Here is a 144,179-nt window from a genome sequence, read left to right as displayed (position 1 = left end):
TGCCCTTCAGCGATAGTGGGAGCCTGGTCATCCCAGGTCCCATTAGGAGAGCTGGAGGGTGCTAATCTCTTGCTCCCAGTACTGGCCCTGGTGGCCAGAGAGGTAGAGCCGCTCAGGGGCAGGGTACCAGTAGTGGTGCCTTTGCCGTCCGCTGATCGCTGGCCCTGCATCTGGTAAGCTCCCTCTGTGTGTGGCCACGCTCCCTGGGGCATCACATTGGTCCCGGAGGCGCAGGCTACATGGTCGGGTAGCCTGCTGGACCTGGGTGCTTCTGATGGGAGGTTGCCCTTGGTTTGAACGGCATGCATGAAGAACCCGGCATCGCACATCATTACTTCATTTACTCTCACAATACATTGGTTCTGACTTATCATGGTTAGTTACATTTACATACTTGAATTTGTCAATTACATCTCTTACATATGTATCACCAGCATTGTGTAGTTGTGATGGGTTGCTGGTCTCCTTTAAGAGGGCCTTGCAATCTTTACTCCAATCCGGTTCACTGCTCGGCATCACGTGTTGCTCCATCAACACTGCCCCTCGTGGTCTGGCCACCGCCATCTTTACTTCAGATGCTTCACCTCGTGGTGCAGGCGCCATCTTCTTTCTCTCCATGAGGTAGGCTGCAGTGATCCTTTTCTCCCCAGGTTCTGCCATGGAAGCAGGGAAGTTGCCTTCTGTGCCAATTTTCTTCCTCCGGAGTCCTGCCACTGGAGCCTGGAAGGTGAGGTCGGGTCGTTTCAGCTGGATTATCTCACAGTTGGGTTGAGCGGTTTGTGTCGTCTCCACGCAGTCGAGTTGGGCGGTTGGTTTTTCAGGTGCTGTGCTGGATCCGACTTCGGGGCCATGGAGGACGTCGATCGCCGGGACCTGGAGGCTTTCCCAGCGCCAACAGATTCTTTTTCATCCATCTACTTCCTAGCAACGTTGGACCATCACCAGCAACAATCCACAAAGGTAACTTGTGCATCGCGCCGTCATGGGACACCTGGACATCCACATTGCTAACGACTGGGATGGTGTCGTTTGTGTAGGTGAGCAGCTTCACCTGGATCGGGATCATTTTAGGTCGTTCGATTGGATTGTCCCAGAGTTTCTCAAAGGCCGCCTGATTCATCAGTGACTGGCTCGCCCCTGTGTCCACCTCCATCGTGACTGGAACATCGTTGATTTCGACTTCCATTTTCAACGGGAAACTCTCGGTGGTGCAGGTAAACACTCCGTACACCTCATCGTGGGGCTGAGCTGCCTCATGGACTCTCTCTTCATCGTCGCTGGAGTCCGGATGATCGGCCAACTCTTCATCGACTCGGTGACTACAATTTCTCTTGCAAATTTGCTGAAGGTGGCCCTTAGTGTTACAGCCTTTGCAAGTATAGTCTTTAATAGCGGCACTGGTGGGCCCTGTGATTTCCTCACTGGCGGACTCAGGGTTGCAGGACTCAGGGTTCTGTTCTCTTTCCCCTGAGAGAGACTGCTTGCAGCAGCCTTGTCTCCAAAAGGCGGCAGATGGTACATAGTACTTGCCGGGTTAGAGTCCTGGGGGTGAGACACCCGCTTGGAATCGCAGGCCGAGATCATGAACGCCTGGCTCACGTTAATTGCCTTCTGCAGGATGACCATGGTATCTGCAGAGAGCAGCTTGTGGAGAAGGCCCTTGTGACCGATTCCAATAGCGAAGACGTGCCGCAGCGCTTCGGTGAGGTGGTCGCCAAAATCACACGGTGCAGCCAATCGTCTGAGGTGTGCGGCATATTTTGCGATTACTTGGCCTTCAGGCTGCCGGTGGGTGTAGAACTGGTGTCTGGCTGTGAGGCTGGTCTCTTTAGGTTTGAGTTGTTCCTGTGTCATCGTTACGAGCTCCGCATATGTTTTAGTTGTTGTCTTTGCTGGGGCTAGCAAGTCCCTGACGAGGCCATAGACGGTGGGCCCACAACTGCTGAGCAGGGTAGCTCTGCACTTATCAGCCAGCAAGATCGGATTGTCTCCTGCCAGTTCGTTTGCAATGAAAAAGTGTTCGAACCTTTCCACAAAGGCCTCCCAATCTTTCCCATCGGCGAATTGTTGAAACGTGCCAAGGTTAGCCATTTTCGCGTGGAAATTCATAGTCTCTTCGCCAGTTATTGTGTCTGAAAGCACTCTAGTAATGACTCCACGAGGTAAGGTATTGTACTGGAACTGTGGTGACCTTAGTCCATTTATTACAGCTCCTGAGTGAGGGTACAGCATGGTGAGCTCCCTTTTATACCTGTTACCTGTCGTGTACAGGTGACCCCAAGGCCTCCACCAATTGCACCCTCTGGTGGTACAAGCATAGTGTATACAGTGTGAAGGTACATCCAATAGTCTTATGTAACTGTACATTGAGTGTACAGGGTATATACTTATATTATACATACACAACAGTCTATCTCTGTCTTAAATTTATTCAATGACCTAGTTTCCACAACTCTCTGAGGCAGCGAATTCCACAGATTTACAATCCTCTGAGAGAAGAAATTCCTCCTCATCTCAGTTTTAAATGGACGGCCCGGTATCCTAAGTTTATGCCCCCTAGTTCTAGTCTCCCCTATCAGTGGATACATCCTCTCTGCATCCACCTTGTCAAGCCCCCTCATAATCTTAAACATTTTGATAAGATCACCTCTCATTCTTCTGAATTCCAAGGAGTAGAGGCCCAACCTACTCAACCTTTCCTCATAAGTCAACTCCCTCATCTCCGGAATCAACCTAGTGAACCTTCTCTGAACTGCCTCCAAAGCAATATGGAAACCAAAACTGTACACAGTATTCTAGGTGTGATTTCCCTGCATCCCCTTTGCAATAAAGGCCAAGGTTCCAACGGCCTGCCTGATCACTTGCTGTACCTGCATACTGTTTCAGGCACCAGGATTCCCAGGTCCCGCTGTACTGCAGCACTTTGCAAATGTTCTCTGTTATATTCAGAATAAGTCCACAGGACTATATCGCAAGCTCAAACTGTTGTGACATTGGTCTCTTTATTCAGACTCCAGAGTGAGGAAGCAGCATGGTGAATCACCTTTTATACCTGCTTGCCCCAGGTTGCACAGGTGACCCTTAGGTCTCCCACAGGTGTGCCCCTAGTGGCAAGTCTTATATTTTGGTACGGTTTACATGCATACATAACATCACTCTCCCCCAAAGTCTTATTGTGCAAGTTATTTGCAAATTGAGGCGATCTGGCGCCCCATGCCCCTGGGTCGATCGCTTGGGTTGAAGTCCTGACATGGTGGGTTCATGCTCGTGGTTGACGGCGAAGTTGATAGTGTTAGTGGGTCGCTGGAGGCAAGGTCCTTCCACAGTGGTTCCTGGTTATCTGTAGTTCGCAGTTTGGCCTTGCCCAACTGCTTTACTCGTTAGCCCGGTACGTGGTTTCACAATCAAACGCTCCATTTTCATCACATACACTCCATTTCCCCCCTTGGCTAATGCGATGCTAGCAGCCCAACTGGGGCCCTGAACATGGTCTACATCACTTATTCTCATGTAGACCATGTTCAGGACCCCAGTTGGGTGGGGGGGCCGTGCAATTATGGTGCATTCTCTGCTGATGACATATGGAAGGCTCGGTTCTGAGTGATTCTGTCTGAACATAAGAACATAAGAATTAGGAACAGGAGTAGGCCATCTAGCCCCTTGAGCCTGCTCCGCCACTCAACAAGATCATGGCTGATCTGGCCGTGGACTCAGCTCCACTTACCCGCCCGCTCCCCATAACCCTTAATTACCTTATTGGTTAAAAATCTATCTATCTGTGATTTGAATACATTCAATGAGCTAGCCTCAACTGCTTCCCTGGGCAGAGAATTCCACAGATTCACAACCCTCTGGGAGAAGAAATTCCTTCTCAACTCGGTTTTAAATTGGCTCCCCCGTATTTTGAGGCTGTGCCCCCTAGTTCTAGTCTCCCCGATCAGTGGACACAACCTCTCTGCCTCTATCTTGTGTATCCCTTTCATTATTTTAAATGTTTCTATAAGATCACCCCTCATCCTTCTGAACTCCAACGAGTAAAGACCCAGTCTACTCAATCTATCATCATAAGGTAACCCCCTCATCTCCGGAATCAGCCTAGTGAATCGTCTCTGTACCCCCTCCAAAGCTAGTATATCCTCCCTTAAGTAAAGTGAACAAAACTGCATGCAGTACCCCAGGTGCGGCCTCACCAATACCCTGTACAGTTGCAGCAGGACCTCCCTGCTTTTGTACTCCATCCCTCTCGCAATGAAGGCAAAGATTCCATTCGCCTTCCTGATTACCTGCTGCACCTGCAAACTAACTTTTTGGGATTCATGCACAAGGACCCCCAGGTCCCTCTGCACTACAGCATGTAATTTCTCCCCATTCAAATAATATTCCCTTTTACTGTTTTTTTTTCCAAGGTGGATGACCTCATATTTTCTGACATTGTATTCCATCTGCCAAACCTTAGCCCATTCGCTTAACCTATCTAAATCTCTTTGCAGCCTCTCTGTGTCCTTTACACAACCCGCTTTACCACTAATCTTTGTGTCATCTGCAAATTTTGTTACACTACACTCTGTCCCCTCTTCCAGGTCATCTATGTATATTGTAAACAGTTGTGGTCCCAGCACCGATCCCTGTGGCACACCACTAACCACCGATTTCCAACCTGAAAAGGACCCATTTATCCCGACTCTCTGCTTTCTGTTAGCCAGCCAATTCTCGATCCATGCTAATACATTTCCTCTGACTCCACGTACCTTTATCTTCTGCAGTAACCTTTTGTGTGGCACCTTATCGAATGCCTTTTGGAAATCTAAATACACCACATCCATCGGTACACCTCTATCCACCATGCTCGTTATATCCTCAAAGAATTCCAGTAAATTAGTTAAACATGATTTCCCCTTCATGAATCCATGTTGTGTCTGCTTGATTGCACTATTCCTATCTAGTTGTCCCACTATTTCTTCCTTAAAGATAGCTTCAAGCATTTTCCCCATTACAGATGTTAAACTAACCAGCCTTTAGTTACCTGCCTTTTGTCTGCCCCCTTTTTTAAACAGAGGCGTTACATTAGCTGCTTTCCAATCTGATGGTACCTCCCCAGAGTCCAGAGAATTTTGGTAGATTATAACGAATGCATCTGCTTTAACTTCCACCATCTCTTTTAATACCCTGGGATGCATTTCATCAGGACCAGGGGACTTGTCTACCTTGAGATCCATTAGCCTGTCCAGCACTATCCTCCTAGTGATAGTGATTGTCTCAAGGTCCTCCCTTCCCATATTCCCGTGACCAGCAATTTTTGGCATGGTTTTTGTGTCTTCCACTGTGAAGACCGAAGCAAAATAATTGTTTAAGGTCTCAGCCATTTCCACATTTCCCATTATTAAATCCCCCTTCACATCTTCTAAGGGACCAACATTTACTTTAGTCACTCTCTTCCGTTTTATATATCGGTAAAAGCTTTTACAGTCTGTTTTTATGTTTGCGCAAGTTTACTTTCGTAATCTATCTTTCCTTTCTTTATTGTTTTCTTAATCATTCTTTGCTGTCGTTTAAAATTTTCCCAATCTTCTAGTTTCCCACTAACCTTGGCCACCTTATACGCATTGGTTTTTATTTTGATACTCTCCTTTATTTCTTTGGTTATCCACGGCTGGTTATCCCTTCTCTTACCGCCCTTCTTTTTCACTGGAATATATTTTTGTTGAGCACTATGAAAGAGCTCCTTAAAAGTCCTCCACTGTTCCTCAATTGTGCCACCATTTAGTCTGTGTTTCCAGTCTACTTTAGCCAACTCTGCCCTCATCCCACTGTAGTCCCCTTTGTTTAAGCATAGTACGCTCGTTTGAGACACGACTTCCTCACCCTCAATCTGTATTACAAATTCAACCATACTGTGATCACTCATTCCAAGAGGATCTTTTACTGGGAGATCATTTATTATTCCTGTCTCATTACACAGGACCTGGTGACTGTGTAGCACCCAGGATAGCCGGTTCTGTAGGGAGTCTACTGTGACATGCGTGGTGCTGGGTTTAGTGATCCGGGCTACTGTCGCTGACCCTGAGGTCTGGCAAGCCCAGGATGGCCACAATGGCCTTGAGACTTCCGGTAGTGGCAGGAGGCCCAGTGGTCCCCGTGGACCTTGGGCCGTAGTATGGGGGCTCCGGACCACCGACTGTGTGTAGCCGCCCTGCCCTGCTTTGCAACGTTGGGATAGAAACATAGAAACATAGAAAATAGGTGCAGGAACAGGCTATTCAGCCCTTCTAGCCTGCACCGCCATTCAATGAGTTCATGGCTGAACATGAAACTTCAGTACCCCCTTCCTGCTTTCTCGCCATACCCCTTGATCCCCCAAGTAGTAAGGACTTAATCTAACTCCCTTTTGAATATATTTAGTGAATTGGCCCCAACCACTTTCTGTGGCAGAGAATTCCACAGGTTCACCACTCTCTGGGTGAAGAAGTCTCTCCTCATCTCGGTCCTAAATGGCTTACCCCTTATCCTTAGACTGTGACCCCTGGTTCTGGACTTCCCCAACATTGGGAACATTCTTCCTGCATCTAACCTGTCTAAACCCGTCAGGATTTTAAACGTTTCTATGAGGTCCCCTCTCATTCTTCTGAACTCCAGTGAATACAAGCCCAGTTGATCCAGTCTTTCTTGATAGGTCAGTCCCACCATCCCGGGAATCAGTCTGGTGAATCTTCGCTGCACTCCCTCAATAGCAAGAATGTCCTTCCTCAAGTTAGGAGACCAAAACTGTACACAATACTCCAGGTGTGGCCTCACCAAGGCCCTGTACAACTGTAGCAACACCTCCCTGCCCCTGTACTCAAATCCCCTCGCTATGAAGGCCAACATGCCATTTGCTTTCTTAACCGCCTGCTGTACCTGCATGCCAACCTTCAATGACTGATGTACCATGACACCCAGGTCTCGTTGCACCTTCCCTTTTCCTAATCTGTACCATTCAGATAATAGTCTGTCTCTCTGTTTTTACCACCAAAGTGGATAACCTCACATTTATCCACATTATACTTCATCTGCCATGCATTTGCCCACTCACCTAACCTATCCAAGTCACTCTGCAGCCTCATAGCATCCTCCTCGCAGCTCACACTGCCACCCAACTTAGTGTCATCCGCAAATTTGGAGATACTACATTTAATCCCCTCGTCTAAATCATTAATGTACAATGTAAACAGCTGGGGCCCCAGCACAGAACCTTGCGGTACCCCACTAGTCACTGCCTGCCATTCTGAAAAGTACCCATTTACTCCTACTCTTTGCTTCCTGTCTGACAACCAGTTCTCAATCCACGTCAGCACACTACCCCCAATCCCATGTGCTTTAACTTTGCACATTAATCTCTTGTGTGGGACCTTGTCGAAAGCCTTCTGAAAGTCCAAATATACCACATCAACTGGTTCTCCTTTGTCCACTTTACTGGAAACATCCTCAAAAAATTCCAGAAGATTTGTCAAACATGATTTCCCCTTCACAAATCCATGCTGACTTGGACCTATCATGTCACCATTTTCCAAATGCGCTGCTATGACATCCTTAATAATTGATTCCATCACTTTACCCACTACTGAGGTCAGGCTGACCGGTCTATAATTCCCTGTTTTCTCTCTCCCTCCTTTTTTAAAAAGTGGGGTTACATTGGCTACCCTCCACTCGATAGGAACTGATCCAGAGTCAATGGAATGTTGGAAAATGACTGTCAATGCATCCGCTATTTCCAAGGCCACCTCCTTAAGTACTCTGGGATGCAGTCCATCAAGCCCTGGGGATTTATCGGCCTTCAATCCCATCAATTTCCCCAACACAATTTCCCGACTAATAAAGATTTCCCTCAGTTCCTCTTCCCTACGAGACCCTCTGACCCCTTTTATATCCGGAAGGTTGTTTGTGTCCTCCTTAGTGAATACTGAACCAAAGTACTTGTTCAATTGGTCTGCCATTTCTTTGTTCCCCGTTATGACTTCCCCTGATTCTGACTGCAGGGGACCTACGTTTGTCTTTACTAACCTTTTTCTCTTTACATATCTATAGAAACCTTTGCAATCCGCCTTAATGTTCCCTGCAAGCTTCTTCTCGTACTCCATTTTCCCTGCCCTAATCAAACCCTTTGTCCTCCTCTGCTGAGTTCTAAATTTCTCCCAGTCCCCAGGTTCACTGCTATTTCTGGCCAATTTGTATGCCACTTCCTTGGCTTTAATACTATCCATGATTTCCCTAGATAGCCACGGTTGAGCCACCTTCCCTTTTTTATTTTTTCGCCAGACAGGAAAGTACAATTGTTGTAATTCATCCATGCGGTCTCTAAATGTCTGCCATTGCCCATCCACAGTCAACCCCTCAAGTATCATTCGCCAATCTATCCTAGCCAATTCACGCCTCATACCTTCAAAGTTACCCTTCTTTAAGTTCTGGACCATGGTCTCTGAATTAACTGTATCATTCTCCATCCTAATGCAGAATTCCACCATATTATGGTCACTCTTCCCCAAGGGGCCTCGCACAATGAGATTGCTAATTAGTCCTCTCTCATTGCACAACACCCAGTCTCAGATGGCCTCCCCCCTAGTTGGTTCCTCGACATATTGGTCTCGAAAACCATCCCTTATGCTCTCCAGGAAATCCTCCTCCACCGTATTGCTTCCAGTTTGGCTAGCCCAATCTATGTGCATATTAAAGTCACCCATTATAACTGCCGCACCTTTATTGCATGCACCCCTAATTTCCTGTTTGATGCCCTCCCCAACATCACTACTACTGTTTGGAGGTCTGTACACAACTCCCACTAATGTTTTTTGCCCTTTGGTGTTCTGCAGCTCTACCCATATAGATTCCACATCATCCAAGCTAATGTCTTTCCTAACTATTGTATTAATCTCCTCTTTAACCAGCAATGCTACCCCACCTCCTTTTCCTTTTATTCTATCCTTCCTGAATGTTGAATACCCCTGGATGTTGAGTTCCCAGCCCTGATCATCCTGGAGCCACGTCTCCGTAATCCCAATCACATCATATTTGTTAACATCTATTTGCACAGTTAATTCATCCACTTTATTGCGGATACTCCTTGCATTAAGACACAAAGCCTTCAGGCTTGTTTTTTTAAAACCCTTTGTCCTTTTAGAATTCTGCCGCACATGGTCCTTCCTGTTCCCCGCCCCGGGCCTCTCCGCCCCCCACCCCCCCCATCTCCCCTCCGTCTCCTGCCTCTGCCTCCCTTTTGTCTCCCTCTGTCTCCCTGCATTGGTTCCCATCCCCCTGCCATATTAGTTTAACTCCTCCCCAACAGCACTAGCAAACACTCCCCCTAGGACATTGGTTCCGGTCCTGCCCAGGTGCAGACCGTCCGGTTTGTACTGGTCCCACCTCCCCCAGAACCGATTCCAATGCCCCAGGAATTTGAATCCCTCCCTGCTGCACCACTGCTCAAGCCACGTATTCATCTGTGCTATCCTGCGATTCCTACTCTGACTAGCACGTGGCACTGGTAGCAATCCCGAGATTACTACTTTTGAGGTCCTACTTTTTAATTTAGCTCCTAGCTCCTTAAATTCGTTTCATAGGACCTCATCCCTTTTTTTACCTATGTCGTTGGTACCAATGTGCACCACGACAACTGGCTGTTCTTCCTCCCATTTCAGAATGTCCTGCACCCGCTCTGAGACATCCTTGACCCTTGCACCAGGGAGGCAACATACCATCCTGGAGTCTCGGTTGCGGACGCAGAAATGCCTATCTATTCCCATCACAATTGAATCCCATGTCACTATTGCGCTCCCACTCTTTTTCTTGCCCTCCTGTGCAGCAGAGCCAGCCACGGTGCCATGAACTTGTCTGCTGCTGCCCTCCCCCGATGAGTCATCCCCCCCAACAGTACTCAAAATGGTGTATCTGTTTTGCAGTGGGATGACCACAGGGGACCCCTGCACTACCTTCCTTGCACTGCTCTTCCTGCTGGTCTTCCATTCCCTATCTGGCTGTGGACCCTTCTCCTGCGGTAAGACCAACTCACTACATGTGATACTCACGTCATTCTCAGCATCGTGGATGCTCCAGAGTGAATCCACCCTCAGCTCCAATTCCGTCACGCGGACCGTCAGGAGCTCGAGGCGGACACACTTCTCACTCATGTAGTCGTCAGGGACACCGGAAGTGTCCCTGAGTTCCCACATGGCACAGGAGGAGCATATCACGTGACCGATCTCTCCTGCCATGCCTTAACCCTTAGATACCCTTAAATTGGTAATAACAATGTTACAGTTCACTTACTGATATAAAAAACAACGGGATGGGTCTAACGTCTCTGCGACGGATAGGTTGCCACATCCCGTCTAGCAGTTCACCTTTGGCGGGCGGTAACGTGGGATCCTAGCTGGTCCAGGTCCTAAGCTGGGGGGCTGTTACAGTTGACACCTCGCTTTCTAGCACTTCCACGACTGCAAGTGGGTCTGCAGGCTGCGCCGTTTCCACCCTGGGGATGGGCAACAGTGGCCAACTGAGGGCATTAGTGCCGCTCTCTGTGCCTGGTCTGTGGCGGATCATGTTACAGTGCACAGACAGTGTTAGACATTCTCGAAACAACACACCGATTATGGCGCCTCTGCTCTCCCAAACTTGTGGGATGAACAGCTTGTCTGACTCGAGCACATATTGGGACACTCTTTGGTATGCCTCTTTAGTTCCGTGAACACAGGCTGCTGCTTTGTTTAACTTATTTGATACATGTTCAATCGTTTGGGGCTCGCCCACTACTTTTGCTTGCTGCACAATACTCCCGACCCAGTGCGGTAACATCTCACTTGCTACGAATACTTTGTTAGATACATATACAACTAGTTGGGGTTTGCCCGCGACTTTGGCTTGCTGTCCACCACACCCGATCCCCTGTGATAACACACCACTTGTTACAAGTACTTTGTCAGATACATATACGACCGGTTGTTGTTCGCCCACTACTTTGACTTGTTGTAAGGTACCCCCAATCTCATATAATGGTACATCACTGGCCGCGAAAGACTGCTCACAAGGGTTACATAGTGCACATAATTTATTGGAGCGTAATGGGTTCCTGGCCTTCACCGCGGCCGCCCCTTTACCTTTGCCTCAAACCCAGTCGTCTTCCTTGCTGAGCGACACATTCCTCCGTTCTGTTGTGGCGACCTCCCGTGGTCTGGACGCTCTCTCGTCCCATGGTCTGGACGCATTCTCGTCCTGTGCTCTGGACGCACCTTCGTCCCGTGGTCTGGATGCCCTCTCACCGGGTCCGTGATGCCAACTGTCGTGATCTTCCTCCCCAGGTATTTTGCCTCTGGCATCGGGAAGATGCATTCGGATCGTTTCGGCCGGAGTCCCACTCCGCATGGTCGACCTGGAGCCTCTTCCATCATCGCGAAGAGGTTGTTGGCTTCGGGTGGTGGGTACCGCGCCTGTACCGCTGCTCGGTTGATCTTCACCTCCCTGTGGTGTGATGAGTGGTCTGTGTCTTGAGGATCTGCAAATGGATCTGCACTTCGATGCCTGGTTCAACTGAAGGTGGGGGTTTGCTCAGCCTTTGAGAAGGGGAGACCTCGTTTGCCGGAGAGGGTACGCAGGGGTCTTTTCAGTTCCATCGAATCTTCCCCATCCACCTCCTGCCAAGCAGCATTGGCCCATCACCTGAAACAATCCACAGTGGTAAATCGGGCACTGCTCCCTCATGGGATACTCTTATGTCCGCACTACCAATAATTGGCATCAGTTCTTTGGTGTCGATGCATAGCTTTGCCTGAATCGGGATCAGCTCGGGTCGCTGTGCTTCGTCGCTCCACAGCCTTGCGAATGCCTTCTGGCTCATAACTGATTGACTCACCTCCATGTCTAGTTCCATGGAGACTGGAGTGCCGTTAAGTTCAACTTTTAACATTATCGGAGGGCTTTTGGTGGTGAAGGTGTGTATCCCATATACTTCCTCTTCATCCTTTGCTTAAAGAACTTAAAGAAGGCTAACTTTGAAGGTATGAGGCGTGAATTGGCTGGGATGGATTGGCGAATGATACTGAAGGGGTTGACTGTGGATGGGCGATGGCAGACATTTAGAGACCGCATGGATGAACTACAACAATTGTACATTCCTGTCTGGCATAAAAATAAAAAAGGGAAGGTGGCTCAACCGTGGCTATCAAGGGAAATCAGGGATAGTATTAAAGCCAAGGAAGTGGCATACAAATTGGCCAGAAATAGCAGCGAACCTGGGGACTGGGAGAAATTTAGAACTCAGCAGAGGAGGACAAAGGGTTTGATTAGGGCAGGGAAAATGGAGTATGAGAAGAAGCTTGCAGGGAACATTAAGACGGATTGCAAAAGTTTCTATAGATATGTAAAGAGAAAAAGGTTAGTAAAGACAAACGTAGGTCCTCTGCAGTCAGAATCAGGGGAAGTCATAACGGGGAACAAAGAAATGGCGGACCAATTGAACAAGTACTTTGGTTCGGTATTCACGAAGGAGGACACGAACAACCTTCCGGTTATAAAAGGGGTCGGGGGGTCTAGTAAGGAGGAGGAACTGAGGGAAATCCTTATTAGCCGGGAAATTGTGTTGGGGAAATTGATGGGATTGAAGGCCGATAAATCCCCAGGGCCTGATGGACTGCATCCCAGAGTACTTAAGGAGGTGGCCTTGGAAATAGTGGATGCGTTGACAGTCATTTTCCAACATTCCATTGACTCTGGATCAGTTCCTATGGAGTGGAGGGTAGCCAATGTAACCCCACTTTTTAAAAAAGGAGGGAGAGAGAAAACAGGGAATTATAGACCGGTCAGCCTGACATCGGTAGTGGGTAAAATGATGGAATCAATTATTAAGGATGTCATAGCAGTGCATTTGGAAAGAGGTGACATGATAGGTCCAAGTCAGCATGGATTTGTGAAAGGGAAATCATGCTTGACAAATCTTCTGGAATTTTTTGAGGATGTTTCCAGTAGAGTGGATAAGGGAGAACCAGTTGATGTGGTATATTTGGACTTTCAGAAGGCGTTCGACAAGGTCCCACACAAGAGATTGATGTGCAAAGTTAGAGCACATGGGATTGGGGGTAGTGTACTGACATGGATTGAGAACTGGTTGTCAGACAGGAAGCAAAGAGTAGGAGTAAATGGGTACTTTTCAGAATGGCAGGCAGTGACTAGTGGGGTACCGCAAGGTTCTGTGCTGGGGCCCCAGCTGTTTACACTGTACATTAATGATTTAGATGAGGGGATTAAATGTAGTATCTCCAAATTTGCGGATGACACTAAGTTGGGTGGCAGTGTGAGCTGCGAGGAGGATGCTGTGAGGCTGCAGAGTGACTTGGATAGGTTAGGTGAGTGGGCAAATGCATGGCAGATGAAGTATAATGTGGATAAATGTGAGGTTATCCACTTTGGTGGTAAAAACAGAGAGACAGACTATTATCTGAATGGTGACAGATTAGGAAAAGGGGAGGTGCAACGAGACCTGGGTGTCATGGTACATCAGTCATTGAAGGTTGGCATGCAGGTGCAGCAGGCGGTTAAGAAAGCAAATGGCATGTTGGCCTTCATAGCAAGGGGATTTGAGTACAGGGGCAGGGAGGTGTTGCTACAGTTGTACAGGGCTTTGGTGAGGCCACACCTGGAGTATTGTGTACAGTTTTGGTCTCCTAACCTGAGGAAGGACATTCTTGCTATTGAGGGAGTGCAGCGAAGGTTCACCAGACTGATTCCCGGGATGGCGGGACTGACCTATCAAGAAAGACTGGATCAACTGGGCTTGTATTCACTGGAGTTCAGAAGAATGAGAGGGGACCTCATAGAAACATTTAAAATTCTGACGGGGTTAGACAGGTTAGATGCAGGAAGAATGTTCCCAATGTTGGGGAAGTCCAGAACCAGAGGTCACAGTCTAAGGATAAGGGGTAAGCCATTTAGGACCGAGATGCGGAGGAACTTCTTCACCCAGAGAGTGGTGAACCTGTGGAATTCTCTACCACAGAAAGTTGTTGAGGCCAATTCACTAAATATATTCAAAAAGGAGTTAGATGAGGTCCTTACTACTAGGGGGATCAAGGGGTATGGCGAGAAAGCAGGAATGGGGTACTGAAGTTGAATGTTCAGCCATGAACTCATTGAATGGCGGTGCAGGCTAGAAGGGCCGAATGGCCTACTCCTGCACCTATTTTCTATGTTTCTATGTTTCTATGTTTCTATGTTTCTATCCTCAGGTTCAGTTGCCTCTCCTACTTGTTCAGTGTGATCCTCGCTGGTTCAGTTGTCCTCTCCTGACTCTGCCACGTGGTGAGTCAGAGATCGTTTGCACATTCACTGGAGGTGCCCCATTGTTCCACTGCCCTTGCACACATAGGGCTTGAATCTACATTGATGAGCTCTATGGCTGCCCCCGCAGCGCCAATATGGTGCTAATGGATACGCATTCACGCCCCATGGCAGACTCTGAGTCACTCTAGGCCTAGGGCTGGCCTCTGCAATCGTGTGGGCCCTGCCCTGTGCCGTTCTGCCGGCTGCAAACATTATTTTGTGCACGGTGCTTGCCGGTGAGCTTCGATTCTGTGAAGATATCTGTTTCGTGTTATCGCTTGTGGATATGAAGGCTTGAGCTATCGTGATGGCCTTGCTCAGATCTAGGGATTCGGCAGACAGCAGTTTGCGAAGAATGACCTCGCGGCCAATTCCAAACACGAAAAAGTCCCGCAACATTTCCCCCAAGGATCCTGCAAATTCACACTGCCCCGCAAGGCGTCTTAGGTCAGTGACAAAACTCGCCACGTTCTGGCCCTTGGAGCGACGGTGCGTTTAAAGCGGGACCTGACCATCAGGATGCTCTCCTTTGGCTTGAGGTGTTCCTTAGCCAGCATACTCAGCTCTGCGTAAGATTTGTCCGTTAGTTTGACCGATGGCCAGCACATTTTTAAGGAGGCCATATACCGATGACCCACACACGGTGAGGAGAATCACGCTTGATCTCTGTTTCAGCCGTGTCCAATTCGTTGGCCACAAAGTACTGGTCGAGGCGCTTAACGAAGGCTTCCCAATCATCACCCTCAACAAATCTCTCAAGAATACCAACAGCAGCCATTACCGCGTGAAAGTTCTTGATCCGTTACTCACCGCCAATTTGTTATGTTCAGAATAAGTCCACAGGACTATATCACAAGCTCAAACTGTTGTGACCTTGGTCTCTTTATTCAGACTCCAGAGTGAGGAAGAGCATGGTGAATCACCTTTTATACCTTTTATATTTGCCTGCCCCAGGGTGCACAGGTGACCCTTAGGTCTCCCACAGGTGTGCCCCCTAGTGGCAATCTTACATTTTGGTAAGGTTTACATACAAACATAGCATTCTCCAATTAAATCATAACTTACTCTTCGATTTTTTTCTGCCAAAGTGCATAACCTTACACTTTCCAACATTATACTCCATCTGCCAAAGTTTTGGCCATTCATTTAGCCTGTCTATGTTCTTTTGCCGGTTTTTTTGTGTCCTCCTCACACATTGCTTTTCCTCCCAGCTTTGTATCGTCAGCAAACTTGGCTACGCTACACTCGGTCATTTCATCCAAGTCGTTAATATAGATTGTAAATAGTTGGGGTCCCAGCTACTGATTGCCAACCCGAGAATGACCTGCTGAGTATTTCCAGCATTTTCTGTTTTTATTTCAGATGTCCAGTATCCACAGTATTTTGCTTTTATATGATTAAAAGTATCTATTAGTAAGAAGCACACACAAGTGCACTCTGCTACCCTGCCTTTGTATTAACTGGTCAGGCTGTTTGTGGGACCTTGCTGAGGGTAAATTGGCTGCTGTGTCAGAGGTACTAGTGTGAAAGTTGGTGTCGTCAGAGCAGATGTGACAGAGACGGGGAAACTGGGAGAATGGAATGGAGTCCTTACAGGATGCAGGGTAGGAGGAAGTGTAGTCCAGGTAGCTGTAGGAATCAGTGGGTTATATGGATACTGGTCGAGGAATGGAAGGGAAGAGACGGAGATGGACCATGTGAAGGTGAGGGAAAGGTGGAAATTGGATGCAAAGTGAATGAAATTTTCAAGTTCAGGGCAAGAGCAGGAAACAGCACCGATACAGTCATCAATGTATCGGAAAAATAGGTGAGGGAGGGTACCCGAGTAGGACTGAAACAAAGAATGTTCCACAAAAAGGCAGGCATAGCTAGGACCCATGTAGGTTCCCATAGCAACATCTTAAATTTGGAGAAAGTGAGTGGAGTTAAAGGAGAAGTTGTTCAATGTGAGAACAGGCGGAGGAGGGCGGTGGATGGGGACTGGTTGGGCCTCTGCTCGAGGAAGAAGCGGAGCGCCCTCAGGTCATCCTGGCGGGGGATGGAAGTGTAGAGCGATCGGACGTCCATGGTGAAAAGGAGATGGTTGGGGCCAGGAAACTGGAAACTGTTAAAGTGACGGAGGGCGTCGGATGTAGATGGGAAGAGAGTGGACAAAGGGAGAAAAAAGAGTCGAGGTAGGAAGAAATAAGTTCTGTGGGGCAAGAACAGGCTGAAATGATGAGTCTACCGGGGCAGTCCTGTTTGTGGATCTTGGGAAGGAGGTAGAAGCGGGCTGTGCAGGGTTGGGGAACTATGAGATTGGTGGTTGTGGAGGGAAGAGGTGATGAGGTCAGTGACGGTCTGGGAAATGGCTTGATGTTCAGTAGTGGAGTCATGGGTCCGAGGGAGGTAGGAGAAGGTGTCGGAGAGTTGGCGATCAGCCTCTGCAAGGTAGAGGTCGGTTCGCCAAACAACAACAGCGCCACCCTTATCAGCAGGTTTAATTACAAGGTTGGGGTTGGATCTGTGCGAGCGAAGTGCTGCAAGTTCAGAGGGAGGTAGGTTGGAGTGAGTGAGAGGAGCAGAGAAATTGAGACAGCTGATGTCCCGTCGGCAGTTTGCAATAAAAAGATCTAGAGAGGGTAAGAGGCCAGAGGGAGGGGTCCAGGTAGAGTGAGAATTCTGAAAACGGGAGAAAGGATCAACTGTGCGGGGGAAAGAATCCTGGCCGAAGAAGTGGGCACGGAGGCGAAGGCGTCGGAAAAAGAGCTCAGCATCGTGCCGAGCTCGAAACTCATTGAGGTAGGGGTGTAAGGGGATGAAGCTCAGACCTTTGCTCAGGACTGCTTGTTCATGGTCAGAGAGAAGAAGTTCAAAGAGGATAATGAAAACCCGGCAGGAGGTGGCCTCCAGCAGTAACACTGGAGTCCCGGAGAGTGTGGCGTGAAGCCTTGCAGAATATGGCGCATCACAAGTACAAGCTCTGCTTCAGCTTGGGCAGGTGATGCAGTCCATAAACCTTCCCGCCATACTCTCTGCGTTCCCCAGTGTCACACCCAAACCCACACCACCTGTGGCTGTTGACGTCGATGAAGAGACTCGCCAGTCAGAAGCCGGGCCTTCCACACCATGAGCTGGTCCAGTGTGTCTCCAGGCGGTGTCTCCATTGTCTCTCCCCCCCCAACACAACAGCGTTCTGGCAACGTTGCTGCACGTCATCTTGGTACCACTTGGGTTAGGAGCAGCAAGCAAGGGAGGGGAATAAGGGTAAGTGGTGGGGGGGCGGAGGCGGTGGGGAAGCTGGTGGTAATAAATAGTGTGGCAGGGGTTGCTGCATTAAGTTGTTGATGCTGGATGCGATGTTTTATGTTGCATTATTATTGTGTTCTGGATTATGTTGTTGATAATGTTGTTGTTGTTGAATGATCACACTGTTGGATGCAGCTAATTTATGTTATGTTATTAAAGTTTCACAATTAATTTGCAAAGTTGACAAAATTTACAATGTTTAATACATTATTTTTTTCACCTTAACCATTCCTGTGTAGTGTCTCATTTGCAGAATACAAGGGGGAATAGTCAACATGGTGGGATAGAGTGGCCAGTCAATGATAAAACTTGCCGTTCACTCTTCAAGCAAAGTGTTCAATTATGAACTGTCGACGTAAGGCTTTTGCAGCGATGAAATTTCCACGATGCCTTCCCTGTGGTTGTGGTGGGGGTTGTGGTGGTGGCATGGGTTCCTCGCCAGGCTCCTTTTCCTCGTCTTCCTCCTCCTCCTTCTCCTCCTCCCCCCCTCCTCTCTCCTGAGGTGGTCCTGCTATCCCCATTGCCAATTCCTGTGCCCTCATGATGGCTAGTTTGTGTAGCATGCAGCACACCACAATGAACTCAGAGACCTACTGAGGGGGGTATTGTAGGCAGCCTCCAGAGTGGTCCAGGCATTGGAAGCACTGCTTGAGCACTCCAATTGTCTGTTCGACGATGTTGCGTGTGGCTGCATGGCTCCCATTGTAGCGATGCTCGGCTTTTGTCTGAGGGTTCCGGAGGGGGGTAATGAGCCAGGTGGTGAGGCTGTAACCTTTGTCCCCGAGCATCCAGCTCTAGCCTTGTGGTTGATGCTGGAACATGCGTGAGACACTGCGTTCACGCAAGATGAAAGCATCATAGATGCTCCTTGGATATTGGATATTGACTGCCATGATGTGTAGAGTATGGTCGCAGATGATCTGTATGTTCATGGAGTGGATCCCTTTCGGTTTCAGTAAACCTCTGGATTCTCTAAAGATGCTCGCAGGGCAATGTACATACAGTCAAGAGCACCCTGAACCTTGGAGAAGCCAGCAAATCATCCAAAACCTACAGCCCTCTCATTTTGGGTCTCCTTGGGCAATGGGAAGTTTATGAAGTCTATCCTGCGTGCATACAGTGCAGTAGTCACCTGGTGAATGCAGCAATGTATAGCATGCTGCAAGATGGAGCAAATGTCCCCTGCTGATGCCTGAAAGGAGCCGGAGGCATAGAAGGCAAGTGCCACAGTCACCTTCACCTCGACGGGCAGTGCAGTCCTGTTGCCGCTGGTAGGCTGTTGGTCTGCCTGTATAAGCTGGCATATCTCTGTGACCACCTCTTTTTGGAAGCGCAGCCTTCTAATGCACTGTGGCTCAGAGAGCTGCAGATATGAGTGATGTTCCCTGTAACGTCGTGGGGGGTAAGTCCTCCTCCCCATACATCTGCGACCTCTTTGATTACATTGAAAATGATCATCAATAAGCCTTCCAGCTCGACGCCATATGAATATAGCAGCCAGGATTACTGGCTCCCGAGATAGCATCTTTTAAAATGTCCTTAAATATCGTTTAAAACAAATTAGAAACTCACATAAACTTCACAATAAAAAGTATGCAGTAAGCAGCGTTCTTCTCCCAATGCTTTTAATCACTCACAACTGTGACTTTCTCCTTCATTTTCAAGATGGCGCCATTATCACCTGGTACGTCCTGGGTCCGACTGTTTTTTCTTGGCGGGTTCCCGGGCGGATGCTAAATCAGGCGAAATGCTCGAAGATTCTCCCTGGGTTCTAGCGCAGCGATGCACGACGTTTTACATCATCCAAACAGCGGCGGGGTGCTAAGTTTTAGTGCCGCTGCAAAAACATTGGTGAAAATTCCACCCGGGCGCAAAATCTTGTGCGCTCGTTTCATGCCCAAAATAATCATTTTTGTGCCCCGCCGAGGTGCTAAATGGGGCGCAAATCAGCCAAAAATCCAGCCCATAAAAGCTTTAAAGAATGTGTCACAAATAACATTTCTATTATTTAATCTTAAATTCACAGAAAAAGTGTAAATTGAATCTATTATTTGTACTCATTAAAGTTTAGGTACATTTGCCAAGATGATAATGTTATTCCATAAAGAAGTAGTTTACGATTAAAGTACTTTGATATTAAAAATGTGAAAAAATATCTTCTCAGATTTCACTTCACACATTTACTAAATGTAATGAAAGATGGTATTCTGGTGGTTGTGGTCCACAATGTGACTGAATTGTATATTTTGTGAGAAAGTAAATCATGAAACTTGGCACAAATATATTTTGTGAGGTATTAAATGCTTTCTGATATGAGGACACCATAAAAATGTTGTTATGTATGTAAACATTGTAACTGTGTAAGACTTGCCAGCAGAGGGCGCAACTGTTGGAGGTCCAAGGGTCACCTGGACACCTCGTGCAAGGGAGTATAAAAAGTTGTCTGCCATGCTGCTTTGGCACTCTGGAGTTGTATTAAAGAGACTAAGGTCACATCAGTTTTAGCTCACAGTACTCAGTCTTGTGGAGTTCTTCCATACTTAACAATTGACGACAAGTAACAGATTACAAACTTTCACGCGGTCATGACTGCCATTGGTATTTTAGAGAGATTTGTACAGGGTGATGATTGGGAAGCCTTCGATGAACGTCTCGACCAGTACTTCGTGGCCAACGAGCTGGATGGGGACGATAAAGCGATCAAGCGCAGGGCGATTCTCCTCACCGTGTGTGGATCCACAATATACGGTCTCATCAAGAATCTGCTAGCACCGGAGAATCCAATGGAGAAGACATATACAGAGTTGTGTACGCTGGTTTGGAACCATCTCAAGCCGAAGGAGAGCGTCTTAATGGCCAGGTATCGCTTCTACATGCACCACCACTCCGAGGGCCAGGACGTGGCGAGTTATGTCGCCAACCTGAGACGCCTTGCGGGAACTTGTGAATTTGCTGGATTTTTGGGGGAAATGCTACGGGACCTTTTTGTGCTTGGCATTGGCCACGAGGTCATTCTTCGCAAACTGCTGTCCGCCGAATCCCTAGACCTGAGCAAGGCCATCACGATAGCCCAGGCATTCATATCCACGAGCGATAATACCAAACAGATATCTTCCCAGTGTCGAAGCTCACCGGCAAGTACTGTGCATAAAATAATGTCACTAGCAGGCAGAACTGCACATAGCAGGGCCTTCACGTCTGCAGCTGCAAGACCTAGGATGACTCAGAGTCCACCATCGGGCGTGAATGCGAATCCATTAGCACCATGTTGGTGCTGCAGGGGTAATCATCGAGCCCATCAATGTCGATTCAAGCACTACGTGTGCAAAGGCTGCGAAACAATGGGGCACCTCCAGCGAATGTGCAAGAGTGCTGCGACTCACCATGTGGCAGTCGGCAGAGAAGGTACACACCTTCACCACCAAGAGCCCTCCCATTATGCTGAAAGTCAAATTGAACGGTATTCCGGTATCAATGGAGTTGGATACGGGGGCGAGTCAGTCAATTATAGCCAGAAGGCTTTTGAAAAACTGTGGGGCAAGAAGGTAGAAAGGCCCAAACTGAGCCCGATTCAGACAAAGCTGCGCATCTACACCAAAGAGCTCATACCAGTCATTGGTAGTGCATCAGTTAAGGTATCGTACGATGGAGCTGTGCATGATTTATCACTGTGGATTGAACGAGGCGATGGCCCAATGCTACTCGGCTTGGTGGTGAAGGTGTGTACCCTATACACTTCTTCCTTGGGTTGAGTTGCCTCTCTTGTTTATTCTGCGTGATTCGCGCCGGATCGATCATCCTCTGCCGACTGCCACGTGGTGAGTCGCAGTACTCTTGCACATTCGCTGGAGGTGCCCCATTGTTTCGCAGCCTTTGCACACGTAGTGCTTGAATCGACATTGATGGGCTCGATGATTATCCCTGCAACGCCAACATGGTGCTAATGGATGGCAGAAGCTGGCTGGGAAAGATTCGATGGAACTGGGACGACATCAAAGCACTATCTTCAATGGATGATGCCTCATGCGCCCAAGTGCTGAGCAAGTTTCCGTCGCTATTTGAACCAGTCATCGGCAACTTCACAGGCGCCAAGGTGCAGATCCATCTAGTCCCCAATGCAAGGCCCGTTCATCACAAGGCTCGAGCGATTCTATATATAATGAGGGAGAAAGTCGAGATCGAACTGGACAGACTTCAACGAGAGGGAATCATATCGCCAGACGAGTTCAATGAGTGGGCCAGTCCGATTGTTCCGGTGTTGAAAAGCGCAGGCATGGTCAGAATCTGCGGAGACTACAAGGTAATGATCAACAGAGTCTCGTTACAGGACCAGTACCCGCTACCCAAGGTGGATAACCTGTTCGCAACGTTAGCAGGGGGGAAGTCGTTCACCAAGTTGGACCTAACCTCCGCCTACATGACACAGGAGCTGGCTGAATCTTCGAAAAGATTGGCGAACATGCACAAAGGACTGTTTATATACCACAGGTGCCCTTTTGGGATTCGCTTGGCTGCTGCCATCTTCCAGAGGAACATGGAGAGTCTGCTGAAATCGGATCCACGCACCGTTGTGTTTCAAGACGACATTCTGATCACCGGTCGTGACACCACCGAACACCTGCACAACCTGGAAGAGGCTCTAAGTCAACTAGACAGAGTGGGACTCAGGCTGAAATGCTCCAAGTGTGTTTTCCTGGTGTCAGAGGTCAAATTTTTGGGGAGAAAGTTTGCGGCAGACAGCATCAGACCCACGGACTCAAAGACAGAGGCCATCAAGAATGCACCCAGACCACAGAATGTGACGGAGCTGTGTTCGTTCCTGGGACTCCTCAACTATTTTGGTAACTTTCTATCCGGGTTAAGCACTTTGTTGGAACCGTTGCACATGTTGCTACGTAAGGGTGATGACTGGGTTTGGGGTAAATCTCGAGAGACAGCCTTTGAGAAGGCCAGAAACCTACTTTGTTCTAATAAGTTACTTGTACTGTATGACCTGTGTAAATGATTAGTGTTAGTTTGTGATTCATTCTCGTACGGGGCTGGCTGCGTGTTACAGCAAACCAATGTATCGGGCAAACTTCAACCGGTAGCATACGCGTCTAGAAGTCTGTCTAAGGCTGAAAGAGCCTACAGTATGGTCGAGAAAGAGGTGATAGCATGTGTATATGGGGTTAAGAAAATTCATCAATACCTATTTGGACTTCGGTTTGAGCTTGAATCTGACCACAAACTGCTCATTTCGCTGTTTTCAGAAAGCAAAAGTATAAACACCAATGCTTCATGCCGCATCCAAGGATGGGCACTAACATTGTTCGCCTATGACTATGATATCCGCCACAGACCAGGCACGGTGAACTGTGCTGATGCCCTCAGTCGGCTACCATTGCCCACCACCAGGGTGGAAATGCGCAGCCCGCAGACTTGCTTCTGGTCATGGATGCTTTTGAGAGCGAGGGGTCACCTGTCACTGCTCGCCAGATCAGGACCTGGACCAGCCAGGATCCTGTGCTATCACTAGTAAAAAGTTGCGTCCTCAATGGGAGCTGGTCGGTCGTTCCCGGGGAAATGCAAGAGGAAATTAAGCCATTTCACCGACGTAGAGATGAAATGTCCATCCAGTCGGATTGTCTCTTATGGGGTAATGGCGTGGTTTTGCCAATAAAAAGGCAGGGAAACGTTTATATGTGACCTACACAATACTCACCCAGGCATAGTCATGATGAAGTCTATAGCCAGGTCGCATGTTTGGTGGCCCGACATTGACTCGAACTTAGAGTCATGCGTACACCAGTGCAACACATGCTCACAATTGAGCAATGCACCATGGGAGGCTCCATTGAGTCTGTGGTCATGGCCCTCCAAACCATGGTCCAGGATCCATGTAGAATTTGCTGACCCCTTTCTCAGAAAGATGTTATTAGTTGTAGTGGACGCTTACTCTAAATGGATTGAATGCATAATCATGTCATCCAGCATATCCACTGCCACCATTGAAAGCCTCCGGGCTATGTTCGCCACCCATGGCTTGCCCGACGTCCTTGTCAGTGACAATGGACTGTGTTTCACCAGCTCGGAATTCAACGAGTTTATGACCCACAATGGCATCAAGCATGTCAGGTCTGCCCCGCTTAAGCCCACATCCAATCGTCAGGTGGAATGGGCAGTTCAAACCATCGAGCAGAGCTTGAAACATGTGACGGAAGGCTCCTTGCAGACCCGTTTATCTCGGGTTCTGCTCAGCTACCGGACGCGACCCCACTTGCTTACCGGGGTTCCCCTGGCAGAATTGTTAATGAAGAGAGCACTCAAAACCAGGCTCTCCCTTGTCCACCCGGATCTAAATGATCATGTGGAAACCCGGCGTCACCGGCAAAACATGTACCACGATCGCGCGGCTGTATCGCGTGACATTGATGTTAACGACCCTGTGTTTGTCCTGAATTACGGTCATGGTCCTAAATGGGTCGCTGGCACTGTCTTGGCCAAGGAGGGGAATAGAGTGTTTATAGTCAAACTATTGAATGGACAAATGTGCAGAAAGCATTTGGATCAGACTAAACTGCGATTCACCAACAACCAGGAACAACCTGAAGAGGACATCACCATCATCGATCCACCAACACACACCCAACCAGCAATCGACCTCGCTGTTAATCAAGAGGATGAACCCACCATTCCCAACAGTCCTGTCAGACCAGCCGCGCCGCAGTGCAGCAATGGTCCGACCAACTCACCCATGCCAGAGTTTGAACTCAGATGATCAACCAGGGAGCATAGGGTCCTGGATCGTCTCAACTTGTAAATAATTTATATCAAAGACTTTTGGGGGGAGTGATGTTATGTATGTAAACATTGTAACTGTATAAGACTTGACACCAGAGGACCCAACTGTTGGAGGTCCAAGGGTCACCTGGGCACCTCGTGCAAGGGAGTATAAAAGGTTGTCTGCCATGCTGCTTAGGCACTCTGGAGTTGTATTAAAGAGACTAAGGTCACATCAGTTTTAGCTCACAGTACTCAGTCTTGTGGAGTTCTTTCATACTTAACAAATGCCACCTGTTGGTTGGAAGTAATCCACTAGTGGATAAATTGTACTTACTTACATCAAGTAACTGTACTTCAAAATAATTTGTTGTAGTGTTTCGAGACACTTCTGAGACATGATGTTATATATATTAAAAAGGCTCATCATTCTTTCCACATGTGTATACTTAATTGCATATAAATCTGGAAATAATGTTAATAAAAGTAAAAACTGACGAAACTTGCAATTTTATATATAAGTTTAAGATTTAAAGGAGGGGAAAGGGAATCATACCATTTGGGGATGAGCACAAAAGAAATACACATTGTAATGATAAAACTGTTTTAATTGGGCTTTGTGTTTATCAACACAGAGGGTAAATTACAAAAACTTCACAGTGACACTGATGCCCCTTTAAATATATAGATGGAGCATTCTTGTCATATTTGCACAAAAGTCTAATGATTTTTGTCATGTATGTAACCTTTATGTAACAACACTGCAATACTGTATATACGTAAGAAATGCACACCTTGACCACAGGGGGTGAACTTGTGGGAGACACTCCTCACCTGGTCATCCAGGTATATAAAGGGAGGTCCCATGCAGGGTCATCATTTCTTGGTCCTGTGAATAAAGGTTCAGGTCATGGAGTGACCTTGTCCATAGAATGTGCTTTGTGTGGATTTGTGGTATTGTGTAAGGACTTTACATTGGCGATGAGAAACGGGAATCAATGACCCACGAGAATGGCCACTGGCAGCACAAATGAACGGTACTGTGTCGGTGAGGACTGGGACGATTTCATTGAGAGACTCCAGCAGAATTTTGTCACGAAGGACTGGCTGGGAGATGCAGCAGCCGACAAGCGAAGGGCTCATCTGCTGACCAGCTGTGGACTTAAGACTTACGCGCTCATGAAAGACCTGCTAGCACCCGAGAAGCCGGCAGATAAAACCTTTGAAGAGCTCAGCAAACTAAGCGGTGAGCACCTCAAACCGGCGAGCAGCGTACACATGGCCCGACACAGATTCTATACCCACCGATGTCAGGAAGGACAGAGCATACCGGATTTCGTTGCAGACCTCCGGCGCTTGGCCAGCCTCTGTAAGTTCACAGACGCCTGCAGGGGGGAGATGCTAAGGGATTTCTTTATTGAGGGCATCGGTCATGCTGGGATTTTCAGAAAGCTAATTTATACAAAGGATTTGACCTTGGAAGCGGCGGTGTTGATGGCTCAGACTTTTATGGCGGGGGAGGAGGAAACCAAGATAATACACGTGCGCAATTCTGCCTCCAACGTGGCGATGGATCAGGGAGTCAATAGCATAAATGCGACGCAGAGCCCCGCAGGCAGGCAAGGGCAGTTCAACACACCCCAGGCAGCAATAGACCCAAGAGTAAGTCTCCAACAGAGACAATGGCAGGCTGAACGGACATTTAGGCCGCCCCAGTGGACAATGCGGCCCGGGATGGGGCCATTGACACCCACTAACAGGGTGCTCAAGAGCAGTCAAAGGGACAATCAGCGAGGAATGCCTTGTAACAGCTCTTTTGTTCACAACAATGGGAATCTCAGTTCATGCTGGAGGTGTGGGCAGACATGCTGCCAGGACTTGCAGGTTTCAACAGTTCGTCTGCAGAAATTGTAACCTCAATGGACATTTAGCCAGAATGTGCAGAAAGCCTGTAACCAGGCTAATATCCGAGGCGGATGAACCAGATGAGGGGTCTGTGAGGCAGGATGACACTTGGGGCAAATCAATGGACGCTGAAGTTCAGCGGGTTCATGTGGCAAACATTCACAGCTCATATACCAAAACGCCACCTATGATGATTAAAGTCCTATTAAATGGCATCCCTGTACGCGTGAAGCTGGACACGGGGGCCAGCCAGTCACTCATGAGTGTTCAACAATTCGAAAAGCATTGGCCACTCAAAGCCAACAGACCCAAACTAGAACGCATTGAGACGCAATTACGGACGTACACCAAATAAATCATTCCAGTGCTAGGCAGTACAATGTTGGCGGTCACACACAATGGATCGGTGAACCGGCTGCCGCTCTGGATTGTCCCGGGCAATGGTCCCGCACTGTTGGGGAGGAGTTGGTTAGCTGAGATGAACTGGAAATGGGGGGATGTGCATGCTATGTCATCTGTGGAGCGAAGTTCATGCTCACAGGTCCTACAGCAATTTGAATCACTATTTCAACCTGGCGTTGGGACGTTCAAACGGACACCCCGGACGCCAGACCAGTGCACCACAAAGCCAGAGCTGTGCCGTATGTGATGCGGGAGAAAATTGAGAGCGAGTTGGACCGGTTGCTGAGAGAGGGCATCATCTCGCCCGTTGAAATCAGCGACTGGGTGAGCCCCATCGTTCTCATCCTAAAAGCGGATGGCTCGGTCAGGATCTGTGACGACTACAAGGCCACTATCAACCGGGTGTCCCTACAAGACCAATACCCGCTCCCGAGAGCAGTGGACCTTTTTGCCACGCTGGCAGGCGGCAAGCTGTTCGCCAAGTTGGACCTCACTTCAGCCTACATGACCCAGGAACTGGCCGACGAATCCAAACTACTGACCACCATCACCACGCACAAGGGACTGTTTGTTTACAAAGATGTCCATTTGGCATTCGATCAGCGGCCGCGATTTTTCAAAGAAACATGGAAAGCCTGCTCAAATCCATTCCTGGAACAATCATATTTCAGGATGACATCCTCATCACGGAGACACCGAGGAACACCTCCGCAACATGGAGGAGGTGCTACGCCAACTGGACCAAGTAGGCCTGCGACTCAAGAAGTCTAAGTGTGTGTTTTTGGCTCCCGAGGTCGAGTTTCTGGGCAGGAGGGTTGCTGCAGACGGGATTCAGCCTACCGAATCCAAAACAGAAGCGATTCGGCGAGCGTCCAGGCCCTGCAACACATCTGAGTTGCGTTCATTTCTGGTACTCTTGAACTATTTCTGGAACTTTCTGCCGAACTTAAGCACATTGTTGGAGCTGCTACATGTGCTCCTGCGTAAGGGTTGCGATTGGTTTTAGGGCGACTGTCAGGAACGAGCTTTAAATCGGGCACGGAACTTACTTTGTTCAAATAAGTTGTTGACCCTGTACAACCCCCGTAAGAAATTGGTTCTGCCATGTGATGCAAATTCATATGGGGTTGGGTGCGTTTTGCAGCAGGGTAACGCTGAGGACCAACCACAACCTGTGGCTTATGCCTCCAGGTCGCTCTCTCAAGCTGAACGGGGATATGGGATGGTTGAGAAGGAAGCACTCGCATGTGTCTATGGGGTGAAAAAGATGCATCAGTACCTTTTTGGCAGGAGGTTCGAATTAGAAACGGACCACAAGCCATTAACATCCCTGCTGTCAGACAGCAAGGCTGTCAATGCCAATGCGTCAGCTCGCATACAGCGATGGGCTCTCACGCTCGCTGCGTATGACTACACCATCCGGTACTGGCCCGGCACCGAAAACTGCGTTGACGCGCTCAGCAGACTTCCACTGGCCACCACTGAGGGGGCAGTGGAGCAAAGCGCTGAGATGGTCATGGCTGTCGATGCCTTTGAAAACGCAGGCTCCCCCATCACAGCCCGCCAGATCAAAATCTGGACCAACTGAGATCCCCTCCTATCCTTGATTAAGAAATGTGTCCTGACTGGGGATTGGGCGCCCGCACACAGAGCATGCCCTGACGAGGTCAGACCGTTTCACAGACGGATGGATGAACTCTCCAGCCAAGCCGACTGCCTACTATGGGGCAGCTGGGTAGTCATGCCCCAGAGGGACAGGGAAGCATTCATCAGGGAACTCCACAGCGAGCACCCAGGCATCGTGATGATGAAGGCCATCACATGTGTGGTGGCCGGGAATTGATTCAGACCTAGAACACCGTGTTCGCAGGTGCACAACGTGTGCCCAGCTAGGCAATGCCCTCAGGGAGGCCCCGCTCAGCCGTGGCCCTGGCCCACCAGGCCATGGTCACATATTCACGTAGACTACGCAGACCCGTTCATGGGAAAAATGTTTCACATTGTGGTTGATGCGTACTCGAAATGGATCGAGTGCATCATTTTGAATTTGTGCACGACATCCACCACCGTGGAGAGTCTGCGCGCAGTCTTTGTGACCCACGGCTTGCCGGACATCCTTGTTAGCGATAATGGCCCATGTTTCACAAGCTACGAATTCCGGGAGTTCATGTCGGTAATGGCATTAACCATGTCAGGACTGCACCTTTCAAGCCGGCCTCCAATGGCCAGGCGGAATGTGCGGTCCAACTCATAAAACAAGGCTTGTTCCGGATTCAAGGACCCTTCCTTCAATGCCGCCTATCACGCCTCCTGCTGGCCTATAGGTACCGACCGCACTTGCTCACGGGGGTCCCGCCCACGGAGCTACTCATGACTCGGCTGTCCTTCATTCATCCAGTCCTGTCCGACATTGTTGAAGGAAAGCGCCAGTCCCAAAACGAGTACGATGACTGAAATTCAAGGGGGAGATGTATAGAAATTGATGACCCCGTATTTGTTCTCAATCATGCTTTGGGGCCCAAATGGCTTGAGGGTACTGTAATAGACAAAGAGGGGAATAGGGTCATAGTGGTTAAACTTAACAATGGGCAGATATGCCGCAAGCATCTGGACCAAGTAAAAAAAAAGGTTCAGCATGGACACTGAGGAACCTGAGGAAGATCATGAGATGGTATTCACACCACCGCCAGTGAATGAGCAACAAGAACATTCAGCAGCATGCACAGTCCCTGCGGTCAGCCTGGACAGGCCGGAATCACCACAGGTGACAGACACGCATACCAAGGCTCAACAACCAGAACCCCAACTGCGGCGCTCCACGAGAGAGCACAAACCACCCGAGAGACTTAACCTATGATCCCAATAAGATGTTGAGGGGGAGGTGATGTCATGTATGTAACCTTTATGTAACAACACTGCAATACTGTATATACGTAAGAAATGCACACCTTGACCACAGGGGGTGAACTTGTGGGAGACGCTCCTCACCTGGTCATCCAGGTACATAAAGGGAGGTCCCATGCAAGGTCATCACTTCTTGGTCCTGTGAATAAAGGTTCAGGTCATGGAATGACCTTGTCCATAGAATGTGCCTCGTGTGGATTTGTGGTATTGTGGAAGGACTTTACAATTTTGAGTACTGAAATAAAACCTATGGTGTACTCCAACTTTATTATAAAGCTTGAAGTGACCCAACCAGTGGGGAAACAGTTTAAGGTTGAAAGAAATGAAGTAAACACAATGTAATTCATTGCTACAGTCCATCTAATATTTTGATCCAGATATTTTCTACTGTTTACGTATTACTTTTCCTCCAGGTTTTATATAATTTGTTCTCCGGATATGGGCAATGGTGGCATGGCAGCATTTATTATCCATCCCTGCTTACTCTGAAAAGGCGGTGATGGACCTTCTCCTTGAACCCCTGAGGGCCTTGTGGTGATAGAGTTCTGATATTGATGTTATGTAGAGAACTGCAGGATTTTGACTCAACGACAATGAAGGAACAGTGATTTATGTCTAAATAAAGATTGTGTGGAGAAAATGATGGTACGCGCATGACATCACGACTCTTGTCCTTCTCAATGGTAGAAGTCCTGGGGCAGGAGATGTTGTCAAAGTAAGTGTGTTGAGGCCCTGCCGTGTATCCTGTAGATCATATATACTGCAGCCACTGGATGCTGGTGTGGATATTGGTGCTGATCAAGCGGATTGCTCTGTCCTAGTTAATGCTAAGCTTTTTGAGTATTGTTGCAGTTGTACCTATCCAGGTGAATGCCGATGAATATTTCATCATTCACCTGACTTGTACCTCGTAGATGGTGGACAGGCTTTGAAGGGCTGGAATGTGAACCACTCATCAGGGAGTATGCAGTCTTTGCCCTGCTCTTGTGTTCATATGTGGTCAATTTAAGCTTCTGGTCAAGTGAAAGGTCCCAAGATGTTGATGGTGAGAGATTTGGTAATGATGGTGCTATTAAAAGTAAGGGAGAGATAGCTGGACTTTTTCTTGTGGCACGACTGTTACTAACACCTGTCAGCCAAGTCTGGATGTTGTCCAGGTGCTGCTGTAGGCTGGCATGGGCTGCTGCATTATCAGATGTGTTGTGAATGGAGCTGCACACCATAGAATTGTCAGTGAACAGACCCATTCCTGATCTTACGATGGAGGAAAAGTCATTGATGAAGCAGCTGAAAAGTGTTGTCCCAATAATGCTGCCTTGAGGAACTCCTTCAGCGGGGCTCAGATGGTAAACTATCAGTCCAAACTGGACTCTAATGATTCGTCATCCATTGTTTGACTGATACAAGAAGTATCTATATAAAGTTATTCCTTTATCTTGCACTATTTATGTTAAAGATTAAGGAAATGAAATTAAAATCATGTTTTAAGCATATGCCAAAGTTTAGGAAAGTAATATCAAAATGTGATATCTGTGATCGGCAAATCTGATTTCAAACAAAACTAAAAAGGCTCTGTCTTTATTTCAATAGATGCTAACTCAATTAATAACGTTAAATCCGAGATCGATAGATTTTTGCTAGCCAAGGGTATTAAGGCATACAGAATAAAGATGGCTAAATAGAGTTAGGATACAGAACAGCCATCATCTCATTGAATGGTGGAACAGGCTCGAGGGACTGAATGGCCTGCTACTGTTCCTCTGAACTTTGGCCACCTGGTTGGAAGAGGGTGGCTAAGTCAGAGGACTTTCATGTGGCAATTTGTAGTTCCAGGATGGGTTGGTGGAGTGTGGCTGGGGGGAGCATGGGATTGCTCTGGCTGCCTGCCTCTTTTCCGCGACATCATCCGTGCCTGGGTGGCCTGGAGAGGGAGCGTGCATTGTTCACCGGAACGGCTGAAGCCTCCCGTGACCGTTGGACCATGCAGGGTATTGAGTTTATTTTAAGTACCAACAACAATATTATAATTTAATTGTTGATTTGTTTTTCTGTTGCTCTTTTGGGTATGTTTATTTATTTTGACCTACTGTTAATTTTATATTAATGGTGCCCCACAAGGGCACTTGCCATATTGATTTATGTTTCCGTTTGGTGACCCAGGGCCACCCTTATTGCTCAATCACAATAGGCCTAATCAGATAGCTTTTTGACTGGAGCCGCCTCCAATTTCCTTGATCAGCAGAATCCTTGCAATGTGTGCCAGTGTCTCAGCCCGCCCTATAAAAGCACATTCCCTTGTGTTCTCTTTTTCATTGGTACCATTGCGTCATTCAGGTGAGTCGCCGCAAAAAGGGTCAGGTAGCAACGGCGCGCTCTTGGGGGAAGACGAGAGAGGAGGCAAGCAGGTATCGGAACCAACTAAGAGTGTTACTCCAAGTTTCGGTAATTGGACGCTATTCTTTCGGCAGGAAACCGGTGAGCTATTTCTCTTAAAAACTGCGTTTAAAATGCGCACAAGGCTCTTGTGCACTTGGTGGAGACCTGCACCTTCTTTTGAAACCGTTTTAATAAGTGGCTGAAAAATGTCTGCCAGTTATCTTGAGATTTAACAAATTCTCAATCGGTTCTTGGAACGAATTAAAGATGTATATGGCGTTAGATTCCATCTGCATCTTAAAGTAGTAAATCATAATTTGAGCTGAATTTTTGAACAATGTTCGCTGTTGAAAAGAATTCTGAAGTACGGGAGTGACTAATTCGGTCATACGGATTTCGCAAGGACTTTTCCGAGGGCAACTGTTGGCGCTAGTTCCTGTGTTTTTATTTCTGTTCCCATTTTAAACTTTTTTCGCAACTGATTTCCAAATCGGTGAGTGACCAGATTTTCTCAACCATTTTAAAGTTGTTTGGGTTGCTTATTCTTGGTTTGCACTAGGCTGTTATCGGGCATGTACTCTAGTAAGACGAATTAAATGTAACCGTTTGTTCCTATTAGTTTCCCATTAACTGCCGAAATTGGCCCATTAACTTGTGAATGGCGATTCTAAACTCCTTTAGAGGGGTAACTTCTAAATAAGAACAAAACGCTGATTTGTTTCCTAAACTCGTGGGCAGTTTGTGAAAGTATTTACAAATCGCAGCCTCAAAGGGTAATTGACGGCCGGAAGAGTTGAAAATTTAGATTCCTGATGTTACCGACCTAGGAGTTTGCGACTGGTGTGCAAATAGTTGGTCTGTTTGTTTCTCTGAACAATGGGTCTGTCTAAATTTGGGCACGGCAGACTTTGACCTACACGGATTGTGTTTTCTACTTGCAGCGTGTCGCTTAAACAGATTTGTGTTCAGTAAGAGCTTCCCGATATTCTTGCTGTCCAAACATGGCATAGTTAAAGCTAAACGGAGAGGGATTCACTGTACTCTGTACCGGTCTTCAAACTGTGCATTAATCCGCATGTGCCTTGCTTGGGGGTATGTTGACTGGCTTCCACCTACCTATAAATCCCTGAACGGCTACATTTGAAAAACATGTTGCGCAGTCTCTTAGATTGGCTTATCTTTTGTATGCATTCCCGAGTGAAGATTTTATGCGAATTCCGTTTCTAGTGAAAGATATTCGCAGATAACTAGTTACTCGCTTCCATTATAAAGTTAAGGCCACCAATATCTTACACCCACCAGGCTCATTTTTATCTGTCTTCAATGTGATTGGTTAGCATTCGGATTTCCACCGTCAGGTTAGTGGCAAGATCTCGGTGCTAACAGGTAAAGGAATGCTCTGATCGTGAAACGATGCGGCTTTGGTGTGGAGAGGGACTTTGGCCATAAATCCTTGTACACGACAGTACAAATGACTACACTCCAGTACTTCACGTGTAAAGCGCTTTAACACGTCCGATGGCCGTGAAAGGCGCTATATAAATCCAAGTCTTTTACACATTCTTAAGAGTTGAACGAAAACCCTGAATATTCCGAAGTACCTTTTTAATCGTGTGATTAGTTCTTTTTCATAAAAACAATGGGTTTCTTTCTTTCAGGCCTGAAGCTGCAAGATGAACTGGGGACAACTGCATCTGATCCTGGGAGGCGTCAACAAGCACTCCACCAGCATCGGGAAGATCTGGCTCTCTGTTATCTTCGTTTTCCGAATCATGATTCTTGTGGTGGCGGCGGAAAGTGTTTGGGGAGATGAGCAGTCAGACTTCGTCTGTAATACTTTGCAGCCTGGCTGTAAGAACGTGTGCTACGACCAGTTCTTTCCCATGTCTCACATCAGGCTTTGGTGTCTGCAGCTCATCTTCATCTCCACCCCTGCCCTTCTGGTCTCGTTGCACGTCACATACAAACAGCACGAAGCGAAGAAGTCCTTGGAGAAACGGCAGGGCTTATTGAAGAAGGAGGACATCGACGCCTTGAGGAAACAGAAAATGCGGATCGTTGGTGCTTTCTGGTGGACCTATGTCATCAGCATCATCTTTCGAATCATCTTTGAAACTGTTTTCACCTACCTGTTGTATTTCCTGTACGGCGGCTTCCAGATGGCCCGCCTGGTCAAGTGCGACGCCTGGCCCTGCCCCAACACCGTGGACTGTTTCATTTCCAGACCCACCGAGAAGACGGTCTTCACCATTTTCATGATCATAGTTTCTGGGGTCTGCGTGCTCTTAAACTTGAGCGAGTTGTTTTATTTGATTGGCAAGGCCTGCATGAGGCAATGCTGCGGGAGGCGACATCTCAACCACGTCTCCAGGAGTAGAGAGAATCGCCAAAACGAGATGAATGAACTCCTGTCCATTGATGCCAAACTCCAGAAAGCCGCTTTCGAGCTGAGCAAAACTTGAGTGACTCCGTGCGCTGGCTAAACTCGTCTTAGTCACCGTGTCAGTCATCAGACTAACTACGTGAATGTGGGGAAAACGTGCTGCCAACAAAACACCGGGGCGAATGTGCCACTATTGAAGTTTAATATCTCCCCTTCCATTGTAGCCTGGTTTTAATTTCCAGCCTCCACACGCCGTTTCAAATACCAGTTACTCCAAGCGCACAACTTGCACTAGCTTGACCACATTTGCCAATGTTGTATTCACCCAGCTTTAAAATGCTGCATTCCAGCGATATTCAAGGTATTTTAATGCACATGATTGAAGCTGGGAGCCATTCTGTTGCCGGATTTTCCTCACCCGTGTATTTAAAATAGCGTATGACTGCCAGTGAATTAGCTATAACCCATCTCTAAAGCTGTGTTAAGTAGTTCATTAATTTGCAATTTATCGTTGGATTCATTAAGTGTTCAATAGAATGTCGCATTATTAGTCAGTCACTTGTCTAGCTTTTAGTAGCGACGGATTTTTGCCCCTGACCATTGGGTGGCGCGCGCGCTCCTACGAATTCGCAAGTTTCTCGTTTTTATGTGTGTATATATAAGAACAATAAAATTTTCATGTGCTACGTTGCACCTTTTCACCAAACTTGGCGGGTATCTGGTTTCTTCAAGCTTAAACTAAAACACAATTTTCGGGTACTGAAGGGAGAAATTAGGCTTTGTCTTAACATCTTGCCCCTCCGAGTTAGATGACCAGAATCGTTTCATGGTTTTAGTTGAGGGTTAATGTTGACGGTGCAGGAAGAACTCTTGCTCTTCAAGTTTCATGGGATCTTTTACATCTCCTGATAATCCCCTCCCCCTGTTCATTAACATATCAACCAACAGATGGCCAGTGCAGCACTCTACTGCATTCAAGTGTTGGCCTTGACCTCGTCCAAAGTTGTGGGCTCAATTCTGACTAAGTGTGAACCAAAGCTGGAGTAACAGTCCTCTGCCATGTATTCTAATTTAAAATAACCTACAATTTAGAAACCTGGTTTCTATTGTGCTATTATAACTCTGGTTTGTTCACTTAGTTGAGGTAGTGTAATAGATGCTGCCACACTTCATTATTTGCCACTGACTCAGCTCTGTTATATTATACATGACTTGATTTCAATTAACTTGGATGCTGCCAAGTTCCACACTTTGGTCTGCTTCACAGCTCAATCAACACATTAGCTGTCCATATTTCCTTTAGGTATAATTGTGTAACATCCATTATCTGCTTGTGCTGGAAATGCAACTTAATCCCAAAGTAAAGTAGCAAGCTTTTCTAAAACTAGAGGTGATCCAAAACTCTGCTGCCTGTGTCCTAACTTGCATCAAGTCCCACTTGCCAGTCACCCTGTGCTTGTTAACCCACATTGGCTTCCAGTTAAGCCACTCCAATTTCAAAATTCTTTCAAATCCCTCCATGGCCTTGTCCCTCCCTATTTCATCTCCTCCAGCCCCATAACCCCTGATTTCTGTGCTCTAATTCTGCCCTCTTGAGCATCCCTGATCACTCAACCATTGATGGCTATGCCTTCTGTTGCCTAGGCCCAAGCTCTGGAACTTGCTGCCTAAACCTCTTTCTTCCCCCCCCCCCCCCCACTTTCTTTCTTCTTCTTTGCTTCCCCCCCCTCTTTCTTTCTTCTTTGCTTTTCCCCCCCCACTTTCTTTTTTCTTTGCTTCCCCCCCACTTTCTTTTTTCTTCTTTGCTTCCCCCCCACTGTCAGATCACCAGTGGAAATCTGAAATTGCCTCAACACAACCTAGCTTTCCTTTTGTAAGGCAATACTCCCTCCTTTTTTGGATTTTGAGCTTTGCAGATGACTGATCCCATTTGAAATGGTTGCTCTTGGAAGAATGCTGCCAAGTGTTGATCTTGTAGATGGTACATGCTGCAGTCACTATTTTTGGATGAGGGTGCTCTCCTGGATGGTGGTACAGCTACACCCAGAAACTTGTCCATTACTTCCTAGGCTTGTCAGTGTGGCAAGGCTTTGAGTGGCTCTGGAGGTAAGCTACTTGCTTGAGTACCTAGTCTTTGATCTGTTTGTAGCTGGGATTAATATGGCTGCCAGAGTTAAGCCTATGGTCAATGGTGACCCTTGTCTGTTGGTGGGGACTTGGCAATAGTGTTAAGTTGGTGGAAATTACTGGATTTTCTTGGGTGATAACTGACACTAAGTGGCAGGTAACACTTCATTGTCACTAAGCCTGAGCCTGCTGTAGACTGACATTGGCTCTATTTGGCTACACTACTTGACAAATAACTGTGTAGGCAGAGGGAAAGCTTTACCAATATTGCCTGTATGCTATTTATATTAAACTGCTGGGAACAGAACAGGCAAACCTAATGTTTCTGGTGCATGTCCATTAACTTTCCTGTTCTTTCCATAGTTGTAACTTGATCAGTCCAATATTTTCTGTAGTTTAGCAATTAAGTCCATGTAGGCACATTGCACCACCTACAAGGATCTAAACTACAGGAGGTTCTGCATCTGGCATACAACCAAATCCAGTTCCTTTCTTGGGGAGGTGGGGGTGTGGTTAAGCAATTGTTCATTTAACCTGGTTACAACTCAACCCTCTGAGTTCTAGCTCCTTCACTTTGATACCAGATCTGTGCTGGTTAACTGCTGTACTCCTGGTAATAGCACATGCTAAATCCTTCCAGAAGTGGTTTTTAAAATAATTAAATAAAAAAAAATTGGTGACCATGCTAGCAGCTGATTAAGTGTGCAACAGTCATGTTTAATCATTTTTTTTTTTTTTTAAATCCACAGAGGCATCTTCCACCCTTCAAGATGTAGTTTTGGATCTGGAATATTGGGTCCTTCATTGAAACACCTGTGAACTCATCCTTTTCTGGCATGGAAGCAAGTCATCCTCATTTTTGAGGGACTGCCTATGATTATTGCTGCTAAGGCTGCATCTTTGTGTTGATGCTGTAGGAATAGCAGACCTCAGCACTTGCTGCCTTTGTCCTTCTAGGTGGTAGAGGTTGCAGGCTTGGCAGATGCTGTCACAGCAGCCTTGGAAAGTTGCTGTAGTGTGCACCAACCATGCTACACAAGTGGATGGGTGTATCAAGCTTGTCCTAGATGTTGTGTTCAAGCTATCCTCATCCAGGCTAAGGTAAGTGTACATTCCATCAAATTTCTGACTTCCACCTTGGATGGTGGCAAGACTTGAGTCACTTGCCACAGAATACCCAGCCTCTGACCTACTGTTCACCATATTTAGGGCCAGTTAAGTTCCTGTTAATAACCTGTATGTTGGTGGGGGATTCAACAATGGTAAGAATAGGAATAGACCATATGATGACTCTACCATTCAACACAAACATGGATGATAGGAATGCCATACAGACCCTCAAAACTGCTCCCTCATTCAATAAGATCACAGCTGATCTGATCATGGACTCAGCTCCACTTCCCCACCCATTCCCCTTAGCCCCTTATTGTTTAAGAAATGGTCTATTTCTCATTTATTCAATATCCCAGCTTCCACAGCGGAGGCAGCAAATTCCACAGGTTTACAACCCTCTGAGGAAATTTTCCCTCTGCTGCTTTAAATAGGTGGCCCTTATTCAAAGATCATGCCTTCTAGTTCTAGTCTCCCCGTAGCAGTGGAAACATCCTCTCTGCATCCACCTTGTCAAGCCCCCTTGATCTTATGTTTCGATAAGAGCACCTCTCATTCTTAATTCCAATGAGTAGAGGCTCAACCTTTCCTCATATCCATCCCCTCATCCCCAGAATCAACCCAGTGAACCTTCTCTGAACTGCCTCCAAAGCAAGTATATCCTTTCGTAAATATGGAAACTAAAACTGCATGCAGTATTCCAGGTGTGGCCTCACCAATACCTCTTTTATATAGCTGTAGCAAGACTTCTCTGCTTTTATATTCTATCCCTTTGTAATAAAGGCCAAGATACCATTGGCCTTTCGAATCACTTGCTGTACCTGCATACTAACCTTTTGTGTTTCGGGGAGATCTTCAACCTCCACTCTACTTGCCCTCCTGATACCCATTTTAACATTCCCTATAAAGCTGCATGGCTCTCTGCTGGTCCCACACAGGTTAGGATGAGGTTTTTAGGGAAAAGTTTCATGCATATGTGAAACTGATGGGCTGTGCACCCCAAAAAAGAAACATTGCCCCATAATTCCTTGATGTCCCCAAAATGCAAACATCTATTGGCCTCCACCTTGAACATATTGACAACTGAGCATCCACAGCCCTTTGGCTAACGTATGCCAAGATTCACAACATGGCACAGGACAGAGAAAGGATCTTTGCTTGGAAGATCAGGAACTAGAATCAATATGGGTGGAGATGAGGAATAAGCAGGGGCAGACAACATTGGTGGGAATAGTGTGTTTATACACACACACACCTCAGTGGTTAGCATTTAAAGAAATATTTCACCATTCTCAAATCCATTGAGGAGCTAACTCCATGGGGAAAGTGATCCATTTGTGACTAAACAAATTAAGGATAGCATTAAATTGAAAGAAGCTTGTAATGCGAAGAATAGTACTAGGCCTGAGAATTGGGAGTTTCAGCAATCAGTAAAGGATGACCAAAAATTGATAAAGGAGTAAATAGAATGAGGAAAAAAAACATTTGTAAGAGCTTCCACAAGTATGTAAAAAGAGTAGCAAAAGTAAACACTGGTACCTTAGAGCCTGATACAGGAGAAATTATGGAAAATTACAAAACAGTAGAAATGTTAAACAAATATCTATCTTCAGAAACCAAGCATACCAAAAATGTTGGGGAACCAAGGATCTAATGAGGGTGAGGAACTGAACGTATTTTTTCTCAACTTGTATTACTAGTGAAACTAAAAGCTGACCAATCTCCTGGACCTGACTGCCTAGGGTTCTAAGAGGTGGCTGCAAAGATATTGGATTTGATATTTAAAAATTCCCTACATTATGGACAGTCACAGCAGATTGGAAGATAGCAAATGTAACACCACTATTCAAGAAAGGAAGAGAAAACTGGGAACTACAGGCCAGTTAGCCTGGCATCAGTCATTTGTGGGGGAAAATGCTGGAATCCATTGTTAAGGAAGTGGTATCAAGCATGTTAGAACATATAACATGATTAAGCAGAGTCAGCATGAAAGGGAAGTAGTTTAATGTTTGTTTTTTGAGCATGTAACTAACTGGGTAGATAAAGGGAACCAGTAGTTGTAGTTTATTTGGATTTCCAAAAGGCATTTGATAAGTGGCCACATAAAAGGTTATTGCTTATTGGGTTGGGGGTAATATAGTAGCATGAATAGAGGATTGGTTAATGGATAGAAAACAGACTTTCATGTTGGCAGACTACAACTAGTGGGGTTCTGCAAGGATCAGTGCTCAGGCTTTGGCTATTTACAATCTATTAATTACCTAGATGAAGGGACTGAATGTAATGTATCCAAGTTTGCTGATACAAAGCTAGGTGGAAAGTGAGCTGAGGAGTCTGCAAAGGGGTATAGACAGATTGAGTGAGCACTGTTGCCACTCAGTCTGTCAGATGGAATTTAGGGCTCCATTTTCCCCAAAGTAGGCTTTTTTTTGACGTACCTGAAGAGTTCCGCCTGCTTTTTGGGGCCCAAGTATGGCTAAAAATGTTTCCCTGTTTGTTTTCCTCATTTTGGTGCAGCCTAACCTGTCCTTTAGTTTTGGGGGCTGGAACCTTGATCTGCACCAAAAAGATCGGGTTGCCACGGTAATCAGGGACACAATGTAGGCTGAGGCTGCAAAGTGAAACAGACAACCAGCTCGCAATGCATTAAAATACATTGCAGTAACTTGCCTCCAATTATTAAAGTCCACCATCCCTTTTCCACACCCCCCCATCTCTCACAGCTGCCCCGGGTGCTGATTCCCACCCTTATTCCAGGCTGAAGGGCCTCCTGGTCTGCTCACTAGCCCTGGCCGAGTGACCTACCAGTCCGCTCCCCCAACCAAATGACCTGCCGGTCTGCTCTGCTGCCCGCTCCCCTGGCCGAAGGACTTGCCGGTCCTGCTCCCCTAGCCCTGGCTGAGTGGCCTCCTGGTCTGCTCCCCCACCCCTATCGCAGGCTGAATGGCCTCGTCCCTTCCAGTCCCCACACCTAACTATACTTGTAAGGCTCTGCCACCCCCACTTCTCTCTCTTACCTCTCCTGCTGCTGCTGTCCGGGCATCTGCACTTACCTGCGCTGATTTCCTTAACTCACCAGAAGGTTTTTCTGCAGAGACCACATGCTGGCCTAAGAAGAACTGGAGTAACACTCAGCTGGCCAAACTTCCTTAAATCGGCAGAATTGGTGCGGGTGGCAGGTTATGCCCCCTTTGGCTGAAAAAAATACCTTTTTTAAAAAAAATTTAAAAAATCATAACTAACTAACTTATTTATGCTGGTGCAAATTGATTGGAGAAACTGGTTTTTTAACTTGGGCCAAAAAAAGCAGCCTGGTGCAAATCCCTGGGGAAAATTGAGCCCAAAGTGAGGTTCTTCACTTTGGAAGGAAGTATAGAAAAATGTAATATATTTTAGATGGTGAGGAGAAACTTTTAAATCTTGGTGTTCAGTGATTTTCATAGAATCAGATGTTTATAGCACAGAAGGAGGCCATTTCAGCCCATCGTGTCTGTGCTGGCCAACAAGAGGCTATCCAGCCTAATCCCACTTTCCAGCATGTCTGTAACCTTGCAGGTGACAGCACTTCAAGTGCACATCCAAGTACTCTTTAAATGTGGTGAGGGTTTCTGCCTCTACCACCCTTTCATGTAGTGAGTTCCAGACCCCCACAACCCTCTGCGTGAAGAAATTTCCCATCCAATCCCCTCTAAACCTCCCGCAATTACTTTAAATTTATGCCCTTGTTGTTGACCCCTCTGCTAAAGGAAATGGGCCCTTTCTATCCACTATATCTAGGCCCCTCATAATTTTATACACCTCAATGAGGTCTCCCTTCAGCCTCCTGTTCCAAGGAAAACCAACCCAGCCTATCCAGTATGTCCTCATAGCTTAGATTCTCCACTCCTGGCAACATCCTCATAAATCTCCTCTGTACCCTCCCTAGTGCAATCACGTCTTTCCTGTAATGCGGTGCCAGAACTGCATGCAGTACTCCAGCTGTAGCCTAACCAGTGTTTTATACAGTTCAAGCATAACCCCCTGCTCTTGTATTCTATGCCTCTGCTAATAAAGGCAACCATTCCGTATGCCTTCTTAACCACCTTATCTACCTAGCCTGCTACCTTCAGGGATCTGTGGACATGCCCTTTGTTCCTCTGCACTTCTCAGTGTCCTAACATTTAATGTGTACTCCTTGTTAGCCCTCCCCAAATGCATTACTTCACACTTCTCTGGATTAAATTCCATTTGCCACTGTTCTGCCACCTGACAGTTGATATCTTCCTGCAGTCTATAGCTTTCTTCTTCATCAATCACACAGCCGGTTTTAGTATCATCTGCAAACTTCTCAATCATACCCCTTATATTCAAGTCTAGATCATTGCTGTATACCACAAAGAGCAAGGGACCTAGTACTGAGCCCTGCAGAAGCCCACTGGAAACATCCTTCTAGCCACAAAAACACCAACTATTACCCTTTGCTTCCTGCCTCTGAGCCAATCTTAGATACAACTTGCCATTTTGACCTGGATCCCATGGGCTTTTACTTTCGTGACCAGTCTGCCATGTGGGACCTTATCAAAAGCTTTGCTAAAATCCATATACACTGCATCGTACGCACTACTCTCATCGACCCTCCTGGTTACCTCCTTGAAAAATTCAATCAAATTAGTCGGACACATCCGTCCCTTAACAAATCCGTGCTGACTGTGTCCTTTATTAATCCATATATTTCTAAATTAAGATTTATGTTGTCCTTCAGGATTTTTCCAATAATTTTCCCACCACAGGTTAGGCTGATAGGCCTGTAATTACTTGGTCTATCCCTTTCTCCCTTAAACAACGGTACCACATTAGCAGTCCACCAGTCCTCTGGCACCACACCTGAAGCCAGAGAGGATTGGAAAATGATGGTCAAAGCCTCTGCTATTTCCTCTTTTGCTTCGCTCAATAGCCTGGGATACATTTCATCTGGGCCTGGGGACTTATCCACTTTCAATGCTGCTAAACCCCTTAATGCTTCCTTCTAACTATGTTTATTTCATTTCATATATTTTACACTCTTCTTTGAAAGCAGTGTCTGCATCGCCCCTCTTTTTTTTTGTGAAAACCAACACAAAGTATTCATTAGGAACCATACCCACATCTTTTGCCTCCACGCACAGATTACTCTCATGGTCTCTAATAGGCCCTACCCTTTCTTTAGTTATCCTCTTGCTCTTAATATATTTATTAAACATATTTGTTTTTTCCTTGATTTTTGTTTGCCAATAACTTTTTATGCTCTCTTTGCTTTCCTAATATCTTTATTTCTCCCTGGACTTTCTATACTCAAGATTCTGCAGTATTTAGCCCTTGGTATCTGTCATAAGCCTCCCTTTTTTCCCCCCTTTGTCTAGGGAAACACAGGGAAGGATAATCAGGGGGCTCTAGATTTTAGTCTCCATTTTTCTTTAAGGGCATATATTTGCCCTGAACCCTCTAGATTTTGGGTGTCCTCATGCAAGAAACACAAAGCTAGCATGCAGGTACAGCAAGGAAAATGGAATGTTGGCCTTTAAAAGGAGGTTGGAGTATAAGAATAAGGAAGTCTTGCTACAATTGTACAGGGCCTTGGTGAGACCACATCTGGAGTACTGTGTGCACAATTTTGGCCTCCTTGTCTAAGGAAGGATATATTTGCCTTGGAGGCGGTATAATGAAGGTTCATTAGATTAATTCCTGGGATGAGAGCTAGCCGATGATGAGAGGTTGTGTAGAATAGGCCTATACTCTGGAGTTTAGAGGAATTAGGTTACAAGGACACCCAAATCCCTCTGAGAACCAACATTTAATAGTCTCTCTCCATTTAAATATTTTTCTATTCTTGCGACCAAAGTGAATGAATTTTCCCCATATTATTCATCTGCCACTTTCCTGCTCACTCTCTTAACCTATCTATATCCCTTTGCAGACTTTGTCTCCTCATGGCTTACTTTTTCACCTAGCTTTGTATCATCGGCAAGCCTGGATATATTATGCTTAGTCCCTTCATCTAAGTCATTAATATAGATTGTAAATAGCTCCTTGATGCTGTACTCTGTCAAATGATGCCTTGATCTCCAGGGCAGTCTCACTCCCCTCTGGAATTCAGCTCTTTTGTCCATGTTTGGACCAAGGCTGTAATGGGGCCTGGAGCAGAGTGGTCCTGGTGCAACCCAAACTGACCATTGGTGAGCAAGTGCTGTTGATAACACTGTCAAGAACCCCTTCCATCACTTTGTTATTGATTGATTGTAGGTTGATCAGATGGTAATTGATCTAATTGGATTGGTCCTGCTTTTTGTGGACGTGACATACCTGGGTAATTAAGTTCGGCACCTAAATTGACCAGGACATTAGGAAGAACTCCCCTGCTCTTCAAAAAAAGTGCCATGGGATCTTTGCATCCACCAGAGGGCAGCTGGGACCTTTTGTTTAATCATCTCATCAGAAAGCCAGCATCTCCTTCAGCACTAGTGAAGTGTCAGTACTTGAATATAGGTGCCAAACTTAACTTCCAGATAGTTAACTTGTAATGGAATATGATTGCCAATATCTACTTTCTCCTAACCTCAAAGTTCCAAGAGGCCCTATCTACCCTTGAATGAATATATATTACAGGTGCAATGTCCCAAATCTGAAACTCCAAAAACCGGAATTGTCTGAAAACTGGACATTTTGTGCATTGTAGATGGACTCGTTCATCATCTGGAATTATTGTCTGAAAACTGGACATTTTGAGGTAGCCAAGATGGCAACATCGGACAGCAAGGGACAAGGAAACAGGTTAAAAAAATGCAGTGGCAGGAATTGGTGAACGGGGAGGACCGGCGTGAATCGGCGAGGTCTGAAATCCGGCACAGATTCGGTCCCGAGGATTCCGGATTTCAGATTATTTTTTTTTGTCTGAATTCCAGAAAAACCCCAAAACCAGCACTGACTCGGTCCTGAGGATTCCGGGCATTGTACCTGTATAGAAGGTGAAAATTTACAGGCCCTGACCTCTAACGAAAGAAACCACTAGCTAATTGTAGTGCTGCTTACTGGCGAAGACAGAGGCTGCAGGAGCATTTAAACAGTGCTTAAAATGCCATCATTGGAATATGGACCACAAGTCAAGAAATAGTATTTGAAAGCAAAGCACCAGCATGATCCGAGCTCTCCTTTACATTTGCCCTGATTTTTAAAATCTGCAATTACATCAAGTGCCTGATGGAACATGACACCGCCTGCTGTTCAACAGCAATTAAGTGAAAATAAGGTCTGTACCCTCTCTCCATATAGCCTAAATTTGAAGCTGTGCAAGACTACATACTGCTCAGATCTAGTTCCATGTCCAACAACCACCTCTGCGTAGTATTGTCTTAATGCAAAAGTGGCAATATAAATAGACCCAAAATGCCTCTCTTTGACCGTGTATACTGTAGTTTTTGTGTGGTTGGTAACTGATCTTGTTTTGTATGTGAAAGGCTCAACATTCTCTTTCTCTTCTCATCCCCATTTGCAATACTGAAAACTTGATATACACACTATTTACAGATGGAGTTATCTATTTCATTGAACACATTCTCATACAACAGTTTCATAAGCCTGGAGCAATCTGACTTTATTGGGGAGTGGGAAAGGAACAAAAGGGAAGATCTCTGATAGTGTTGCAGGAGTGAGAGTGCGAGCAAAAGGAGATGGTATTGGGACAAGAGCAAATAAAAGTTAATTTCTTCCAATTAAACATTTAGAAGATAAACAATAGCTGCAATCTGTTCCTTTGGCACTGTACTTGCTTAATATCTGTTGCATCTAACTTTCACCATGCTCCAAAACTTCACCAGCATGAGAGCACAGGTTTTTTCACCAGGTATAAGGTGACCTGAGGAGGAAACAACCCCTTTCTGCCCAGGCTGTCTGTAATCAACTCATCCAACTGCAGTATGAGTGAACGCAGCCCCAAATCCCCCATTCAACAATAGTCCCACACCTTGCCTTCCCTCTGTTACTGGCCATCATGACTTCTTCTTGGTTGCAATGCTGAAATAAAAGCCACTACAAAAGAAACATTCCAATCCAACTTTATCAATCCAATATTACATAAAAAGTCAACAAATAACCCTTGTGAATTCCATTAGTGCCTATCTTCCTTCTAGGCAGTCCCTCGGCGTCGAGGATGACTTGCTTCCAGACTAATGAGTTCTCAGGTGACTGAGTCCAATGCGGGACCTACAGTCTCTGTCACAGGTGGGACAGACGGTGGTTGGAGAGACAGGTGGGTGGAGTGCTTGTGTCGTGTGCTCCTTCCGCTGTTTGCACTTGGCTTCCACATGCTCCCGGTGAAGAGACTCGGTGTTTGGCGCCTTCCCGGATGTTTCTCCTCCACTTTGAACGGTCTTGGGCCAGGGATTCCCAGGTGTTGGTGGGGATGTTGCACTTTTTCAAGGAGGCTTTGAGGGTGCCCTTGAAGCGTTTCCTCTGCCCACCTGGGGTTTTCTTGCTATGTTGCAGCTCCGAGTAGTGCGCTTGTTATCGGAGTCTAGTATCGGGCATGCGGATGATGTGGCCCGTCCATCGAAGCTGATTAAGCGTGATCAATGCTTCAGTGCTGGGGATGTTGGCCTGAGCGAGAATACTGACGTTGGTGTGCCTATTCTGCCAATGGATTTGCAGGATCTTGCGGAGGCAGCGTTGGTGGTACTTCTCCAGTGCTTTGAGATGCCTGCTGTACATAGTCCATGTCTCTGAAGCATATAAGAGGGTGGGTATCACTACTGCTTTGTAGACCATGAGCTTGGTGCCAGGTTTGAGGTCCTGGTCTTCGAACACTCTGTTCCTCAGGCGACTGAAGGCTGCACTGGCACACTGAAGGCGGTGTTGGACTTCGTCATCGACATATGCCCTTGTTGACAGTAGGTATTGAAAATGGTCCATGTTGTCCAAGGCCAATTAATGGATCTTGATACTTGGGGGGGCAGTACTGTGTGGTGGGGGCAGGTTGGTAGAGAACCTTTGTCTTACAGATGTTTGGTGTAAAGCTCATACTCGTGAACGTTGGTCCGGATTGCAGCTTGCATGTCATCGTGAAGCAGGTGGAGGATTGTGACGAACTTTTGAGAGCAGCTGAATTTGAGGAGGACACTCCATAATCCCTCTTTTTGTTGACGGTGTCGAAGGTCTTTGTGGTCAAAGATGGCCATGTACAGAGGCTGGTGCTACTCCCTGCATTTTTCTTGAATTTGATGCACGGTGAAGATCTTGCCTATCCAAGTGCTCCTATGAAGTGCTACCCCAATGGCTGCAGCATAGCTGGTGGAATGCTGCTGACTTTCGGTGTTGGAGACAGCAGATGGCCTTGCAGGATGACCTCTAGCATCTCTGGGGGGGGAGAAGGCCTGGCTGTGGACTGTGCCATCCTTGCATAAACGGCAGCAGTCTGGGCTGGCTGACAGACAACAGCAAAGGCAGAGTGGCAGTGGTGGAAGGACGAATGCTGTCCTCCACGGAGCCACTGCCTCCCCCGGGGCAGCATCTCAGTATTCCTAGCCTCGAGAACAGATTGCTGGAATGATGTGCGACCCTGCAAGCCGATTTCCCATGTAAACCCATGATGGCAGCAGTCTGAGCTTGCGTGGCAGCAAGCTGAGCCTGCATAAGAGGAGTCTGAGCTTGCATGACTTCAGACTGAGCTTCCACTGCAGCACTCAGACATAGGGTGGCTTCTGCTTTGTACTGCTATGGAAGCTGAGCCATCAGACGCTTCATGATGGTTTGGTCCACAAGTGTGCTAATTGACCTGTCCACCCCTTCCATGATGGAAAGAATGGGCTCCAAGCTCTGCAAGGTTGGTGCTGAATGCCTCCATGCTCCTTGCCAATGCACTAAGATCTAGCAGCTTAAAACTGGGCATCCATGAGGCGCTGTGGGCCATCAGCAGCATCAGAATTGTATTCCACCACAATCTGTAATCTTTGACCTGGCATATCTCTCACTCTACCATTACCATCGAGCCAGGGGACCAACCCTGGTTCAATGAGGAGTGTAGAAGAGCATGCCAGGTGCAGCACTAGGCATACCTAAAAGTGAGGTGCCAACCTGAGGAAGCTGCAACACAGCATTACATGCATGCTAAAAAGCAGAAGCAGCATGCTATAGACAGAGCTAAGTGATCCCACAATCAATGGATTAGATCAAAGCTCTGCAGTCCTGCCACATCCAGTTGAGAATGGTGGTGGACCATTAAACAACTAACTGGAGGAGGAGGCTCCATGAATATCCCCATCCTCAATGATGGTAGAGCCCAGTATGTGAGTGCAAAAGATAAGGCTGAAGCGTTTGCAACCATCTTCAGCCAGAAGTGCCGAGTGGATGATCCATATCGGTCCCCAACCATGAGGTCTCCATCAGAGAAACATAGAAACAGAGAAAATAGGCGCAGGAGTAGGCCATTCGACCCTTCGAGCCTGCACCACAATTCAGTATGATCATGGCTGATCATGCAACTTCAGTACCCCATTCCTGCTTTCTCTCCATACCCCTTGATCCCTTTAGCCATAAGGTGCACATCTAACTCCCTTTTGAATATATCTAACGAACTGGCCTCAACAACTTTCTGTGGTAGAGAATTCCACAGGTTCACAATTCTGAGTGAAGAAATTTCTCCTCATCTCGGTCCTAAACGGCTTATCCCTTTATCCTGCGACTGTAACCCCTGGTTCTGGACTTCCCCAACATCGGGAACATTCTTCCTGTATCTAACCTGTCCAATCCCATCAGAATTTTATGTTTCTGAGATTCCCTCATTCTTCTAAATTCCAGTGAATATAAGCCTAGTCGATCGAATCTTTCTTCATATGTCAGTCCTGCCATCTCGGGAATCAATCTGGTGAACCTTCACTGCACTCTTCCCCAATAACAAGAATGTCCTTCCTCAGATTAGGAGACCAAAATTGTACACAATATTCAAGGTGTGGCCTCACCAAAGCCCTGTACAACTGCAGTAAGATCTCCCTGCTCTATACTCAAATCCTCTCGCTATGAAAGCCAACATGACATTTGCCACCTTCACCACCTGCCAACCTTCAATGTCTGATGTACCGTGACACCCAGGTCTCGTTGCACCCCCTTTTTCCTAATTTGTCACCATTCAGATAATATTCTGCCTTCCTGTTTTTGCCACCAAAGAGGAACATCTCATTTATCTACATTATACTGCATCTGCCATGCATTTGCCCACTCACCTATCCTGTCCATGTCACCCTGCAGCTCTTGGCATCCTCCTCACAGCTCACACTGCCACCCAGCTTAGTGTCATCTGCAAACTTGGAGATATTACATGCAATTTCTTCAGCTAAATCATTAATGTATATTGTAAATAGCTGGGGTCCAAGAACTGAACCTTGTGGTACCCCACTAGTCACTGCCTGCCATTCTGAAAAGGACCTGTTTATTCCTACTCTACTTCCTGTCTGCCAACCAGTTCTCTATCCACGTCAATACATTACCCCCAATACCATGTGCTTTCATTTTGCACACTAGTCTCTTGTGTGGGACCTTGTCAAAAGCCTTTTGAAAGTCCAAATATACCACATCCACTAGTTCTCCGTTGTCCACTCTACTAGTTAAATCCTCAAAATTGTAGAAGATTTGTCAAGCATGATTTCCCTTTCATAAATCCATGCTGACTTGGACTGATCCTGTCACTGCTTTCCAAATGTGCTGCTATTACATCTTTAATAATTGATTCCAACATTTTCCAACACTACTGATGTCAGGCTAACCAGTCTATAATTCCATGTTTTTTCTCCCTTTTTTAAAAAAAAAAAAAAAAGTGGGGTTACATTATCTACACTCCAATCCATAGGAACAGATCCAGAGTCTATAGAATGTTGGCAAATGACCATCAATGCATCCAATATTTCTAGGGCTACTTACTTACGTACTCTGGGATGCAGACTATCAGGCCCTGGGGATTTATCGGCCTTCGATCCCATCAATTTCCCTAACATAATTTCCTGACTAATAAGGATTTCCTTCAGTTCCTCCTTCTCACGACCCTCGGTCCCCTATTATTTTCAGGAGGTTATTCATGTCTTCCTCAGTGAAGACAGAACCAAAGTATTTTTCAATTGGTGTGCCATTTCCTTGATCCCCCATTATGCATTCACTTGATTCTGACTGCAAGGGACCTACATTAGTCTTCACTAATCTTTTTTGCTTCACATAGCTATAGAAGCTTTTGCTGTCAGTTTTTATGTTCCCTGCAAGCTTACACTCGTACTCTATTTTCCCCCTCCTAATTAAACCTTTTGTCCTCTGCTGAATTCTAAATTGCTCCCAGTCCTCAGGTTTGCTGCTTTTTCTGGCCAATTTATATGCCTCTTCCTTGGATTTAACACTATCCCTAATTTCACTGTGTCACTCTCCATCTTAATAAAGAATTCTACCATATTATGCTCACACTTCCCCAAGGGGCCTTGCACAACAAGATTGCTAATTAGTCCTTTCTCATTACACATCACCCAGTCTAGGATGGACAGCCCTCTAGTTGGGTCCGCGACATATTGGTCCAGAAAACCATCCCTAATACACTCCAGTAAATCCTCCTCCACTGTATTGCTACCAGTTTGTTTAGCCCAATCTATATGTAGATTAAAGTCGCCCATGATAACTGCTGTACCTTTATTGCATGCATCCCTAATTTCTTGTTTGATGCTGTCCCCAACCTCACTACTACTGTTTGATGACCTGTACACAACTCCCACTAGCGTTTTCTGCCCTTTGGTATTTCGCAGCTCTCCCCATATAGATTCCACATCATACAAGCTAATGTCCTTCCTTACTATTGTGTTAATCTCCTCTTTAACCATTAATGCTACCCCACCTCCTTTTCCTTCCTGTCTGTCCTTCCTGAATATTGAGTTCCCAGTCTTGGTTACCTTGGAGCCATGTCTCCGTAATCTCAATTACATCATATCCGTTAACCGCTATCTGCGCAGTTAACTCATCCACCTTATTACGAATGTTCCTTGCATTGAGACTCAGCCTTCAGGCTTGCTTTTTTTTTTTAAACACTCCTTTTAGAATTATGTTGTAATGTGACCCTTTTTGATTTTTGCCCTTGATTTTTCTGCCCTCCACTCTTACTTTTCTCCTTCCTACCTTTTTGCTTCTGCCCCCCTTTTACTTCCCTCTGCCTCACTGCATAGATTCCCATCCCCCTGCCATATTAGTTTAAACCCTCCCCAACAGCACTAGCAAACACTCCATCTAGGTCATCGATTCCGGTCCTGCCCAGGTGTAGACTGTCCAGTTTGTACTTGTCCCACCTCCCCCAGAACCGGTTCCAATGTCCCAGGAATTTTGAAATCACTCCCCCTTGCACCAATCCTCAAGCCATGTATTCATCTGAACTATCCTGCTATTTCTACTCTGACTAGCACGTGGCACTGGTAGCAATCCTGAGATTACTACCTTAGTGGTCCTATTTTTTAATTTAGCTCCCTAAAATCAGCTTGTAGGACCTCATCCTGTTTTTTGGCAAATGGCATGTTGGCCTTCATAGCGAGAGGATTTGAGTATAGGAGCAGGGAGGTCTTACTGCAGTTGTACAGAGCCTTGGTGAAGCCACATCTGGAATATTGTGTTCAGTTTTGTTCTCTTAATCTGAGGAAGGACGTTCTTGCTATTGAGGGAGTACAGCAAAGGTTCACCAGATTAATTCCCGGGATGGCAGGATTGACATGAGGAGACTGGATCAACTGGGCTTGTATCCACTGGAGTTTAGAAGAATGCGAGGGAATCTCATAGAAACATAAAATTCTGACGGGATTGGATGGGTTAGAGGCAGGAAGAATGTTCCTGTTGCTGGGGAGTTCCAGAACCAGGGGTCACAGTCTAAGAATAAAGGGTAAGACTGAGATGAGGAGAATCATCTTCACTCAGAGTGGTTAACTTGTGGAATTCTCTACCACAGAAAGTTGTTGAGGCCAGTTCGTTAAATATATTCAAAAGGGAGTTAGATATGGCCCTTATGGCCAAAGGGTTCAAGGGGTATGGAGAGAAAGCAGGAATGGGGTACTGAGGTTGATTGATCAGCCATGATCTTATTGAATGGCCTGCTCCTGCACCTATTTTCTATGTCTCTATATCTCTGTTAAACATTCACTCCCTCCACCGGCATACCATAGCTGCAGTGTATATCATCTACAAGATGCACAGCAGCAACTCACCAAGGCTTCATCGGCAGCACCTCCCAAACCCGTGACCTCTACCACCTAGAAGGGCAAGTGCACACATCTGGCTTTTTAGACACCGCATATCAATCCTGAGATGTTCCGCAACTGCAAAGGCTACCGCTCTCTTAATGTGCAGTTGGTGTGCGACCACGACCAGCACATAAGAACATAAGAAATAAGAGCAGGAGTAGGCGATTTGGCCCCTCGAGCCTGCTCCTCCATTCAATAAGATTATGGCTGATCTGATCATGGACTCAGCTCCACTTCCTTGCTTGCTCCCCATAACCTTTTACTCCTTTATCGCTCAAAAATCTGTCTATCTCCGCCTTAATTATATTCAATGACCTAGCCACCACAACTCTTTGGGACAGAGAATTCCATAGATTTACAACCCTCTGAGAGAAGAAATTTTCCTCATCTCAGTTTTAAATCAGTGGCCCCTTATTTTAAGACTATGTCCCCTAGTTTTAGTTTCACTTATGAGTGGAAATATCCTCTCTGCATCCACTTTGTCGAGCCCCCTCATTATCTTATATGTTTCGATAAGATCATCTCTCATTCCTCTGAACTCCAATGACTATAGGCCCAACCTACTCAACCTATCTTCATAAGTCAATCCCCTCATCTCCGGAATCAACCTAGTGAACCTTCTCTGAACAGCCTCCAATGCAAGTAGATCCTTCCTTAAATACGGAGACCAAAACTGTATGCAGTACTCCAGGTGTGGCCTCACCAATACCCTGTACTGTTGTAGCAGGATTTCTCTGCTTTTATACTCTATCCCCCTTGCAATAAAGGCCAACATTCCATTTGCCTTCCTGATTACTTGCTGTACCTGCATACTAACTTTTTGTATTTCATGCACAAAGACCCCCAGGTCTCTCTGTATTGCAGCAGTTTGCAATTTTTCTCCATTTAAATTATAATTTGCTTTTCTATTATTTCTGCCAAAGCAGATAACCTCACATTTTCCCACATTATAATCCATCTGCCAAATTTTTGCCCACTCACTTAGCCTGTCTACATACCTTTGCAGATTTTTTGTGTCCTCCTCACAATTTGCTTTCCCACCCATCTTTATATCATCAGCAAACTTGGCTACATTACACTCGGTCCTTTCATAGAAACATAGAACCATAGAAATTTACAGCGCAGAAGGAAGACATTTCGGCCCATCGTGTCTGCGCCGGCCGACAAAGAGCCGCACAGCCCTTGGTCAACAGCCCTAAAGGTTACATATAAACCTATGAACAATGACGAAAGGGCAAAGAGCACCCAGCCCAACCAATCCACCTCACACAACTGCAACACCCCTTATACTGAAATATTTCACACTCCACCCCAACTGGAGCCAATCGATCTCCTGGGAGAGGCAAAAAACAGATAAAAATCCAAACCAATTTAGGGAGAAAGAAATCTGGGAAAATTCCTCTCCGACCCATCTAGGCCATCGAAACTAGTCCAGGAGATCATCCTGGCCGTATTCTATTCCTTGCAGTACTTACCATTATTCCTGTGCCATCCGACAAAAGGTCATCCAGTCTAATCCCAATTACCAGCTCTAGGTCCGTAACCCTGCAGGTTACTGCACTTTAATTGCCCATCCAACCATCTCTTAAAAGTAATGAGGGTTTCTGCATCCACCACTCTTCCAGGCAGCGAATTCCAGATTCCCACAACATTCTGTATAAAGAAGCCCCCCCTCAAATCCCCTCTAAACCTTCCATCAACCACCTTAAAACTATGCCCCCTCGTAATAGACCCCTCCACCAATGGAAATCGATCCTTATTATCCACTATGTCCAGGCCCCTCAATATTTTGTACACCTCAATGAGGTCTCCTCTCAACCTCCTCTGGTCCAATGAGAATAAACCCAGCCTATCTAATCTTTCCTCATAACTAAAATTCTCCATTCCAAGCAGCATCCGAGTAAATCTCCTCTGCACCCTCTCTAGTGCAATCACATCCTTCCTATAATACTGTGACCAGAACTGCATGCAGTACTGCAGCTGTGGCCTAACCAAAGTATTATACAATTTAAGCATAACCTCCCTGCTCTTATATTCTATGCCTCGGCCAATAAAGGCAAGTATTCCGTATGCCTTCTTAACCACCTTATCCACCTGGCCTGCTATTTTCAGGGATCTGTGGACAAGCATTCCAAGGTCCCTTTGGTCATCTACACTATTAAGTGGTCTATCACTTAATGTGTATACCCTTTCCTTATTAGCCCTCCAAAAGTGCATCACCTCACACTTCTCTGAATTAAATCCATTTGCCAGTGCTCTACCCACCTGACCAGTAGATTGATATCCTCCTGCAGCCCATGACTTTCCTCTTCATTCTCAACCACACAGCCAATTTTAGTGTCGCCTGCAAACTTCTTAATCATACTCCCTATATTCAAATCTAAATTGTTGATATATATCACAAAAAGTAAGGGACCCAGTACTGAGCCCTACGGAACCCCACTGGAAACATCCTTCCAGTCACAAAAACATCCATCAATCATTACCCTTTGCTTCCTACCTCCAAGCCAATTTTGGATCCAACTTGCCACTTTGCCCTGTATCCCATGGGCTTTAACCTTCATGACTATGTGGGACCTCATCAAAAGCCTTGCTAAAGTCCATATATACTACATCGTATGCACTGCCCTCATCGACCTACATGGTTACCTCCTCAAAAAATTCAATCAGGTTAATCAAACACAATATTTCCTTAACAAATCCGTGCCGACTGTCCCTAATTAATCCTTACCTTTTCAAATGCAGATTTATCCTGTCTTTTAGGATTTTTTCCAATAATTTTCCCACCACTGAGGTTAGGCTGACAGGCCTGTAATTACTCGGCCTATCCCTTTTTCCTTTCTTAAACAAGGGTACTACATTAGCAGTCCTCCAATCCTCCGGCACCATGCCCAGATCCAAAGAGGACTGGAAAATGATGGTCAAGGCCTCTGCTCTTACCTCTTTTACTTCACTCAACAGCCTGGGATGCATTTCATCCGGGCCTGGGGACTTATCTACTTTCAAAGCTGCTAAACCCCTTAATACTTCCTCTCTCACTATATATTTATTTCATCCAGAATATCACACTCCTCCTTGATAACAGTGTCTGCATTACCCCTTTCCTTTGTGAAAACAGATGCAAAGTATTCATTCAGGATCCTACCAACATCTTCCGCCTCCACACAAAGATTACCCTCATTTTCTCTAATAGGCCCTACCCTTTCTTTAGTTATCCTCTTACTCTTAATATATTTATGGAACATCTTAGGGTTTTCCTTAATTTTACTGGCCAAGAATTTCTCGTACTCTCTCTTAGCATTCCTAATATCCTTTTTAATTTTGCCTCTTAACTTTCTATATTCCTCTAGAGATTCTATATGACATAAGCGTCCCTTTTTTTCTTAATCCTCCGCTGTAAGTCCCTAGACATTCAAAGAGCTCGAGAATTATTTTTCCCAGCCTTTTTCTTTATGGTCACTGAGCCTTCCGGATCTCCTCCTTGAATGGCTCCCACTGTTCCGACTCTGATTTACCCACATGTAGCTGTTTCCAGGCCACTATGGCCAAATCGCTCCTTAACTTAACAAAATTAGCTTTTCCCCAATTCGGAACTTTTATTCCAGGCCTATTCTTGTCCTTATCCATAACCAACTTGAATCTGACTGAATTATGGTCACTGGCATCCAAGTGCTCTCCCACTAATACCACTTCAACCTGCCCAGCTTCATTCCCCAAAACAAAATCCAAAACCGCCCCCTCCCGTGTTGGGCTTGCTACATACTGACTAAAAAAGTTCTCTTGATTCATCCAAGTCATTAATATAGATTGTAAATAGTTGAGCACCTAGCATCGATCCCTGTGGCACCCCACTAGTTACTGTTTGCCAACTGGAAAATGACCCATTTATCCCGACTTTCTGTTTTCTGTTAGTTAGCCAATTCTCTATCCATGCCAATATATTACCCACAACCCTGTGAGCTTTTATCTTGTGCAGTAACCTCTTATATGGCACCTTATCGAATGCCTTCTGGAAATCCAAATACACCACGTCCACTGGTTCCCCCTTATCCACCCTGCTCGTTACATCCTCAAAGAACTCCAGCAAATTTGTCAAACATGATTTCCCTTTCGTAAAACCATGCTGACTCTGCTTGATTGAATCATGCTTTTCCAAATGTCCCACTACTGCTTCCTTTCCTGCTTTTTGTCTGCCTCATTTTTTAAATAGGGGCGTTACATTTGTGGTTTTCCAATCCACTAGGACCGCTCCAGAATCCAGGGAATTTTGGTAGTTACAACCAGTGTATCCATTATTTTACCTAGTATTACTTCATTAGTACTCCCTCCCTATAGCCCCTTGATTATCCACTATTGGGAAAATTTTTAGTATCTTCTACTGTGAAGACCGATACAAAATATTTGTTCAACGTCTCTGCCATTTCCCTGTTCTCCATTATTAATTCCCCAGTCTCTCCTCCAGGGGACCATCGTTTACTTTAGCCACTCTTTTCCTTTTAATGTACACCATGATGGTGAATGCGCACTCTCCTGGCAGCAGTCATGATGCCTTCATCCTGCGCCAGTCTGCTGGGCCAGCAATCTTCCAGCCACCACATTGAACCCGAGGGTGGCTGTTCGGAGAAAAGGGAGATCCGCTCCACACCTGATGTAGATGACTGATGACTTCCCTCTGCAATCCCACCACTCATGGCCAGCAATCATATAATGACAGCCATGTTGTCATGAGGAATCTCATCGAGCAGACCATCGGGGTGCTTCTGCTGCCTTGACTGCTCGGGAGGAGCAGGAGTGGGTGTCCCATTTTGCTGTTTGGCCTCCACAATTTGGCCATCTTAAGGGAGCAGCCCTTGCCATCACGGGTTCCATGACCATCTTAGGAGAAGGAGAATGAGGAAGAGGAGGAGGAGGAATGGAGGAAGCAGGCAGCAAATCCCCGTTCCAGATGGTCTGTCCGTGAGCGCATCATCAGATTCTGGTTCCAATTAATGAAATCCCAGATCCCCGTTGCTCAACAGTTCCCCTCATTATCATCCCTCTGTCACGGAACATCATGGTGTCCTCTTGGGCCAAAGCTGAAAAGAAAGCCACTACAAAACAAACATTCCAAACATAATTTATAAATGATTATTTTGAATCTTACATAAAGTCAACTAACCACCCTTCTGTATTCTCTTAGTGCCTGTGTTCATTTGCCTATGCTTGTGCTTCTATGAATGCTACCCCAGTGGCTGCAGCTTGGCTGGTGGAAAGCTGCTGACTTTGCGTGGGAGACACTGCAAATGGCCTTGAAGGATGACCTCGAGCCTAGAAGGCCCGGCTGTACACTAAAGCACCTCAGCTTGGGCGGCAGCAGTCTGGGCTGGCTGGAGGACAGGCAAATGCAATGGCACTGGCGGAGTGGCAGTGGCGGAGTTGCAGTGGTGGCAATACAAATGCTATCATCTTGAGAGAAGGCAGCAGATTCTTACTAAAAGGAACCACAGCCATTACCCTGGGTCAGCATCTCAGCATTCCTAACCATCTGTTGGAGGTTTGATTGTTTGTCTGCTGTGAGACCCTGCAAGCCCCTTTCCACACTCATAAACCCAGCCATGATGGCAGCAGTCTGAGCTTGTGCGGCAGCAGTCTGAGCTTCCACTGCAGGACTCAGACATTGGGTCGCTTCCACTTGTGCTGCAATGGAAGCTTTGACTTCGCCCATCACACCCAGCATCATGGTTCAGTCCACAAGTGCTCTAATGGAGTTGCCCATCACTTCCATCGTGGAAATCATAGGCTGCAATCTCCATGCAAAGCCTCATGCGTTGTTGGAGCAGGACTCCTCCATGCTTCTTGACAGTGACAAGAGGCTCTCTGGCAGGCCTGCAATTGTACTAAGCAGTTCTGTGTGCATGCCCATCACCATTCTTCAGAAGGCCATTCCATTGGAATCTTTATCTGAGTCCTGTGCAGCAGAACTCAAGTGCAAACTTGCCCTGAGGTAACTGGCACCTGTGCTACCCTTTGCTATTGGCCTGGCTGCAGCCCACTCATGCCCGGTGACTCATCACATGCAGATCATCCCTTTATACTACCCTCTAAAGTTCGCGTAGACCCAGTTTCTGAGTTGGTGCCTGGGAATGTCAGATTGAGTGATGGTGCCTCTTCTTCTCCATCGCTCTCCTCTTCGTGCACTGGCTGGGCTGCTGGCAGTTCTTGGTAGCTGAAAGCAGAAAGGCACAAGGGCCAGGTTGTGGTGAGGGAAGGGGGAAAACATAGAAACATAGAAACATAGAAAATAGGTGCAGGAGTAGGCCATTCAGCCCTTCTAGCCTGCACCGCCATTCAATGAGTTCATGGCTGAACATGCAACTTCAGTACCCCCTTCCTGCTTTCTCGCCATACCACTTGATCCCCCGAGTAGTAAGGACTTCATCTAACTCCTTTTTGAATATATTTAGTGAATTGGCCTCAACTACTTTCTGTGGTAGAGAATTCCACAGGTTCACCACTCTCTGGGTGAAGAAGTTCCTCCTCATCTCGGTCCTAAATGGCTTCCCCCTTATCCTTAGACTGTGTCCCCTGGTTCTGGACTTCCCCAACATTGGGAACATTCTTCCTGCATCTAACCTGTCTAACCCCGTCAGAATTTTAAACGTTTCTATGAGGTCCCCTCTCAATCTTCTGAACTCCAGTGAATACAAGCCCAGTTGATCCAATCTTTCTTGATAGGTCAGTCCCACCATCCCGGGAATCAGTCTGGTGAATCTTCGCTGCACTCCCTCAATAGCACGAATGTCCTTCCTCAAGTTAGGAGACCAAAACTGTACACAATACTCCAGGTGTGGCCTCACCAAGGCCCTGTACAACTGTAGCAACACCTCCCTGCCCCTGTACTCAAATCCCCTCGCTATGAAGGCCAACATGCCATTTGCTTTCTTAACCGCCTACTGTACCTGCATGCCAACCTTCAATGACTGATGTACCATAACACCCAGGTCTCGTTGCACCTCCCCTTTTCCTAATCTGTCACCATTTAGATAATAGTCTGTCTATCTGTTTTTACCACCAAAGTGGATAACCTCACATTTATCCACATTATACTTCATCTGCCATGCATTTGCCCACTCACCTAACCTATCCAAGTCACTCTGCAGCCTCATAGCATCCTCCTCGCAGCTCACACTGCCACCCAACTTAGTGTCATCCGCAAATTTGGAGATACTACATTTAATCCCCTCATCTAAATCATTAATGTACAATGTAAACAGCTGGGGCCCCAGCACAGAACCTTGCGGTACCCCACTAGTCACTGCCTACCATTCTGAAAAGTACCCATTTACTCCTACTCTTTGCTTCCTGTCTGACAACCAGTTCTCAATCCACGTCAGCAGCTTGTAAGTGAGAAGAGATTGTGGGATGAGGGGGAAGTGGGATTAGGTATGAGCATACCATCATCAACAATGCTTCCAACCTCCTGCTCACCACGGCCTCAGTGACAGCCACTCCAGTTATCTGAAGCACAGTCTCCTCCAGCGCAGTAAGGTTGTTCAGCCGTGCTTGTCCTCTGCCTGTCTATGGCTGCTCATGCTGGTTGTGAGCCACCTTGGCCTGCAAGAGAAAGGGAAGTGTGTCAGTGAATCTGGTGCTATGTGTTTGGGCGATGTGCCTGTCATGGTTGAACAACTGACAATGTTTGCGAGATGTGAGGCTTGCAGCAGTAGTAAGTATGTGAGGTGAATCTGTGATTGTGAGGTATGAGTCGTGTTTGGTAGAGATTGTTGGTGGATGAATGATGGGGGGTGTGGTGCATTGACAGTGTGGGAGACCAGTAGTGCAGTTGCTAGGATATAACATTTGAAGATGCATTCACTCACCTTGACCACTCGTGTGAGGTCATTAAACTTCTTCCGGCACTGGATCCAGGTCCTAGCGGTAACACGGGTGGAACTGACTGCTTGCAAAATCTCCTCCCACTGCCGACTGACAGTGTGTCTGGAAGGTCTGCTGCCCACCTATGATAGAGGACCTGTCTCCTTCTATATACCCATGGACCAAGGCCTCTATTGCTGCACCAGAGAAGTGAGGTGCTTTTACTCTCCCGTGTTGTGCCACTGCTACAGCTACAGTGACAATGAGGTACTTCTGCAACAAAGCACCTCCCCTTTAAGAAGTGCAGACAATCTTTCACTCTGCAGGCAAACTTCAATTGGACAACAGATTGCACCTGATATTAGTTCACCTCTTGAGCATTGAGCCAGCCAGCAGCACGTTTAGCACTGGGCTTTGCGCTACAATCTTGCTAATGAGCAGGCAGCATGAATTTTGCATACTACCTGCACTATTTTCAATGGGCACAGGCAGATCATGCATCATGATCCCTGTATCCATTTTTGGGCCAATTCAAATGCATCCCTTGTGTTTAAAGATATGGCGCTAGATTTCCCACATTTTTTGCATGCTTACCGCCTACTTAACGTCCATTTTACCGCTGAAATGATATATAACGCCCATATGTCGCCCATTTAGCCACAAAATGGAAACTGACGGGTATTTTTCAGAAACTTATCGCCAATCGTTACTTTCCTCATGTGCGTAACGCCGGGAAAAAATAATACCACCGCCTACTTTTTTGGGGAAGAATCATCAGAATGGGCGAAACCAACGCCCATAATATTGGCCAGCATTACTTTCCGCATGGAATTAACGCCGAGATTAAATAATACCGCCCGCCCACTTTTTTTTTGTTGTAAAGATCATATTTGCTGAAACTAGCGGCCATGAGATCGCCCAGCGTCACTTTCACCACCTCGCACACATATCGCCCACAATATCTCTTGCCCAAAAAGCCACCCTGAAAAATGGAACTAACTGGAACTAATCACAGCATTATGGACGCCATGTTCTACATCACATGTCGCATCCTTTAAAAGGCTGCTCTGCTTCAACCTCGGGGGAGTTCGGATATATTCTGGAGGGCATTGGAGTTGATGTGAACATCTGTACAAGCATTTTGACCATACTGTGATCGATTGGAATTTAATAGGTGTCTTTGTCAGGACATTCATTGTTTGTGACCAATCGGCGGAAAACAGAGAGCTATTGCAATGCGGTCTCTCCTTTGTCACCCTCTCTTGATGACCAATTACATGCTGCAGACTCGAGATGGGCGAAGGTACGCTCCACAGCATTATGTGCCCAAGGTAAGATGTGCCAGATTGATGAGGAGGACCAGACGTTACACCCCCTGCAAGTACAGGGACAAGCCTTCGGAGACTGCACTTCTACAAAGCGATTATCACTGAGGTATGCCAGCTCATAAGAGGAGATCTGCAGCCTGCCAGCACCATCAGTACTGCACTGTCCATCGAGGTCAAAGTCACCACGGCACTGTCGTTCTATGCCTCGGGTTCTTTTCAGGCCACAGCTGCCGACATTTGCGGACTGTCTCAGCATGCCACACTTTGCTGCATTAGACAGGTCACTGAAGCCCTGTACGCACGCAGGTAGGACTTGATCAGCTTCCCTATGACCAGGGCGGCACAGAGTGAGAGGGCTCTAGGATTCTCCAGAATTGCAAACTTCCCCAAGGTGCAGGGAACAATTGACTGTATGCACATCGCGATGCGGGCACCTTTTCAGGATGCTGAGGTTTTCAGGAACTGCAAGGGATTCCACTCCCTGAATATCCAACTTGTCGACCACCAGCAAATTATACTGGCAGTGAATGCTAAATTTCCGGGCAGCATCCATGATGCTCACATCCTGCGTGAGAGGACTGTATCTGACTTGTTTAACAATCAGCCACAAGGTCAATGCTGGATGCTTGGGGACAAAGGATATTGCCTCGCCACTTGGCTGATGACCCCCCCTGCATGACACCCATACCGAAGTCGAGGGACTATACAATGAGAGCCACAGAGCCACTCGCAATATCATGGCGAAAACCATTGGAGTGCTTAAGCAGCACTTTAGATGCCTGGACCACTCAGGAGGCAACTTCCAATATCACCCTGAGCAGGTAGCTCAATTCGTGATGGTGTGCTCCATGCTGCACAACTTGGCTATCAGGAGGGAACAAGAATTGTCTAATGAGTCGGACAGGCCACCTCACCAGAGAGAGGAAGAGGAGGTCGGTCCAGACAATCAGGCTGACACTGAAGCCATGCCCCCACCCCCCTGTAGACTGCATGAAAGAGCTCGTGGTGGCACGATAGCTGCAAGAGCCTTACGTCAGGAGCTCATCAATGAGCACTTTGCCTAAAAGAACGTTGGTGTTATTTACAAAGCTGACGCACTGCTGGGTGTGCAGGTCATACATCAACGGTGGGCATCACCTTGGGGTGACAGTTAAAGTTTAAGTTGATTGAAGTTAAGTGTAATTATACCCTTTGATGTTAAGGAATCACCAACGTGTAACTGTGCAGCTATCTGAGCCAATGCGCAACAAGGTTTTATTAAATAAAAAATATTTAAACTGAACAGTTGTCTGAAATCATCAGTATTTCTGTAAAAACCAACCTCCCCCCCCCCCTCCCCCCGCTTCTCCTCCCCACCTCTACCCCTTCCCCTCCTGACTCCAAGCCGCCTGGCCGAGGAGCTCCTCAGGTGATGCTTCATTGGTGGGGGGATGACGACCGAACCGCTGCATGGACAGATACAGGAGAGGACGGTCCTGAGGTGGGAACATGCTCCGAGCCAGAAGCAAGATTTTGCTCCTGGCTCTCGTGTGATTGGCAATGGGGGTGCAACACCTTGGGGTGAAGTGCCGGGCTCCGGGACCACTGGGAGCCCTCTGCCACCAGTGTTCCTGGCTACCAGCTCCAGGGCCTCCACCATCCTTTCCACCTTATATCTTATTTGTTGGACAAAAACTCGGTGCCAACTATGTTTTTGGTGCTTAGTAGGCTTTTTGCTACTGGTGAATCTCCCTCGTGCCTTCCACAACAGCCAAACAAGCACACACCACAGCCACACACGTCTTCAGTCCCTCTCAGCTCCCTCTCTCTCTGCGCATGCCATGATGACCCTTGACCTCCTGAATCGCGGGAATCAAGCATTGCCATGCCATTACTAAGGACGACGATACCGCCCATTTCATATCACTCGCGGTTACGCACAATTTCAAAAATGGAGACTAGGTGCTTTCAGAATGGGTGAAAAGCTGGCGAACTGAAAACCCATTTTTACCACCCAAGCCGGAAATAACGCCCATTTTTGGGCGATATGCACAAAAGTGTAAAATCTAGCTCATGTTCTTTTCAAATGCAGATTTACCAATTGGTTTAAAAATTGCACTCAAAATTTGAATGAGGTAGTTAGGTCAGATGAATGTTGAGAGCTAAAATGCTTTTACCTTGAACCAATACACATTTTGTTATCTCTAACACTGATATCACTGTGTCCAAGTGATGGAACAGTACATTGTATCCCTTGGATCTTACTATACACAAGATAATGCACAAAGTACAATTCTGATAACTTTTAATTAGAGTTGCAATTCATGAGACTTAATTTGTATAAGGATTATATTTTATAGAAAATGAGCAAATTATATGGTCGATAATAAATTTCTGATGGCCATATTAATAGAATTATGAAGAGTGTAATATAGTCAAATCATAAATAGAACTACACAACATATGTTGAGAAATAATTTTTAGAACAGATGCTACATTGTTCAAATTATGTGTTTATGTTTTTCTTGAAAGGGGGTATCACCAGACGTTTTATACATTTGTATCCTTTTTTTTATTACACATAGAATCATAGAGTAGTACAGCACAGATGGGGCCATTCGGCCCATCAAGTCTGTGCCGGATCTTTCGAAGAGCAATCCAGTTAGTCATTTTTAAAATTTTGATAGTTTTGAGAAAGTTACTAAAATAACAAATTTTACATTTAACCTTGGGCTGATATATTTATAACAAGTTTAAGATTTAATAATGGCATAATGGACTTAAATCCTATCAAACACCTATAAACGAGATTAGCCTTCTCTTGTATCTTTTTCACGGGCAGTTTATAAATGTAGGCGGAATGTATCCATAATTGTTTAAGTAAATTCAAAGTGGCTACAAAATATAAGTACATAAGAACATAAGAAATAGGAGCAAGAGTAGGCCCCTCGAGCCTGTATTCAATAAGGTCATGGCTAATCATCGACGTCAACTCCACTTTCCTGCCTGATCCCCATATCCCATGATTCCCCTAGACTCCAAAATTATATCTATTTCAGCTTTGAATATATTCAGATATTCAGAGACTTGATGTCCACAGCCCTTTGGGGCAGAGAATTCCAAAGATTCACGACCCTCTGAGTGAAGAAATTCCTCCTTATCTCTGTCTTAAATGGCCTACCCCTTACCCTGAGACTGTGCCCCCTAGTTCCAGACACTCCAGCCAGGGGAAACAACCTCTCAACATCTACCCTGTCAATCCCCTTCAGAATCATGTATGGTTCAATGAGATCATCTCTCATTCTTCAAAACTCCAGTGTGTATAGGTCCATTCTCATCATCATAGGCAGTCCCTCGGAATCGAGGAGGACTTGCTTCCACTCCCAAAGTGAGTTCTTTGATGGCTGAACAGACCGATACGAGAGCCATAGACCCTGTTACAGGTGGGACAGACATTCGTTGGGGGAAGGGATCGGTAGGGCTGGTTTGCCGCGGGCTCCTTCCGCTGCCTGTACCTGGCCTCTTCATGCTTCTTGCGTCGAGACTCAAAGAGCTCAACGCCTTCCCGGATGGACTTTCTCCACTTCAGGTGATCTGTGGCCAGGGTCTCCCAGGTGTCAGTGGTGATGTCGTACTTTACCAGGGAGGCTTTGAGGGTGTCCTTATAATGTTTCCGCTGTCCTCCTTTGGCTCGTTTACCATGAAGGAGTTCCGCATAAAGCATTTGCTTAGGGAGTCTAGTTATCTGGCATGCGTACTATGTGGCCTGCCCAGCGAAGCTGCTCGAATGTGGTCAGTGCTTCAATACTCGGTATGTTAGCCTGGTCAAGGACACTGATGTAGGTGCCCCTGCCCTCCCAGGAGATTTGCAGGATCTTGCGAAGACATCGTTGGTGATATATCTCCAGCGACTTGAGGTGCCTTCTGTACATCGTTCATGCCTCAGACCCATACAGGAGGGCGGATATTACTACAGCCCTGTAGACCATGAGTTTGGTAGTAGATTTGAGGGCCTGGTCTTCAAACACTCTTTTCTGCAGGCGGCCGAAGGCTGCGCTGGCACACTGGAGGTGATGCTGAATCTCTGCATCAATATCTGCCTTTGTTGATAAGAGGCTCCCGAGATATGGGAAATGGTCCATGTTGTCCAGGGCCACACCATGGATCTTGATGATTGGAGGACAGTGCTGTGCGGCGATGACAGGCTGATGAAGGACCTTTGTCTTATGGATGTTAAGCGTAAGGCCCATGCTTTCACATGCCTCAGTGAATACATTGACTATATCCTGGAGTTCAGCCTCTGAATGTGCACAGATGCAGGCATCGTCCGCATACTGCAGCTCAATGACAGAGGTTTGGGTGATCTTGGACCTGGCCTGGAGGCGGCGTAGGTTAAACAGCTTCCCACTGGTTCTGTAGTTTAATTCCACTCCAGCGGGGAGCTTGTTGATTGTGAGGTGGAGCATGGCAGCGAGGAAGATTGAGAAGAGGGTTGGAGCGATAATGCAACCCTGTTTGACCCCGATCCGGACATGGATTGGGTCTGTAATGGATCCGTTGGTCAGGATCACGGCCTGCATGTCATCGTGAAGCAGGCGAAGGATGTTGACAAACTTTTGGGGGCATCCGAAATGGACCCTCACGGTTGACAGTGTCAAAGGCCTTTGTAAGATCGAAAAAGGCTATGTATAAGGGCTGGCGCTGCTCCCTGCATTTTTCCTGCAACTGTCGCGCTGCAAAGATCATGTCTGTTGTACCCCATTGGGGACGAAATCCGCATTGTGATTCCGGGAGGAGCTCCTCGGCCACAGGGAGAAGACGATTGAGGAGAACTCAAGCGACAACTTTCCCAGTGGCTGAAAGCAGGGAGATTCCCCTGTAGTTGCCGCAGACAGACTTGTTCCCCTTTTAAAAAATGGTCACAATCACTGCATCTCTGAGATCTCCCGGCATGCTCTCCTCCCTCCAGATGAGAGAGATGAGGTCATGTATCTGCGCCAACAGCGCCTCTCCGCCATTTTTTAGTGCCTCATCAGGGAATCCATCCGCACCCGTAGCCTTGTTATTCTTGAGCTGTTTTATGGCTTTGCCTACCTCATACAACATTGAAGTTTCACTGTGTTGGTGGCGGGTGGCATGCGGCGGGATGGAGTTGAGAACACTTGAGTCAAAGGCAGAGTCTTGATTGAGGAGATCTTCAAAGTGCTACTTCCATCGAGCCCTGACAGCCTCGGTGTCCTTGATGAGTGTTTCCCCGTTCTTGGACAGGAGTGGGGTGGGGCCTTGGGAGTTTGGATCATAGGTAGCCTTGACTGCAGTGAAGAATCCTCGCATATCGTGGCTGTCGGCCAGTTGTTGTATCTCCTGTGCTTTCTCCATCCACCACCTGTTCTTTAGGTCCCGAGTTTTTTGTTGGACCTGAGCCTTGAGCTGCCTGTAATGTTGTTTTACAGCTCCCAAGTTGGGCTGTTGCTTGAGGCTCAGAAATGCTTTGCGCTTGCGATCTATTAGTTCTTCGATCTCCTGATCATTTTCATCAAACCAGTCCTGATGTTTTCTGGTTAAGTGACCAAGTGTCTCTTCACCGGCACTGGTTATAGAGGCCTGGAGGGCAGACCAAGTGCTATGGGGATTCAGCATCTCAGGGTCATCAAGGCACGCCAGATTGGCTGTGAGGTGCTGGCTGTATAGGGCTCTCTTAGCTGGTCTCCAAGTGCCCCGGCATTAACTTTTTTGCAAAACTGCTTCTGCTGTCCCCTCTGCTTTGGGGCAATGTTAATGTTGATGATGGATCGGATTAGGTGGTGGTCCGTCCAGCAGTCGTCAGTTCCTGTCATAGCATGGGTGATGCGCATATCCTTGCGATCCCTGGCTCGGACGATGACATAGTCAAGCAGGTGCCAGTGTTTGGAGCGAGGTTGTTGCCACGATGTCTTGTATTTGTCCCTCTGGCGGAACAGGGTGTTGGTAATGAGGAGTTCATGTTCTTGACATTTTGTCAGGAGTAGGGTACCGCTGGAATTGGCTTTCCCTACCCCCTCTCTGCCAATCACGCCTCCCCAGAGGACTGTGTCTTTGCCAACCCTGGTATTAAAATCACCCAGGAGGATCAATTTGTCGCCCGTGGGGACTCGAGACAAAGATGTCTTCAGGTTGGAATAAAAACCCTCTTTAGCCTCATCTGTTGCATCGAGTATGGGGGCATGCGCACTGATGACTATGGCACATTGATTCCGAGATAGGGTGATACGGAGAGTCATGAGGCGTTCGTTAATCCCACAGGGGGAGTCTTTGAGGCGGTCGACGAGCTCATCCTTGACAGCAAAGCCGACTCCATGAAGGCGGCGTTCTGCCTCTGGTTTCCCTTTCCAGAAGGAGGTGTAACCTCCACCATGTTCCTTCAACTGGCCTTCCCCTGCCCGCCGGGTCTCATTTAGGGCGGCGATGTCAATGTCAAAATGTCTGAGTTCCCGGGCAACTATGGCGGTCTGTTGCTGTTGGGATTGTCCATGAGGGTTCTGATGTTCCAGGTCCCGAACTTCATACTGACAGAGTGGAAGATGCCTGTGCGTGAGTTCTTTTAATGTGGGGTGGCCGCTGCACACCGGCAACCACACGGGCTTAGCTGAACAAGGTCTTGGTCCAGTGCCAAGGGGGTCCAAGACAACTGGAGACCAGGCACTGCTCGATAAGCCTAATTGGCTATGGCGAAGTGTTGGCCGCAAGCTCAGCGCCGGGTAGCGCCATTGATGGTAGATGGCCTGAGGCTAGGTTGGGGGGCAGGCATTAGGAAGGTGACTTCCAAAGTTATTTTAAAAGATTAAAAGTTGATAAAAGTTCCCAATTTATTTCAAAAGTTTCGAAGAGTTGTTATAACTTTTTAAAAAGTTTCGAAGAGTTGTTAAAAATCTAAGATGTAAATTAATAATAGATTATAAAAGTTTCCCCAATTTAAAAAGTTTCTAGAAGTTGTTAAAAGTCAAATATGTAAGATAATAATAAATGTTTAAAAGTATTTCGGTTGAGAGTCTAAAATGTAAGTTTTAAAAGTTCTCCCAAATTGTTTAATAAGTTTAAAAGTTGGCTAAAAGTTAAAAAAATTAATTAATAGTTGGTTGTGAGTATGAGACGATGCCACGCCTCGGTCCCATCAGCCGGTTCAGCACCGGCCTCGGAGTCCCTTCGGCGGATTGAACGCCGGAGTCCCCTCGGCTGGCCCCACATCCTCGAGTCCCTTTGGCAGGTCGTCCCAGCGTCCCCTCAGCAGGCCAGATGCCCTCCGAATCCGGTGCAGAGACACTTTGGTCCGGACCGGCGCAGAGTCCCCTCAGCCAGGGACAGAGGCGGCCATTGCAGAGTCCCTTCGGCCGGGGACAGAGGCGGCCATTGCAGAGTCCCTTCGGCCGGGGACAGAGGCGGCCGGTTCAGAGTCCCCTCAGCCGGGGACAGAAGCGGCCGGTGCAGGGTCCCTTCGGCCAGGATAGAAGCGGCCGGTTCAGAGTCCCTTCGGCCGGGGGACTCTGCAGGCTCATTCTACACAATTGCTCATCATAAGACAGCCCTCTCATCCCAAAAATCAATCTAGTGAACCGCCATTGTACTGTCTCCAAGGCAAGTATATCCTTCCTTAGATAAGGAAACTAAAACTGTGCACTGTACTCCAAGTGTGGTCTCACCAAGGCCCTGTACAATTATAGCAAGACTTCCTTACACTTATACTCCAACCCCTTTGCAATAAAGAACAACATACCATTTGCCGTCCTTATTGCTTGCTGTACCTGCATGCTAGCTTTCTGTGTTTCTTGCACAAGGACACCCAAATCTCTCTGAACACCATTTAAAAGTTTCTCACCATTTAAAAAATATTCTGTTTTTCTATTCTTCCTACCAAAGTGAATAACCTCACATTTCCCTACATTATACTCCATCTGCCACCTTACTGTGCACTCACTTAATCTATCTATATCCCTTTATAGACACTTTGTGTTCTCTTCACAGCTTATTGTCCCACCTAGCTTTGTATCATCAGCAAACTTGGGTCATAGCTTACCCCAGCACTGATCCTTGCGGCACCCCACTAGTTACAGCCTGCCAATCTGAAAAAGACCCGCTTATCCCTACTCTCTGTTTTCTGCCGTTAACCAATCCTCTATCCATGCTAATACATATCCTCCAATCCCATGAGCACTTATCTTGTGTAATAACCTTTTATTTGGCACCTTATTGAATGCCTTTTGGAAATCCAAATATACTAATTTCACTGGTTCCCCTTTTTCTACACTGCTAGTTACATCCTCAAAAAAATCCTAATAAATTTGTCAAACACACTTTCCCTTTCATAAAACCATGTTGACTCTGCCTAATCATGTTATGATATTCTAAGTGCCCTGAGACCACTTCCTTAACAATGGATTCCAGTATTTTCCCAATGACTGATGTCAGGCTAACTGGCCTGTAGTTCCCTGTTTTCTCTCTCCCTCCTTTCTTGAATAGCCATTTTACATTTGCTACCTTCCAATCTGCTGGAACCATTCTAGAATCTAGGGAATTTTGAAAGATCAAAACAATGCATCCATTATCTCTGCAGCCACCTCTTTTAGAACCCGAGGATGTAAGCCGTCAGGTCCAGGGGATTTGTCGGCTCTTAGTCCCATTAGTTTCTCTAGTACTTTTTCTCTACTTTTATTAATTACATTACGTTCCTCACCCTCATTAGATCCTTGGTTCCCCACCATTTTAGGTATGCTTTTTGCATCTTCTACTGTGAAGGCAGATACAAAATATTTATTTAATGTTTCTCCTATTTCCTTATTCCCCATAATAATTTCTGCTGCCTCAGCCTCTAAGGGACCAATGTTTACTTTTGCTACTCTCTTCTTTTTTCCATACTTGTAGAAGCTCTTACAATCCGTTTTTATATTTCTTGCTTGTTTTCTCTCATAGTCTATTTTCTTCCCTTTTTATCAATTATTTGGTCATCCTTTGCTGGTTTCTGAAACTCTCCCAATCCTCAGGCTTGCTACTATTCTATGCAACATTATAAGCTTAGGTGGAGATAGACAGATTTTTGAATGATAAGCAAGTCAAGGGTTATGGGGAACGGGCAGGGAAGTGGAGTTGAGACCAGGATCAGACCAGCCATGATCTTATTGAATGGCGGAACAGGCTTGAGGGGCCAAAAGGCCTACTCCTGTTCCTATTTCTTATGTTATGTTCTTATGTATGCTTCTTCTTTCAATCTAATGCTATCCTTAACTTCTTTAGCTAGCCACGGATGGATCACATTTCCTGCGGAATTTTGGTTTCTCAATGGAATGTATTTTTATTGAGAATTAGGACATATTTCTTTAAATGCTAGCCACTGCTTATCTACTGCCATTCCTTTTAATCTATTTTTCCAATCTACCTTAGCCAATTCGCCGTTTAAGCTATGTAATTGGCTTTATTTGTGTTTAAGACTCTAGTTTCAGACTTAGTTAGGACACAACTAAATGCAATTGTAAAAGATAACAGCTCTCTTCACTAGTAATACCATTTTTAAATGTAAAACATATTACTGTGAACCTGATGAGGTTAGATAAATGTTTAGAAAGTAGATATGAGCTCAGAATTACGGGAGAAGTATGCAAGAAACTCAGATCACTCCATTCCCTTAAAATGGTTGTATAAGCATAACAAAAGACAAGAATATTTGCATCGAAAGTTGATAACTTTTTGCTTGGTTCTTTTTAACAGAGGGGGAAGCCTGTAGCGGCTATAACTATCTTCCACCAAAGTGATGAGTTCAGTTAGTGGTAGGGGCGTGGCGTTGCCCTCCGTCTGGTGACAAGCGAGGTTCAGCCATGCATTCTCACACAATGTGACAGCGGCGATGGCTGGCTGAGCAGGACCTTCGCGCGATCCAATCTGCAGGTTTAATGGACTTCTGAATCACTTTTTACCCCCTCGCAAGACTGGCTTGGAAATCGATGTGTGAAGAAAGCGATTGTGCTTGAATAGGCTGGCTGACAGCGGTCAGAAGTGTTGGGTAAGCTGGCAGTGGTGCTGGGGAGGGGGAGGGTTACCAAGACAAGTCTGCTTCATATCCCCAGCGCACTCAAAATATGGCATCTATGACAGCCGGATGTGTTTACTAGCTAGCTGGTTTTGTCATCTCCAGCTTGAGGTATGATACAATTTGGTATCCCCAAACATTTTGATGAGACGGGAGTCTTTTCACACTCAGCTGCTTTCTCGGTGGGGGGGGAGATTGCCTTAGTTTTTTAATATAATAAATGGGTCTTCATGAGTGTCTAGTTTGTTCAAATTTTAACTAAAAGTTATATTTGAACAGTTGATAAACGTTTGGGTGTAAAACAATGGTAAAGAACAGTATTGATGTGTGGAAATGACTGTAAGCTGCTTCGCTGACTGTACAGATCTGGCATTTTCCTGATGATGCAACATGGTGTGCTTTATTCTGAAACGCAAAACCTATAGTTCAGATTAAGGTTGGTATGATTGAAATGAGCTACACCAATTTGAGGTAAAAGTGGGTTATGCGCAAATGTTTATATTATTTTTATTCCATTAGTTTCAAATCAACATCAAATATACTTTCGGAAAGCAAAGTCAGTTTTTAAAACGGGGCATCTGGGAGGCAGCATTCTTAACCATTTGACATAGCAAATACAGGATAATCGACTTTAACAAGGAATTATCTGTAACTTCGCCCTTATTTAAAATACCAGCAGTGGTTGTCTGCAAAATTCACAGAGGAAGGTACAATCATTAGAAAACAAAGAATCAAAATAAACTTTAATAATATCCACACCGTCACTAACCGAAATGCTATTCATCTTCATTACATTTGATTTCATTTTCTAGAAACACAATCCTGTTCTACAAACCTTGACGTCTGCCATAGCTTGGAAACGGAGACAATGTACAGCAAATTACAGTTTTAGAAGTATAATCAATTCTGTATTTTGTCAGCAGCTTAAAAAATATCCTATCCCTTTTAATTTTCCAGGAATTAAAGTTGTAATCAGATTTTTTTAATATAAGTAAAAGGTCATGTTACATTTAGGCAACAGTGTTACGACTGATATTTAAGTATATGTTTTTATTGTTCATACCAAAACGCATAATTTGTTGACCGTCTCCAAGAAATGGGTATAAAGGGACTGAAGCAAAATATGACAAAGTGAGAGAAATAATTATACATGAGTAAAATAAGTATTCTTTTGTACTGGGCACCTGTTGATTCCACACGAAGCTGAATAAGCTATTTTTTCCTTATTCAGCAATTTGTTTTCTGATGATGTAAGCATCTATAGAAGGCAACATCTCAACTGTTAGTCTGCTAAATTGCCACCATGTTAAACTTTATATTTTCATTAGGACAAATAATATTAATATTTTTTTCTAATTTGGTGTCTATAATGTATACGCAAAACAAAGATTTAGACTTCCTGACTATATAGCAATTTGCTTTAGTCTGAACAAAGTATAGAATTTCTGTTTTTATTTGCTATTATACAGATTGACTACGGATATTTTAATTCAACCTAATGGCATTAGACTAGTCCAGTACCTAATTAAAATTAAAACTAAGAGCGAATTAAAGTTAATGATTGCCAAATATTTTCTAAAATGCTCAATTTGAAAATATCAGAATTAATTTTCTTCACAGCGAGCCAATTTTATGTGCCTATCTTGATACCAAAACCTTGTGGGCGGCATATTTGGAAGGAATTTAAAAAGCTACAAAATCCAGTGCAAATTCCAAGGTTGGTTTCAAACGTGTTTATTACTTACAAACGCGCTGGAAATCTCAAACGACTCGCTAAAATGTCTATTTTCTAAAAGTCTGGGAAGACATTGGTAACGTTTACATTGTTTGTACACAAAGACAGTTTATACACAACCAAAATATGATGCTTCTGTATTTTGATGATCAGCAATGCTTACCTGGTGTAATCGGTTTATTTATTTATTATCCAACAGTTTATATTGACTCAATTAATTGCATTTCCGTGTGGCATTTTTCATAATACAGTATTCTGCCAGACTGAATCACTGGTGCGGACTTTGCCCATTTGAATTTAATATGTGGTGCTGGGCGAATTCAGTCTGGTAAGGTTACACTTGTAACGCTATTCTATTTGCCTTAATGGCCACTTGACACATAAGTGTATAATATAGAACTGTTTTACATGGCCGCCTTTCACAAATAAACGAGTCTGAAAGTATGTCTTTCTTGTGTTATTAAATCCATTATCAGTTAATTTTATCTGTTGCACTTTTTAGATAAAATTAACTATACTGGTGTTCTCTGTGACTAAATTTAATAACCCAGCCAAATCTATAATACTAAAGTGTCTAGGACATTTCTAAAATTAAATGAGTAGAAACAACAGAATTGAAATGAAATTAATTACAGGGCAAAGGAAACAAGAAGTCAGATGGTAACAATATGAACGGAAAGTGAAAAACAAAGAATTTCAGAAATGACGCAAAGCGAGTATAAAATTGTTAAATAAATAAAGTATATGTCAATGTTAACATGACAATGTGTTCAAATAACTAATAACAGGGACTGCCACATTCTAATAAGAAGTGAAAATGTCCACCGTGTTAATAGTAGACTTGTTGTGACTAGCCGAGGAAATAGGACATGTTTCGGTGCTTTAAATTTGCATGCTAATAGGTGGATTGTGAGAGTAAACGTTGTGGTAACCGGATCACATTGGAATAAATTAATAAAACATGCCGGACTTTTTCGTTATTTTGCGATAGAACCATCTGATATAATAAAAATTACATCTAATGGGCAGTTGTGTAAACTCCGGTCGATGATTCATCACTTAATACAGTTACAATACGTTAATAATTCTGTAATCAGCTATGCAGATCAAAAACTGGAAACTGATAGTATCATCCTGGTGAATAGTGTCAAAATCAGTAATTGGCACATGCGTTAATATTTAATTGAAGTGCCTTAAGTTGTTTCATTCGTTGTACTATATGGTAATTTGCAGGGCAGGCGCAATCAGTCTAAAATAAATAACTTTCATTATTACTAACTTCAAGCTAAAATACAGAAGAAGTGACAATACCGAATCAAATGTACTAAAGTATTTCATTTTACCGGAGCCCCAAACCTGTCATTCATGCTATCGAATTCCTCATGTAGATATAGCATTCCTCAGGTACGTGTTCATAGTTTATTGCCCTGTCCTTTAACTAAGCGAAGATGTTCGGCAGATAGAATTACGACTTTTGATATATATATATATATATGACATTTATTGGTACAATTTTTAGACCAGTGCAACCCCGTTGATTGTTTAGACAACTGAAACATATTGAAGAACAACGAGTGTTTGCACTGATCTGTACTTGAGCAAGAAATCTGACTCGCCACATTTTAGGCAATTTTACTGATAGAGTTTCTTTTCTTTACTCACTCTTCCAGTAGGTATTCCTTCGGTAAGATTTCTGTATTTTACACTGATTATTTATATATACCTTCTAAATAATTTTTAACATACCCTCAGCACTTAAGTCTTTACATCATTGTTTAATCACATCCTTTAAAAAAACTCGCCGTTTTAGCTGTAAATAATTATGTACATATTCAGTTTCTACATTTCTATTTATTAATATGTATGGTATTTGGGCTGTCGATGGATTACGGCATTCTTTTCAGACTTCATGCATTGAGATTTGTAAGTGGTGGTCAGATGCAAAGATTTCGTTTCAAATTTTAAGGCAATCAAGCTGTTTCCGATATTTAGTGACAAAATACATTCGTGACAAGATTAACCATTCGTAATATTTTCAGATATTAAATATAGTAATATGCATTTTCTTTGATTAATAGGTGAGCAAATGACGTGTCATAAAACAAATATGTTGTATGAAGGATGTGCGAATTCCAAAGACGGAATTAGCACCATTCAATTGACAAAGAATATGTGCAATTTCTTATTTATAAAATGCAATATCTCAAATTTATGATTGTTTGCTTTTTAATGAATAAAAATATTTATAACGAAACCAGATAACTCCACTGGTGTATTTTCAGAACCACTACTCCAACTATCCATTTCCAGTGAGGTTTTGGGCTTTCCATTCTCCAAGTATCTAATGGCTTTTTGTTATATGGATTGCTTTTCCAGGGTAGAGACTTGAAACAATGGGTGACTGGAGTTTTCTGGGAAGGCTTTTGGAGAATGCACAGGAACACTCGACAGTGGTAGGCAAGGTCTGGTTGACTGTGCTCTTCATCTTCCGGATCCTAGTGCTGGGAGCTGCGGCGGAAGAGGTCTGGGGAGATGAACAATCCGATTTCACCTGCAATACCCAACAGCCTGGCTGCGAGAACGTCTGCTATGACAAGGCATTCCCCATCTCCCACATACGATTCTGGGTCCTCCAGATCATCTTTGTCTCAACGCCCACCTTGATATACCTGGGCCATGTACTGCACATAGTGCGTATGGAAGATAAAAGGAAAGAGAGGGAGGAAGAAATTAGGAAAGCCAAGAACCAAGGAGACAAAGAACTGCTGCTTCAGAACGGCAAAAAGGGGAAGCTTCCTTTTAGGGATGAACATGGTAAAATCCGAATTCGAGGGGCCCTGCTACGCACCTACGTTTTCAATATTATTTTCAAAGCGATGTTTGAAATTGGATTTATTGTAGGTCAGTATATCTTGTATGGCTTTGAGCTTAGACCTCTGTATAGGTGCAACAGATGGCCATGTCCCAACACCGTGGACTGCTTCATATCACGGCCAACAGAAAAGACTATCTTCATCCTATTTATGCTTGTGGTGGCTTGCGTGTCCCTTTTCTTGAACTTAATGGAAATCTATCACCTCGGCTGGAAAAAGCTGCGTCAGGGAGTGACCAACCGACACCCCCCGGACCTCCAGCCGAAGCCGGAGCTGATAACGCCAGTCAACAGGACTGTGCCGGGCAGCTTCAGTTACCCCTATTTCCCTGACACGACGGAGGGACCCCACCCCTACCCGGGGGGCCCGCCCACTGAGTTCAAAATGGCGCCGCTGCCCGAGGACAGGTCGCCCTACGTGGTGTATAACAACAAACTGGCCGCCGAGCAGAACTGGGCCAACTTCGCGACCGAGCAGACCCGCGAGCTCAAACGCAGCACCAGCAACGGCAAGAAGGAGCACGTGGCCCCGGTCTCGACCAATGAGGACAGCGGAACTACGGGTGGGGCGGCGCGCGGCAATGGTCACCTGACTACAACGGTAGAGATGCACGAGCCTCCTGGCACAGACACGCGCCGCCTGAGCAGGGCCAGTAAAACCAGCAGCGGCAGGGCTAGGTCGGACGATCTAGCGGTTTAGCGCCCGCTTCACCCCTTCCTCCTCTCTTAAATCAGTACAAGGTTTTAATATAAAGTCGGCTGGGTGGGAGAAGCATACAGATCCGTATGCATGTCATTGCAATGCGCTCTGGGAGTTGTATTCTTAGTGGCTTTCACAGAGATGACGATTATTTTGTTAAAATTGAGTTACACACCTATTAGCCTTAACACTTATACAGGCTCATATTTTATCATTTTTAATAAATGAAAATACTACAGAAATCTTAATTCGTAGACTGCGAAAGTCTGCAAAATGAAACTGCCCCAAATTTCGCATCATGTTTGACTGAAGCCTGATTCATTTAGCATGTAATATTTATACTTTTAATTGATTAATGATCATTAATTGCACCTCTAAGAGCTCATTTTACGGAACCCAATACCACATGTTGACTTAAGAACTGTACTTTTTAATATGTTAATCATTATTTCATGGCAAGGTAAGATGTCTACAGTAAGCTCGAGAAACACAACTCCTTAAATGTCTTATTCAACTCCTTGAATACGCTCATTATGTTAGAAACATGCACTCTGCGATTGTAATCAGTTCTCTTTAAACTAATACAGCGGGTAAAGTCTCTAAAGCTGAACTTCAAATCGCAGAATGCTTCATACGTGACACATACTCAACTTAGTCCTACCACAGGGTTGCAATATTTCGATTCTTGGTTTTCATCCATCTCCACTGTTTCACGTGCCCCGACAAATGTTGTAAAACTTGAAATTGCACTGCTTATGGTGACAAAAGAAAATAGAAGGATTGGATACATGTTTTATAGGCTGAGGTACATTGAAAGTTAGGTCATGAATTTGAATGTCTTAAAAACATCAAAGCAGGGCAGCAAGCTCAAACCAGTTGTAGATTAAAGGGGTAGCACTGCAGTTATTTGTGTGTGAGGGCGTGTTTGTGTGTATTAGTAGATACAATACTACTCCGACAAATTTAGGACTCTATCACATTTGATATGACTGCATTAGGGCAGAGATGGGTAGAATGACCAAGAAGTAAAATAAAAGCATGGTTTGCGGTAAAACCATTTACAGAAGAATAATGTTTTTACTTTAAAAATAAAAGTTTTTCGGTCAAGTTTACCTTCAAAACATTATAAAAGCACACCATCAATAAAATTGAAATGATCCCAGGTGTTTTTTCAAGAACATGGCATTTTTACATACCCTACTTTTTCAACACAGCTAAATTTGGAACTACCAAACCATTGCTATAAGCCTTACATGCAGAGATGAAAAATGTTACTAATCTTCCAGAGTTAAGGCATGATGCTGTAGTCTCATATTTATTGTGTGGGGGTGGGGTGGGGGGATCATAGGGAGAGTGAGCATTTTGTTGCTTTGGACACTTATTTTTGCTGTATTTCCCAAGATTCATAATCTTGGCTAATTTCAGGAAAACAAAGGGTTAAATTGCCAATTACTTCTTGACAGTTTCAGTAGAACCTTGCAAAGGATCACTACGCAAAGCAAGACTGCAAAGGCTCTCCGTGTAATATCTTTCTAGGACATGAACATTTGAGTAAAAGTTGATAAAAATTTTAGGAATAAAGCTAAGTACACACAGAGACTATAGTATGTATTAAAAGTAGTCGAGGTTTCATCTTTGCTTCAAAGTCACATTGCCCTATGGAAACAAATTTTACGACCAGAAACCTTAATTTAAAAAAAAGAAATGCTTATTTACTTCAATTGCACGGTTTTGTGCAAGAACTGTTCTCAAAGTGTAGTTTCTTTTCTGAGATTCCCTAACACAATTTTTTTTAGAACAGATTTATTTGTAGCCCTGTGTTTAGTTATACTAAAAAGGTAATGCACTGAAACAAAAAAATCTGCTGTTATCAATAAGATGATTTTCTTATATAATTTTTTAAACAAATGGTTCTTGCTTGGATGAATCTATTAGATAATTGGCCAAATAAACACAAGCAAAAATTACGTATTCCTTGAATTAAGGAATCCAAGGCTTAGTTTAATGTCTTCCCAGGATTGATTTAATTTTCTAGCTTGGTATAACTTTAATTATTTATTGAAACCCTTAACATTATTGATAACTGAACAAATCAAGGAATCAGTTTGTAATTTTTTTAATGCGTTGTTCTTTATCTGCACCTATTTTCTTGTACAATGTGTGCTATCTTTGTAACTGTTATGGTTCCAGAAAGTTTACATTATCAAAAATTGCACATCTGAACAAAAAAAACCCCACAGACACCAAAGTTTACATCATTGGATAGCAAATTGTAAGAAAATGACCCTGCATCAAATCCAAAATTAAATGTCTTAATACAAAATTGGGGCTCTTCACAGAAAAGGCAGTACAATAGTGCTGTACAATTAAATTGATTTCCAGTGTACAAATGAAAGTTATTTAGGTTGTTATTGTATTGGTTTTTACTGATTATGAGAAATGCACAGCTATAGCCACAGAGTTATTTTACCTTGTAATAGATAATCACATAGCACTGAGGCTGTAGTAATTGGCCTGTACCATATTTGGTAATTAGTCAAATACACGTTTACTAGACCAAAAGATCATATTAAGTGAAAGAAAATATTTTGTACATGAAATTTGAATTAAACTGATTAGGTTTCTTAATTCAATATCTGTTGCTTTCTACCATGCTTTTTGTTAACAGCTGAAGACTTGCTCAGAGGCTTCTAGCCTACTTGTTGCCTATGAAAACATTCTATTATTTACCTAATATCACCTCTCACCCAGAGGTAAAGAACTTTCTGGGCAGTCAGGGACATTTAATAATTTGGAGCAAAAGCAACAAAGCTGTTTTAAGTGCTGTCTTTAAAGAAGTGCCTTATGTATTATATTCTGTAAGAGCAAATTGATGTAAATGTTAATTTACCTCAAATGTTTACAAAGTGTTACCTAATAAACTTTTTTGTACCATCCTCTTGTCTGATTTTTTTTTAGAAATATCCTTAATTTCCTTTAGTTTTTACAATTTTAACTCCTGTCTTTCAAATTGGACGTGTAAAACTGGAATCTAATATTAAAGCACATATTTAATTACATCAAGTCTAATTACACTCAGAGAGGTGACATTGACACAAAATCACAAGTCTGAGTAACCTAGTAATACATAAAGTGCTCCTACATTTTTGAACTGCTAGGTTTATCTTCCAAAAAATAACCAATAATTCAGCCTGCTAATCTTATGTGTCAAGTTTATTCAGTTATCAGTTGGGCTGCCAGGCTGAATGAGTCTTATGGGAAAATTGGCATTATATATTTTTATACCCTCTGACAATAAATTAATAGAAAAATATTAGAATCAAAGATGCAGAGTTGAAATGAACCTGTCTGTGCATCTGATTCTGTTGAGTAACTGGGAAAATAAGAGAATATTGTGGGAAGCTACTAACATACAAAATTGAGTTATGTCAGGCTGAGTGACATGTTTTAAAGCTGAGTGTGCAATAATAGAACATCCCTTGTTAGTTTTGTGAATGCCAGATACATGCATGGGAGGTTAATTTGAGAACTAATGATTCAGATGGGCATCACAAAATAATAACAAGGGAGGTAGCGAATGGACTTAGATGAAACAGTGAACGTGAATTAAGTCAATGGGATTCAGAAGAGATTGATGGTGTTCCACAGAAATTACTGGTAGTAACATATAAATGCACATCTGGCAGCAGGAACTTTTCTAGTTCTCTTTTCCTCTTCCTGCATCTAAAACATAAAATATATGCTCTAGCTTTGTTTATTTTCTACAAATAAAAAGAAAAAAAGGAAAAGAAAAAATGAAAGTAAGGAACACTACTTTAGCTATTAAAAAAATTAAGTGTTACGCCTGAAATGAGTGTTGTATAGTATTTTCACTGAGAAGGAATGAAGGGGCTCAATGTTCGAGGGGAGCAAAATAAGAAGGTACTTAGGAGTAAGATCCATGCATATTCTTTGTTAGGTAATTCTGTGATTAAAGCAGCATAGAAGTATGGATGGGAGATCTGGAGGAGATGAATATTCTCCCATCCCTAGGAGTGCTACTCTTAGGAGAGCCACAGTGAGATAGTTATCCAGAATGCCCATTAAAGTTCTTATGTCACTTAATATACAATGGACCATTACAAAAAGCAGGATTATTTCATTATAAAAGTATCAACGTTTACCTGTTGTAGGTTACACCTGTAGATAGTGCCGCAATGGGAGTTTTCAATATTAAATGCCACATAACGTTAGTCACAAAAACAATAGTTGATAAATATAATGAGAATTAATGGTTTAAAAAACAAGCTTAGGCGGTATATGGTTGCAGGCTATGGCCACTGAGTGGTATTTGTGAAACCAGAGTTATAGTGGGCGGGCGGGAGAACCCCCCCACAGAAAATCGCCCTTATTGTGTTTACTGGCTTATAAACTTCCACAAAATTATTACAAAGAAGATATGTGGTTTGGAAAATCATTGTGGATGTTTTCACACTTTGTTTTATACTTTGCAGTTTTATCTGCTCAATAATTTTTTTTAGGACCATTTGTCCAAATAACATCAACCCCATCAATTTTTGGTAATTCCCATTCTGCACTTACGAATGATTTATTCTCTAAAATTATCATTGTGAGGAATTTCATTCCCAATATTGTGTAAACAACACAAAACTATATTTATTTCCTGAGGCCAAACTGGCATAAATACATAGGAAATAAAACATGGTGGGACACAGGAGTACAATACAATAAAGGGGCTTTGAAAGTGCCATAAACCACGAGAGGGAAACATATGTAAAGCTGTCTGTATGCAAAACAGTCTAAGCAATTTTCTTCAATTTTTGAAATTACACATACATTTTTGTGATATTTTTCTTCAGTTTGCAACATAAGAACAGGAGTAGGCCCTTTAGCCTCTCAAACCTGTTCTGCCTTTCATACAAACATAGAAAATAGGTGCATGATTAGGCCATTCAGCCCTTTGAGCCTGCACCACCATTCAATATGATCATGGCTGATCATGCAACTTCAGTACCCCATTCCTGCTTTCTCTCCATATCCCTTGATCCCTTTAGCCGTAAGGGCCACATCTAACTCCAGTGTTTCTTCATATGTCAGTCCTGCCATCCCTGGAATCAGTCTGGTGAACCTTCGCTGCACTCCCTCAATAGCAGGAATGTCTTTCCTCAGTTTAGGAGACCAAAACTGTACACAATATTCAAGGTGTGGCCTCACCAAGGCCTTGTACAACTGCAGTAAGACTTCCCTGCTCCTATACTTAATTCCTCTCGCTATGAAGGCCAACATGCCATTTGCCTTCTTCACCGCCTGCTGTATCTGCATGCCTACTTTCAATGACTGATGTACCATGACACCCAGGTCTCGCTGCACCTCCCCTTTTCCTAATCTGTCACCATTCAGACAATGAGATCATGGCTGATCTGTGACCCATTTCCATATTTTGAGTATGTTTTGTATCTGTCCATGATATTTTGTATCATATATACTTTTGCCCCATATCCCTCAATACCTTTGGTTAACAAAACTCTATCAATCTCAAATTTAAACTTAACAATTGACCTAGCATCAATTGCTGTTTGCAGAAGAGTTTCAAACTTGTATGGTGTCAGCTGTGGCTCAGTTGGTAGCACTCTTGCCTCTGAGTCATCAGGTTGTGGGTTCAAGTTCCACTCCAGAGACTTGCGCACAGAAATCTAGGCTGACACTTCAGTGCAGTACTTGTAAGGTTTTGCTTTCCTTGTCCTTACTATAGTTCTTTGACTCTGGGATTTACAGGAACAAAATATACATGACACGAAGGTTTAGGCTCAACCCAAACTCATCATCATCATAGGCAGTCCCTCGGAATCGAGGAAGACTTGCTTCCACTTGAAAAATGAGTTCTTAGGTGACTGAACAGTCCAATATGAGAATTACAGTCTCTGTCACAGGTGAAAAGACAGTTGTTGAGGGAAAGGGTGGGTGGGTAGGACTGGTTTTCCGCACATTCCTTCCGCTGCCTGCACTTAGTTTCTGCATGCTCTCGGCGATAAGCGCCCTCCCGGATGCACTTCCTCTACTTAGGGCGGTCTTTGGCCAGGGACTCCCAGGTGTCGGTGGGAATGTTGCATTTTATCAAGGAGGCTTTGAGAGTGTCCTTGAAATGTTTCCTCTGCCCAACTTGGGCTCGTTTGCCGTGAAGGAGAAGCCAAAACTATTAGTTTATTAAAACCAACAAAACCAACAAAACACGGACAAAACCCCTTAGAGATTTGTTTGAAACATACAATCACCCAATCCAGCTAGTGATCACCGATGTTGATTGTCAGCCGTGGAGCTGGGAATGACCGGTCCCCATCCGTCTTCATCCAACTGTCGCAGTCCTCGAGAGCGAGAGAGTGTCTTCTTGTGTGTTTCCCTGTCAATGTCCTTCCGTCTTGAAGTCTTTTTTTCACAAAGCCCTCCTCCAATCGTAGTTTCAGTTGCTGGGCTTCTGAATGGACGACATTCAGACATCATCAACCGGTAATTCAACCATAGGAGATATGCAGAGTCTGCGAGATTGGAGATAGAAACATAGAAACATAGAAAATAGGTGCAGGAGTAGGCCATTCGAGCCTGCACCACCATTCATTAAGATCATGGCTGATCATAGAAACATAGAAAATAGGTGCAGGAGTAGGCCATTCGAGCCTGCACCACCATTCATTAAGATCATGGCTGATCATAGAAACATAGAAAATAGGTGCAGGAGTAGGCCATTCGAGCCTGCACCACCATTCATTAAGATCATGGCTGATCATAGAAACATAGAAAATAGGTGCAGGAGTAGGCCATTCGGCCATTAGAGCCTGCACTGCCATTCAATAAGATCATGGATGATCATTCCCTCAGAACCCCTTTCCTGCTTTCTCTCCATACCCCTTGATCCCCTTAGCCGTAAGGGCCATATCTAACTCCCTCTTGAATATATCCAACGAACTGGCATCAACAACTCTCTGCAGCAGGGAATTCCATAGGTTAACAACTCTCTGAGTGAAGAAGTTTCTCCTCATCGCTGTCCTAAATGGTCTACCCCTTATCCTGAGACTATGTCCCCTGGTTCTGGACTTCCCCAACATCGGGAACATTCTTCCCGCATCTAACCTGTCCAGTCCCGTCAGAATCTTATACGTTTCTATGAGATCCCCTCTCATCCTTCTAAACTCCAGTGAATAAAGGCCCAGTTGATCCAGTCTCTCCTCATATGACAGTCCAGCCATCCCTGAAATCAGTCTGGTGAACCTTCGCTGCACTCCCTCAATAGCAAGAAAGTCCTTCCTCAGATTAAGAGACCAAAACTGAACACAATATTCCAGGTGAGGCATCACCAAGGCCCTGTACAACTGCATTAAGACCTCCCTGCTCCTATACTCAAATCCCCTAGCTATGAAGGCCAACATGCCATTTGCAATTTTCACCGCCTGCTGTACCTGCATGCCAACTTTCAATGACTGATGTACCATGACACCCAGGTCTCGTTGCACTTCCCCTTTTCCTAATCTGCCGCTATTCAGATAATATTCTGCCTTCATGTTTTTGCCCCCAAAGTGGATAACCTCACATTTATCTACATTATACTGTTTCTGCCATGCACTTGCCCACTCACATAACTTGTCCAAATCACCCTGCAGCCTCTTAGCATCCTCCTCACAGCTCACACCACCACCCAGTTTAGTGTCATCTGCAAACTTGGAGATATTACACTCAATTTCTTCATCTAAATCATTGATGTATATTGTAAATAGCTGGGGTCCCAGCACTGAACCCTGCGCACCCCACTAGTCACTGCCTGCTATTCTGAGAAGGACACATTTGTCCCTACTCTCTGTTTCCTGTCTGCTAACCAGTTCTCTATCCATGTCAATACATTACCCCCAATACCATATGATTTAATTTTGCACACTTATCTCTTGTGTGGGACCTTGTGAAAGTCCAAATACACCATATCCACTGGCTCTCCCTTGTCCACACTACTAGTTACATCCTCAAAAAATTCTAGAAAATTTGTCAAGCATGATCTCCCTTTCATAAATCCATGCTGACTTGGACTGATCCTGTCACTGCTTTCCAAAAGCGTTGCTATTTCATCTTTAATCATTGATTCCAACATTTTCCCCACTACTGATGTCAGGCTAACCAGTCTATAATTTCCTGTTTTCTCTCTCCCTTCTTTTTTAAAAAGTGGTGTTACATTAGCTACCCTCTAGTCCTTAAGAACTGATCCAGAGTCGATAGACTGTTGGAAAATGATCACCAATGCATCCACTATTTCTAGGACCACTTCCTTAAGTACTCTGGGATGCAGCCTATCAGGCCCTGGGGATTTATCGGCCTTCAATCCCATCAATTTCCCTAACACAATTTCCTGCCTAATAAGGATTTTCTTCAGTTCCTCCTCGCTAGACCCTCGGTCCCCTAGTATTTCCGGAAGGTTACTTGCGTCTTCCTTCGTGAAGACAAAACCAAAGTATTTGTTCAATTGGTCTGCCATTTCTTTGTTCCCCATTATAAATTCACCTGATTCTAACTGCAAGGGACCTACATTTGTCTTCATTAATTTTTTTCTCTTCACATATCTATAGAAGCTTTTGCAGTCAGTTTTTATGTTCCCAGCAAGCTTCCTCTCGTACTCTACTTTCCCCCTCCTAATTAAACTTTTTGTTCTCCTCTGCTGAATTCTAAATTTCTCCCAGTTCTCAGGTTTGCTACTTTTTCTGGCCAATTTATATGCCTCTTCGTTGGATTTAACACTATCCCTAATTTCCCTTGTTAGCCACGGTTGAGCCTCCTTCCCCGTTTTATTTTTACTCCAGACAGGGATGTACAATTGTTGTCGTTCATCCATGTGATCTTTAAATGTTTGCCATTGCCTATCCACCGTCAACCCTTTAAGTATCATTTGCCAGTCTATTCTAGTCAATTCACACCTCATACCATCGAAGTTACCTTTCCTTAAGTTCAGGACCCTAGTGTCTGAATTAACTGTGTCACTCTCCATCTTAATAAAGAATTTTACCATATTATGGTCACTCTTCCCCAAGGGGCCTCGCACAACAAGATTGTTAATTAGTCCTTTCTCATTACACATCACCCAGTCTAGGATGGCCAGCCCTCTAGTTGGTTCCTCGACATATTGGTCTAGCAAACCATCACTAATACATTCCAGGAAATCCTCCTCCACCGTATTGCTACCAGTTTGGTTAGCCCAATCTATATGTAGATTAACAAAGATGACTCATCTTTGTTTCCCACTCCCTGAAACACACATTTAATGTGGTTTCCTCTTACTCTAGATGGGCTCCGAGATATAGGAAATGGTCCATGTTGTCCAGGGCCATGCCACGGATGTTGATGACTGCTGGGCAGTGCTGTGCGGTGGGGACAGGTTGGTGAAGGACCTTTATCTTACGGATGTTTAGCTCCGCTGAGCAGGCCACATTGTTCGCCTGCCAGACACGAGCTCCCGAAAGCAAGCGCTCTACTCGAAACTGCTTCATGGCAAATGAGCCAAAGTTGGGCAGAGGAAATGTTACAAGGACACCCTCAAAGCCTCCCTGATGAAGTTCAACATCCCCACCGACTCCTGGGAGTCCCTGGCCAAAGACCACCCTAAGTGGAGGAAGTGCATCCAGGAGGGCGCTGAGCACCTTGAGTCCCATTGCCGAGAGCATGCTGAAATCAAGCGCAGGCAGCGGAAAGAGCGTGCGGCAAACCAGTCCCACCCACCCTTTCCCTCAATGACTAGCTGTCCCACCTGTGACAGGAACTGTGGTTCTCGTATTGGACTGTTCCGCCACCTAAGGACTCATTTTTAGAGTGGAAGCAAGTCTTCCTTGATTCCAAGGGACTGCCTATGATCATGATGGTGGGTGTGTCTGGCTCGCAGATAAATGTTTTTCTGATTCAGGCCATGAAGTTAATCTGATCCCATTGTTTGAGTGAAACCTAGAGCATTGTCCAGATGCTAATTTCTCTCATCAAAGTCAATTGAGACTTGCTCAAGATTCCAGTCCACATATTTCGATGAATGCTCATTTTCATAGTCAATCAGAAAAGCTTTAAAACATTCCAATGTCCGGTATCAATATCCTTCATTGATTCAAAACCATAGTTGGCTTTCGCCTTTTCCTGTGTTTTATTAGTCTCCAGACCCTGGCATCGTCCTGTGCCCTGAGCCAAATCTTTGTGAACCTTACATACTGAGGGAGTGCTGCACTGTTGGAGATGCCGTCTTTCGGATGAGACATTAAACCAAGGCTGCTCTCTCAGGTAGGCGTAAAAGTTCCCATGGCAGTATTTTGAAGAAGAGCAGGGCTGTTATCCTTGGTTTCCTGGCCAATATTTATCGCTCAACATCACAAGAACAGATTATCTGATCATTATCACATTGCTGTTTGTAGGAACTTGCTGCGTTTCCTACATTACAACAATGATTACACTTCAAAAGTACTTAATTGGTTGTAAAGCGCTTTGGATGTCCTGAGGTTGTGAAAGGCCAATATTTGCAAGTCTGTCTATAAATGCAAGTCTTTCTTTTTTCAACCACCCTTTGTGTGTAGAAATGTTACCTAACGTCACTCTTGAAAGGCCTGGCTCTAAGTTTTAGACTATGATCCATAGTCCTAGATTCCTCAACCAGCGGAAATAGTTTCTCTTTATCTACGCTATCTGTTCCCCTTAATATCTTGAAAACTTCGATCAAATGACCTCTTATCCTTCTATATTCCAGGGGAATACAATCCCAGTTTGTGTAATCTCGCTTCATAATTTAAACCTTGGAGTCCAGGCATCATTCTGGTAAATCTACGCTGCACTCTCTCCAAGGCCAATATATCCTTTCTACGGTGTGGTGCCCGGAACTGTTCACAGTACTCCAGGTGTGGTCTAACCGGGGCTTTGTATAGCTGTAGCATAACTTCTATCTCCTTGTATTCTAGTCCTCTAGACATAAAGGCCAGCATTCCATTAGCCTTTCTGATTATTTTCTGTACTTTAGGTCCACAGTGGCTGATCTCACATTTGCATACATTGAAATCCATTTATCACAGTTTTGCCCAATTGCTTAATCTATTAATATCGCTTTGGACGTTGATGCTTCCATCTACGCTGCTTACAATGCTGCCTATTTTTGCGCCATCAGCAAATTTGGATATCTGGCTTTCTATCCCATCATCTACTTACCTGTTGCCTTCTGAAAATAGCATTTTATGTTGGGTTAAGGTTCCATAGGCAGTGCTGCATCTGTGGTACCTTACCCAAGTAGCCATCCTTCACGTGTAACTTAGTTTGAGTGGCTTAATTGACTATGGGTGAACGCAGGCAAGTCTAATCCTGTTTCATTTGGCATCTGCATGGACATACACACTCAGACTCTTCCATCAGGGGCCATTCAACAGCTCTCAGGTATGGACACTTTAACCAAATTCCTCCCTCGTTAGCCTGGGAACACTGAGGCAAGCTGCAGTGCCCCACTTGGCCAACTCAGCACAGCCAAGAAATCAAACCTTCAGGCTTTCCTCATTGTATGGGTCTATGTCACACCATTCACCACATTTATCCATTGAGCACTTGAGGGGCTTCCTGTTGTTTTTTTCTCTCGCTGGAGTTCCTGTTTGAGGTTTCTTATTTGGTTCTGTATATTTTGAGTTCTTGAGTATAGTTTTTGAACTGCTGAGTCCTCACTAATGTTAAACAACTGATTAAACAGCTGTTCAGCCTCTCCTCTCGAATGTGCTGCTCCGAATGTTAGTGACAGAAGAATTTTAGTACTTTCATTTTGATCCATTCATTTCTCTCAGCACAAAACCGGCACTCAGAGTGTAGCACTGCTCTGTTGTTTATAGTACTGCAGTCTGTCATGTATTCAACTGTCATTGTAACCCATGTATAAACTGACCTAAGTTGTACACCGTGAGAACATTGACCACTAGGTGGTGAACTTGTGGGAGACACTCCTAACCTGGACTTTCAGGTATAAAAGAGGAAGCTCCACTCACCTTCATCACTTCAGTGCTGGAATAAAGGTTACTGGTCACAGAGTGACCTTCTCTCAAGTATGGGCCTCGTGTGCATTTATACTACATAGTAAGGAGCTATCATTGGCGACGAGAAACTGGGATTTAAACCACGCGAGCATGGCCACTAGCAGCACATACGAGAGGTACTGTGTTGGTGATGATTGGGACGATTTTATTGAGAGACTACAGCAAAGTTTCATCACTAAGGAATGGCTGGGACAGGATTCGGCCGACAAATGCAGGGCTCATCTCCTGATGGTTTGTGGATCCAGGACATACTCCCTGATGAAGAACCTTCTAGCGCCAGAGAAGCCGGCGGACAAAACTTTTGAAGAGCTCAGTAAGTTGATCGGGGAACACCTTAAACCGGCGAGCAGCATGCACATGGCGAGACACCGGTTTTACACGCACCGGCGGCGAGAAGGGCAAAGCGTTCCAGACTTCGTGGCAGACCTCCGGCGACTGGCGAACCTATGTAAGTTCCCAGATGCATGCAGAGCGGAGATGCTGCGAGACTTTTTTATTGAGGGCATCGGGCATGCTGGGGTTTTCAGGAAACTGATTGAGACCAAAGACTTGACCCTGGAAACGGCGGCTTTGATGGTCCAGAGATTTATCTCAGGGAAGGAAGAGACCAGAATGGTGTTTGACAAAAATCTTGGTTTAAATGCAACAAATGGACAGGGAGTCAACATTGTTAATGCGGCACACAGTTCTCCAGGCAGACAGGGGCAATCGGACATGCCCGAGCATGTAGTCGAACCCAAAGGGGGAATTCAACAGAGACAATGGCTAACTGAACGGCGATTCATGCCATCGCAAGGGACAGTGCGGCCAGTAATGGGGCCATCAACACCTGTTGATGGTGCGCTTAAGGACAGTTACAGAGACAGTCAGAGATGATCGACTGGTAATGGACCTTTTGTTTCCAACAACAGCTCATGTTGGAGGTGTGGAGGCAAACACATAGCCAGAGATTGCAGGTATCAGCAATACACCTGCAGAAATTGCAACGTCAGCGGTCACTTGGCGTGTATGTGCAGGAAGCCTGCAGCCAGGTTGATGTACGAGGAGGACGAGCCCGATGTAAGCCCTATGAGGCCAAATGAACACTGGTGGAAATCGCTGGAAGCTGAAGTTCAGCGAGTTCATGTGGAGCACATATACAGTTCATACACCAGGACGCCACCGATAATGATGAAAGTGCTCCTCAATGGCATCCCAGTATCAATGGAGCTAGACACGGGGGCCAGCCAGTCCCTGATGAGTATCAAACAGTTCGACAAGTTGTGGGCGTCCAAGGCCAGGAGCCCAAAATTATTGCTGATTGACGCACAGCTACGGACATATACAAAGGAGATCATTCCGGTGCTAGGCAGCGCCACGGTAGTCGTGACCCACAAAGATTCGGAGAACAGGTTGCCACTCTGGATTGTCCTGGGGGACGGTCCCGCACTACTGGGGAGGAGTTGGCTTGCTGTCATGAACTGGAAATGGGGCGATGTCAATGCAATTTCTTCTGTGGAGCGAATATGATGCTCACAGGTCCTGGACAAATTTGACTCATCATTTCAACCCGGCATTGGCACTTTCATGGGGACCAAGGTAGTGATTCATACAAACCCGGACGCCAGGCCAATACACCATAAGGCCAGAGCGATGTCATACGTGATGCGGGAAAAGATAGAAGGTGAATTGGACTGCCTGCTGAGGGAAGGCATCATCTCGGCAGTCGAATTCAGTGATTGGGCGAGACCAATTGTGCCGGTGCTCAAGGCGGATGGGTCGGTCAGGATATGTGGCGATTACAAGGCCACCATCAATCGGGTGTCACTCCAAGACCAGTACCCGCTACCGAGAGCGGAGGACCTATTTGCGACGCTATCCAGTGGCAAACTTATTTCAAAATTGGACCTGACCTCAGCTTACATGACCCAGGAGCTGGCGAGTGAATCGAAGAAGCTGACCACCATCACGACACACAAGGGATTGTTTGAGTACAACAGATATCCATTTGGGATTCGCTCGGCCGCTACGATCTTTCAATGAAATATGGAAAGCCTCCTCAAGTCGATTCCAAGGACGGTGGTTTTTCAAGATGACATCCTCATCACGGGTTACGATACTGAAGAACGCCTCCACAACCTGGAGGAGATGCTACGCAGACTGGACCGGGTAGGGCTGCGACTGAAAAAGGTGAAGTGCATCTTCCTAGCTCCAGAGGTAGAATTCCTGGGGATGAGGGTAGCAGCAGACAGGATCAGACCTACTGCGTCCAAAACGGAAGCGATCCAGAGAGCACCCAGATCCCATAACACGACGGAGCTGCGTTCGTTCCTGGGGATCCTGAACTATTTTGTTAACTTTCTTCCCAAATTGAGCACGCTGTTAGAGCCGCTACACGTGCTCCCACGCAAAGGTCGCAAATGGGTCTGGGGGGACAGCCAGGAAAGGGCTTTTGATAGAGCACGCAATTTGTTATGCCCCAACAATCTGTTAACGTTATATGACCCATGTAAGAAACTTGTTTTAACATGCGATGCGTCGTCCTATGGGGTTGGGTGTGTGTTGCAGCATGTTAATGCCAAGGGTCAGTTACAGCCGGTAGCTTATGCCTCCAGAAGTCTGTCCCAGGCAGAAAGGGGCTATGGGATGGTAGAAAAGAAAATGCTTGCATGTGTATATGCAGTAAAAAAAATGCACTAGTGCCTGTTTGGCAGGAAATTTGAGCTGGAGACAGATCACAAACCCCTAACGTCCCTTTTGGCCGACAACAAGGCCATAAATGCAAATGCATCTGCCCACAGAGGTGGGCACTCAAGTGAGCCGCCTATGCCTATATAATTCAGCACAGACCGTGCACTGAAAACTGAGCCGATGCACTCAGCAGGCTCCCATTAGGCACCTCCGAGGGGGCAACCGAGCATGCTGCTGAGATGGTCATGGCCGTGAAGCTTTCGAAAGTGAAGGCTCACCCGTGACAGCCCGTCAGATCAAAGTCTGGACGAGCAGAGACCCACTACTGTCTTTAGTCAAGAAATGTGTCCTGAACGGGGACTGGGTAGCCACGTATGGGGCAGACCCTGAGGAATTCAAACCACTTCACAGGCGAAAGGATGAACTCTCGATTCAGGCCTATTGCCTACTGTGGGGAAACCGAGTAGTCATGCCCCAGATGGGCAGAGATATGTTCATCAGAGAACTCCACAATGAGCACTCGGGCATTGTCATGATGAAGGCAATTGCCAGGTCACACGTTTGATGGCCAGGGATAGATGCAGACCTGGAACTTTGTGTTTGCAGGTGCAACACGTGTGCCCAGCTGGGCAATGCCCCAGGGAAACCCCCCTTAGCCCCTTAGCCCGCCAAGCCATGGTCATGCATCCATGTGGACTACACAGGTCCTTTCATGGGAAAAATGTTTTTGGTTGTAGTAGACGCCTACTCCAAATGGATCGAGTGTGACATTTTCAATTCAAGCACATCCTTTGCCACGGTAGAAAGTCTATGAGCAATGTTCGCCACCCATGGTCTATCGGACGTCTTGGTCAGCAACAATGGCCCATGCTTTACAAGCATTGAATTCCAGGACTTCATGGCAGGAAATGGTATCAACCGTGTCAGAACGGCACCGTTCAAGCCGGCCTCAAACGGCCAGGCGGAACGAGCAGTGCAGATAATCAAACAGGGGATGCTCAGAATCCAAGGGGATTCCCTACAAAGCTGCTTATCACGCCTCCCGTTAGCCAATAGATCCCGACCACACTCACTCACAGGGGTCCCACCCGCAGAGCTGCTAATGAAAAGGACGCTCAAAACCAGGTTATCCCTTATACACCCCACCATGAAAGAAATTGTTGAGAGCAGGCGCCAGTCACAATGTGACTACCATGACGGGAATGCGAGGGCGCGATGTATTGATGTCAATGACCCCGTCTTTGTCCTCAACTACGCTGAAGGGCCTAAATGGCTCGCAGCCACTGTGATGGCCAAAGAGGGGAATAGGATTCTGGTAGTTAAACTTACCAATGGACAAATCTGCCGCAAACACGTGCATCAAACAAAAAAGAGGTTCAGCAACCGTATAGAAGAAGCAGAGGAAGAACACGATGTAGAGTTCACGCCTTCACAGGTGACCGAACACCGGAACCAAGCAGAGGCGAGCCCAGTCACAAACAGCAGACACTCAGGCCAGCGCCCAACAACCGGAGCCCCAATTCAGGCGCTCTACAAGGGAACGTAAACCACCAGAGAGACTTAACCTGTGATCCCAATAAGACTTTGGGTGGGAGGTGATGTCATGTATTCAACTGTCATTGTAACCCATGTATAAACTGACCTAAGTTGTACACCATGAGAACATTGACCACTCGGTGATGAACTTGTGGGAGATAGTCCTAACCTGGACTTTCAGGTATAAAAGGGGAAGCTCCACCCACCTTCATCACTTCAGTGCTGGAATAAAGGTTACTTGTCACAGAGTGACCTTCTCTCAAGTATGGGCCTCGTGTGCATTTATACTGTATAGTAAGGACATATCACAGTCATCAACTGCTTTTATATTATGCAAAACCTGGGCTAACACTGCTGGTTCCCAATGAATAGGTTTTCCACAGCTTTCTGCAAACCAAAAGTAAACCTGTTGGATTAAAACGAGTCTTCTCAGCCACTGACTTTAGCAATTCCTGGCAGATTTACCTTTGGATTCAGCCTAATGTGTGAAACCCATATACCTCACATAGTATAAAAGCAGCTACCAAACGTGGTCAGTAGAACAATATTCCATTTTGTCAATAGATCCTGAAACAAGTAGCTTCCACTTATTTCGCTTGTTATTTCCCATTGATTATTACCTTTTTTCTAAATATTAAACATTTTTCAATGGATATCCATTCAGTTTTTAAAGCTGATGTCATTGACATAAGAACATAAGAACATAGAAGAACATAAGAATTAGGAACAGGAGTAGGCCATCTAGCCCCTCGAGCCTGCTTCACCATTCAACAAGATCATGGCTGATCTGGTCGTGGACTCAGCTCCACTTACCCGCCCGCTCCCCATAACCCTTAATTCCCTTATTGGTTAAAAATCTATCTATCTGTGATTTGAATACATTCAATGAGCTAGCCTCAACTGCTTCCTTGGGCAGAGAATTCCACAGATTCACAACCCTCTGGGAGAAGAAATTCCTTCTCAACTCGGTTTTAAATTGGCTCCCCCGTATTTTGAGGCTGTGCCCCCTAGTTCTAGTCTCCCCGACCAGTGGACACAACCTCTCTGCCTCTATCTTGTGTATCCCTTTCATTATTTTAAATGTTTCTATAAGATCACCCCTCATCCTTCTGAACTCCAACGAGTAAAGACCCAGTCTACTCAATCTATCATCATAAGGTAAACCCCTCACCTCCGGAATCAGCCGAGTGAATCGTCTCTGTACCCCCTCCAAGTCTAGTATATCCTTCCTTAAGTAAGGTGACCAAAACTGCACGCAGTACTCCAGGTGCGGCCTCACCAATACCCTATACAGTTGCAGAATGACCTCCCTGCTTTCGTACTCCATCCCTCTCGCAATGAAGGCCAACATTTAATTCGCCTTCCTGATTACCTGCTGCACCTGCAAACTAACTTTTTGGGATTCATGCACAAGGACCTCCAGGTCCCTCTGCACCGCAGCATGTTGTAATTTCTCCCCATTCAAATAATATTCCCTTTTACTGTTCTTTTTTCGAAGGTGAATGATCTCGCATTTTCCGACATTGTATTCCATCTGCCAAACCTTAGCCCATTCGCTTAACCTATTTAAATCTCTTTGCAGCCTCTCTGTGTCCTCTACACAACCCGCTTTCCCACTAATCTTTATGTCATCTGCAAATTTTGTTACACTACACTTTGTCCCCTCTTCCAGGTCATCTATGTATATTGTAAACAGTTGTGGTCCCAGCACCGATCCCTGTGGCACACCACTAACCACCGATTTCCAACCCGAAAAGGACCCATTTATCCCGACTCTCTGCTTTCTGTTAGCCAGCCAATTCTCTATCCATGCTAAAAAATTTCCTCTGACTCCGCGTACCTTTATCTTCTGCAGTAACCTTTTGTGTGGCACCTTATCGAATGCGTTTTGGAAATCTAAATACACCACATCCATCGGTACACCTCTATCCACCATGCTCGTTATATTCTCTAAGAATTCCAGTAAATTGGTTAAACATGATTTCCCCTTCATGAATCCATGTTGCGTCTGCTTGATTGCACTATTCCTATCTAGATGTCCCGCTATTTCTTCCTTAATGATAGCTTCAAGCATTTCCCCCACTACAGATGTTAAACTAACCGGCCTATAGTACCTGCCTTTTGTCTGCCCCCTTTTTTAAACAGAGGTGTTACATTAGCTGCTTTCCAATCCGCAGGTACCTTCCCAGAGTCCAGAGAATTTTGGTAGATTATAACGAATGCATCTGCTATAACTTCCGCCATCTCTTTTACTACCCTGGGATGCATTTCATCAGGACCAGGGGACTTGTCTACCTTGAGTCCCATTAGCCTGTCCAGCACTACCTCCCTAGCGATAGTGATTGTCTCAGGGTCCTCCCTTCCCACATTCCTGCGACCAGCAATTTTTGGCATAGTTTTTGTGTCTTCCACCGTGAAGACCGAAGCAAAATAATTGTTTAAGGTCTCAGCCATTTCCACATTTCCCATCTTAAATCCCCCTTCTCATCTTCTAGGGGACCAACATTTACTTTAGTCACTCTCTTCCGTTTTATATATCGGTAAAAGCTTTTACTATCTGTTTATATGTTTTGCGCAAGTTTACTTTCGTAATCTATCTTTCCTTTCTTTATTGCTTTCTTAGTCATTCTTTGCTGTCGTTTAAAATGTTCCCAATCTTCTAGTTTCCCACTAATCTTGGCCACCTTATACGCATTGGTTTTTAATTTGATACTCTCCTTTATTTCCTTGGTTATCCACGGCTGGTTATCCCTTCTCTTACCGCCCTTCTTTTTCATTGGAATATATTTTTGTTGAGCACGATGAAAGAGCTCCTTCAAAGTCCTCCACTGTTCCTCAATTGTGCCACCATTTAGTCGCTGTTTCCAGTCTACTTTAGCCAACTCTGCCCTCATCCCACTGTCGTCCCCTTTGTTTAAGCATAGTACGCTCGTTTGAGACACTACTTCCTCACCCTCAATCTGTATTACAAATTCAACCATACTGTGATCACTCATTCCGAGAGGATCTTTTACTAGGAGATCGTTTATTATTCATTTCTCATTACACAGGACCAGATCTAAGATAGCTTGCTCCCTTGTAGGTTCTGTAACATACTGTTCGAAGAAACAATCCCGTATGCATTCTATGAATTCCTCCTGAAGGCTACCCCATGCGATTTGATTTGACCAATCGATATGTAGGTTAAAATCCCCCATGATTACTGCCGTTCCTTTTTCACATGCCTCCATTATTCCCTTGATTATTGTCCGCCCCACCGTGAAGTTATTATTTGGGGGCCTATAAACTATGCCCACCAGTGACTTTTTCCCCTTACTATCTCTAATTTCCACCCACAATGATTCAACATTTTGTTCATTAGAGCCAATATCATCTCTCAAAACTGCCCTGATATCATCCTTTATTAATAGATCTACCCCACCTCCTTTTCCTTCTTGTCTATCTTTCCGAATTGTCAGATACCCCTGTATGTTTAATTCCCAGTCTTGGCCACTCTGCAACCACGTTTCTGTAATGGCCACTAAATCATACCGATTTGTAATGATTTGTGCCGTCAACTCATTTACTTTATTTTGAATGCTGCGTGCGTTTAGGTAGAGTGTTTTAATACTAGTTTTTAAACCATGATTTTTAGTTTTGACCCCTCCTGCAGCCCCTTTATATTCATACATATTGTCCCTTCCTATCACCTTGTGGTTTACACTTACCCCAGTGCTACTCTGCTCTGTTGCCTCCTGCCTTTTGCTTTCTTTCTTGGGGTTCTGTTCATCTGTGCTCTCATCCACTCTAACTAGCTCAGAGCCCTCTCCTGGGTTTCGAATACTGCTCGCATTGAGGCACCGAGCTTTCATGCTTGCCTTTTTATTCCACTTGGACCCTTTAGAATTTTGCTGTACAGTGGCCCTTTTTGTTTTTTGCCTTAGGTTTCTCTGCCCTCCACTTTTACTCATCTCCTTTCTGTCTTTTGCTTCTGTCTCCATTTTGTTTCCCTCTGTCTCCCTGCATTGGTTCCCATCCCCCTGCCATATTAGTTTAACTCCTCCCCAACAGCACTAGCAAACACTCCTCCTAGAGCATTGGTTCCGGTCCTGCCCAGGTGCAGACCGTCCAGTTTGTACTGGTCCCACCTCCCCCAGAACCATGCTAATCCATGCTTACTAACTTTTTTATACATCATTTTGAAGACATTATTCTATTTTCTTGTTACGGTTGTTAGAATAAAGTGTCTTGAAGAATTCACCACATAAGTAGTATGATTAAATTCTCCATAAATATACTTCATTCTGAATATTTATTTAAGAAAAGTTATAACATATTGGAATTAATTGTGGTTATTGTCACATTTTGCCAACAATCTAGAAGTCATAGTGGCAATAATCCATTGTACTACAGCTATGAGTTCCCACAACTCCTACGTTAATATTGTTACAGTAGCACTTTAGTCGTAGTGTCTCTTAATCTACTTATATGTTTCCTCATGCATACTGAACCACTGATTATGCAGTCCACACTGCTTCCTGACTCCGTGACTAGAAACATGTGTCCTTCAGTAGACCAAAAGTTTGGTCTGTTATAGAGAAAATAAACCAATTGATACTTTTATCTGATATTTAAGTGTTGCTGAATGGAAGCAGGAACATTATTTTGAAGGAGTAACCATAGTTACCCCAAATCCAACTTTGTATATTTGGTTTCTTGTTCAATTATATTAAAAATACATGATTGTATCTATCTTAACTAATTATGATTGACTCCAAGAATTTAATATTTATTAAGTAAACTCTTTTGTAGGCATCACATGTCCACTGCAGAGTGAGAGAATAAAAACCTTTAAGATTGATGTACACCATTGGATTAACTGATGGCTTTTATAACTCCAAGTGGCTCTGTGCCTCAATGCGAGGAGTATTCGGAATAAGGTGGACGAACTATCTGCGCAGATAGCAGTTAACCGATATGATGTAATTTGCAACACGGAGACACGGCTCCAGGAGGACCAAGGCTGGGAACTCAACATCCAGGGGTATTCAACATTTAGGAAGGATAGAGAGAAAGGAAAAGGAGGTGGGGTGGCGTTGTTGGTTAAAGAGGAAATTAATGCAATAGTAAGGAAGGACATTAGCTTGGATGATGTGGAATCTGTATGGGTGGAGCTACAGAATACCAAAGGGCAGAAAACGCTAGTGGGAGTTGTGTACAGACTACCAAACAATAGTAATGAGGATGGGGACAGCATCAAACAAGAAATTAGGGATGCGTGCAATAAAGGTACAGCAGTTATCATGGGTGACTTTAATCTACATATTGATTGAGCTAACCAAACTGGTAGCAATGCGGTGGAGGAGGATTTCCTGGAGTGTATTAGGGATGGTTCTCTAGACCAATATGTCGAGGAACCAACTGGAGGGCTGGCCATCCTAGACTGGGTGATGTGTAATGAGAAAGGACCAATTAACAATCTTGTTGTGCGAGGCCCCTTGGGGAAGAGTGACCATAATATGGTAGAATTCTTTATTAAGATGGAGAGTGACACAGTTAATTCAAAGACTAGGCTCCTGAACTTGGGGAAAGGTAACTTCGATGGTATGAGACGTGAATTGGCTAGAATAGACTGGCGAGTGATACTTAAAGGGTTGATGGTGAATAGACAATGGTAAACATTTAAAGATCACATGGATGAACATCAACAATTGTACATCCCTGACTAGAGTAAAAACAAAACGTGAAAGGTTGCTCAATCGTGGATAACAAGGGAAATTAAGGATAGTGTTAAATCCAAGAAAGAGGCATATAAATTGGCCAGGAAAAGCAGCAAACCTGAGGACTGGGAGAAATTTTAAATTCAGCAGAGGAGGACAAAGGGTTTAATTAGGAGGGGGGAAATAGAATATGAGAGGAAGCTTGCTGGGAACATAAAAACTGACTGCAAAAGCTTCTATAGATATGTGAAAAGAAAAAGATTAGTGAAAACAAATGTAGGTCCCTTGCAGTCAGATTCAGGTGAATTTATAATGGTAGGAACAAAGAAATGGCGGACCAGTTAAACAAATACTTTGGTTCTGTTTTCACGAAGGAAGACACAAATAACCTTCCGGAAATAGTGGAGGACTGAGGGTCTAGTGAGAAGGAGGAACTGAAGGATATTCTTATAAAGCGGGAAATTGTGTTAGAAAAATTGATGGGATTGAAGGCCAATAAATGCCCGGGGCCTGATCGTCTGCATCCCAGAGTTATTAAGGAAGTGGCCCGAGAAATAGTGGATTCATTGGTGATCATTTTCCAACAGTCTATCGACTCTGGATCTGTTCCTAAGGACTAGAGGGTAGCTAATGTAACACCACTTTTTAAAAAAGGAGGGAGAGAGAAAGCGGGTAATTATAGACCAGTTAGCCTGACATCAGTAGTGGGGAAAATGTTGGAATCAATTATTAAAGATGAAATAGCAGCGCATTTGGAAAGCAGTGACAGGATCGGTCCAAGTCAGCATGGATTTATGAAAGGAAAATCATGCTTGACAAATCTTCCAAAATTTTTTGAGGATGTAACTAGCAGAGTGGACAAGGGAGAACCAGTGGATCTGGTGTATTTGGACTTTCAAAAGGCTTTTGACAAGGTCCCATGCAAGAGATTGGTGTGCAAAATCAATGCTCATGGTATTGGGGGTAATGTACTGACATGGATAGAGAACTGGTTGGCAGACAGGAAGTAGACAGTCAGGATAAACAGGCCCTTTTCAGAATGGCAGGCAGTGACTAGTGGAATGCCGCAGGCTCAGTGCTGGGACCCCAGCTATTTATAATATACATCAATGATTTGGATGAAGGAATTGAGTGTAATATCTCCAAGTTTGCAGATGACACTAAACTGGTGGCAGTGTGAGCTGTGAGGAGGACACTAAAAGGTTGCAGGGTGACTTAGACAGGTTAGGTGAGTGGGCAAATGCATGGCAGATGCTGTATAATGTGGATAAATGTGAGGTATCCACTTTGGTGGCAAAAACACGAAGGCAGAATATTATCTGAATGGCGGCAGATTAGGAAAGGGGGAGGTGCCATGAGACCTGGGTATCATGGTTCATCAGCCATTGAAAGTTGGCATGCAAGTACAGCACGCGGTGAAGAAGGCAAATGGTATGTTGGCCTTCATAGCTAGGAGATTTGAGTATAGGAGCAGGGAGGTCTTACTGCAGTTGTACAGGGCCTTGGTGAGGCCTCACCTGGAATATTGTGTTCAGTTTTGGTCTCCCAATCTGAGGAAGGACGTTCTTGCTATTGAGGGAGTGCAGCGAAGGTTCACCAGACTAATTCCCGGGATGGCGGGTCTGACATATGAGGAGAGACTGGATCAACTGGGCCTTTATACACTGGAGTTTAGAAGGATGAGAGGGGATCTCATAGAAACTTATAAGATTCTGATGGGACTGGACAGGTTAGATGCGGAAAGAATGTTCCCGATGATGGAGAAGTCCAGAACCAGGGGACACAGTCTTAGGATAAGGGGTAGGTCATTTAGGACTGAGATGAGGAGAAACTTCTTCACTCAGAGAGTTGTTAACCTGTGGAATTCCCTACCGCAGAGAGTTGTTGATGCCAGTTCAATAGATATATTCAAGAGGGAGTTAGATATGACCCTTACGGCTAAAAGGATCAAGGGATGTGGAGAGAAAGCGGGTACTGAGGGAATGATCAGCCATGATCTTATTGAATGGTGGTGCAGGCTCGAAGGGCTGAATGACCAACACCTGCACCTATTTTCTATGTTTCTATGTTTCTATAAAGCCAAAGGGCACGCTGGGAAAGCCAACAATAGCACAGATCTTTTACTATAGTGCCGAAATTCGGTGGTCTAGTGTCGGCTGTTAAGGACAGTTTTGCTGAAAAAATGGTGGCCCGGCCTCACTTCCATCTCCTTCAGCGCGGAACATGGCGGACACCATTTTGTGAAGGTTGGTAGCGTTGCCGTTACCTGGGGTTGTAGCCCACATTTAAATATGCAGATCGTTGTGCAACACCTGAATTGACACACGACTTTGGACATTGCCACTCTAAATACTGACCTCTCCAAACCATGCATCGAAGAATGTGCGACAGCATTACTACAGAGACGCTGTCAGCGCTTCTTAAAGGGAGGCACACATTTTTCAGGTACGTTTTGATCATAGCTTTTGGACTTTTCAAAAACATTTTGTTGAAGTAGTGGCTTGGTACAATACATTAAAAAAGTTGTCAAAGTTTGCCGGAATTGCAAGGAGTGCTTGCAAGGCTTTGGATGTTAAAGGAAGGCCTCTAAGAAGACCACTTGCTCACAGTCCTGGGAGTTTTAGGTGCAGTCACCCTTGGGCTGCAACATCACATAGAGATGAAGAAGAGGCAGCAAAGGGGACAAGCTGCTCACAGAGGAAAAGGATAAAGCAGAAGAGGAGGAAGCAGAATCAGATAAGGAAATAGCAGAAGAGGAGGAAGCAGAAGGAAGGAGGTAACTCAGACAGCCCATTTCTGGCCAGGATATCTGAGTCAAATCATCCGCCTCTGGTACCAGTGAACACTGCGGGACATTTGGAAAAGCATAATTCAATCAAGCAGAGTCAGCATGGTTTTATGAAAGGGAAATCATGTTTGACAAATTTGCTGGAGTTCTTTGAGGATGCAACGAGCAGAGTGGATAAGGGGGAAGCAATGGATGTGGTGTATTTCAATTTCCAGAAGGCATTCGATAAGGTGTCACATAAAAGGTTACTGCACAAGATAAAAGTTGGGGGTAATACAATAGCATTGATAGAGGATTAGCTAACTAACAGAAAACAGAGAGTTGGGATAAATGGGTCATTTTCCGGTTGGCAAACAGTAACTAGTGGGGTGCCACAGGGATCAGTGCTGGGCCCTCAACTATTTACAATCTATACTAATGACTTGGATGAAGGGACCGAGTGTAACGTAGCCAAGTTTGCTGATGATACAAAGATGGTGGGAAAGCAAATTGTGAGGAGGACACAAAAAATCTGCAAAGGTATATAGACAGGCTAAGTGAGTGGGCAAAAATTTAGCAGATGCAGTATAATGTTGGAAAATGTGAGATCATCCACTTTGGCAGAAAAAATAGAAGAGCAAATTATAATTTAAATGGAGAAAAATTGCAAAGTGCTGCTGTACAGAGGGATCTGGGGGTCCTTGTGCATGAAACACAAAAAGTTAGAATGCAGGTACAGCAAGTAATCAGGAAGGCAAATGGAATGTTGGCTTTTATTGCAAGGGAGATAGAGTATAAAAACAGAGAAGTCCTGCTACAACTGTACAGGTTATGGGTCAGGCCACACCTAGAGTACTGCATACAGTTTTGGTCTTGTATTTAAGGAAGGATATATTTGCATTGGAGGCTGTTCAGAGAAGGTTCACTAGGTTGATTCCGGAGATGAGGGGTTTGACTTACGAAGATATGTTGAGTAGGTTGGGCCTATACACATTGAAGTTCAGAAGAATGAGAGGTGATCTTACCGAAACATATAAGATAATGAGGGGGCTCGACAAGGTGGATGCAGAGAGGATATTTCCACTCATAGGGGGAACTAAAACTAGGGGACATAGTCTCAGAATAAGGGGCCGCCCATTTAAAACTGAGATGAGGATGAATTTCTTCTCTGAGAGAGTTGTAAATCTATGGAATTCTCTACCCTAGAGAGCTATGGAGGCTGGGTCATTGAATATATTTAAGGCAGAGATAGACAGATATTTGAGCGATAAGGGAATAAAGGGTTATGGGGAGCGGGCAGGGAAGTGAAACTGAGTCCATGATCAGATCAGCCATGATCTTATTAAATGGCGAGAAGGCTCGAGGGGCCAGGTGGCCTACTCCTGCTCCTATTTCTTTTCTTAACACAGCCCCAATTGCCCTTTCAACATTAGTCCCACACTTTACCTGCCCTCTGTTACTGACTATCACAGTGTTTACTTGGCTACAACGTTGAAATAAATGCCACCACAAAGCAAACTTTACAATCCAACTTTATCCACATATGCATCCAATATTACATCAAAAAATTATCTTATCATCCTTATGTATTCCCTTAGTGAGTGTCTTGCATGTGCCTTTGCCTATCCTAGTGTTCCTACGCAGTGCTACCCCCATGGCTGCAGCATGGCTGGTGGAAGGCTGCTGACTTTTCTGTGGGAACACTGCAGATGGCCTTGTAGAATGACCTCAAGGAGCTGGTGGCTGGGAGTGTGAAATCGAGAGAAGGTACTTCTTCTTCTTCACTTTGCTCTCCCTCTTCTTGGTCAACCATTGGTTGGGCAGGCTGAATTTCTTTGGTGTCTGAATGAGGAAGGCATAATGGTAGGGTTGTGGTGAGCGGAGGTCAAGAAAAAAAGAGGTGCATGCCTACACCATGTGCAGCTTGTACATCAGAAGAGATTGTGGGAGGGGGATGTGGGATGTGAGAAGGAAGATAACGTATGCAGATATCAGCATCTAGTATTCTTTCAGCCCCGCTGCTGGCCAAGGCGCTGCTGGCCAAGGGCTCAGCCATGCCCCTGCCAAGTATGGCCAGCACTGTCCAAGGGGGTAAGGTGAACCTAGGAATGTGAGGTGTGGTAGAGATTGTCGGTAGGTGAGTGATGGGGCGGCAGGAGAATCGTGCATTGAGCAGTGTGAGAGGCTAGTGGTGTAGTTGGTAGGAGACAGCTTTTGAATATGCATTCAGTGACCTTGACCACTGAAGGTCATAAAACTTCTTTGGGCACTGGAGCTGGGTCCTGGGGGCAACACTGCTGGCAGTGATGGCCTTGAAAATCTGGTCCCACATTCTTCTTTCTGGAAATCCTCCTGGCCCTCTGTGGGACCTCTCTTCCAGTGTTGAACCCCTGCACAATGCTGGAGTGCTACATGTGAGACCCTGGGGGTCCTTTCCCTGGCCTATTGAGCCATTTCTGTTAATGCTGGCACATTTCTACCATTTTTTTAGCGTGCAGAAGGCAGTTCAGCTTTTAGAGCTGGAGACTGTCATTTTGGAATTAATTTAATGGTTATCATTTGTTCATAATGCAGTTGAGCTCTCAGGGCAAAAGACTGCCTATTTTTAAATGATTTTTTAAAATTTTAGAAGGTGGTTCACCTTTAAGGGCTCGAGACTGCTTTCTAATATGACAATCTAGCTTGAAGAAAAGACTGCCTCGCTCCAGGGACACTACGTCCACGTGACATTGGGCCTCCTGCTGTAGCGCGTTCATCGCTGGGCTGAGCATTGGAATCATATGTGACCAAATATGATAGTGGCTGCTTGACTAAGGACTCTCCAAATAATGTGCCAACATTTAGCGCAGCTGCAGCATTACCTACAGATCCTCAGCTTCCAAATACATTGGTCCTTTGAGATATCTAAGAAATTGACTGTAGCCTGGAAGTTATTTTGGCCGTATTAATTGGCAAATGCTTAATAGGGTAGAAATTGATGTCATTGTGCACGTTTTAGTTTTGAGGACCAACGTCCTGCATCCTAATATTGGGCGAGGCCATATTCAGGTATCTGGGGCGACCGTCTAAAATTGGCAATTGTCCTATTGTATATGCTAAGGCAATTGAGAACTTTTCTTCCTGGTCTATCTTTGTCCTTTTCCATAACTACCCTAAATCTAACTGAATTATGATCATGACCACCAAAATGCGCTCCCACTGATACCCCTTCCAGCTGCCCAGCTTCATTCCCCAAAAGGAAGTTCAGAACCGCTCCTCTCTTGTTGGGCTTGCTACATACTGCCGAAAAAAGGTCCCCTGAATGTATCCAGCAGATAATGCACGCAGGTTTTTCAACAGGATTTTATTCACTTACATTTAGAGACAAAAATAAAAGATTACAGCTGTTGTGTATCTGTAAAGCATGCACTCCCATGTTCCGCCACCAGAGAGGGCATCCCCTGTAGTCCCAAGGGATCCCAACATCCCTTGGGAGCACTGTATATAAGCCGGCCACTAAGGCCTGTTCCTGACTCTGGAGTGCCTTAATAAAGACTGAGGTCACAGTTACTTTAACCTTCCTGTGTGCAGTCTCATCTAACTGGCGATGAGTATACGAATCCAACGCAAAGATGCAGCAAACTGTGGGCATCCTGGAGAAGTTCTCGGAGGGTGAGAACTGGGAAGCCTATGTTGAACGGCTAGATCAGTACTTTGTAGCCAATGAGCTGGACGGAGAAGGAAGTGCTGCAAAAAGGAGAGTGGTCTTCCTCACGGCCTGTAGGGCACTGACCTACAGCCTCATGAAGAATCTTCTGGCTCCGGTGAAACCCACAGATAAGTCCTATGAGGAGCTGTGTACACTGGTTCGGGAGCATCTTAACCCGAGGGAGAGCGTGCTGATGGCGAGGTATCGGTTCTACACGTGTCAGCGATCTGAAGGTCGGGAAGTGGCGAGCTACGTCGCCGAGATAAGGCGACTTGCAGGACAATGTGAGTTTGATGGCTACCTGGAGCAGATGCTCAGAGACTTTTATGTGCTGGGCATTGGCCACGAGATCATCCTACGAAAACTTTTGACTGTAGAGACACCGACCCTCAGTAAGGCCATTGTGATAGCCAGTGATAACATCAAACAAATCTCTCAGCACAAGTGCTAGCAATGTTCATAAATTAACTGGAAAGGTGTTTGCGAGCAGAAATATACAGGGCAGAAACCACGAGTCTGCAACTGCCAACAGGCCTCAGATGACCCAGATGACTCATCAAAGTCCGCAACAAAGGATGAATGCAAGGCAATTCATACTTTTTGGTGTTGTGGAGGCTTCCATTCAGCCTATTCATGCCGCTTCAAAGAGTATGTTTGCAAGAGCTGTGGATCAATGGGGCACCTCCAACGAGCTTGCAGATGAGCTGCAAACTCTGCAAAACCTGCTAACCACCACGTGGCAGAGGAAGATCGGTCCATGGTGGATCAAAGCAATTTCAAGCCTCAGAGAGAGGAAGCAGATGCTGAAGTACACAGGGTGCACACATTTTCGATGAAATGTATACCTACAGTGCTAAATGTAAAATTGAATGGCTTATCCGTAGCCATGGAACTGGACACTGACGCTAGCCAATCCATCATGAGTAAAAAGATGTTTGAGAGACTGTAGTGCAACAAGGCACTCAGGCCAGCCCTGAGCCCCATCCACACGAAACTGAGAATGTACATCAAAGAGCTCATCACTGTCCTGGGCAGCGCCATGGTTAAGGTCACCTACGAGGGCACGGGGCATGAACTGCCACTCTGGATTGTCCTGGGCGATGGCCCCACACTGCTTGAAAGGAGCTGGCTGGGCAAAATCCGCTGAAACTGGGATGACATCCGAACGCTATCACATGTGGATGAGGCCTCGTGTACCCAGGTTCGTAACAAATTTCCTTCCCTTTTTAAGTCAGGCATTAGAAACTTTTCCGGGGCGAAGGTGCGGATCCACTTGTTCCCAGAGGCACGACCCATTCACCACAAGGCGCGAGGGGTACCTCACATGATGAGGGAGAGAGTGGAAATCGAGCTGCACAGGCTGCAACGCGAGGGCATTATCTCCCCAGTGGAATTTAGCGAGTGGGCCAGCCCGATTGTTCCAGTACTCAAAAGTGATGGCACGGTCAGGATTTGTGGCGATTATAAAGTAACTATTAATCGTTTCTCGCTACAAGACCAATACTCTCTACCTAAGGCAGACGACCTATTTGCGACGCTGGCAGGAGGCAAGACGTTCACCATGCTCGACCTGACTTCGGCCTACATGATGCAGGAGCTGGAGGAGTCTTCAAAGGGCCTCACTTACATCAACACGCACAAGGGACTGTTCATCTACAACAGATACCCGTTTGGAATTTGGTCGGCTTCAGCGATCTTCCAGAGAAACATGGAGAGCCTACTCAAGTCGGTACCACGCATGGTGGTTTTTCAGGATGGCATATTGGTCACGGGTCGGGACACCATCGAGTATCTACAAAACCTGGAGGAGGTCCTCCAGCGACTGGATCGCGTAGGGCTACAGCTGAAGAGGTCAAAATGCGTCTTCATGGCAACAGAAGTGGAATTTTTGGGGAGAAAGATCGCTGCGGACGGCATGCAGCCCACAGACACCAAGACAGAGGCTATCAGGAACGCGCCCAGGCCACAGAACATCACGGAGTTGCGGTTGTTCCTGGGACTCCTCAACTATTTTGGTAACTTCCTACCGGGGTTAAGCACCCTCTTAGAGCCCCTACATGTGTTATTGTGCAAAGGTGAGAACTGAGTATGGGGAAAAAAACAAGTAATTGCTTTCGAGAAAGCCAGAAACATTTTATGCTCCAACAAGCTACTTGTATTGTATAACCCGTGTAAAAGACTGGTGCTAGCATGTGATGCGTTGTCGTACGGAGTCGGTTGTGTATTACAGCAAGCTAACATTGCTGGGAAGTTGCAACCTGTCGCCTATGCCTCCAGGAGCTTGTCTAAGGCCGAGAGGGCCTACAGCATGATTGAGAAAGGGGCATTAGCATGTGTGTTCGGGGTAAAGAAAATGCATCAGTGTTTGTTTGGCCTCAAATTTGAGCTGGAAACCGATCACAAACCCCTCATATCCCTGTTCGCTGAAAACAAGGGGATAAATACTAATGCCTCAGCCCGCATACAAAGGTGGGCACTCGTGCTATCGGTGTATAACTATACCATCCGCCACAGGCCAGGCACCGAGAACTGTGCGGATGTTCTCATTCGGCTACCATTGCCCACTACGGGGGTGGAAATGGCGCAGCCTGCAAACTTGTTGATGGCGGCGCAGCCCGCAGACTTGTTGATGGTCATGGAATCATTTGAAAATGATAAATCACCTGTCATGGCCCGCCAGATTAGGACAAGATCCTCTGCTGTACCTATTAAAAAACTGTGTACTGCATGGGAACTGGGCCAGCATCCCCGTTGAAATGCAAGAGCTAATCAAGACGTTCCAGCGGTGAAAGGACAAGCTGTCCATTCAGGCAGATTGCCTGTTGTGGGGTAACTGCGTAGTGCTACCCAAAAAGGGCAGGGAGACGTTCATCTCGGATCTCCACAGCACACACCCCGGTATAGTAATGATGAAAGCGATAGCCAGATCCCACGTGTGGTGGCCCGGTATCGACTCTGACTTAGAGCCCTGTGTATGGCAATGCAGCATGTGTGCTCAGTTGAGCAACGCGCCCAGAAAGGCACCACTAAGTTTGTGATCCTGGCCCTCCAGACCATGGTCGAGGATCCATGTCAACTATGTGGGCCCGTTTCTCAGTAAAATGTTCTTGGTGGTGGTGGATGCTTTTTCAAAATGGATTTGATACGTCCTTACTACACAGTATAAATGCACACGAGGCCCATGCTTGAGAGAAGGTCAGTCTGTGACCTGTCCTTTATTCCTTAGCACTCAAGTGATGAAGGTGGGTGGAGCTTCCCCTTTTATACCTGAAGGTCCAGGTTAGGAGTGTCTCCCACCTAGTGGTCAGTGTTCTCACGGTGTACAACTTAGGTCAGTTTATACATGGGTTACAATGCTGGTTGAATACATGACATCACCTCCCCCCCCAAACTCTTATTGGGATCACAGGTTGAGTCTCTCTGGTGGTTGTTGAAATCTCGACCTCCGAAAAGAATGACTCCGACACTTACAGCTCCGGCAGAAGTTTCTTTAATTTGCTTGCTAGCAAGGGGCAGGTCACACTCAGTCAATGGCTAAGTGAACACCTCCCAAATGGTACACTTTCACAAGATATTTATACAGTAAAACCCAAGTTATGGCCTCTCCCTGTGTATTGCTCTGTCTCACAGTCAGTGAATACAGATAAAGAATTAATTACTATATCCTGGTCCTGACATGGTTTACAGATATTTCCTTTTGTCAGGGTTATCAGTTGGCCAGCCGGCCATTACTCCATGAGAATGAGGTAATGGGCTATCACCTGTCTTGTATTGCGTCAGGATTGTTCAATTTCCTGGTCAGTTTAACTGTTTGCATCAAATGGATGAGGTCTCTACAAGAGATAATGGCTGGTGGTTTGAGTCTAGAAGATAAGGGTGGGGTGGCATGGAACTTGTGTCGTGTAGACAATAGGAGTGCACCATGTACTTGTCTCAGCATGACTTGTCTCCTAGTTGTCTGATGGCCATCAGCCATCTCAAACCAGGTTTAGCTGTTTATGCAAGCTGACTGCTAAAATGCAGAAAGTTCTGGAAGGGCCAGGACTCCATTTTGTTATATACATATTGCAAAGGGCACACAAAGTATGGTATCAGCTTAGATAAAAATACATTTCCACATTTCCCCATTTTGTCCTTCACAAGGACAACTTAATCCATTCTGATCTTGCACAGTCTCTCCATTTCCATTTCCACACAAGAGCCTTCAGCAGTTGTTGCTACCATAACTCTAGCCGTGGTCTCGGTAGGTAACATAATTTCTCCCACCCTGGCACAGCAACACTTAATGACGACAAATAATAGATATAGGGCGAAGGCTATCAGCAGGAATATGATCAAACCCTGTACCACAGATTTCCCTAGGGATCCCAACCATACCGATGCCCAACCCCACAAGGTGATACCGTCCTGGCCAACTGTCTGTTTATACTCTATTACCTTTTTCCTGATGTTTTCAGCTAGACTGCCAATATCTTCTGATTTATCTGGGATATATGTACAGCATTCTTCACCTATTAATGCGCATGTCCCTCCCTCCTTGGCTAGGAGATAATCTAAGGCCGTACGATTTTGGAGAGCCACTGTTCGAATAGCTACCATTTCGTCATTTATCCCTTCAAAGGCTTGGGAAGTTGCATTGGCTACTGATTGGACTAAGTTAGCCAGTTCCCGTAACTGCCATTCGGCCGATGCTATTCCATAGGGTGGCACCATTACCTTGAATATTCCGTTTAGCCACGTCAAATCCCGTTTAAATCTGTGACTTCCATAGGCCTCCCTTAGAGTCTTTACTGATCTGATAAGGGGTACCACATATCCTAAGTAACAGGACCCTGTCCAGTTGGCTGGTAACCATGGGTAGGCTTTATGGCCACAAATAAAGTAGGTGCAATTATAGGACGTCAGCTCCTGGTCCTTTCGCACTATCCCTACTCGAGTGGTCTCACCTTCCCACCCTTTACCTGGGGCTTTGTTATGGACCGTTGTCCAGCCAATGGTTGCTATCTTTCTCTCAGTGGGATTAGTTGTGGCTTGCCATTTAATCATTTGGGAACACTTGCTGCGTCCCATTTCTGGTCCTGTAGTCTCATTACTCACTAGGCATATTATACCTTCGGGATTTTCTATTCTGGGAGTAATGCTTAGGAAGGGAGGCTGATGGTTATTATCATAATTGGGCTGGTACCATCCCTGGAAGGCTATAAGTTTATACCCTGCCGACCTCCATTCTGTTTGCTCCTTCGTTTCTGGCCCCTTAGTTAGGTTTGTCCTATTTTGCACTGTCAACCATTCTACCATTTCTGATTCGTTAAAGGGGACAGATCTCAGGGGAATACCCCCTTCGGAGTGGACAGGTACATGGGAACATATCCAACAACTCGACAAGTTTCTTTCTTGAACATACCTATGACTCAGTGCCATAAATACATTTACTTGCAATTCCCTTCGGTGGCGGGTCTGTACCCCTGGTGTAGTCAATAATGTAAAGTAAAACCCTGTCAAGCCCAGCACCATCAGTCCCCATAGTCCATACAGTTCCTTATTCAGTCTTCCTTTTTCTGTTCCTCTGGTCCCTTCCTTCTGGTCGGGTGCCCGTTTGCAATGGGATGCGTGGATCCATGTTGGTCTTTCTTTTACCTTGATTGCAGTATTGGTCGCCAACAAGACCTGGTATGGTCCTTCGAATCTTGGCTGTAGACTGCTTTTTCTTTTAAAAATCTTGATGTAAATGAATTCCCCTGGCTCCAGGTTATGACACTTCCCTTCCGCTGGCTTGACTTGGGCTTCCTTTACCTGTGAATGAAAGCTGGAAATACATTTGGTTAGTGCAATACAATAATTCAACATATTTTCCTCCATTTTGTGGATGTCCATCTGTTTTGCAGTAAATGGTGCTGTAAAAGGTAGTCGTTGGGGACGTCCCATAACTATCTCATGCGGTGACAGGCCTGTTGTTCTGTTGGTTGTAGATCACATTACCATCAAAGCTAAGGGCAGCAGTTCTGTCCATTTCAGTCCAGTGTCATTGCATAGTTTTGCCAGCTTATTTTTAAGCATTCCATTATATCTTTCAACAAGTCCAGCTGATTGTGGATGATAACTGCAATGAAAACGTTGATTAATCTGCAAAGTTTTACACATTTCTCTTATAACAGTTCCCGTGAAATGTGACCCGTTATCACTAGAAAGCTTAGCAGGAATTCCGAAGCATGGTACGATTTCTTTTAACAAACATTTAGCAACAGTAGTGGCATCGGCCTTTTTACATGGAAAGGCTTCAATCCATCTAGAGAACACATAGATCTACAATAACTAATACATACTTGAATCCCATACACACAGGTAATTCAATAAAATCCATTTGTAAATGTACAAAAGGCCCGACTGGATTTGGGTGGGAGGCAGATTCTACTTTTTCTGTCTTACCCGGATTCATTGTCTGACAGGTAACACAATTTTCACAGATTTGTTTTGCAATTGCCGAAATACCTGGTGCATACCAAGTTGCCAAAATATAATCTGCCAATCCCCCTTTGCCTGCATGTGTGAATGTATGAACACATTGGGCAATCCATGGAAGTAAGGATCTGGGCACCACCACACGGCCGTCGTGGTGAACCCATATTCTTTTTGGATTTTTATAACATTGATCCTTCGTCCAGGTCACCACCTCCTCCGTACTGGCCTGTGTCTGAAAAGTCAGCACGTCATTAATAGTAGGTGGCGGGTCTGAGCAATTATTGTTCCTTAGTGGGAACAATGACACCTGCATCCCCCCTTTTGACAGAGCTGCTGACTTAGCTGCATTATCAGCTCTGGCATTCCCAAGTGCCACCTCATTTGACTGGCCTGTATGTGCTTGGCATTTGATAATGGCAAGTTTCAAGGGGCATTGAATGGCTCGCAGGAGATTTTCCACTTGTTCTGCATTTTTGATAGTGGTTCCTGAAGAAGTCAGGTACCCGCGAATCTTCCAAATTTGTCCATAGTCATGTGATACCCCAAAAGCATACCTGGAGTCAGTGTAGATATTAACTGTGTGTCCTTCAGCCAGAATACAGGCTCGAGTTAACGCAAACAATTCGGCTTGTTGGGCTGAAAAGGAGTCTGGAAGAGAGGTTGTTTCCACAACATTAAACTGAGTTACAATTGCATAAGCCGCTCTAGGTTGGCCCCTATCATTTCGTAGGGCTGATCCGTCAACATAGTACACTAAATCAGGGTTACACATTGGTACATCTGTTAGATTGATACGTGGTTTAGTCACTAATTCGGTTACCATTTCACATGAATGGGGTTCGCCGTCTTCTTCCGTGGGGAGTAGAGTGGCTGGATTTAAGGTAGTGCATCTTTTGATGATAAGGTTCGGATTTGATAACAGTTCGACTTCATATTTAGTGGTTCTTGCAGAGGTTAGGTGTTAGGTGGCACATTTAGTAAGTAAAATCTCGACAGAGTGTGGGATATACAAAATGGTTTGATGATTTAGAGTTATTGTCTGAGCCTGTTGCATAGCATAATAAGCTGCTGCCAACGAAGGAAGACATCCTGGTAGTCCGCATGCCACTGGGTCTAGTTGGGTACTGAAATACGCTACCGGTCGCTGCCTGTCCCCATGTAACTGAGTCAAAACAGATTGTGCAAAACCGGACTTGTGATGCACAAATAAGTTGAATAGCTTAGTGTAATCTGGTAATCCCAAGGCTGGTGCTGAAGTGAGGGACTGCTTAAGACTCTGGAAAGCATTCCGGGATACTTCATTCCACATCCTTCTTTAAGCATTGTGAGAATATAGTAGATTCATTCACAGCTCGTAGGTCATGGACAAACCTCCATTTGTGTGGGCTTCTGAACTGGACGAATCTGTGTGTTACACGGACTTCTCATTTATGCTTATAGTGATTCACAGATCACAGAATGTAAAGTACTTGTTTTCTAATCTTATTAAAAGGCTTCCAAACCCAAGATTTTTCCAATACACCCAAAATGTTGATCAAGGAGATCACCTGAAATATCTCAAAAATCCCAATTCAAATATTGTACTGCCATTCTTTATCCAAAAAAAATTCTCTTACTGAGCTAGAAGCTTTTGTACCAAGATTTTACACCAAGGACAATGAGAGTGTACTCCCCCAGCCTGCACCTCGAGAGACCCACAAAGGCTTTTTTAAAAAAAAAGGCATTACAACTTCCCAAGTCATTACAACTTTTAACCACTGGGACCATGTCTCAACAAACCTATCCTTTGTGCATTTCCTAGCTCCGTAACCTCTCATCCGAATAAATCCACACCTGCGCTTCTAACTTAAAATGTCTTAAACTTCCCACATACAGGACAACACTATGAAGGGTTAAAAAACTTCACTTTGTTTGAAAAAGTGGGTGGAGCTAAAACAAACAGGCAGCTCCACAACCTTTCCAAACAGGTTTCCAGACACAAGGAAAAAACACAGAAGCACTCTCATTCAAAGACAAGACATTCATAAAAGTCTCTCTCCATTCAATAAAGCTTTTTTTTTGGCTAGCTTTATTTATTTTTTTTTGAATCCATAAATCACTATCAGGTTCTCTTTTTTTTTACATTTGATTTACTTCCTCTGTTAATTTTACATGGGCTTGAAGAATCGGAACCCAGGCCTTTTCTATTACTTTTCTTTTTTTTAATCTCTTCTACCTGGATCTCTGTTTATAAGACACTCCTCTAGACATGTTGTTCTCTCTAAATTAAATGGCCTGTTTTCACCCTTAGTCCACTTTACCCATTCTCTCGTTTACGCTCCCTTGTAGAGCGCCTGAGTTGGGGCTCCAGTTGTTGGGCGCTGGCCTGAGTGTCTGCTGTTTGCAGTGCCTCAGGCCTGTCCGGACTGCCCACAGTGACTGGGCTCTCCTCCCTTTGGTTCCGGTGTTCGGTCACCTGTGGTGGAGTGAACTCTATATCGTGTTCTTCCTCTGCTTCTTCTATGGGGTTGCTGAACCTCCTTTTTGTTTGATCCACATGTTTGCGGCAGATTTGTCCATTGGTAAGTTTAACTACCAGAATCCTATTTCCCTCTTTGGCAACCACAGTGCCTGTGAGCCATTTGGGCCCTGCTGCGTAGTTGAGGACAAAAACAGGATCATTTACATCAATACATCGCGCCCTCGCATTCCTGTCATGGTAGTGATATTGTGACTGGCGCCTGCTCTCGACAATTTCTTTCATGGTGGGGTGTATAAGGGATAATTGGGTTTTGAGCGTCCTTTTCATTAGTAGCTCTGCGGGTGGAACCCCTGTGAGCGAGTGTGGTCGGGATCTATAGGCCAACAGGAGGCTTGATAAGCGGGTTTGTAGGGAACCCCCTTGGAATCTGAGCATCCCCTGTTTGATTATCTGCACTGCTCGTTCTGCCTGTCTGTTTGAGGCCGGCTTGAATGGTGCCGTTCTAACATGGTTAATTGCATTGCCTGCCATGAAGTCCTGGAATTCAGTGCTTGTGAAGCACGGGCCATTGTCGCTGACCATGGGCGGCGAACATTGCCCGTAGACTTTCTACCGTGGCAGAGGATGTGCTTGAATTTAAAATGTCACACTCGATCCATTTGGAGTAGGTGTCTACTACAACCAAAAACATTTTCCCTATGAAAGGACCTGCGTAGTCCACATGGATGCGTGACCAAGGCTTGGCGGGCCATGGCCAGGGGCTAAGGGGGACTTCCCTGGGCGCTTGGCCCAGCTGGGCACACGTGTTGCACCTGCGAACACAAAGTTCCAGATCTGCGTCTAACCCTGGCCACCAAACGTGTGACATGGCAATTGCCTTCATCGTTACAATGCCCGGGTGCCCATTGTGGAGTTCTCTGATGAACACCTCTCTGCCCATCTGGGGCATGACTACGCGGTTTCCCCACAGTAGGCAATCGGCCTGAATCGAGAGTTCATCCTTGCGCCTGTGAAATGGTTTAAATTTCTCAGGGCATGCCCTGTACGTGGCTGCCCAGTCCCCATTCAGGACACATTTCTTGACTAGAGACAATAGCGGGTCTCTATTTGTCCAGACTTTAATCTGACGGGCTGTCACGGGTGAGCCTTCGCTTCTGAAAGCTTCAACAGCCATGACCATCTCAGCACCATGCTCGGTAGCCCCCTCAGTGGTGACTAGTGGGAGCCTGCTGAGTGCATCGGCACAGTTTTCGGTGCCCGGTCTGTGCCGAATTGTGTAGTCATAGGCAGCTAACGTGAGTGCCCACCTCTGTATGCGGGCCGATGCATTTGCATTTATGGCCTTGTTGTCGGCCAAAAGGGACGTTAGGGGTTTGTGATCTGTCTCCAGCTCAAATTTCCTGCCAAACAAGTACTGGTGCATTTTCTTTACCGCATATACACATGCGAGCGCCTCCTTTTCTACAATCCTGTAGCCTCTTTCTGCCTGGGACAGACTCCTGGAGGCATAAGCTACCGGCTGTAACTGACTCTTGGTATTGACATGCTGCAACACACACCCGACACCATAGGACGACGCATCGCACGTTAACACAAGTTTCTTACATGGGTCATATAGCGTTAACAGATTGTTGGAACATAACAAATTGCGTGCTCTATTAAAAGCCCTTTCCTTGCTGTCCCCCCAGACACATTCACGACCTTTGCGTAGGAGCACGTGTAGCGGCTCTAGTAGCGTGCTCAATTTGGGAAGAAAGTTACCAAAATAGTTCAGGAGCCCCAGGAACGAACGCAGCTCCGTCGTGTTATGGGGTCTGGGTGCTCTCTGGATCGCTTCCGTCTTGGATGCAGTCGGGCTGATCCCGTCTGCTGCTACCCTCATCCCCAGGAATTCTATCTCTGGAGCTAGGAAGACGCACTTCGCCTTTTTCAGTCGCAGACCGACCCGGTCCAGTCTGCGTAGCACCTCCTCCAGGTTGTGGAGGTGTTCTTCAGTATCGTAACCCGTAATGAGGATGTCGTCCTGAAAAACCACCGTCCCTGGAATCGACTTGAGGAGGCTTTCCATATTTCGTTGGAAGATCGCGGCGGCCAAGCGAATCCCTAACGGACATCTGTTGTACTCAAACAACCCCTTGTGTGTCGTGATGGTGGTCAGCTTCTTCAACTCACTCGCCAGCTCCTGGGTCATGAAAGCTGAGGTCAGGTCCAATTTTGAAAAAAGTTTGCCACCGGATAGCGTTGCAAAGAGATCCTCCGCTCTCGGTAGCGGGTACTGGTCTTGGAGTGACACCCAATTGATGGTGGCCTTGTAATCGGCACATATCCTGACTGACCCATCCGCCTTGAGCACCGGCACAATCGGGCTTGCCCAGTCACTGAATTCAACTGGCGAGATGATGCCTTCCCTCAACAGGCGGTCCAATTCACCTTCTATCTTTTCCCGCATCACGTACGGCACCGCTCCGGCCTTGTGGTATACTGGTCTGGCGTCCGGGTTTATGTGAATCACTATCTTGGCCCCCATGAAAGTGCCAATGCCGGGTTGAAATAATGAGTCAAATTTGTCCAGGACCTGTGAGCATGATACTCGCTCCACAGAGGAAATTGCATTGACATCGCCCCATTTCCAATTCATGACAGCAAGCCAACTTCTCCCCAGTAGTACGGGACCGTCCCCTGGGACAATCCAGAGTGGCAACCTGTTCTCCGAATCTTTGTGGGTCACGACTACCGTGGCGCTGCCTAGCACCGGAATGATCTGTTTTGTGTAAGTCCGTAGCTGTGCGTCAATCGGCGATAATTTTGGCCTCCTGGCCTTGGATGCCCACAACTTTTCGAACTGTTTGATACCCATCAGGGACTGGCTGGCACCCGTTTCTAACTCCATTGATACTGGGATGCCATTGAGGAGCACTTTCATCATTATTGGTGGCATCCTGGTGTATGAACTGTATACGTGCTCCACATGAACTCGCTGAACTTCAGCTTCCAGCTATTTCTCCCAGTGTCCATTTCTGCAATTTCTGCAGGTATTTTGCTCATCTCTGCAAACTCTGGCTGAATGTATGCCTCCACGCCTCCAGCATGAGTTGCGGTTTGAAACAAAAGGTCCCTTGCCAGTCGATCGTCCCTGACTGCTCCTGTTATTGTCCTTGAGTGCACCATTAACAGGTGTTGATGGCCCCATTACTGGCCACATTGTCCCTTGCAATGGTGTGAATCGCTGTTCAGCTTGCCATTGTCTCTGTCGAACTCCCCCTCTGGGTTCGACTACATGTTGGGGCATGCCTGACTGCCCTTGTCTGCCTGGAGAACTGTGTGCTGCTTTAACAATGTTGAATCTCTGTCCCAACCATTCCTTAACACAGTACCTCTCGTCTGTTCTGCTAGTGGCCATGCTCGCGTGGTTTAAATCCCAGTTTCTTATCGCCATTGATACGTCCTTACTACACAGTATAAATGCACACGAGGCCCATGCTTGAGAGAAATCAGTCTGTGACCTGTCCTTTATTCTTTAGCACTCAAGTGATGAAGGTGGGTGGAGCTTCCCCTTTTATACCTGAAGGTCCAGGTTAGGAGTGTCTCCCACCTAGTGGTCAGTGTTCTCACGGTGTACAACTTAGGTCAGTTTATACATGGGTTACAATGCTGGTTGAATACATGACAGGATTGAATGTGAAATAATGTCAGGAAGCACCGCCACTGCCACCATTGAAAGCCTGAGGGCCGTGTTTGCCACCCACGGCCTGCCTGACACACTGATCAGTGACAACGGGCCATGCTTCACCAGTGCCAAATTTAAAGAATTCATGACCCGCAATGGGATCAAACATGTCACCTCGGTCCCATTTAAACCAGCCTCCAATGGGCAGGTAGAGCGGGCAGAACAAACAATCAAACAGGGCCTTAAACGAGTCACAGAAGACTCACTCCAAACCAACCTGTCCTGAGTACTGCTCAGCTACTGCACGAGACCCCACTCGCTTACAGGGGTGCCCCCGGCTGAGCTACTCATGAAAAGGACACTTAAAACCAGACTCTTGTTGGTTCACCCAAACCTGCATGATCAGGTAGAGAGCAGGCGGCAGCAACAAAATGTAAACGATGGTCGCGCCACTGTGTCACGAGAAATTGATCTGTATGACCCTGTGTATGTGCTAAACTATGGACATGGTCCCAAGTGGATCGAGGGCACGGTGATAGCTAAAGAAGGGAGTCGGGTGTTTGTAGTCAAACTAGACAATGGACACATTTGCAGAAAGTACCTGAACCAAACGAGGCTGCGGTTCAAAGACTGCCCTGAACAACCCACAGCAGACACCACCTTTTTCGAGCCCACAACACAAGCCCAAAAGATCAACGACATCACCCTGGACCAGGAAATTGAACCCATCACGCCCAACAGCCCAGCAAGGCCAGGCTCACCCAGCAGCCCTGCAGGGCCAACAACACGCCAGCCCAGCGAGGGCACAGCCAACACACCAGAACAGACATTTGTACCGAGGCGTTCCACCAGGGAAAGAAAGGCTCCCGACCGCCTCATCTTGTAAATAGTTTTCACTTTGACTTTGTGGGGGAGTGATGTTGTGTATCTGTAAAGCATGCACTCCCATGTTCCGCCACCAGGGAGTGCATCCCCTGTAGTCCCAAGGGATCCCAGTATCTTGGGAGCACTGTATATAAGCTGGCCCCTAAGGCCTGTTCCTCACTCTGGAGTGTCTTAATAAAGACTGAGGTCACTGTTACTTTAACCTCCCTGTGTGCAGTCTCATTTGTGTTAGGAACACAATAACAGTCAAGTGGATTTTCAATTTATCCTTAAATCCACTTTTGCATTGTTACAAAGTAGTTTCCCCTTTGCAGTGACGCAAAAGTGAAAGTATATCTGGAGGCAGATCCTGATCTGACTGTCTCAGAGCGGTTATGCCAACTGCTTGGGGTTGAAACTGTGCAGAACTTAACTCCAATATGGAGTGATTCTGAGTTAAAAAGTGTCCTTGCGATCAGGTTGGACCTGCTGCTCCCTTTATAAACTTACTCTCGAATCTTTTTTTAATATAACAATAGTCTTGCCCACTGCAAATGGCGCACTGCATCTCCCGTTCTCAGGGCAGTGGTGAAACATAACTGCAACCTAAGATTACACAGGAAGGAATTGAGAAGTCCAGCCTCCCATCAGTATGATTTGTTAATTTCAGAGTATTACTACTTGATAACTGATTCATTTGTTGATTCCGGGGATGTGCAGATACTTAGGAGGCTAAAAAAATTGCAATGTCATTTTATTTTCTAAATATGTTTAATATTTTTGTATTTTGATTTGTATGCACTAAAATTAATATTTTTTGTGTTTTCATTCACCTTATCTGAAATAAGAACTTGAGCATTCTGTTTCCCTCATTCCATTGTTAGGAAGTCAACTAAAAGTTCCTGCACAGTAAATCTAAATTGAGTTGGCAACTATATTATCGTCTGTATTTTGTGTTGATAGTAAAGTGCCTTGACCTTGACATTTATGCATCTGTAGTGTAGTGTAGAATGCTATCATTGATCTGCTGAAATCGACACCCTATCCATGCATAAAGAAAGTGCAGTGCACAATGGGAGCTAATATATCTGGGCAAAATTAAAAAAAAATTTTGCCCCATGCTACAACTTTCCCAGTTTAAAGATGGAAACTTTTTGTTTATGTTCCCGTAACATTCCCAGAAGCAACAGAAGGTAAAACAAAGAAGTAAAATAGCTGTTACGTTTTATTACGTAAGAAAATGTTTATATCAGTAATAAATTAACCAGCTCCTTACAGATCTAAATTTAATTCAGAGTTTCTGCTACTGGTTATTCATCCACATAGTTTAGACAGATCAGCTTCTGAGCTTCATTTGGGGGAAGGGTAGCTAAGCTCGAGTCCCGTTGAAACTAGCTTTGTTTCACCCCACTTTAAAATTCCATGATGAAGTGTGATGCAATTTTCTCTGGGTATGACTCTTTGACTTGAAACCGATAAGCAAATAGTGTATGACTGGGCGAGCAAACAGTTTATGACTGGCTTCTTTTAGCTTTCATTGTTTAGAAAGAAAGTAAAAGTCTGTGGATTTCAGATGCCTTTATTTATTTCAGTATCTAAGTACTGTAACTTGGGATTTATCTTGCAGAATAAGACAAATACAGATATTAGAATTATATTTATTTATATTGAGATGTTTCAGGAATTGGCTTAATAGATCTGAGGCCATAGTTTATTTCTCCAGTTTAAAAAAAATGTGTTAACTAAATTATAGGCTTTTAACAAGAAGGTGCTATATTTATCTGACAGTATATATTTTTAAACGAACATGCTGGCAGCAGTGTGTTTAAATTAAACATACTTCAATGAATACCAGAAGATTTAAGGCTTGGTTCTCTCATAGGCAGGTTAGAAGCAGAGTGGGACTAATTCCAACCACATGACTCCGCAGCTAACCTGCTGCAAATTCGTCCTGGGCTCTCTGTTGCTATGCAGAGTAGGTCTTAAGTGTGAGTGTCACTCATGATAGGCTTACCATTGCTGTGAGGAAGAGAAATGCAGAACTGCAGCAATTTAAAGGAGCTCAAGAAAGTAGCAAACGACAGTGTCAAAAATGTCTGAAAATGTAGCAGATTGAGGAGTATAATCAGTTTGAAGGACCCCCAAATTTTCGGACAATTTGTGAAGGTCCTGTTGGTAGAAAGTGAGCACCAGAAGAGCAAGAGTGTTGGGCACTGAGGGCGTGAAACCCCATGCTTCGGAGTCATGAGGGCTGATGTGGTGGAATGTCACATGATGAAAGCACATGATAGCTTCCTGAGTACTTGCATTGATGTGAAAGATAAAATAACTGGCCTTGCACACTATAATGAAAGGCTTTCCTGTTCATACAATTGAGTGGGTTGTCATCTGAAGTTTTGAGTGGCACATGTTGCTCCTTGCACCTATGGGAACGTTGTCATTCTGTAGAACTGGATTGCTCTACCTCTCTTTTTGTCTGCTTCCACTCGGTATTGTTTAGCCTTTCTGAATATAGCATCATTGACCTTCTGCAGTGTGGAGCAGCTGCCTGCCTGTTGTGGCAAAGTTCATCAGATCCTGCCTTGAAGATCCAGTTGCAAAGAAATAAGAAGGCAATGGTGATATTGACTGGTACAGACAATACTGTTCTCCTAGTGAAAGTGGTTGATAGGTCGTCAGCCATCAATTGATATATTTTCTCTTCTTAGTCTGGATACCCTAGTAAATGGATATGTTAATGTAGGAAAGAGATGCCTTCTGTAATGCCTCACTCTAAGAGTTCCAATTTTGCCTCTTCTATGTCCTAGTCCTCTTCTTAACACAGGAATAGAGGGATTCAAATTGTGAAATCCATGTCCTCATTGCAAAGCAGTGGTTTTGAGGCAGCAGCCTTGAAAAATTCATTTTAGACCATTTTATGTCCCGCATCTCCCCTAAAATGGGCAGTAATTCAGAACAGAATACAGCCCTTCATATGAAAACTTTTCGATTCTTTCAGTTCTTCAGATGAAATAAAATGAAAGTCAGCCAGTTAATTATTTTTTAAGCAAAGTTTATAGGGCTGCTGGACCCTGTACCTAGTTTTTTGAGCTTCACTCTGCCCCTCCACTAGATTCTTGGATCAAACTCTGCTGAATCTTGGTCCATGCCCCACTCTTCTAATGCTAGCATAATTAAATCAAGCAGAGTCAGCATGGTTTTATGAAAGGGAAATCATGTTTGACAAATTTTCTGGAGTTCTTTGAGGATGTAATGAGCAAAGTGGATAAGGAATAACTAGTGGATGTGGTGTATTTGAATTTCCAGAAAGCATTCAATAAGGTGCCACTTAAAAGGTTACTGCACAAGATAAAAGTTCACGGGGTTGGGGGTAATATATTAGCATGGATAGATGATTGGCTAACTAACAGAATACAGAGAGTTGGGATAAATGGTTCATTCTCGGGTTGGCAATCAGTAACTAGTGGGATGTCGCAGGGATCAGTGCTGGGACCCCAACTATTTACAATCTATATTAATGACTTGGAAGAAGGGACTGAATGTAATGGATACAAAGATGGGAGGAAAAGCAAAGTGTGAGGAGGACACAAAAAATCTGCAAAAGGGCATAGACAGGCTAAGTGAGTGGGGAAAAATTTGGTAGATGGAGTATAATGTTCGAAAGTGTGAGGTTATGCACTTTGGCAGAAAAAATCAAAGAGCAAGTTATTATTTAAATTGCAAAGTGCTGCTGTACAGCGGAACCTTGTGGTACTTGTGCATGAAACACAAAAGGTTAGTACGCAGGGACAGCAAGTGATCAGCAAGGCCAATGGAATCTTGGCCTTTATTGCAAAGGGCATGGAGTATAAAATCAAGCAAGTCTTGCTACAGTTATACAGGGTATTGGTGAGGCCACACCTGGAATATTGCGTACAGTTTTGGTTTCCATATTTAAGAAAGGATGTACTTGCTTTGGAGGCAGTTCAGAGAAGGTTCACAAGGTTGATTCTGGAGATCAGGGAGTTGACTTATGAGGAAAGATTGAGTAGGTTGGGCCAATACTCATTGGAATTCAGAAGAATGAGAGGTGATTTTATTGAAACGTATAAGATAATGAGGGGGCTTGACAAGCTGGATGCAGAGAGGATGTTTCCACTGATAGGGGAGGCTAGAATTAGGGGGCATAATCTTAGAATAAGGAGCCGCCCATTTAAAACTGAGATAAGGAGGAATTTCTTCCCTCAGAGGGTTATAAATCTGTGGAATTCACTGCCTCAGAGTGCTGTGGAAGCTGGGACATTGAATAAATTTAAGACAGATAGACAGTTTCTTAACTGATAAGGGAATAAGTGGTTATGGGTGTTGTGTATCTGTAAAGTATGCACTCCCATGTTCCGCCACCAGGGAGCGCATCCCCTGAAGTCCCAAGGAATCCCAGCATTCCTTGGGAGCACTGTATATAAGCCGGCCCCTAAGGCCTGTTCCTCACTCTGGAGTGTCTTAATAAAGACTGAGGTCACTGTTACTATAACCTCCCTGTGTGCAGTCTCATCTGTGTTAGGAACACAATAACTGGCGACGAGTATACGATTCCAACGCAAAGATGCAGCAAACTGTGGGCATCCTGGAGAAGTTCTCGGAGGGTGAGGACTGGGAAGTCTATGTCGAACGGCTAGACCAGTACTTTGTAGGCAACGAGCTGGATGGAGAAGGAAGTGCTGCAAAAAGGAGAGCGGTCCTCCTCATAGTCTGCGGGACACTGACCTACAGCCTCATGAAGAATCTTCTGGCTCCGGTGAAACCCACAGATAAGTCCTATGAGGAGCTGTGTATACTTGGTTGGGAGCATCTTAACCCGAGGAAGAGCGTGCTGATGGCGAGGTATCGGTTCTACACATGTCAGTGATCTGAAGGTCAGGAAGTGGCGAGCTACATCGCCGAGCTAAGGTGACTTGCAGGACAATGTGAGTTTGATGGCTACCTGGAGCAGATGCTCAGAGACTTTTTTGTGCTGGACATTGGCCGCGAGACCATTCTACGAAACCTTTTGACTGCAGAGAAACCGACCCTCAGGAAGGCCATTGCGATAGCACAGCCGTTTATGTCCACCAGTGATAACACCAAACAAATCTCTCAGCACAAAAGTGCTAGCAATATTCATAAATTAACTGGAACGGTGTTTGTGAGCAGAAATGTACAGGGCAGAAACCACAAGTCTGCAACTGCCAGCAGGCCTCAGGTGACCCAGCTGACTCAGAGTCCCCAACAAAGGATGAATGCAAGGCAATTCACACCTTGTTAACGTTGTGGAGGCTTCCATTCAGCCTATTCATGCCGCTTCAAAGGGTATGTTTGCAAGAGCTATGGAACAATGGGGCACCTCCAACAAGCTGCAAGCTCTGCAAAATCTGCTAACCATCATGTGGCAGAGGAAGATTGGTCCATGATGGATCAAAGCAATTTCGAGTCTGGGGTGCACACATTTTCTACGAATTGTCCACCTATAATGCTAAACGTAAAATTCAATGGCTTACCTGTAGCCATGGAACTGGACACTGGCGCTAGCCAATTCATCATGAGTAAAAAGATGTTTGAGAGACTGTGGTGCAACAAGGCACTCAGACCAACCCTGAGCCCCATCCACACAAAACTGAGAATGTACACCAAAGAGCTCATCACTGTCCTGGGCAGCGCCATGGTCAAGGTCACCTACGAGGGCACAGTGCACAAACTGCCACTCTGGGTTGTCCCGGGCGATGGCCCCACACTGCTTGGAAGGAGCTGGCTGGGCAAAATCCGCTGGAACTGGGATGACATCCGAACGCTATCACATGTGGATGAGGCCTCATGTACCCAGGTTCTTAACAAATTTCCTTCCCTTTTTGAGCCAGGCATTGGAAACTTTTCCGGGGTGAAGTTGCAGATCCACTTGGTCCCAGAGGCACGACCCATTCACCACAAGGCGCGAGCAGTACCTCACATGATGAGGGAGAGAGTGGAAATCGAGCTGGACAGGCTGCAACGCGAGGGCATCATCTCCCCAGTGGAATTCAGCGAGTGGACCTGCCCAATTGTTCCAGTACTCAAAAGTGATGGTACGGTCAGGATTTGCGGCGATTATAAAGTAACTATTAATCGTTTCTCGCTACAGGACCAATATCCGCTACCTAAGGCAGACGACCTCTTTGCGACGCTGGTAGGAGGCAAGACGTTCGCCAAGCTCGACCTGACTTCGGCCTACATGATGCAGGAGCTGGAGGAGTCTTCGAAGGGCCTCACCTGCATCAACACGCACAAGGGATTGTTCATCTACAACAGATGTCCGTTTGGAATTTGGTCGGCTTCAGCGATCTTCCAGAGAAACATGGAGAGCCTACTCAAGTCGGTACCACACATGGTGGTTTTTCAGAATGAGATATTGATCACGGATCGGGACACCATCGAGCACCTACAAAACCTGGAGGAGGTTCTCCAGCGACTGGATTGCGTAGGGCTGCGGCTGAAGAGGTCGAAATGCGTCTTCATGGCAACAGAAGTGGAGTTTTTGGGGAGAAAGATCGCGGCGGATGGCATTCGGCCCACAGATGCCAAGGCAGAGGCTATCAGGAACGCACCCAGGCCACAGAATGTCACGGAGTTGCAGTCGTTCCTGGGACTCCTCAACTATTTTGGTAACTCCCTACCGGGGTTAAGCACCCTCTTAGAGCCCCTATATGTGTTATTGCGCAAAGGTGTGAACTGGGTATGGGGAAAAAAACAAGTAATTGCTTTCGAGAAAGCCAGAAACATTTTATGCTCCAACAAGCTGCTTGTATTGTATAACTCATGTAAAAGACTGGTGCTAGCATGTGATGCGTCGTCGTACGGAGTCGGGTGTGTATTACAACAACCAATGTTGTGGGGAAGTTGCAACCTGTCGCCTATGCCTCCAGGAGCTTGTCTAAGGCCGAGAGGGCCTACAGCATGATTGAGAAAGGGGCATTAGCGTATGTGCTCGGGGTAAAGAAAATGCATCAGTGTCTTTTTGGCCTCAAATTTGAGCTGGAAACCGATCACAAGCAACTCATATCTCTGTTCACTGAAAAAAAGGGGATAAATACTAATGCCTCAGCCCACATACAAAGGTGGGCACTCGTGCTATCAGCGTATAACTACACCATCCGTCACAGGCCAGGCACCGAGAACTGTGTGGATGCTCTCAGTCGGCTACCATTGCCCACCACGGGGGTGGAAATGGCGCAGCCTGCAAACTTGTTGATGGTGGCGCAGCCCGCAGACTTGTTGATGGTCATGGAAGTGCTTGAAAATGATAAATCACCTGTCATGGCCCGCCAGATTAGGACTTGGACCAGCCAAGATCCTCTGCTGTCCCTGTAAAAAACTGTGTACTGCATGGGAGCTGGGCCATCATCCCCGTTGAAATGCAAGAGCTAATCAAGCCGTTCCAGCAGCGAAAGGACGAGCTGTCCATTCAGGCAGACTGCCTGTTGTGAGGGTAACCGCGTAGTTCTACCCAAAAAGGGCAGGGAGACATTCATCTCGGATCTCCACAGCACACACCCGGGTATAGTAATGATGAAAGCGATAGCCAGATCCCACATGTGGTGGCCCGGTATCGACTCTGACTTAGAGTCCTGTGTACGGCAATGCAGCGTGTGTGCTCAGTTGATCAACGCACCCAGAGAGGCACCACTAAGTTTGTGGTCCTGGCCCTCCAAACCATGGTCGAGGATCTATGTCGACTATGCGGGCCCGTTTCTCGGCAAAATGTTCCTGGTGGTGGTGGATGCTTTTTCAAAATGGATTGAACGTGAAATAATGTCGGGAAGCACCGCCATCGCCACCATTGAAAGCCTGAGGGTCATGAGGGCCTGACATACTGGTCAGTGACAACGGGCCATGTTTCACCAGTGCCGAATTTAAAGAATTCATGACCCATAATGGGATCAAACATGTCACCTTGGCCCCGTTTAAACAGCCTCCAATGGGCAGGCAGATCAGGCAGTACAAACAATCAAACAGAGTCTTAAACGAGTCACAGAAGGCTCACTCCAAACCCGCCTGTCCCGAGTACTGCTCAGCTACCGCACAAGACGGCTGAGCTACTCATGAAAAGGACACTTAAAACCAGACTCTCGCTGGTTCACCCAAATCTGCATGATCAGGTAGAGAGCAGGCGACAGCAACAAAATGTAAACAATGGTCGCGCCACTGTGTCACGGGAAATTGATCTGAATGACCCTGTGTATGTGCTAAACTATGGACATGGTCCCAAGTGGATCGCGGGCACGGTGATAGCTAAAGAAGGGAGTAGGATGTTTGTAGTCAAACTAGACAATGGACAAATTTGCAGAAAGCACCTGGACCAAACGAGGCTGCGGTTCACAGACTGCCCTGAACAACCCACAGCAGACACCACCTTTTTCGAGCCCACAACACACACCCAAAGGATCAACGACACCACCCCGGACCAGGAAATCGAACCCATCACGCCCAACAGCCCAGCAAGGCCAGGCTCACCCAGCAGCCCTGCAGGGCCAACAACACACCAGGCCAGCGAGGGCACAGCCAACACACCAGAACAGACATTTGTACCGAGGGTGGTCCACCAGGGAAAGAAAGGCTTCCGACCGCCTCATCTTATAATTAGTTCCACTTTGACTTTGGGGGGCGGGGGGCAGTGATGTTGTGTGTCTGTAAAGCATGCACTCCCATGTTCCGCCACCAGGGAGCGCATCCCCTGTAGTCCCAAGGGATCCCAGCATCCCTTGGGAGCACTGTATATAAGCCGGCCCCTAAGGCCTGTTCCTGACTCTTGAATGTCTTAATAAAGACTGAGGTCACTGTTACTTTAACCTCCCTGTGTACAGTCTCATCTGTGTTAGGAACACAATAATGGGGAGCAGGCAGGGAAGTGGACCTGAGTGCATAATTGGATCAGCCGTGACCGTATTAAATGGCGGAGCAGGCTCAAGGGGCCGTATGGCCTACTCCTGCTCCTACTTCTTATGTTCTTAAATTTCCTGTGCAGGTGTGGCGTTCAAGCTTTGCACAGTCTTTTCCTTCCAGAGACTGTGGAGCTCGCAAGGAAGTGTGGCAATGAAAAGGCCTGTGAATTAAAGGGACAATGCACTATGAAATAATAAAAATTAAAATCCAATGAAACAAATTCAGCCCTTTTTGTCTTTCAAAAAATATTGAACATTAACAAGCAGTCCCAAATGTGAATACACAGCACTTAGAGATGAATTACCTTCCTAACCTCAAAAAATAGCAAAATTGCCGAAGCTCTAACACAAATGGCTCAGCAAGCCAGGAAAGGGGCACCCAGGGTCTCGCATGCAGCACTCCGTTCTTATGCAGGGGATCAACACTGCACAACAGGCTCGATACCCACAGGGGCCGGAAGGCCCTCCAGAAAGAACGATGTGGGAGTACATCACCGAGGCTGTCACTGCCAGCAATGCCACCTTTGCCACCTAGCTCCAATGCCAAAAGAGGCTTCATGACCTCAGAACACTGGTCAAGGTCCCAGAGGTTTACATGGGATATACGGCACAGAAACAGGCCATTCGGCCCAACCAATCCATGCCAACGTTTATGCTCCACTCGAGCCTCCTCCCGTCTTTCCTCATCTAAACCTATCAGCATAACCTTCTGTTCCCTTCTCCCTCATATGCTTGTCTAGCCTCCCTTAAATGCATCTATACTATTTGCTTCAATCACTCCCTGTGGTAGCAAGTTCCACATTATCACCACTCTTTGGGTAAAAATGTTTCTTCTGATTTCCCTATTGGATTTCTTAGTGACTATCTTATATTGATGGCCTCTAGTAATGCTCTTCCCCACAAATGGAAACATTTTCTCTGTACCCACTCTATCAAAACCTTTCATAATTAAAAAAAACTCTATTAGGTCACCACTCAGCCCTTTTTTTTAAAGAGAAAAGTGGCCCAGCCTGTTCATCCTTTCCTGATATGTATACCCTCGCATTTCTGTAGCATTCTTGTAAATCTTTTCTGCACCCTCTCCAGTGCCTCTATATCCTTTTTATAATGTGGCAACCAGAACTGTTCGCAGTACTCTACGGGGCCGACTTGGGTGGACCGCCCAATTCTTGGCGGTCTCGCGGTGGTCGACAATCTTCACCACCAGGTACCGCTGGAGCGGAGTGATGGCAACATTGATCTGGGTGGTCCTGAGCAGTGCTTCAGTGGAGTGCGATGGACGGTCTGCTCTGGCGGTGTAGGGTAAGTTGTCTGGGACTTGGGACTCTTTGGGTCCCGAGTTCTGCGCATGAGCGCTCTTCCATCGACCTCTGACATAGCCATCCCCCTCCCCTCCCAAGAAGAGCAGTCTGGAGGCCAGAGACTGCCGATGTCGGATCGCAAGTAAGCGCCTCCAGGTACGTTTAGATTTTTAATTGTTTTGTGCAGTGTTTTTGATTTATTTATAATACTTATATTGTTATTTATTTATTTATTTTCGCATTTTTCTGAGGTGGGCGGAATAGATCTCTGGGGAGGGGGATTGGATCTACTGGAGGATTAGATCTCTCGGTGGGGGGAATTAAATCTCCAGGGGATTAGATCTCTCTGGGGGGGATTTGATCTCTGGGGTGAGGACTAGATCGCTGGAGGGAGGACTATATCTCTGAGGGGGGGAGAAATAGATCGCTGGGGGAAGGAATAGATTGCTGGGGGGTGAGGGGGGGGGGTTGCGGAAGAACATTATAGTTTACATACCGCCGACAAACCATTGGCATAAAAGCATCTTTTTTTAGACGGTGTGCAGCTCCGGGTATGTCGGTGGTCATCATCATCATTGGCAGTCCCTCGGAATCGAGGAAGACTTGCTTCCACTCTAAAAATGGGTCCTTAGGTGGGTGAACAGTCCAATATGAGAATTGCAGTCCCTGTCACAGGTGGGACAGATAGTCGTTGAGGGAAATGGAGGGTGAGACAGGTTTGCTGCACGCTCTTTCCACTGCCTGCGCTTGATTTCTGCATGCTCTCGGTGATGAGACTCGAGGTGCTCAGCGCCCTCCCGGATGCACTTCCTCCACTTCGAGCAATCTTTGGCCAGGGACTCCCAGGTGTCAATGGAGGCTTTGAGGGTGTTCTTGTAACGTTTCCTCTGTCCAACTTTAGCTCATTTGCCATGAAGGAGCTCCGAGTAGAGCGTTTGCTTTGGGAGTCTTATGTCTGGCATGCGAACAATGTGGCCTGCCCAGCGGAGCTGATCAAGTATGGTCACTGCTTCAATGTTGGAGATGTTGGCCTGGTCGAGGACGTATGCTACCAATGTTGGACTTTCGGGCGGTCTGTAGGGTGCTCCGTGTGGGCGGACGGCATGCATACCGCCCGGCGGTATGTCGCAAATAAATTTTCATCCGGGCGGTACGTGGGCGGTATGTAGTTCTTTTTCGATCAATTTCGCGATTTTGGGCGGTATGCTGGTGGTCCGCGTACAGTATGTGGCGGTATGTCTACCAATTTCGGGCCCTTTGTGTGGTTTAACCAAGGTTCGATACATGTTTAGCATAACTTTTCAATCTATACTTCTAGAAATAAACCCGAGCACTTGGTTTGCTTTTTTTATGGCCTTGCTAACCTGTGTTACAACTTTTAGTGATTTGTGTATTTTACTCCGAGATCCCTTTGTTCCTCTATCCCACTCAGACTCGCACCCTCCAAGTAATAAGTGACCTCCCTATTCTTCCTACCAAAATGTAATACCTCACATTTATCTGTGTTGAACTTCATTTGCCAATTATATGCCCATTCTGCAAGTTTATTAATGTCCTCGTATAATTTGTTGCAGTCCTCAGTATCGACTATCCTCCCCAATTTGATGTCATCTGCAAATTTAAAAAGTGTGTTTTTGATTCCAAAGTCTTATTCTTTAATATAAATTGTGAACAATAGTGGTCCCAGCACAGATCCTTGTGGATTACCACTACCCACCTTCTGCCACTATGAATAGCTTTTACCCCTACTCTCTGCTTTCTGCCTTGAAGCCAGCCAGCTATCCAATCTGCTACTTGTCCCCTGACTCCGCATTCTCTGACCTTGTTCATCAGTCTATTATGGGATACCTTATCGAAGGCCTTTTGAAAATCTAGATAAATTACATCTACAGCATTACCATTGTCTGCTCTGTCTGTTAGCTCTTCAAAAAATTCAATGAGATTGGTCAAGTAAGACTTTCCCTTTTGAAATCCATGCTGACCATTCATTACTATATTTTTGTTTTCTAGGTGTTCTGCTATTTTCTCCTTCAGTAGGGATTCCATTATTCTTCCTACCACCGATGTTAAGCTGACTGGTCTATAATTCCCTGAACATGTTCTATCCCCCTTCTTAAATATAGGTATTACATTAGCTTCCACCAGTTCTCTGGGACTGCACCTTTTTCTAATGAAGTATTAAATATATGTACTAATACCTCTGCTATCTCTTCCCTAAATTCTTTTAAAATGCATAGATGCAATCCATCCGGACCAGGGGTTTTATCCTCTTTGAGTTTGATTAGTTTACTTAATATATCCCCTCTTTTTATTTTAAATGCACTTATCTCATTACTAACCTCATCATCAAATGTCATATCCATCTGTTCTACCTCCCTGGTAAATACTGAAGCAAAATAATGATTTACTATGTCTGCCATCTCTCTATCGTTACCTATGGTATTATCCTGTCTATCCCTTAATAACCCTATTCCCATCCCAATCTTTCTTTTTGTAAAATATTTTACTATGTTCCTTGATAATTTAATTTCATAGTTCCTCTTTGCCTTCCTAATTGTTTTTTTAAACTTCATTCCTAATCTCTTCATATTCTCCTTTATCGTGCACTCCCCTGCTGTCTATGTATTTAATGTGGCCCAGGGGCAGCACGGGCCAGCCCACACTGTGATATGTGTGTGCACTAGGTCCGTGCAGCAGAGCAGGTCTCCAGTCGTCTTGGGTAATCCTTGCCACTGGACCAAGACTTAGCTCTGTCAAGCCTGTGTGGTGGCTGGTGTGCAATGGCCACCACACATTAAAAAAATCCATACACACGCATCTTCCACCCTTCAGGATGTAGTTCAGGACTTGGAATTTTGGGTCCTTCATTGGAACACCTGTGAACTTATCCTTTTTTGGCGTGGAAGCAAGTCATCTTTGTTTCGGGGACTGTCTATGATGATGATGATGATGTATTTAATGTATGCCTCTTTCCTTATCCTCAAGGGTTCCCTTATAGCTTTATTCATCCATGGAGTCTTATTAGTGTTTAATCTGTTCTTTCTTTCCTTTTAGCGGAATACATTGTTCCTGTACTCTGTTGAACGCCATTTTAAATGTTTCCCATTGCTGTTCTACATGTTTGCCAATATTGTAGCCCATTTTATTTTCCCAAGTTCTATTCTGAGCCCCTCAAAATCAGCTTTTCTCCAATCTATTACCCTGTTTTTTGTCATACTTACTTCCTTCTCAATTATCCTCTCAAAGCGTGTTATATTATGGTCACTATTGCCTAGATGTTCCCCTACTTTTACTTCTCTTATCTGCTCTGGTTCATTCCCATTACTAGATCCAATAGCGAATCCTCCCTTGTTGGGCTTTTTACATATTGAGTTAGAAAGGAGTCCTGTATGCATTGTAGCAACTCTATTCCCTATCCCCTTTACCTACCTTTTCTGTCCAATTAATATTGAGGTAGTTGAAATCCTCCATGGTTATTATTCTATTGGGTCGAAATTGACCCTTTTGTTAAGGCTTCTGGCTGCCGGAAAGCGGTGGCCAGGGCTCGTTGCGGAATGGCCACCGATTTTTCATGGAATGTCTGTTGTTCGCGCAATTGCCCTCAAGTGTTTTTCTGGTGCTGACCATATCTGCCCCACTCCTCCCACTTCCGCCCCACTGCTGCCGAAGCCTCCTAAGTGCGTCATCAGAGCTCGCCATTGTCCCGCCCCAGAAGCAAAATTCACCTGCAATTGTTTTGCGGTGCCCTGACAGCTTTTTGTGTTGGTGCACTCCCTATTGGTCAACGGCGCGGCCGCCCTTAAAGGAGAGGTGGCGCTGCCGGCAACGCCATTTCATTTTTGATTGTCGGCCGACTGCCAGGTCGGCCCGACAATTATGTCCCCGGGTTCGGCCGGGCCACCAACAAGCAGCCTGGCACCCCCACTTGGGTGCCAGGTTGCTGGCCTGGCCGAAACCCTCCCTGGCGGCCCAGTGGGCCTAACTAAAATAAACACAGAGTTCGCAGTGGAACTCCCCTTTTACTGAAGACCAACTTCCGTTCCGCTTGAAAAAAAAGATGAAGAGCTGAATTTCGCTGGATAGGCTGCCGCACACATGGCGGCAGCCCGAACACAACAAGATCGGTAGATGCGCCCCGTTTCCGGCGGAGGATAATTTCTGCCCTACGTATTTTACTCATTTCCCTAATTTGTCTGCATATTTCTGCCTCCACTTCCCTTCCACTATTAGGTGGTTTGTACACTACACCTATTAATGTGATTGATACTTTATTATTTTTTATCTCTATCCATATGGATTCTATTTTTGTCTTGCTGATAGCTGCGCCACTTTTTTCTACTGCCATTATATTATCCCTAATAAGTACAGCTGCACCACCTCCCTTTTTCCCTTTCTATCTGTTCATAATATGTTACACCCTGCAATGTTTAATTCCCAGTCCAGATTTTTCTGTAGCCATGTCTCAGTAATCCCTACTATGCCTGGTTCCTCACAACGCATGATCGCCTCCAGCTCCCCTGTTTTATTACGGACACTGTGTGCAATGATGTACAGACAGTTGAACTCATTTTTAATAGGATTTCCTCACTTTATATTTAACCATCTTTTTAGACTCCTGCGTTTTCAGCTTTACTGATTTCGGGGCATTAATAGCAGTGGGATGATCCTGATACCGGCTGGGAAACGTTTGCGCCCTCGTCTGCAAATTTCACCAAAAATGAGGTTCCATGATCAGGGACGCTAACTCAGGCATTACACAAGGAACTTTTGTGCACCCCAGCCAAAAATCATGGCGTTAAAAAGGTCGCTATTTTGCGCATGCGCAGGCGCGGTTCAATTTTCCCGGGCGCAGTTGGTAGTTTAGGGCGCAGCGGCTTCGTGCGTGTATGCGCAGATGACATGGCCCACTTCTGAGACTTCGGCAGAGATGGAGCAGCAAGAGGGCAGGCAGCATGCCAAAAGATTCTCTGCACAGGCTGTTGAGACCTTAGTGCAGGCTGTTGAAAGGAGGTGGTCTGAACTCCATCTGGTTTGGGGCGGGAAGCCGTTGCCCAGCATTGTCAAGAGAATCTGGCAGGAGATTGCCCAGGAGGTGTCAGCAGCAGACACGGTGGCACACAATGCCGCAAGAAGTTCAACGACCTCACAAGGATCGTCAGGGTGAATACCCTTCACATTTATGTAGGCCTGCCACGCTTCTAAGATCAATGTCACACACACAGTTAAGTCAATGATGGAGCTGCCCCTTCTCAATGTGTTGCAGACCATGGTGTGGGTTGCAGAATGCAGCAGAAAGCTGAAGGCTCACTTCTCCAGTCATTGCCTCTACATTCAGCATGCACCTACCCTCTTGTCCCCTAATCGTTGTCAAGCCTCCTCGCACGCCACTCCCACTGCTGATATGCATTTCATAAACATCACCCTGAGCCGCTATGCAACCTGCCTCTCACCTCCTCCCAATCTTTGAAAAACCTCAGTCAATAGCCACACAGCTTGAAGTGAAGACATTTGCATATCCACAAAGTGGCAGCTATTGAACTATAGAGGGAATATGTGGCACAACAGGAGGTGGACACTTACTGAACCCTTCTTATTCTTATTATTTCAGGCCAAGCTCTCACACAACAGTCAGGAGCAGCAACGTACAGGAGGGGGACAGGCTGAGCTGCTGGATCTAATGGATGTGGAACGAGTCTCAGCCCTCATGGGCACCCTAGTTCGGGCAGTGGCCGGAAACATTGCCGAGCCCCCTTCGGGTAGTGAGAGTATGTAAATGGAAGACGCGACTGATGTGACTTCATTGACCCTTAATATGAAGTGGCCTAGGCCCTTTACATGTACATGTCCAATGTCACCTTCCCGCTATCACTCTGCCCCTTCCCCTGCTGCTAACCACACGTCTGTTGATTTCTGCTTGCAGATGACCAGCCACAAGCACGACAGCCTACTTGGGATCCATCTACATCTGGCCACGGGGGAGATGATGAGGGAGGGAATGAAAGTGTTCTGCCTGAAACAGATAGCCCAGTGATCACCCGTCTGTCAACCCTACATTTGGGGATGAAGCTGTTTTCTTGGGGTTTGAGGATTCTGAGGTTCCTGGCCCCTGTTGCCTACAGCAACGCCGAGCAGGAGGGGAAGCTCGGATGCCAGCTCCCTGGAGGATGAGTCGGCACAGTAGTCCTGTTGAAGAATAGGTGGACGTGGACCTGTATGTACTTGGTGGCAATTTTCAGGGAGAACACAGAGATGCACCGTGAGCTCATGGGTGCTTTGGGTAGGATCCCCGAGAGCATAGACGCATTTGGTGTGAGTGTTGCGGAGGCTGCCTCACGCATTGTCCGTGCATCTCAGGACTGCAGTGAGGCGATCCTTGCCCACTCACAGATACAGGTGGCCTCCAGCAGCGACAGTGGCATGCCAGAGTGTGTAGTGCATGCCATTGATCATGTCACAGCTGAGCTGCAGCTTGGTGATGTCATGCGGTCGCTGACTGGAGCCATCCTCTCTGGCGTCCCCAATGTCCAACGGGGAAGTGATGGTGCCGAAGCAGGCCAGCAAGTTGTGCTGACACATCATGCATTGGATTCTGAGGTCCAGCTCTGTCTGAGTGTCAGTGGTTCCCAGGAAATGGAAGGCGCTGTCCTTCCTCAGGATGACAGCATTCTGGCTCCCAACTCTGAATCTCCCATCATGCATCTCTCGTGGTCCACACCTGAGCCACCAGAGACTGCTTCCTCCAATGCTGATGCGCAGCAGTCCATAGCCAGGCCTTCCAAGCCGAGAGCTGGTCCAGGGCGTCATCCTATGGTGTCTGCACTGTCTGCACCCCTAACACAGCAGCCCTCAAGCAGCCTTGCTGTAGGCACTGAGGCCTCATTGAGGAGGAGCAGCAGGCGTGGAAGGAGAATGAAGGGAAGGGGGGGCAAACCTCAGGGCAAGTCCCATTAAGGGATGGGACAAGCATGTGCAGATGCCTTGCTATATTATAAGTGCGCCTGTAAATAGTTGTTTTTTAATAATGGACTTGTTCTTCAGTCACTTGCAACAGAACGCTGTTTATTGTATAGTTTCCTTTTGTTGGTTTATTGTATCGTTTTGTTTTGCTGAAGCGGGGGATTGATTGTTAGTTTTTAAAAATAAAATTCTCTCTTTGAGCCTTTGCCATTGCTGTCATGTGTATCATTCCAAAGCTCAGCGTAGATGTGCCTGCATGGTGGCACATAGCATGGTCAGTATTAGATGCATCCCTCGATTTCCTCAATTCAAGCAAACCGGTCCATTATGAGCTGGTGATGTGCGGCTCTTGCTCCGGCAGCATCTCCACGCAGCCTCCCCCATGGATGGGGCGGCTGTGCAACCAGTGCCTCGCCAGGCTGCTTTTTGTCATCCTCCTCCTCTTGAGGTGGGCCTGCAATCCCCACTGGGAATGCCTGGCCCCTCATGATTGCCAAGTTGTGCAACATACAGCACACCACAATGAATTCGGAGATGTTGAGGGGAGTATTGAAGGCTGCCTCCAAAGTGATCCAGGCATCGGAAGCGCTGCTTGAGCACCCCAATTGTCCATTTGCTGATGTTGCAGGTGGCTGCATGGCTCTCACTGTACACTGCTCAGCTTCTGTGGTGAGGTTGCGCAGGTGGGTCATGAGCCAGGTGCCTAATCTGTATCCTCTGCCTCCGATCAGCCAGCTGTGCCCTTTTGGCGCTGAAACATTTGTGAGACAGTGCTTTCACGCAAGATGAAAGCATCCTGAGCGCTCCCTGGATAGCAGGCATTCACTGCGAGGATGCGCTGCGTGTGGTTGCACACCAGCTGGACTTTTAGGGAGTGGTATCCCTTTCGGTTCCTGACTACCTTTGCATTGTCGAATGGTGCTCGCAAGGTGATGTGTGTGCAGTCAATGGCTCCTTGAACCCTTGGGAAGCCTGCAATTCTGCCAAATCCACATGCCATCTCATACTGGCTCTCCTTGCTCATTGGGAACCTTATGAAGGCCATTCTATGGGCATACAGAGCCTTTGTGACTTGGCGAATGCAGTGATGTGTAGAGTATTGAGAGATGCTGCATATGGCCCCTGTTGCTGTCTGGAAGGAGCCGGAGGCATAGAAGGCTAGCACCACAGTCACTTTCACCACGATGGGTAGTGCAGTTGTGTTGGCGCTGGAAGGCTGTAGTCTGCCTGTAGGAGATGGCATATCTCTGCCAGCACTTCCTTTTGGAAGCGTAGCCTTCTCACACACTGCTCCTCAGAGAGCAGGAGGTATGAGCGTTGTTCCCTGTAAACCCGTGGGGGATAAGGGCTCCTCCTCAGATGTCTTCGGCCTTTCCTCATCCGTGGCACAATATGGTAAGCAGCCCTTCATCTAGCTTGACGCCACCTGCCATTAGCAATCGGCATGATAAGCTGGTGAGTTAGTAATGCCTCCATTAAATTCTCTCACTTACTTTGTAAGGACACTATAATGGCAGATAAAAGTGCCGTTTACAAGTCAGAGCTTCACGCAGCGTTCTGTGTACAACTGGTGTAGTCAATGTGATCTGCAATGTAGGATCCCCCTCCCTCCGTTTCAATATGCTGCTAATACCGCCTGCTGCACCCTGGGAATGCCATTTCTTTTCAGACGTTTCCTGGGAGGACGTTAAATGAGGCGTATTGGCTGAATTTTCCATCCGGGGCGTCAAACTGAAGGGTGGTCGTTAAGTTTTTGCGTCGCTGCAAATCAGGAGCCTAATTGACCGGCCGGGTGCTAAAACCTGGACGCCCGCCCTATCTCCATATCCCTTGATTCCCTCTGTGTCCAAAAAGCCACTAAAACCCAGGAAACAAATGGTGAAACATGCAAGTAGAAATGCAAATTAATATTTTATACCTTGCCCTTGCACACTCAATTTTTTTAAATCCTTAGTTTTCTCCTTTCTTAAAGTTCTTTAGCTGTTAGATGCCCTCTGATAACATGTCTAAATGATATTTAACAATATCATTGTACTGTCAGGTTAGTTATATAAACACATGAGGGAGAAAGGAATAGAAAGTTATGTTGTCAGGGTTAGATGTAGAAGGGTGGGAGGAGGCTCGTGTGGAGCATAAACACTGGCATGGAGCTGTTGGGCTGAAAGGCCTGTTTCTGTGCTGTAAATATTATGTAATACTATGTAAAGTCTTTACCATATACTGACCTCTCATGATGCATGCTGGCTTCCTCACCGAGGTCTCTTTCCTTCTTTCCTCCCTTAATCTCAGTATCAAGAGGCTCCACATTCTCAGTGATTTCAGCCTACACCTAAACTCCCCTAGCACCCTCTCCTCCAACTTTTCTGTCATCCTGCCCTCACTCAATCTCACTGTTCAGGTAAACTCTCCCATCTACATCCATGGCATTTCCTCTGACCTCGCCATCTCTTGTGGCCTCTCAACTTGGGAGATCATGATCACTGACAAAACTATAGCTGATCACTTTGCCATCTCCCTTACCATCTACATCCCCTGCCTTGCACCAGCAGTACTCCCCTCACCATTTGCTCCAGGAAAAAGCCCTTCACCAGCTCCATCACTAATTCATTCTGAAGCTCCCAAATCCCTTTGCTCTGGCCCATCGTGACACCTCAGTTGCTGTTGAAATGCTCAACTACTCCTTTTTCCCCTGCCTTCAATACCTTAATTCCCACCAAATCACTCACCATCTCCCATCCCCGCTATTCCTCTGGTGCAGACCCATTTTTGCTCCCTTAAGTTTGTGGGCCGCAAACTTAAGTGCATCTGGTGCACGACTAGTCTAGTTACTCATCGCCAAGTATAGACTGACCATGTTAAGCACTACCATGCCTCACAATCCTTTGACAAAACTGATTACTACTCCAAGATCATCTTGGAGGGCAAATGCATGCCAAGGCTTCTTTTCTCAATGGCAAACCGCCTCCTCAAACCACTCCCCACCTGTTTCACTCTCAGCTCCAATACCAAATGTGAACAACTCATGAATTTCATCATCTCTAAGATTGAGACCATCTGTTTAGCTGGGTGACAGGCTGACTCTGCAGCAACTTCTTGTATTTAGTTACAAAATAGCATTGCTAAAGGTTGAAGGTCATCGACATGAAGCGCTAACTTTGTTTCTCGCTATGTGTTTCCAGCTTTTTCGTTTTTATTTCACATTTCCAGTATCCGCAGTATTTTGCTTTAGTATAAGAGCTTGTTGTTTGTTTAAAGGTTAACGATGGTGAGTGTCCTAAAGAGGCAGATAAAATAAATTGTTAAAAGAACCTTATTTTTAAAACATGGGGTTTGGAGAGAATGGTATTTTGTGTGGGGATAAACCATGAGAAAAACATCTACCCCCACCCAAAGTTTTGATAATCAGCCTCTTGTTCATCTTGAACAATTGAGGTGATGGTTTATGGGCACCATGCTTTTCCAGAAGACAGAACTTTATTGGTAATAAGTTATCAAAACAGCATTTCGTAGACCATGCAAAATCTTGTGTGAACATACCATAGCAGAAGGCTGATGCATTCACTCAGTTTATTTAGGACACAGAATTTAAGATAGCATTTGCTCATTTGGCTGCTTCTGTGGTATTTAACTGGCAGTACTCCCATTGCCAGAGGCAGAAGAAGCAGCCATGTGATCTGCAGTACTTCTGTGATGCAGTTATAATGATTTGTTGGAAAACTTTAAGGAGTGAATTTTCATGGGTTTCTCCCAATTGTCCACCATAACTTCAGCAGAAGAATCCCAGAAATACAGCATTAATGCCATTTACACCATTTTTCTGAAGTTTCCGCTGTTCTACCAAGGAAGTTACAGTGGACATGTGGGATAAACCCATGTAAATTCAATCCCTAGGTCTCACATTGTGCTCAATATAATAGCATTTAATACAGTTTTAATTCCAGATCATAGTTAGCGCTCTGATTGTTGAACGTTGTGAAAAAAATATTTAAAGGGACATAGTGTGACCACACATCCCTGTATTTAAACAGGGGCCAATTCAAGGCTATCAAAAGTGATGATATACATGAAAACCTTTCAACATTTTCTTAATTTTTTTTAACTGTTTCAAAGGTGCTGGGGGAAAAATTAGGCTCTTTATTGCATGTTTTTTAGGGAATATGCGACCTCCTAATGCTGGAATATGCCGTCCGAGATGTACGCGCACACTTCCAATGGGAAGTGCACCGGACACCATCTTGGTCAAGGGGTTTGTGTGTGCACACCTAACGACCACCAGCAGCACATAGAGCAGGAGGCTTAAGATGCCAATCAGTGTGCAACACTGATTTGACACCAGCGCTACCATTTTCGAAAACCCCGCTCCAGCCTACGCGTCTTAACCTCGCATAGCTGAACACAATGTTAAACGGCATGAAGGACCCCCCTAGACCAATACTACTTAAAGGGATCATGAACTACTTACAGATTAGTTGCTGGATTATTTCTTCTGGTTGATGGTGCAGGATAACGGGCATTCACCTGCATGATGCACTGCCTGTGGTCGCACACGAGCTGCACATTTAATAAGTGGAATCCCTTTTGGTTCATGAAAATGGCCGAGTTCAGATGAGATGCGGGCAAGGTAATGTAAGTACAATCAATGGCACTCTGCACCATGGGGAAGTCTGCAATCTATGCAAACCCTCGTGCTCACTCCGCCTGCATGCCTCTGGCAAGAGAGAATGAGATAAAGCTGTCATTCTATGTATAGAGAGTCTCAATGACCTCCCTTATGTAACAGTGCACCGCAAACTGTGAGATGTCGCTTATATCTCCAGCAGCAGCCTGGAAGGAGCCAGATGCATAAAAGTTAAAAGCCACAGTCACCTTGACAGCCACACTTAATGTGGCCCTTGCCCTGCTTTGAGGTTGCAGTTGTAGCTGCAGCAGTTGACAGATTTCAATCACGATCTCTTTAGTGAAGCAAAGGCGTCTAAGGCGTCTCAAGCATTGGTCCTTGCTGAAGTTGAGATAAGAGATTTGGGGAGAAAAATTCAGTACCTTAGTGTCTCCGGTTAGCGCCAGCTGTACTGGGAGGCCACCTCGCCCTCCGGGATCTATGGCGGAGGGAGTGTAGGCAGCGAAAAATACAGGAACATGTGAGCAGAGGGATGAGGAAGGACATCAGGGCTCACACCAGGAGGCTTTATCCTCTGAGGGTATTCCGACAGCACTTCTACCTTCAATTAAGCGACGAATGGTGTATTAGATGGCTCCGCATCACCAAGGTGGTGGTTATAGAACTCTGCCACCTCCTCCAAACAGAACTCCAGCCTTATACCAGGATGACTTAAACCCCAGATCCCTTTTGCTTGCCACATCCCCATTGTTATATATGTAAGCCTGTATATACCTTGTGTAGCCACCAGAGGGCTCATTCCCTGGAGTCCCAAGGGATCCCATAATCCCTTGGGAGCACTGGTATTTAAGGATGCCTCACAGGCTGGAGAGGCGCTCTGGAGACCTGCAATAAAAGACTACGGTCACACTTTACTTTGAGTTCATAGTATATAGTCAGATTCTTTATTCCTACTTAATAACTGACGACGAGATACAGATGATGAACCCAACGATGCAGAGAATAGTGGGCATCCTGGAGAAATTTTCGTAGGGAGATGATTGGGTAACCTTCGTGGAGCGACTCAACCAATACTTCGTGGCCAACGAGCTGGAAGGAGAAGCGAACGCTGCCAAACGAAGGCTGATTCTCCTCACTGTCTGCGGGGCACCAACCTATGGCCTCATGAAAAACCTGCTTGCTACAGAGAAACCCACAGAGAAATTGTACGATGATTTGTGCACACTGGTCTGGGAGCATCTGAACCCGAAGGAAAGCGTTCTGATAGCGAGGTACCGGTTCTACACCTACAAAAGGCCTGAAGGCCAGGAAGTGGCGAGTTATGTCTCCGAGCTAAGACGCCTTGCAGGACATTATGAATTTGAAGGACATTTGGAACACATGCTTAGGGACTTCTTTGCACTTGGCATTGGCCATGAAGTAATACTTCATAAACTTTTGACTGTAGAGACCCCAACCTTGAGTAAAGCCATAGCAATAGCCCAGACGTTCATTGCCACCAGTGACAATACTAAGCAAATCTCTCAGCACACGAGTGCTGCTACAAGTACTGTGAACAAAGTGATGTTGTTTTCAAATCGCAACATACTGGGCAGGCCCCACATGCCTGCAGCTGCACGACTGCAGATGTGTCAGAGTCCACCATCAAGGATGATGAATGCAAAGCCATTAACACCTTGTTGGCGCTGCGGGGGTGATCATCGTTTCCATTCATGCCACTTCAAAGGGTATGTTTTCAAAGGCTGTGGAACAATACCTCCAACGTATGTGCAGGCGAACTGCAAACCCTGCTAATCCTGCAAACCACCATGTTGCAGAGGAGGACAGATCCCCAGCAGATCACGACGAACCAGAGCTTCAGACCGAGGAGGCAGAGGTATATGGGGTGCACACATTTACCACAAAGTGTCCCCCGATAATGCTGAAGGTTGAATTAAATGGACTCCCGGTGTCAATGGAGCTGGACACGGGCGTGAGCCAGTCCATTATGGGCAAAAAGACTTCGATAAATTGTGGTGCAGCAAGGTCTCAAGGCCAGTCCTGACTCCCATTCGCACTAAACTGAGAACTTACACAAAGGAACTGATTCCCGTAATCGGCAGTGCTACTATAAAGGTCTCCTACAATGGAGCGGTGCACAAGCTATCACTCTGGGTGGTACCGGGCGATGGTCCCACGCTGCTCGGCAGGAGCTGGCTGGGAAAGGTACACTGGAACTGGGACGATGTCCGAGCGCTCTCGTCCGCTGACGACACTTCGTACGCCCAGGACTTAAACAAGTTCCCCTCGTTGTTCGAACCAGGCATCAGGAAGTTCCAAGGAGCAAAAGTGCAGATCCACTTAATTCCGGGGGCACGACCCATCCATCACAAGGTGAGAGCAGTACTGTACATGATGAGAGAGAGGGTGGAGATCGAGCTAGACTGGCTGCAACAAGAGGGCATCATTTCACCGATCGAATTCAACAAGTGGGCCAGTCCGATTGTTCCAGTCCTCAAGGGAGACGGCACCGTCAGAATCTGTGGTGATTACAAAGTAACTATCAATCGTTTCTCCCTACAGGATCAATACCCACTACCAAAGGCTGCCGACCTTTTTGCGACGCTGGCGGGAGGAAAGACATTCACGAAGCTGGACTTGACCTCGGCCTACATTATGCAGGAGCTGGAGGAATCATCGAAGGGCCTCACCTGCATCAACACGCACAAAGCTCTCTTCATTTACAACAGATGCCTGTTTGGAATTCGATCAGCCACAGCGATATTCCAGAGAAACATGGAAAGCTTACTGAAGTTGGCCCCGCTCACGGTGGTCTTCCAGGACGACATCTTGGTCACAGGTTGGGACACAGTCGAGCATCTGCAGAACCTGGAGGAGGTTCTTAGTCGACTCAACTGCGTGGGGCTCAGGTTAAAACACTCGCAGTGCGTTTTCCTGGCGCCCAAATTGGAGTTCCTGGGGAGAAGAATTACGCGGATGGCATCAGGCCCACCGATTTGAAGACAGAGGCAATCGAAAACGCATCAAGGCCACAGAACGTGATGGAGCTGCGGTCGTTTCTAGGACTCCTGAACTACTTCGGTAACTTCTTACCGGGTCTCAGCACACTGTTAAAAACCCTACATGCCTTACTGCATAAAGGAGACGAATGGGTATGGGGCAAAAGCCAAGAAAATGCCTTTGTAAAAGCTAGAAAATTGTTGTGCTGAAACAAATTGCTTGTGTTGTATGATCCATGTAAGAGTTTGGTACTAGCATGTGATGCGTCATCATACGGTGTCGGGTGTGTATTGCAACAAGCTAGTGGCCCCAAGTTTCCACATGATTTGCTCCTGATTTTTAGGAGCAACTGGTGTAGAATGGAGTATCTTAGAAATCGGAATTCTCCACATTTAGTTTGCTCCAGTTCAAGTCAGGTAGAACAGTTTCACTTTGGAACAGAATTTATTTTTCAAAAGGAGGCGTGTCCGGCCACTTACGCCTGATTTGAAAGTTTCGTGAGTGAAAACTTACTCCAAACTAACTTAAAATGGAGTAAGTGAAGATTTTTGTACGCTTGAAAAAACCTTGTCTACAATTTAGAAAATCAGGCGCAGGTTACAAATTAGGCGTAGGGAACGAGGTGGGGGGGGAGGGGGGGAAGGGAAGTCATTAAATTCTACAATCAATCCTTAGTTATACTTATACAAATATTATACAAATAAATCCAACCTGAATAAAAATTTATAAACAAAGAAAAGATTAAATAAACCATGTTCCTACCTGTGTGAAAGTGCTTCAGGCAGGCCTTTCAGGCAGCGGTGTGGCGTCAGTGTCTCGACGGCAGCGGCAGGCAGCAAGCAGCCTTCGAGCTGTGAGGGGGACTGAGGCCATTTGGACAGGGAGAGGCAGCCACATAGACAGTTTTATATTTAAATTTGCAGAATGGGTGCTGCATTGTCAACACCACGTATTATGCCATGGTTTGCCATCAATTCACTGCATAGGAGAGAATTGATTAGAGCTCACCGCACCAGGAACGTCGTAGCCCGTAGGTTGATGGGCAGGAGACCTTACCCAATTCGACAATATCGAACCAGGCGCTCGTACCTGGACATAAGCGAGGCTGATTGTGTGAAAAGGCTGCATT

The 144,179-nt window shown here is 45.6% G+C and overlaps 2 protein-coding genes across 4 annotated transcripts; both read left to right on the top strand.

Moving 5' to 3' along the window:
- Window positions 1-31,938: 31,938 nt before the first annotated feature.
- On the top strand, window positions 31,939-35,050 carry gjb8 (gap junction protein beta 8). Of its 3 annotated transcripts, none has more exons than XM_070891530.1 (2): window positions 31,939-32,073; window positions 33,633-35,050. In XM_070891530.1, exon 2 carries the CDS (start codon window positions 33,648-33,650, stop codon window positions 34,434-34,436), a length of 789 nt encoding a protein of 262 aa, XP_070747631.1. In that variant the 5' UTR covers window positions 31,939-32,073; window positions 33,633-33,647; the 3' UTR covers window positions 34,437-35,050. The 3 variants fall into 3 exon arrangements, with proteins under 3 accessions (XP_070747631.1, XP_070747633.1, XP_070747634.1); XM_070891532.1 differs by lacking the exon at window positions 31,939-32,073 and adding an exon at window positions 32,515-32,556; XM_070891533.1 differs by lacking the exon at window positions 31,939-32,073 and adding an exon at window positions 32,834-33,066.
- A 40,139-nt stretch (window positions 35,051-75,189) lies between these two features.
- On the top strand, window positions 75,190-76,447 carry gja3 (gap junction protein, alpha 3). Its single transcript, XM_070891529.1, has one exon. The coding sequence runs from the start codon at window positions 75,190-75,192 to the stop codon at window positions 76,366-76,368; it is 1,179 nt and encodes a 392-aa protein (XP_070747630.1). The 3' UTR covers window positions 76,369-76,447.
- Window positions 76,448-144,179: the final 67,732 nt, after the last annotated feature.

Source organism: Pristiophorus japonicus, chromosome 10, assembly GCF_044704955.1.
Source record: "Pristiophorus japonicus isolate sPriJap1 chromosome 10, sPriJap1.hap1, whole genome shotgun sequence".
NCBI lineage: Eukaryota > Metazoa > Chordata > Chondrichthyes > Pristiophoridae > Pristiophorus > Pristiophorus japonicus.
This window is presented reverse-complemented; position numbering and strand designations above follow the sequence as displayed.

Coding starts and splice junctions, on each gene's coding strand:
- gjb8 (XM_070891530.1), top strand. CDS start 33,648: ATGAACTGGGGACAACTGCATCTGATCCTGGGAGGCGTCAACAAGCAC.
- gja3 (XM_070891529.1), top strand. CDS start 75,190: ATGGGTGACTGGAGTTTTCTGGGAAGGCTTTTGGAGAATGCACAGGAA.